This window comes from Neofelis nebulosa, chromosome 11, assembly GCF_028018385.1.
Source record: "Neofelis nebulosa isolate mNeoNeb1 chromosome 11, mNeoNeb1.pri, whole genome shotgun sequence".
Classification (NCBI taxonomy): domain Eukaryota; kingdom Metazoa; phylum Chordata; class Mammalia; order Carnivora; family Felidae; genus Neofelis; species Neofelis nebulosa.
In genome coordinates this window covers 94,461,192-94,600,501 of record NC_080792.1, presented here as the reverse complement: position 1 = coordinate 94,600,501, position 139,310 = coordinate 94,461,192, and the positions used below count along the sequence as shown (strand labels likewise).

Genomic DNA, 139,310 nt, shown 5'->3' with positions numbered 1-139,310 from the left:
GGTCAGGTCCCCTAGAGGTGGCACCGGGCTCAGGCCCCACGCCCTGCTCCCCGGGGACCCGGGCCGGGTGGGGGCGGGGCCTCACTGCCAGGCGTGTGTGCAGGACCAGGACAGGGGTCACTCGGAGCACGTGTGAACTACGGCAGGGCCTGGACCGGTCAGGCCGGCCACTGGCGGGGCCCTGGCCAGGCGGGCACCGATCTGCGTCCGGTATCGCGGGACCCACACCCGACCGGCTCTGTGGTGACACGGGCGTGCCCACCTCTGCAGAGGCCCGGGGACAGCTGTGATCCGTCAGCCCCCAGGAGGGCCTCCACAAAACCGGAATGTGCCCCCAACGCGTGAAAAGCGGGGCGCTCACATAAACACCCCAGGTTTCTGGTTTCCCGTGGAAAGCGGGCGGTTTCGGCAGCACAGATCCGCCACTTGCAGGGGACAAGATTCAGTGGGGACCGCGTAGTGGGGGAGGTGGGTCTGGGTGCAACGGACACACACGCGCCCATCACTGTGCCCACATCCAGGGGTGGGGCGTGCTGGCAGGGTCCCACATGGCAAGAATCCTTGGTCCTGCCCCCAGAGACAGCGGGGACCCGTCCCTAACCACACCCCCACAGAGGGCCCGGAGTGGTGGGGGGGGGGAGTTAGGGGAAACCAGGCTCCCGGAGCGCCCGTCCCCCGTGCCCCTAGAGGACCGACCTAGGATGCCGGTGGCCTCCAGGCCCCCGAACCGCTGCATGGCGGCGATGGCCTTGGACAGCTCCTCCTGTGTCTGCAGCTGGCCTGTTGTGGGGTCGGCTGGGGGCAGGTAGCCAAATCTGCTCAGCCACTCCTGAGAGGAGAGAGCGGGGTGAGCGGCGGAGTGGGTGGGGGGAGGGCTCAGCCCCACAAGAAGAGCTATGGGCCCTTGAGGCGAGGGGCAGGCCTCTCCCAGCCCTGACCAACACCACCCTGGCCCCAGCCCCCCATCAGCCCACAAGGCACCTCGTGTTCCTTCCTTAAGTTACTTTACGGGCGGATGCTGGAGAAGCGCCTAAACAAACCTGATGCCTCTTAGAAGGGGTGAGCTTGAGCAGTGCACAACCTGTACGACTGCTCACAGCAGCCTGCCCCACCTCACTTCTCTTGAGCCAGGAGATGCCCAGGGGACACTTAAGAAAGTGAAATTCTACAAAGGTTATTACATGTGGCATGTGCCAAATTCAGGCCCTTGGGAGGCAAGAGTCGAAGACCTAAGGTCTGAAACCCACACTGAGAAGAGCACAGCCTCAGGCTCCGGTGTTAGGACTCTGGTCACGAGCTGCACACTCACAGCATGTAAGAGCCCAGACTCTGAGGCCACTTGCTGTGCATTTGCACTCAAGCCCTCTGGGCTGATTCCCCGCCTGGGAATGTGAGCACAGAATGAGTCAGAGTGTGGAAAATGCCCCGTCAGCACCTGACACAGGTGTTGGAAGAAGCACGCGTGGCACCGTCAGGGGACGGCTCTGCCCGAAAGCGCCCTGGTCGGGGTTCCCTGAGCCAAGCAGGAGGCAGGAAGCAAGGCGACCCTTCAGCACGGACACAAGTACGGTCCCGTCTCAAGCCCCAGTCACCTCCACCATCCGTGCGGGGCCCTGGGAGACAGGGAGGCGCTGCTGCCCTTGTTTGGGGGGAGTTCCCCCTTGGAGTTCAGTGTCTTGAACAGCCAACTGGTGCTCATGCCCACTTCCTAGGCTGTGTGACAATCCCACGATAGCGCCTGGGCCATGTGGACACTGGGGGGACTCGCCGGGCAGGGGGACAGGGAAACCCACCGGTGGGTGGAAGGCAAGGTCCGGGATTCCTGAGCCCTGCCCTTCCCAGGCCTGTGGCTCCAAGATACCCGCTTACAGGCTTATTTGTGTTTTGGTAGATGTTTAAAAAAACCCTCTCGATTCGTTTATGCTACTGCAGGCCCCTCGGAAGCGTCTGAGTTTGTAGCCCTGGCCAGGAGGCTCCCTGCTCAGAGGAGGGGCCTAGCTCAGTGGAAGGGGGTTCACCCTCCTGGAGTTCCCAGGGACTTCAATTGACCAGAAGCTGCCACCTTGATGATTTGCATACAATTTGCATACACCTGCAGAGAACCAGCTAGATTCCTCCCTTTCCAGGAAACACAGGGTCTTTCCCAAGGTTTCTCTGTTCCTTCCCCCCCCCCCAAACCCTTACTGGCCCAGACCCCCTGGTCCTAACTGGAGGCCCCCAAGAGTGTGTGCAAAACTGGGGCCCCTCTGAGGTGGTCGGACAGGGCTGAGTAGCACCAGGAGCGACCCAGTCCTCGATGAACAGCAATCAAGACACCTTCCCACGTGGACGCGCCTCATTGGACGGCACCTTCTCCCCGGGGGCCTGGGAGTGACACCCTGTGCTCAAAGGAGGTGGCACTGGCTGCGACAGGGCCACCTCCCCATCCTGGCCTGTGCCATCCTCAGGGTTAAGACCTTTGCTGTCACCGAGCACCCCCTTCCTCTGGGAGGACCCCCCTTCACATCACTGCAAACACACTGAAGCTCATCCAGCTGGGCCACCAGCGGGATGAGCATGTCCCGTGCCTGGTCCCTGTCCCGGCACCGGAGCGACCCGAGACAGCCTCAGACACTAAACACCTGTATCCGTGGCTACACACGTTTTCGGGAAAAGATTCAAAGACTATTGAAAGTTTTGACTCTGCGGTTTTCTTTCCCAACGTCCGAAAACACACACGCGCATTTCAGGGCCCTCTGTTAAGACTCTAGGCCTGAGCTACGGAACCCCAGGGCCTCAGGGCTGCAGCAGCCCCGTTGCTCAGCACCACGAGGCTGCCTCCTCTAGGAAGCCCTCTGGAGTTTCCTCAGATGTCCAGGATGCCAGATGAGGGTGCCGGCAACCCCCCTCCTCACCAGGGAAGGGCCCACCCAAGCGGGTGGGGGATGGGGCACTCTGGGAGAAGAACCCCCTTCCCCAGCTGTCTGGCCCGGGGGCTGGGATAACAGCTGGGTGTGTGCACCGAGCTGTGCCCCACCCCCCACAGGCACCGAGCTTCCCCGAGGGGCACTGCCCTGCCCCAGGGAGCCTGGCCAGGAGACCACATGCGTTTCCAGGCTTCGGAGGCCTCAAGAGCCCTTCAGGTGGTTTTGGAATGTTTGCCAACGCTGGAAAGCAGCTTTTAGCCTCAGGTCTGAGGGGCTGCCTGTGCTAACTTGCAGAACCACGAGGGCAGCTGAGTGCAGGCGCTGGCCGCCCCTACCTGCCTGGGCCCTGGGAACACTGCCGCTCACGACCCCGTCAGCTGCCAGACCAGAGGAACAGGGCCAAGGCCCCCTCCCTCGCAGGTGTGGGCTGGGGGTGGGGGTCTGTACCCTCAATCTGACTTCCCACCCCCCCAGTGTGGACCCCTCCCCCTGACCTTCGCATCACGAGGCAGCCCCCTCTCAAGGCCCCAGCTGTCCCCTCTCCATGGCCCCAGCCATCCGTTGTGTGTGTGTGTGTGGGGGGGGGGGGGGAGTGGCGGCGGGGGGTGGATGTGGGCAGCGGGGAGCTCTCGGTGGCCACGGGGAGCGAGGGGGGCCAGCGGGTGGAAGTGCCTGGAACCGGAAGGCCCCATCCCCCTGGGGAGGAGCCAGGACGACAGCGCCCCCCCTCCACCGGCCAGCTCATCTCCACCTCCGGGAAAACAGGCAAAGTCCCAAACAGCCAAAAGGCCAGCCCCGCCCCCGGCAGCACTACCTTCTGAAGTGGGAGCTGAGAACCGGCGCGAGGGTGGGGGGGGGGGGTGTCCTGGCAGGGGACGCGCGCTGCCCCCGCACCCCCCCATCACTACAGAGCCCGGGGCGCGAGCGGGGCCGCCCCTCCCTGCGCGCCCATCCCGCGCCGTCGTCACGGCGACCGCGTCTCCAGGGCAACCAGGCTGCAGCAGCGGAGGTGAACCTTCCAGAAGGCCGTGGGGAGGAGAGGGGAAGGGAGGGGAGGGGAAGAGCAGGGACGTCCCAACCTCGCAGCCGCCGTCCCGCCGCGGACAGTCCCCAACAGCCAAGGAGATGCGCCTTTCCTCCCCCCGGGGATCCCTGAACTGGGCCATTAACGCCCGCGGGGAAACTGAGGCCGCGGTGCTTCCGGGCTCTAGAGCGGCCCCAGGCCTCTCCGCTTTTTATCTTTCCCTGTGCGCTTGTCACGGGCGATACGACGTGCCTCCATTTACTGGGAAAACAGGTCCCACTCCCCTCCCAACTCTTGGATTCCCGGGGAGGCACACAGCCCTGGCCCCAGAGTGGCCCCAGCAGGTGAGGGCCCCCGGCAGGTGAGGCCCCCGGCAGGTGGGCAGGTGGGAACCTGCAGCCACAGCCCCACGGGGGGACTGACGGGCGGAGGGACGGACAGAGGGACGGTGCTGGGCTGCACCAGCCTGGCAGACAAGCAGCACTCACTGTGTGCAGGGTCTCAGGTAGTCCTCTCCACTGTCCCACGGCGTGGCCGCTGTTGTCCTCACTTATAGGGGGCAAGTGGGGGCCTAAAGACTGCGATGACCAGGGCTCACACTACCCCCTGGAGCCTGGCGGGGCCATCATGTGCCGGGGACTGGGCCTGGCCCGGGTGTCTGCAGCCATGCCAGGGACCACGGTGGTGGGTGGCTGACCCGTGGGCCCTTCCCCCGCACGGTCCGTCTGTGACTGGATCCCCCTCCCCAGCCTTGTCGCGGGGGGGGGGGGGGACATGGAGAGCATAAGCCCCTCTGTACAGATGAGTAAACCGAGGCTCAAAGGCTGCAGAGGGGCCGTGGCAGAGCGCAGACAGTGAGACCTCGGCCACGGTGCCGTGGCTCAGGGGACGTGGAGGCTGGCAGGCAGTGGCTTTAGAGGACCCCCAGGACCCAGATAACCAACGCTAAGTCCAGCAGAGCCCAGCTGTGCCCGGGAGGTGCTGGCTCCCCGCCCACCCTCTGTACCTTCGCTCGGCACCCGGGTCGGGGCAGCGTGCGGCCACCACCTCCGCTCACAGCTGAGGAAACTGGGCCCTCGGTCGCACGTGAAGCCAGTGGCAGAGCCACGGTCTGGCATCAGTCTCCGCCTGCCTCGCTCTGCCCCTTGGAGGGAAATGAGCTGGTGCCCGGCTTGCTCTGGGAGGGGCGGTGGGCGGCTGCGGAGATTCCCCCCCCCCCGCCCCCGTGTCTTCCCCAGGGGGACGCTCCCGGGCCCCCCCCCCCCCCCCGGGACAGCCTGTCCATCCCCCTGACACACCCAGAATGAGCACTCACTGTGCCAGGCGCTCTGGGGACAGGGGGGACCCGGGAGAGCCCTCCCCGCAGACGGGGCTCCAGAAGCGGACGGGGTTCTGGGGAACAGTAACAATACACAAGTGGACGCGGGAACAAGCGACTTTACGCGTGACAGCAGTTACCAGATGTGGTCCTAACAGCGGACAACTACTGAGTGCTTTTCCAGTCACTAACCCGCTTCATGCTTACGACGCCCCTCAGGGCAGTGCTGCCCGAGGACGGGGGTGCGGGGCATCGTCTGTGGTGTTCGTGCTGGGCGCACAGTAGCCACGAAATAAGTCCCTGCTGCATTAATCTTACGGGTGAGCATCGTCATCCCCACTTCACAGACGGGGACACAGAGCCAGAGAGAGGTCAGGACAGGCACCCACAGTCACGCAGCCAGCCAGCATGGGGCAGGGCAGGGACGGGAGCCCAGAGCCTATGCCCGTAACCTCTCTGCTAGGAGGGGACGTGAGTGACAGGGTACAGGGGCCAACTAAATGGTTGTCAGAGAAGATGTCCCTGGTGGGTGACAGTAGGCTGAGACCTGAGAAATGAGGAGCTGGTCAGGGGACGAGCCCTAGAAGAGTTCACAGAGGTGGGCGTGGCACACACAAAGGCCCTGGGGCAGGAGGCAGCCGGAAGTTCCGTAGAGAAGCACAGAGAAAGGCGTACAGGAGGCAGGCACGCAGGGGCTGGCAGCTGGTCAGCAGTGGAAGCTGATTCTGGGCAGGGGGTGGGGAGAGCCAGGCTGTGCACCCTGCCAGACCGCTCTGTCACTCTGTCCCGTCCCTGCGGAGAGCCGACGGTGCTCGGGAGACCCCACAGGCTGTCAGCTCATGAGGGACAGACCCCTCGCCCTCCACGAGCGACGCACAGACCCTGCGCACTGGAAACTCATCACCGTCAACAGGCAAAAACCACAGATGCTCGAAGCACCCTCGGAAGGCACTGCACCAGCCGCCTGCCAAACCCCAAATCCTCTCCACTGCTCCCTCCCCCTCAGGAAGGGAAGGCAGCTGACTTCCCACCGCTGGGAGCAATCCAGAGGCCTCACCCAGTGAAGGTCCCAGTGGCCCGGTTTCACAGACTGGAGACTGAGGCCCGCGGGCTGGATCCAGACCCCGGTCTGCTTCAAGGGCCTGCGTGAGGGGGACACACATCCTAAGCCCCCAGGCCAGATGCTGGCGGTGTGGTCGGGGTCCACACTCCCAGGGCTCAGTCCACAGCCGTCCGGCACAGCCCTGCCCAGGCTCCCGCCACAGAAGCACACAAAGACTTCTTTCAGACTGGCCGTCAGCCCCGAGGCCAGGAGTGCCCCAGGACCAGAACTCCCAGGGGACGGCACGCCTCAGGGCTGGGGGCCTGGGCGTTGCTGGGTGGACCTTAGGACCTTCACATTCACATCTAACTCCCCACAGGTATGCTGGGAGGGGGCCCCAGGAGTCTTCCCTCTGGAAGGCTCAGCGCAAAATCACGCAGAGGTTAACCATTTCCTGCTGTCTGTCCTGGCGGAGGGCGGGCAGTCCCAGGCTGCAGCTGTGGGGTGCCATGTCTGTGACCTCAGTCCTGAGCGCACGCAGGGCCCGTGGGCTCCCTTGGGTGCTGGCACTGAGGAGCAGGGACCCAGAGGCCAAGGGTGACTGTCACCCTGCCACAATCTGCCCCCGGCTCAGGAGGGGGACACGGGGCTTGAGCACCTCTGCGGTCCCGGCTCACATCCACCACTGCCATCGTCCGGCCACGTCCTGCCCGTCCCTTCATCCTCTGGGGCCTCTCGGGCCACGGGCCTTGCTTGCTCCCGGCCATCCTCACATACAACCTCAGCCGCAAACCAGTCACCTGTCTGTCAAAGATCACGCGATCCCCCCCGAGATGCTGTGTGGTTGGGGGCAACGAGGACTTTGTTGCTGGAGGTAGAAACCCGAGCACCTGGGCACAAACTTCAGAAGACCGGTTGGCAAATCTGCCGACGCTCAATGTGTGATGTTCACGCCTGTCACCGGCCCCCCTGCTCCAGGGCCTGGGTCCCCCCCACAGTCACGCTGCAGTAACCGGGAGGTTCTGGCACTGCCTCTGGCTTAGCAAGAACGTCGGCAACAGCCGCACGTCTGTGCCCAGGGCCGGCTGAAGGATGTGACGTCCGCGCTGGAGCGAGCTGGGGTGAGCACAGAGAACCGGGCAGATCCCGACGTGCCAATACGGAACGTTCCCCAGGACAGGCTTCCAAGTGAAAGCAGCCGGGCACGCAACAGTGGGCAGGAGGCTGTCATCCATACAAATAAGGGGTCCAGGTCCCCAAGTCCTTGCGAGTGCCCAGACGACCTCCAGAAGGATCCTTAGGAGACGAGGGGAGGACGGGGGAGAGGGAATTTCTCCCTCGGACCCTCTGTATGGCCTGAATGTCTTGCTACGGGTGTTACCTACTTGGAAACACAGTGATGAAAAGCTCGGCGGACCCCAGGAGAGCACAGCACACTCTTTTGTCCCACTGTGCACGGCCTGAAAGCCCACCCTTAGCGGGGCGCAGGGGACTCAATGCAGGGCTTTGTCCTCACTCTGAAGCTGGGGGTGGGCCGGGCCAGCCTCTCCCAGCGACCAGCCAGTGCTCCAGACCCGCTGGGCTCGGCTCTGTCTGGCAGAAGCTGGGTCACACTTACAAAGGGGCCCTTCTCCTCACTGGCAGCCCCAGATCTGAATATCCAGAGTCAGCGGACCCGGGCGTCTACAGAGGGGGCGGGATGGAGTCCCCCTCCTCCCCATAAATCCTGCCCATCTCCAAGACTTCCCGCACCTCTGGGTCTGCGGCTCCGAGGTGTCATTCCCCAGAAGGCCACCAGAGACCGCCCTCCACCCACAAACGGGCAGAAAGCTGGCCGCTGCTCCACCAGGCGGGCGGGTCCTGGCCTTCCCCGGGTGGGAGCCTTAAAAAAGTGTCAGGCGCAGAACCCTCGGCTATTTACCCACTGGGCCAGATGCCAGGGCCCTGCTGTCTTTGGGGTTCCAGGCTAAAGAGCCACATTCCCCACCCCCACGCCCCCACAACGGCATTCCACAGTTTGGCCCAGGGACTGCCCACCCGCTGTGGGGGAGGGGGGGCGGTCTCAGGAACCCCGGCAGCCAGAAGAGGGGGTGCGCAGGCTCTAGCTGGCCAGGAGTGTGCACAACCGGCTGTCCCTGGGCAGGCAGAGAAAAACTTCAGAACCGCCCCGGGTCTGACAAACCAACTTGGCCGAGCCAGGACTCCCAGCCTTCCCAGCAGGGTCTCTCTGAGCTAGGAAGCCTGGGTTCTACCCTCACTCTGCCCGGACCTGGCGACAGGCTGCCCCCCAGATCATGCGCCCGGGGGGGGGGGGTAGGGGATCCAGGAAACCCCCAGCTACAAAGGAGCACCCCAATATCAGAGGCAGTTTGGCTGGGAGGAAGCCCATTGTGGGGTCCCTCAGGCGTCCGGAAGCCGGCAGCCGGGACCGGTGGCTGCGCTGTCCCAGATGGCTGCGAGGGCTGGGGCAGCTGGGCGGGGGCGGTCCCCAGCCTGTTTCTGAGCCAGAACCTGTGGCCAAGTCCTGCCAACTGTACAGGGCTGCGGATGCCTCCCCCCACCCCCCAACAAATGCCTCCGCCTGTCTGCCTGAAATCCACCTGCAGCTTCCAAGTGTCTACGGCGCTGGGAGAGGGGCTCGGCCAGCACCCCTCTAGGACAGCCCTTTATGCGCTGGTGGATGTGGGCCGTGTGCGGGGGTGGGGAGGGCGCGGCCCCTGGCCCGGATCCCCGCGTCTCTCCGCGGAGTGAGGGGCCGCGGCAGGGGCGGAAGCCCCCAAATAAAAATCCGACGGCCCCTCGCGCCTTCGCCTGGCCTCGCCAACCTGGGGGCGGCGAGACCCAGAAAGTCTGATCTCCAGGTTCCAGGTCCAGAGGAGTGTGAATAGGGGGAGGGCTGTGGGAGGAGGGCGCTGCCGCCGGCCCCAGGACGGCTCCCAAGGCAGGGGGACAGCTGGCGTTCCGGAAGGGGGCGCTGGGGACGGCGGTGGGGCTGCATCCGAGTCTGGGAATGGGAGGGGAACCCCATCAAGCTCGGACAGGGCCAAGGGGGAGGCAGAGCAAGGCTGGCGGCGGAAGGGGACCGGCGACAGGGCCAAGATCCACGTCCAATGGGGCCTGGGGGCCGGTTCTCTCGCTCCCCGACACCCCACACGGAGCTAACTCGACAACCGCCGGCTTTCCGGGGCGTCCCCACTCCGCAGCCCCGACCTTTCCTCGGTGGTGGGTGCGCGCCCCTCCCCCCCCGCCACTCCCACTGGGAACGCACGCGGGGCGCGCTGCTCCCGGCGGCTGCGACGGCCGTGCCACTCGCCTGGGGTCCCCCTTCGGGGCCGCTCCGAGCCGCGGGCAAGGGCTCGGCCGGGCAGCCCCAGCCTCCGCTGCCTCCCGCGGCTGCGGCGCGCAGCGAGCGCCGCGGTGCCGGGAAGGTACAGGGCGCCGCTTTCCCAGACCCGGGTGCGCGCGCGTCCGCCGCTCAGCCTGCGCCCCAGCCTCAGCTTTCCGCCCAGGAAATGGGTCCAGGGCTCCCCGCGCTCCCGCAGGCGCCGAGGGGCACTGTCGGGGTCCTCCCGGCCCGCGGGACCCCGCGTGCCGGCCGCGCACTCACCACTCCCAGGCTGAGGTCCTCCGCGCGGGGCGCGGGCGCGCCACAGCCCCCGCGGGCCGCCAGCGCGAGCAGCAGCAGCGGCAGCGGCGGGAGCCGGGGCCGGGGGGGCGGCGGGCCGGGCCCGGGGGCGGCGCGGCGCCCCATCACGCTCGCGGGGCGGTCGGCGCGGCTGTGGGGGTCCCCGCGCTCCCGCGCCCCTGCGTCCGGCTCCCCGCGCCGCCGCGCCCCGCTCCGCCGCTCTGCGTCCCTGCACCCCTGCGCCTGAGCGCCCCGCTCTGCTGCGCGCCGCTCCCGGCCCGGCCGAGCCCCGCGCGCCGCCTCCCGGCGGCGGGGCGGGGCATGCTAATGTATGCTAATGGACTCCGGCCGCGCTCACCCCGCCCACCGCCTTAAAGGCCCCGCGTCCTGCGCAGGTACTCGGACCCCAGTCGCACCCCACGCCTCGCGCGAGCGCGGGACACTGGGGCTGCGGTGCCCGAAATGAAGGAGATTTGCGAGCGTCCCCCGACGGTCTCGGGGCGGCGGGGGTGCGCGGGCGGGCGCCGAGTCCGGTGGTCGGGGCCGCCCCTCCCCCCCCCCCCCCCCCCGCCGCCCCGGGGGCTGCCCCGGCTCCCCGCCTGTCCGCGCGCCCCGCGGACCCCGAGCCAGAGCCCAGATTCGTGGTCACGGCTGGGCACCCCAAGCGGCCTCCGCAGCGCGCCCGGCGGACACCTGGTGGAGCCCTCGAGACGCGAAAGGAAGGGGTGGGGGCGGGGTGGGGGGCTGAGAGCGTGGGAGGGGCGGGGGCGCCGTCGGAGCGCGAGTCTCCCGGGGTCTGGGCGCGGTTGGGAGTCTGTGGGCTCTGGGCTGGGGAGGCGGATGCTGACGTTTGTCCGAGGCCCGTGTGCGCTGGACACCGGTTGGGCCTGCCTCATTTATAATCTCATTGGCTTCTCACAACGTCTTACGAGAGGGAAACTATTATTCCCAGTTTTCAAACGAGGAAACTGAGGCCCAGAGAAATTAAGTACCCCGTGGGATCTTCGGTGGGGAGGGCTTGGGCGGGGCTCAAATGCACCCCCCACCCCCACCCCTTGTTAGAGTTCTCATCCTGCTGGGTCTACAAGTCTGCCCAACCATCTGGTTAGTCACAGCTAGTGCTGTCAGAATTGAGGGCCCATTCTATGGAAAGGGAAACCAAGGCCCAGGCATTTCGGCTGCATCCACGGCACCCTGTTGTGGGGGGGGGGGGCGGTGAGGGCTGGGTTCCAGGCAAGCCTCCACTTCTCCATCCTGCCCCAAGCTGTGGCCCCTGTGGAGCAAGGAGATTCTGCACCTGCTTCAGGAGCCCTTTGTATTGACAACTTGAGATCCCATGTGGTGAGGCACCCTGGCACACAGTGACCTCTCACAGGCACAGCCCCACGTTTTGCTCGCGTGTATGGGGACAAGCTGGTTGTCAGTGGCAGACACCAGCTCAAACCGCTTCTAGTCAAGGAAAGGAAATGTAGAGGCTTGCTAGATTGGGACATCCCAGGGCACACTGATGTCAGGCAGGGCTGGATCAAGTTGCACAGTTTCTCCCTCCATTGTTGTGTTGTCTTCAGCCTCAGGCAAGATTTCTCCAAACGGCAGCAAAGATGTCGCAGGGCCGCTCCGGCCAACGTCCTTGCGGCTCAGCAAGCCCAGCCACAGACAGACTCTTTCTGAAGCCAGAGGTCCACGGCCATCTTTTATTGGATGATGCAGATTATGTGTCTGTCCCTGAGCCAAACATGTGTCCGGGGGATGGAAATGAGCTGATCTGCCTGCACAGACTGTAGGAAGGAAGGGGTTTTCCAAAGGAAACGGGAGGTGATGAAGTCTGAGGAAGGGAGATGGATGGCAGGCAGGGCTGGATCAAGGGGCTTGGAAGGGGTGCCGGAGCAATTGACCCCTGTGTAAGAGTTCTTCCTGCATTTGAGGGTTTGGAGCAGGATGCTGTGGGGGGACGCATTCCAGAGGATGGCAAAGAGGCGTGGCTGTGACGGCCTCGGGAGCACAAACGTGAGTGTGGGCAGGCTATGGTTCTCCTCGGATAGGTCCAGACGGTGGCTGGTGACCTCAGCGAGCACCAAGGATGCTTGCGGGGGGGGGGTGGGGGGGGGGAGGGGGCGGGGGTCACTTCATGCCGGGGGACTACCACACGACAGCTGCTGCTTTCTCTTGGAGCCTGCCACGGAATCCTGGTGCGCAAATGTGGACGGAGTCCAGGCACCGAGAAGGGGCCGCTTTCACCATCAGATGGGCGACGTTGGAAAACTGATACGTCATCATGTGCCAAGGGTGTGGGAAGTGGGAAGTTTGGTGCCACTGGGGTGGGGGTGGGGGGCCCGCTGGTACAGCCTCACTGCAGGGAGCAGATATTAAAATTTAAAAAGCACGTTTTCCATGGCCAGCATTCTTGGTGTCTGCCCTAGAAAAACGCTCCCGTCTTTGCAGAAGACGGGTGCAGGATGTACTGATTTAACGTCAAGCTGCCCGGACGTCCACGCGGGGCGGACAGGCTAGAGCAGGGCCGCGGGCCTGGTCAGTCGTGCCCACTGTGGCCCACGATGCGGGTGAGGGCGCTGCCTGCCCATCTGTGGTCCCTGCAGCCTGGGGTGTTGTGTCCCGCCAGAGAGACAGGCACCTCTTGTAAGACCCACAAGGTGCTGTGGGAGCGGGCGGTGCTCTGGGCTGGCCACCCTGGGACACACCCGGGAGATGTTGCACTGCCTGGGAGTTAGGACCAGGTGCACCAGTTGGCCGCTTAGACGTTTGTTGAGTGAAAAAACAAATTGTTTTTAAGAGAACAGTAATCAGAAAAAAGCCACGAGACAACTATGTATTTACATTGACCACACGTGCACGCACGAACACCTAGGTCTCTATCATCTTTCTGAGCCCTCGATCCAGCCTTGCCTGCCACCCATCTCCCTTTCTGTGGCGTCAGCACCTCCAATTTCCTTTAGGAAGTCCCCTGTTGTCCCCGTCAGCCCAGGGGTTTGTGACACCGCCGCCTGGGCCACTCACTCGTCGCCGTCGCCCGCTGCGCTCGTGTGAAAGCAGAGGGAAAGTTCTGGAGGGAACCCACCGAAGCGCACGGTGATGACTTCGGGCAGCAGGGCAAGGGGCAGCTGCCTTAGCTCCGCCCACGCTCCCCAGGCGCTCCCTCCCGCCACCTGCACCTGCGGCTCCTCGTCCTGCGGCCTCGGGCTGCGGGACGTCCGTGCCTGGGCAGCCCAAGCTCCTGACCAGTTGAGGGAGATGCTCCGGGCCCGTGCACGTGACCCGCACCGTCCGGGCCGCCGGCAATCGCTTCCCCTGTCCTTCCCATCCCCACTGCCAGGGCGGGTTCTCCAGGGTGGGTTTCCTCATTAGCCACTGTCACGGGGACCCGGTGAGGCCCCCGGGCCAAGGCCTTCGGCTTCCCGGCCTGTTCTCCACTCCCGCCAGGGGCAGCTGTTTCTGGTTTGCTTGTGTAACTGAAAATCAGTAAAAATGAGAACAGGAGAAGTGTGCTATGTGTACGGGATGCAAAAGGTTGCTTACTCAAATGAGGTCCCCTCTCTGAGACAGGCGTCTGGAGGGCGGTGGTGGCCCTAGACCGGGGCCCCTGCCTTCGCTCTCTCAGAGCGGTGAGGCTCGGGCTGCATGCCCGATCCCCACCCTTGCGGGGCTGGCGCCCAGGGCAGGGGATGAATCGTGAATCCCAAGTGTGGGACAGTGGCCCCGAGACACCCAGTCCTAACCCCCGGGATCCAAGAGCGTGTTCCCTTATGTGGCGAAAGGGGCTTTGCCGCTGTGTTTGAGTCGAAGATCTTGGGACGGGACCGTCCTCGATGGCCAGCAAGGGGCCCAGGGCCGCAGATGCTGTCTCCTCGCCGTGGCCTCAGTGGTCGAGGCCCGTGCGTGTCTGCGTCCTGCTGTGCCCCCCGTGGGGACTCAGATGTATGGGACAGGTCTGCCCCGGTGACCCCACTTCAGCTTGTCACCTCTGTGGGGCGCTGCCTCCACACGCGGTTACATTCCACCGTGCTGGGGGTCAGGGCTCCCCCGGATGGGTTTGGGGGACACAATTCAGCCTGGACGGAAGGTGAGTGGTCACTGGGGCAGGGTCCCGACACGTGGTGACGTGGTCGTGGGAGCTGGGGTCCCCAGGCCTTACCCCATCGTGTCCCAGCTCCTCACGCCCACGCCGCACCTCAGTACGAGCTGGACCCTGCGCCGGCCACGTCCCCGTGCCCTGTGTCCCGGAGGGGCTCCGCAGCCGCTCCCTGCCCCTCGCCGGTCTCTCCTCGGAGGGTCCTTGCGTCCACCCTGCACGGGGCGACGGCTTCCCCCAACTGAGAACCAGGCGGAGAACTTCCGTCTGCCGGTGAGCATCACCACAGCGCTACCCACAAGGGCCACAGAGCAGGAATACCCAGCATCCACGGGCCATGGACGGACGCACAGGGGGTGACGCTTTGATGAGCCACGGGCCGGGCGGTGCCCGAGTCCACGTGGGAAGTGTCCACAAGAGGCACATCCGGAGACGCAGCGCAGACGGCTAATCTGGGGGCTGGGGTGGAGTGTTCTGGAATCGGGTGGCGATGATGGTCACACAAGTCTAGGAGGATATTGACACCACACAGGGTGCGGGCCCGGCTCCCCCGCAGGGCAGGAGGCGCCCCGACGCGGGCCAGGGAAAGCGACGTGCTCTTCCTCAACCAGTTCCTGGAGGAGCCAGGCCGGCCGGGAGGCAGCCCAGCGCTCCTGGGAACCCAAGCCTCAGGGTTTCCTGCCAGCGCCCTGTGGTGTGGCCAACGGTGTCCCCCAGATCCGCGTCCACCCAAACCCGAGAGGCAGCTCATCTGGGGAGAGGGCTGCTGCAGGCGGGGCAGCTAAGTCCTCTTGAGACGAGACCGTCCTGGCGGGTCCGCGTGGACCGCACGCAGCCACCAGCCTGGGTCTTCCTCAGAGCGCCACCCCGGCCCCGAGGCCACGGCACACGGCACCGAGGATGGGCTCCTGTGGTTTGGGATGGCCGCCCAGCATGGCGACCCGCCTGCCACCTGCCTCTGCACACACCCTGCCTTCCTACAGGCTGTTCCCTAGGTTGCAGCCGGGCCACCTTCCCCACGTGGGTAGGAAGCGGGCCACCTTCCCCACGTGGATACTGACAGGGCCTCCTGTTGCACTGGGGACACAATTCCAGCTCCTCGCGGGGTCTGCAGATCCTGCCCAGACCCCCCAATCCCACCCTTTCCTCTAACATGAGCCCCCCACCTCCGCCTTCTCCTTCCCTCACTCACACTCCTGCCTCAGGACCTCTGCATGGCAGCCCAGGGCCCAGTGAGCACTCCCCTGCCTCATTCCCCCAGGTCGCTGTCCCCATGTCATCTCCATACAGATGCCTCCTGGCCCCTCTCTGCAAAGCATGCCCCACACTGGCCCCGACGGCGTTTATGACAGAGAGACGGTGCAGGCTGTCCGACCGGCAAGCCCCGGGAAGGCGGAGAAGCCGGGAGAACTTCCGGTTTCCTGGACCTCGGGAAGGCCGTCCGGGGGTGGCGCCCAGCCTGCTGCCGTGGACGCCGGCTCCCGCCCCGGGTGTGCGGTCTCGGGGCGGGTCAACTGTTCTCGGAGGCGGCCTCCCGCGCACCTTCTCTGGGCAGTGGCACCTGATGTCCTGTGGGACTGGCCTGTCCTGCTGGCTCCGTCTGCGCCCTCCCGGAGACCGCGTGCGCCGTGCCCGCTGAAAGCTGCGGCCGGAGCTCGAATCCTGACAGTTGGGAGAAGCTGACACGGGGCCCAATCCCACGACTGTGAGATCACAACCTGTGAAATCGCAACCTGAGTGGAGGACTTGGACGCTTAGCTACCCGAGCCACCCCGGCGCCCCCACGAGAGCATACGTAACCATGTGATCAAACGGCAGGTGTAACCTGACAGCTGGGGCCGCGGGTTCGGCGAAAGGCCCTCACCCGGGAACCTGGCGGGGCAGCCGGGGGTCGGCCCCGGAAGCGTGCAGGTCACGTGGGGAACCAGCGCGGCCGAGCGAGCGCCACGAGGCTCAGGAGCCAGTGGGCGAGCAGGTGGGAAGTCGCCGCGGAGAACATTCTTACTGGCGCATCCAGGAGCCGCGGGAGAATCTGTGCAGGGGGAAAGCTCTGGGCCTGGTGCACTGGCTGTGTCTCCTGAGGACAGCAGGGGTCGCACGTTCGCCCCGAAGCCTGTCCCGTCGCCCAGGACTTGTGGCAGGACACGCGGTGGGCGAGCTCGGCACGGGTCCCTGTCCGTCTGTGCAGCCCGAGCGCGCGCCTCCCCGGACCAAGGCGGAGCCCACGGGACGGGAAGCCACGCTGCGTGGTCCTCCCACTTCCCCGTGTGGGACGGTCCCCCAAGCACACAACCCACGCCACGTGGCTGTCTGGGTGGGCTCTCCGGGGCGCGGTGTGCAAAGCTGTGCCCACCTGGCCGTGAGGCTACCCCCACCCCCGGGGGTCACCTCCCTGCTGTGACTCTGGTTTCTGACTCCTGCGAGTGGAAATGGCACCCTGCACACCAACGACGCAAACAAGTGAGGAGGGACAAGGCGGGCCTCCCGGCGCCTCGCACGGGCCCTGCCGGAGGCCCCGGGAAGAAGCGAATGGCCACAGGTAACAGCCGTGTTTGCACGTGAAAACCATAACCAAAGATAAGGATGAATTGGAAGAAAATTACTTAAAGATGAATCACGCCCAAAGGGCTGAGGGGACTGTGCGGAACGCGGCAAACAGGTAAGACGCTCGGGGGGTAACAGCCGGCCAAAGGGCCGGCCGAACGGACGCACCAACGTCGGAGCGGCCACTCCAGGTCACCCGAAGCGCAGAAACGACGCAGCAGCGATGGGCATCTGAGGTCGCGCTGCCCGGGGAGGGCGCAGGAGGGTCTCGATGGTTTGGCGGAGGCTTTCTGGATGGCGGGCAGGCGCTCGAGTCGAAATCGAAGCCGTGACCCGCCCTTCCACGGCCAGGGACGTAACGCCTGCGTGAGGGTGCCGCCCGCGGCCGCCCGCCCGCCATCGGGGGCCACAGGCTGAGTCCCCATGTGGCCCAGTGGGGGGGAGACCAGCAGGGCCGGGCAGGTCCTTGGAGCCGCAGGGGCGTCTCACAGGCCGACACGGACCACAGAGGACAGGGCGCGGCATGAAGCTGGCCACACAGGAAGGACACACGGTGGCGGGGTCCAGCCCGCTGCGGCGCCCGCCTCCCCCACGCCTGCCCGCACACAGCCGCGCCCCCCCCTCCCCCCGCGCCAGGTCTTCCCCACCGTCTGGCGCAGCAGCTGCCGGGAAGGAGCCCACTTCGGAAGAAGGAAAACCGACAAGTTCTACTTCTCTGTCTGGCCGGGCCCGGGCCGTGGGCAGGGCGGGCGGAGCACGCGCAGAGCAGAACATTCCCCCGGCAGGGCGACGGCAGCACCGCTCTGAAGCTCGGACCTCGGCCGGGCGGCGAGTCCTTTCAGTGTTGCGAGTCAAGCCCGGCCCAGGAACGGCCTCTCTCGTGTGACCTGGCCTGCGACCCCAGGCAGGGCAGCAGGTCCGTGTCTCATCCCCGAGGCCGACGCCAGTCGACCGTCGAGAGGTCCCCAGGGGCCGGGCCGAGGGGGGGGGGCCCGGGCGGGGACGCAGACGAGGGCCGCAACGCGAACCACCCACCGGGAGCCTGGTGGCAAAGGGTAAAAACAAACTCACAGGCTAAACAAGGAAGAAACCGCCCCACAGTCGCTAGCTAGAAAAGGTGTTTTCCTCCCATTTTATTTGATAATACATTTTCACAGAAACATGATATTATTTACAAATATACAGGTAAGAGACTGCTGGTCAAAAATCTTAAACTGAAAATGTCATCAAAAATTAATGTACAAAAACCGCCGACGGCCCGGGGCGTCCCGGGGGAGCACGGACGGCGGGCGGACGGGTCTGTGCGCTCGCTGGCTCTCCGCAGCCCGGGCCTCAGGAGGCGCTGGTCCGCATGTTCTTCGAAGCCGCCAGCATCGCCCTCACTTTGGCCATGAGGTCCTGCACGGGGAGACACCCAGGGGTCTGGATGGCTTGCCGTGCGGGGCTGGGAGACCGACGTGAGTGGGCTCCCCGCGGGCCGCGGGGTCAGGGGCCCCTCGGGACGGGGCGGGGGAGGGAGGGAGGGAGGGAGCCGGCGGCCGTTACCTGAGTTATTTTGCTCTGCACGGAGGAAACAATCGCTGAGGAGATCTGGCCGTCTTTTTCCTGAGAAACGCCCCTAATGCGAACACAGAGAAAGGTCAGAGGCTTCAAAATTAAGCATTTTACCGTATTCGCTACTAATGTCTTTAAAAGACACGTCATCGTCATAAATACACACTTTACTTTTATGCCTCAGGCTACAGACGTTTGAAATATTTTACGAAGTGCAAGCTAACTCAGGAAACATTTTCCACGCACGTTCCGTGAGGCGCACGCAGCGAGCGGCAGGGCCGGACGGGAGCGCCAGAAGGCCGGTCCACGCCGGGGCTGCTGGGGCGTGACGCCACCTCCCACACAGCCGGTGGCGGCCGGGCCAGCGCTCCTTCCCGTCTTGGTTCTGAGTGACCGCCCGGGGGCTGTGGGCCCAGGGCGTAGGGCCTGCGGCCCTCCTCCTGAGAGACCCCTCCCCAGGCGCTGGGTGCACGGGCAGCTGGCGGGTCTGGCAAACGCCTCCCGACGGCCACGGCCACAGGGACACCCACGCCCGTGCTGCCGACGGGGCCACCCACGTGACGGCCACAACCTCTGAGATCACCTGGCCTGTTCCGTCGGGAGTGACGGTTCCCCCCCTGACTTCTGGGGCTTGGAGCGAGTGGTGCGACAGGTGGCCTTTGGGGCCGGGGCACCGCGGACCCCCGTGCCCAGCTGCCCCACGATCACGCTGGGCTCCCCAGTGGGTGCCGGTGAGAACAAGGGCACCGTTGTCGGGCGGCTTCAGAACGGCTGCCCTCACGCGAAGACAGGCTTTCCCAGCGGAGCTGACCGTGGGACGTCCTCCACATCGGAGGAAGGTGGCCCGCCCGCCCCACACCCACTCTCGTCTGTGACGTCGGGGAGAGCCACGGAGGAGCAGGCCGCTCAGGGACTCCCGGACGGGTGCTCCCGAGGCCTGGCCCCAGCTCTGACCGCTTCCTGCGCCCGCCTCCCGCTCGCCGTCCGGGCGACGGGCAGGGGTCCGTGGGGTTACCTGGAGCGCTCCAGGCTGGAGCCCCGACTCTCCACGGGAGAGATGCTGGCCGAGTGGGCCGTGTGCCGGCGTGCGGACTGCTTGCTCGGGGACGCCGACTGGGACCCGGCCTTGGACTCGGTCCGTGACCGTGAGTGCCTCTTCTTCTTCTTCTCGTGGGGGCTCCTGTAGGGAAAGCAGGTTCAGACAAAGACACCCAGGGCTCTGGAGGAGTTTCGAGTGTTTTCCAAGGGACCTGTCCCCACGGGCGAACTTTTCGAAGCACTGAGCATTCTGTTTGACTCCCGACAGACAGATGCGGCAAAGGCCACCCAGGAGGGAACGCAGGCCACCCTGTCTGGAGGCGGTCTGTCCCCACCCCGTGTCCAGAGGCCAGCACTCGGCACGTAGGGCACCCACGGAGAGCGACCCGGTGCCACTCACGCTGCTTATCCAGTCACGCCGACTGGAGAACTTCTAGCAAGAAACGGGGGATTCTCTAAGCCGGGTACCGCGTGCACAAAAGCACTCCTTCTCTCTGCCCTGAGCTTCCCGTGACGACAGAGCCCATCCCTGTCCCCACCACCCCTCCGAACCGTCCTGTTCCCCACCCGCCCCCCCAGCCCCCACCGGCCTCCCGCCCACTCCCCAAAACACACTGAGGAAGAGAGCACGTGCGGGAGGTCAGAGCAGCCTGTGGTCTGGACAGGCACCGAGCGTCCCTGCTCTCTTGCCTTTGGTTCCTCCAGAAAGGGGGGTCGCTGCCTGTTTGGAAACTCTGCCCTGCCACACGTGAGCGACGGGTGGGTGGCGGGTGGTGGAGAACGTGCTTGAGAACCGTATACGGAAAGTGTGGTCATGACACTGTCACATGTGCCCATCTGGGCCTCACGGATGAAGGGATCTCAGGAAACGTGGAACCTGCGTTGTCTTCACTGTGTCAGGTGTCCCAGGTCTGTGCTCTGGGGCACAGAGCGGCTCGTGGGCCCTTGCCCACCGGGGGATGCCTCACGGCCCGCCCACGTGCCCACCCGCCTGGCCCCCACGGTGCTGTCGTCGCAAAAAGCCAGAGGTGCAGTGACTCACGCTTGGCTGCGGAGGCGGGGTCCCCGGTGGGTCGGGGCCTCGGGCAGGCGGCCTCACGCGCCAGCCAGGACGAGGGTGTCCACAACTGGACAGGCACGCACGAAGCCACCCCACACGCCTATTTTCTGAACTTGCAGAAGTTCTGTGCCGTGTTTACGCCCGCACGCGTGCGCGAGGACCTCAGAGGAAGCAGCAGAGATGATGACCTACGTGGCAGCACGTGGCAGTCGCCCACGATGGTTTAAGCCCCCGGTCAGATCGGTTTCCGTGGCCGCGCTCAGGGGCCGACGAGAGGCAGGCTGGTGATCCCTGTCCGCGAGTCAGGCTCAGTCTGACGACAGCCTGATGTCGCGGACGAAACTTCCAGAGCACCTGCTTGAGGAATGACAGAATCCCTTCTTTTTAGAAAACGTGAGGCGCGCTTTTCATCCAGAGACACACGACGGTCTTAGCGCTGCCGGCGGCGTTCCGCAAGGTGTGGGCGTCATGACGCACAGACTCCTCCCGGCGTCAGGAGCCACCGTTCTAGAAAGTTCCCTCCCTGCTGCCTCCAGTCACCGGGCCCCCTTTCCCACCCACAGAGGGGACCCCTGCTCTGGTCTACGTCCCCTCGATGAAAACACACACCAGTGGAATCACAGCGTGGCTCTTCCGAGTCCGGGGGCCCCTGCCCAATCTGTGCCGCCCACAGACTGGCTGTTGTTCTGGCCGCTGCCGCGGCACCGTGCAGGGCCCACTGCCACGCCGCCGCTCTCTCCCGTGGACGCTCACCCGGGCCGTTGCCGCTCTGGGCGATCACAAGCGGAGCTGCTCTCGTGGGCAGGTGTCTATGGTGAGCAAGCGCCCGGAGGGCCACACGCAGCGGCCACGCCGGGGCAGCGGCTTCAGCCTGCGTTTATGGAACGTCCTTCACGTCACCTGCCCCCTTCGTCAGGGGTGGCGCTGTGCGAGTGTCTCCTGGCCTGTGGGTGCCTCTTTGCGCCCTCAGCCCCGACTTGAGAGTGAGGTTTTTAACCCCAGCGAGGTCACGTTCACCGCTCCCTGCCTCCGGGGGCCTCCGCGTGCTCAGGGCCGGCACAGGCCGCCTCTCCTCTCCTCACGGGCTGCCGTGGCTCCCCTGTCGTTGTAAGGCTATGGCTCCCGGTTTTCCTTGGAGGCCTCCTGGCGGGTCTGGAAAGGGCAGCAGACGCCCTCCAACCCTGTCCTTTTGAGAGACTGTGGTGGCCGCTCCGGGTCCCCTGTTTCCGCACGGACCGGGCATCCGGTCGCTCGCCAGTCCCTGCGAGATGTCCGTGGAGTCCTGACGGGGCGCACTGGGTCCATCAGCAGGGAGAAGAGATGCGAATGATGTCGCCTACCACCCGCGCCCCTGTCCACACACACCCTTGCCACACATGTCCCTGTCCACATCCACCCTCCCTCGCCCTGCGCATATGCGACCCTGCCCACATACACCACACACACGCCTCTTCAGGAGCCATGGCCGTGGTGCCTCACGAGGTGAGCGAAACGTTCCGTGTTGCCAAGACCGTCTCTAAACTGGCATATCTCTTCTTCCCTGAACGTTTGTTAGAATTTAATGATGAAAGCTGTCTGGGCCTGGAGTTCTGTGGTTTTAAATTACAAGTAAATTCTTTGGCAGAATTACTTAGATTTTCTATTTCTTTTTGCTGTCATGGTGGCCGCTTGGATGTTTCAAGAAATTTGTCCATTTCATCTACGTTGTCAAGTCAACTAGAAAAATATATATTTCCTCATTATTCTTTTATTGTCCGTAGGTTTTCACTCTTGATCAATCTAAAGCTTTACCAATTTCCTGATCATTGTCAAAGAACCATCTTTTCGGTTTTGCCCCCAGTCTCTTTCCCCGTTTCTCCCCCTGCCTCTTCCTTAACAAAACCAAAGCACAGATGGCACAGCTACATCGGCTCCAGGCCGCGGTGACGGGACCCACGTGACGCGGTACTCACGACGGCAGCCGCTGTCGGTCACCGACAGAGCCGCCACGGGCTGTACTCCCTACGCCTACTCCTCCTCCCACGACCTGAAGCCTGTCCCCCTCCCGCTCGGCCGGCCACCATCGGTCTGTTCTCTGTATTCAGGGTCTGTGCGTCTGCCCACTTGCTTCGTTTTGTACATCCCACACGAGGGACATCTGAGCGAACGGCAAGATTTTACTCTCGTAGAAGAGTGACACCCCATCGTGTGCACACACATCGTTACTCGTTCACCGACGGATGGACACGTGGGCTCCTGCCACAGCCTGGCTGCTGCTGCTGCTACGAGCAGAGGGTGCACGTATCTCTCTGAATTAGTGGGTTTTTCTTTTTCTTCTCCTTTGAGAGAGAAAGAGACAGAGAATCCCAAGCAGGCTCCACACCCAGCAAGGAGTCCGACACAGGGCTCAGTCTCACAAACCGTGAGATGAGGACCCGAGCAGGGTCAGACACTCTGACTGAGCTCCCCAGGCGCCCCAACATCTTTTCTTGTGTCTGCTGGCCACCCACGTGTCTTCTTTGGAGAAACGTCTGTTCGTGTCTTCTGCCCATTTTTAAATTGGATTATTCGTTTTTGGGGGAGTTGAGTTTGAAAAGTGCCTTGTAGATTTTGGATGTTAACCCTTTATTTGCTATGTCGTTTGCAAATATCTTCCCCCATTCCATAGGCTGCCTTTTAGTTTTGCTGATTGTTTCCTTCGCCGTGCAGAAGCTTTTTATATCGATGAGGTCCCAGTAGTTCATTTGTGCTTTTGTTTCCCTTGCCTCTGGAGACGTGTCTAGAAACGGCTGTACTTGATGTCAATGAGGTTTTCTATCTATTTTCTCCTCTAGGATTTAAACAAAATTTTTTTTAATGTTTATTTATTTTTGAGAGAGACAGACACAGAATGCGAGTGGGTTAGGCGCAGAGAGAGAGGGAGACACAGAAGCAGAAGCAGGCTCCAGGCTCTGAGCTGTCAGCACAGAGCCCGACTTGGGGCTTGAACTCATGAGCTATGAGATCACGACCTGAGCCAAAGCCGGACACTCAACTGACTGAGCCACCCAGGCGCCCCTCTCTTCTAGGATTTTTATACCTTCCTGTCTCACATTTAGGTCTTTCATCCATTTTTTAAAATTTATTTTGAGTGAGAGAAGGGGGGAGGGGGGGAGGGGGAGAGAGAGAGGGAGAGAGAGGGAGGGAGGGAGGGAGGAAAGGGGAGAGACAATCCCTAGCAGGCTCCACACTGTCAGTGCAGAGCCTGACGTGGGGCTCAATCGTGAGATCATGACCTGAGCCGAAATCAAGAGCCAGATGCTTAACAGACTGAGCCCCCCCGGGCGCCCCTTCCATACGTTCTGAGTTTATTTTCGTGCACAGTGTAAGAACGCAGTCCGGGTTCATTGTGCATGTTGCTGTCCCGTTTCTTCAACCCCGCTTGCAGAAGAGACGTCTTTTTCCCACCGGATACTCTCTCCGGCTTTGTTGAAGGTGAGTTGACCATGTAACTGTGGGTCCATTTCCGGGTTTTCCGGTCTGTTCTGCTTGGATCACTGCTGCTCTCATGGGACTTGGCATCTGGGACTGAGGCCTCTCGCTTTGCTTCTCCTTCTCAGGACCCGCTTGGGCTATCCAGGCTCTCCACAGTTCCACACGAATTTGAAAATTATTAGTTTTCATTTTCTTGATTTCTGATCTCCCCTTTATTACTTCCTTGCTTCCACCTCCTTTAGGTTTAATTCGTTCTTTTTCTAGTGCTTTCTTTTTTAGCACTAGCTAAACTAGTTCTTTCTAGTTTCTAGAAAACATTAGATCGTTATTTTTAGACCTTCCTTCTTTTGTGACACAAACATTTAACGCTACTGACTTCCTTCTACGCACACCTGCACGTTAAAGATGTGGCTGCACGTTCACTGCCTTCGTTTTAAAACATTTCCTACCTTCTCTTGTGATTTTGTCTTTGACCTGTGGGTAATTTAGAAAGGGGTTAACTTCCCAATACTTGGGGATCTTCCAGATTTTTAAGTTTATTTTGAGAGCATGTGTGTGCGAGTGGGGAGAGGGGCAGGGAGACAGAGAGAGAGAGACAGAGAGAGAGAGACAGAGAGAGAGAGACAGAGAGAGAGAGAGAATGAATGAATGAATCCCTAGCAGGCTCCACACCATCAGCACAGAGCCCAACACGGGGCTTGATCCCAAGAACCACAAGTGCATGACCCGAGCCAAAATCAAGAGTCAGACGCTTAACTGACTGAGCCACCCAGGCGCCCTCCACGTATCTTTGTAAAGAGTTCCACACTTGCTGCCACGTGCTGAGGAAACACACGACACACTCTGCCGTCGGAGTCTTCAAGGACTAACAGCACACTGCACGAGCCAGTCGGGTGACCGTTTACAGTTTCTAGATCCACGCTGTTGTCTACTTGGCCCCCGGGTGCCTCAGCTTCTGCTTCCGCTCAGTCTCAGCGCCCACGTTGGAAGCCACGTCCTCACGAGCCTGGCGCTCCTCTGGCACCTGCCGTCAGCGCGGCCGCGGGGCCTTTCTGCTCACAGCGCCGCACGTGCACCTGTCCCCATCAAGACATCTCTACACCCCAGGAGGGGCTCGCCACCCCGAGATCAAGAGGCGTGTGCCCCAGCAGCCGGACCGGCGGGTGCCTCTCCCCGTCTCTCGGTGACCGACCTACGTGCACACCGAAGGCGCCCCTGTCAGCGGCCTAGCACGAGGCGTTGTCTCCAGCAGAGCCTAAGGCTTCTGCCTCATAGCTGGTGTCCAGTCGCCCTGCATCCGTGAGGGCGACGCTGACCCGATGACCCTCCCGTTTCCGCCGTCCATGTGCAGTTTTCCTGCCCTCGCCCACTTCCTGCTTTCTTTTCAGTCAAGTCATTTTTGAAGGTTCTGTTTTATGTCCTCTGTTGGGTTTTAGCTCCTTTTTCTTTCCGGTGGCTGCTCCAGGGAATGAAGACACGCACCCTTCGATGCCAAAGTCTGCCATGGACCGGTGACGCTTGGTGCACTGGAGCCTGTAACGGCGGGGCACTCCCTCCACTCGACACCCACGGGTGTGCTGAGCACGAGGAGTTCAACGGCAAAACCCCTGACGAATCGACGAATCACGGACTATTTGCTGTAACAAAACACTGGGCGTCCTGCTGAGAAGCTCTGTGATACAACGTGGCCAAATACTCCCATGATTTGTACTCTTCAAAAAATTCAACGCAACCGTATCCTAACGTCCAAACACTCAGTAACAGGAACCGGGGTTCCTCGGACGAACAGCCGACCCCGGTGCTGGGGCAGGGAAAGCACCAGCTAAGCCTGGAGTACCTTGTGCCAAAAAGCAACAAAGTGCTTGGAGAACCGCGGGGCCAAATGTGAGATGGTGTCACCGTCCGGCCAGTCCTGGCAACGGATTAGTGCACAACAGACGGAAAAGCAAACCCCGAGCCCCAAAGACCACAGTGGCACCGAAACTAAGGGTGTGTGTGCCTTCTTTAGAGAAGGAAAGACGGAATCCGAAAGCCAGTGTTTTGCCATCACCGATGTCAGAACCAACTCTGCGCCGGGGATGCCGAGGCCAGTGAGAGGAGAGTGGCTATCAGTGGGACGTCTGTGCTGTCACACTGCCACCGCCAGGTCGCCTGCAGGGACCCGCCACCTTACCCACTCACGACCCCCTGCGTGGGGCACACAGCCTCGACCAAGCCATCCGACAGCCATCACTGGGGATGTGACAGCGGGGTGTGATGCGCACGGAAGTCCCACACCACCTGTGTAGCGCTCTTGCCGAAATGTTCACCACGGACCCCGCCACGAGGACACAGTAAGACGAGTCCAACCCTCCACAGTACGGTTGGCCCTGGAGTTGTCACAGAATACCCGCAAAGGAGGGGGGAGGCAGGAGGGGAACATCCACACAGAAAAACGTGGGCCCTATAAAAAGCTTCTGCACAGCAAAGGAAACAACCGACAAAACTAAAAGGCAACCAACGGAATGGGAAAAGATATTTGCAAATGACATATCGGACAAAGGGCTAGTATCCAAAATCTATAAAGAGCTCACCAAACTCCACACCCGGAAAACAAATAATCCAGTGAAGAAATGGGCAGAAAACATGAATAGACACTTCTCTAAAGAAGGCATCCGGATGGCCAACAGGCACATGAAAAGATGCTCAACGTCGCTCCTCATCAGGGAAATACAAATCAAAACCACACTCAGATATCCCCTCACGCCAGTCAGAGTGGCCAAAACGAACAAATCAGGAGACTATAGATGCTGGAGAGGATGTGGAGAAACGGGAACCCTCTTGCACTGTTGGTGGGAATGCAAACTGGTACAGCCACTCTGGAAAACAGTGTGGAGGTTCCTCAGAAAATTAAAACTAGACCTACCCTATGACCCAGGAGTAACACTGCTAGGAATTTACCCAAGGGATACAGGAGTGCTGATGCATAGGGGCACTTGTACCCCAATGTTTATAGCAGCACTCTCAACAATAGCCAAATTATGGAAAGAGCCCAAATGTCCATCAACTGATGAATGGATAAAGAAATTGTGGTTTATATACACAATGGAATACTACTTGGCAATGAGAAAGAATGAAATACGGCCTTTTGTAGCAACGTGGATGGAACTGGACAGTGTGATGCTAAGTGAAATAAGCCATACAGAGAAAGACAGATACCATATGGTTTCGCTCTTATGTGAATCCTGAGAAACTTAACAGAAGACCATGGGGGAGGGGAAGAAAAACAAAGGTTACAGAGGGAGGGAGCCAAACCATAAGAGATTCTTAAAGACTGAGAATAAACTGAGGGTTGATGGAGGGTTAGAGGAGAGGGTAGGTGATGGGCATGGAAGAGGGCACCTGCTGGGATGAGCCCTGGGTGTTGTATGGAAACCAATTTGACAATAAACTTCATATATTGAAAAAAATAAAAAATAAAAAATAGAAAAAATAAAAACTGTAAAAAAAAAAAAAAAGAAAAAGAAAAACGTGGGCCCTGCTGAATCGAGCTGGCAGTTACATGCATATGGATATTCATTGTACTTTCTTTTTTTTTTTTTTTTAATAAAATTTTTTTTTTTTTTTTTTTTTTTTTTTTAATTTTTATTTTTGGGACAGAGAGAGACAGAGCATGAACGGGGGAGGGGCAGAGAGAGAGGGAGACACAGAATCGGAAACAGGCTCCAGGCTCCGAGCCGTCGGCCCAGAGCCCGACGCGGGGCTCGAACTCATGGACCGCGAGATCGTGACCTGGCTGAAGTCGGACGCTTAACCGACTGCGCCACCCAGGCGCCCCAATAAAATTTGTTTTGAGACGGAGGAACAGAGAGAGGAAAGAGAGAGAATCCCAAGCAGACTCCTCCCTGTCATTGCATGGGGCTCAAATTCACAAACCAGGAGATCATGACCTGAGCAGAGATCAAGAGTCCGATGCTCAACCAATGGAACCACCCAGGTGCCCCCGCTGTATGGTTTTTAAGGAGGAAGTTTAAGACTATCTATTAAAAAACCGGGACGCCTCGGTGGCTCAGTCAGTTAAGCGTCCAACTCTCGGTTTCAACTCAGGTCATGATCTCACAGTTTGAGTTTGAGCCCCACATCAGGCTCTGCGCTGACAGTGTGGAGCCTGCTTGGGATTCTCTCTCTCCCTATCAAAAATAAACTTAAAAAAAAAAAAGAGACTGCCTATTGAAAACTTAATTAAAATTTTAAAGCCAGGAGTCGGTGAAAGTGGCACTCCGTGATCAGCTTGTAGCCGCCACCCTTCAGCTGTGGGGGCGGCACTGCCCCCTGGGCCTGGCTGACCGGATGGGATTCAGGCAGCCCCGGCTCGGTGGGGAATCAGCCACCTGCCACCATGCACGGCAGCGGCCCCGCAGCTGCTCTGCGCACAGGCTGGAGGGGACACCGTCCAGCTGTGGCGCGGACACGCCCGGGGCACAGGGCACATCATGCCCTCTGCGGGGCCCGAGGCACGGCTTCCCACCCCCTGGGGTCAGGCCCGGGCGCTGAGCCTCACTTGTTCTGTACGACTCATTAAAGCTGCAGGGAGCACACGAGGTCTCAGGATTCTGGATAAAACCAGCGCCTTCTCCCGAGATTTGCTCATTTAACGTGAAGGTTAATTTGAGGGCAGAGCAAGAAAGCACCTGCCAGGAGAGATCTTTTGTTACGAGGAATTAACCTGAGACCATCTATTTGCCCTTTACGTCCCCCAAGGGGGACGATGGATTCCGTGTGTTCAGGGAGCACCCGCGAAAATGCCCTCCCACTGTCGCCACGCCGCCTCGGTGCTCCCGGCGGGACGAAGCGGCAGCCGCAAGCGCACAGAGCAGGCGTGCCCGAGCCCGCCTGCCGAACCCCGCGAGCCCTGCAGCTCCTCGGCTGACTGCCGCCTGAAGGGCAAAGATCACGTCTCACCAGGGAACGGAGCGGTCACGTAACCCGCCACATGGCAGGGACAGGTTTCCGGTAGAAACGTCGTTTCGGACCCGCGGCTGCTGCAGGCGCCGTCAAGAAGGGCGGGAGCAGGTGACCGCCGGGCTCTCGACACCTGCCACTCGGCTCTGCGGTCGGGGAGGTTCAGGGACCCCGCGTGTCTGGACTCACACCCCCGCGGCAGCAGTTAGGGAACCTGCCCCGCCCCCTCTGGGCCCCTCCGTGTCGGGCGTGCTGCTCCCCGCCCAGCTGGCGGAGCCGGGGCTGCAGACTCCCACGCAGGGACACGCCAGTGAGGCCGCTCCCTTCCAGGGAGGACGGAAACAAAGAGGCTGAGTGACGCAAAGCGGTCAGCGGGCAGCACCCCGGCTGGACGGGAGGACTCAGCACGCTCTGGCCTGTCCACCGCGTGCCCCAGGGAGGCACAGGTGGCCTGGACGTGTCCTTCAAGGGACGCAGGGGCTTTCCGTGTGGGGCCTTGGAGTCTCTCCCCAGGAGGGGCAGCTGGGGACGCTGGCTGGTTGGGACAGAGGCCCCGGGGCCAGGCGTGGTGGCTGAGGGGTCGACACTCAGGAACACCGGTCCACGGCCACCTGCTACCTGGGCGGCAGCAGGCATTCCCTCACTTCCCTCGTCCAGTGTCCCCACACTCCCTTCCCTGTCAGCAGGGTGCGTGTGGGGCCCGCAGCAGCTACATGTGGGGGCCGGTGCAGGGTGAGCCAGCAGCCACCGGACCCCGGCACGACGGAGCCGCCTGTGCTCGGAGTCCTGGAGTAAGGAGAACACCGGAAGGGCTCAGTGTCCGAGGGACAGCTGCCGGGTGTCCCCGGGCCGCCTCCGAGCATGTGCCCCATCTGCACACTTCCCGTACACACTCTGTGAGCTCACAGACCCCCACCTGGACCGGGTCCGCTTCCGGCTGACGCCCGGACTGTTACTCATCCGGTAGGCGGTGGGGACGCTCCTCTCTTCCCTCCGTCTCTCAGGAGAGTGCGCTCTTCTCCGAGGGGACCGGGACCGGGACCTGGGCAGAGGAAGACAAAGCGTTTTGCTCTGCTGTCTGTCTGGCCAGCACCCCATCTGTCCTTCTGGGCCCCCCTCCCCCAGCCTTACCACTCTCCCGACGTGGAAACAGATCAGACTCCGAGGTGGAGTCAGGCTCTGCTCCCCCGTCCGGGACACCTGTCACACCGATGCTGAACTTAACCAGCGTGCAACACTCCTGCGGCCAGAGTATGTGCTGCGGGTGCCCACGGTCAGCAGCCCCGATCCTCCCCGACCCCAGATCGGACCAGGTGATTTACGGCTGACTCAGGCCTACGGCTTCTCGGCCTTCCTCTGGCCTTTGTGCATCCTCCCTCCCTCAGCAATTTTCAGCTCACTGACATCTCTATCAGAAAAACGTAAAAAAAGCAGTGAAATCCAAGCGAGTTGTTTCTGTGTGTCCTGAGTGCTGGCAATGGGAAGAAGCCAGAGCGCCACGAAACTAGAGCCTGGAAGCGTCTCCCGTCCACAATGGCCGTCCGGCCCCTCAGCGCGAACCGAGGACAGGCCGTGGCAGCTCAATCCAGAACCTGCCGCCTCTCGTGGGGATTCGGGTGGGACAATCTAAGTCTATGAGCTTCTCTGGATGCAAAACCACCTGTTAAAATATGTTATTCTTCCTCTCTGTGTGCCTGGAGAGACGCTCGCTCTGTCCGTGCAGCGACGCAGGCCGCACACGGCAGCCAGGCCCGCGGGCAGCGACAACTCGCCACTCGACGAGACCCTCGCGCGCTGGGGGCCAAGGCCCCCCGAGGGGGGGTCCCGTGATGATGGGTTTTGGAGTCTTGTTTTAGTGTTTGTTCATTCAGTGAAATTACCGTTTCAGGGAGACGTATGGTGAGCAGAAACCTGGACCAAAAAACCCCGTTTCTTTTTGTTCTGTTTCTATGACAACCCAGTCAAAAATAATATGAGGAGCGGTTTGATTTTGCCATAAAGGATTCCACACAGAATCAATTTAATTGCACTAAAACCTCCCAAATAACACACGCTGTCGTTCTAAAGATCAGTTCATCGTCACATCCCACCCTCCGGCATCACAGAGAAAACCCTGAGCCGTTCGTGAAAAATACCCGCCACGGAATGAGCCTGCTCCAGGTAAGCGGTCATGGGCTCGGGCTCACCTCCAGCTCACGAAACAGTGTTGGTGTTTTTTGCAGACCCGTCCCAAGATCTGTATGTGACGATTACAACGGGGAGGTCAGTCAGACACCCTGACATTTTACCAGGTTTTCCCTCGAGAGTCCCGGGCCTGGGCTCCGCGCGCACCGCGTCCGCGGAGGCCGGGGAACCGCGACACGGAGACACACGCTTCTCCTTCAGAACGAGGGGTGCCGGGCAGGGTGGCACCAGAGCCCCGGGGAAGGCTCCAGAACAGACCCGAAAATCAGGAAGAGCGAGGGAGTGCGCACTGCCCGCAAGCCCGGAGCGCTGACACAGGGCCACGCCGCAGACCACTGGGATCTGGTGGCCGTCACCGGCAGCCCTGAAGTTATCTGGGAAAGAGGCCCGTCGGGCACCGGGACGGTCCGCTCCATCAGATAACACTTGGATTTTATTTTAACTAAAGAAGCGCTGACGCTTTTATTCTGTCCAGCAGGAGGGCCACGTGGCTACCACAACACGTGCAGGAGGCAGACCCCGCGTGGGCAGCTCGGGCACCGTGTCCGGGGCAATCACAAGGGCCTCACACACGGAGGCAGAGCAAACCCTGCTCCCGAAACCTTGCTTCCTCCCCACGGCAGCCCTCCCCGCTACCAGGGCCCGCACGGACCGGCCTGAGCAGCGCAGGTCCTGGCCGGGCAGCACCCTGGGCTTCTCCCCGCCTGCGGGCGCCCGCTAGGTCTGGGTCTGCGCCTCGGAAGGAGAGCGGCCGGCCAATGGCTGGCTGGCACCAGCTCGCGCAGCGTCAGCCACCGGTACCTTATGCGGGGGCGGGACGTGAAACTCATTACCATCGCTGGTTTGCTTTGCACTTTACCACGGGGAACACGGTAAGGAATTACAAATTTGGCCCCAATTTGGCGGGCTAGAGTTGGTTTTCAATGTTAAATGTGACTTAGAAAATGTCGTTTTCATCCCCAGCTCTTCCCCAAGCAGAAGCCCTGAGGCTGCGAGCAGCCGTGTGGACCCAGCACCCGATACCTTGAAATGGCGAGGCACAGACCTCTGCCTGGAGCCCCCATTCAGAAGCCGCGTACAGACTGACTTACCAAAAACAAACACCAGAGGTGATCTTATCAAAACTTCTAAAGATGACCTTAATTTCAGTCTTACAAGATTATAGTTTAAAAATACCTGCAATCCCTATCAAAGTAACACCAGCATTCTTTTTTTTTTTTTTTTTTCAACGTTTTTTATTTTATTTTTGGGACAGAGAGAGACAGAGCATGAACGGGGGAGGGGCAGAGAGAGAGGGAGACACAGAATCGGAAACAGGCTCCAGGCTCCGAGCCATCAGCCCAGAGCCCGACGCGGGGCTCGAACTCACGGACCGCGAGATCGTGACCTGGCTGAAGTCGGACGCTTAACCGACTGCGCCACCCAGGCGCCCCAACACCAGCATTCTTCACACAGCTAGAACCAACCTAAAATTTGTACGGAACCAGAAAAGACCCCGAATTAGCCAAAGCAATCTTGAAAAAGAAAACCACAGCAGGAGGCATCACAATCCCATACTTCAAGCTGTATTACAGAGCTGTCATCATCAAGACAGTATGGTACTGGCACAAGAGCAGACACTCAGATCAATGGAACAGAACAGAGAACCCAGAAATGGACCCACAAACGTATGGCCAACTAATCTTTGACAAAGCAGGAAAGAACATCCAATGGAATAAAGAGAGTCTTGGGGTAACTGGGTGGCTCAGTCAGTTAAGCGTCCGACTTCGGCTCAGGTCACAATCTCGCGGTCCGTGAGTTCGAGCCCCGCATCGGGCTCTGGGCTGATGACTCAGACAGAGCCTGGAGCCTGCTTCCGATTCTGTGTCTCCCTCTCTCTGCCCCTCCCCCGTTCATGCTCTGTCTCTCTCTGTCTCAAAAATAAATAAACGTTAAAAAAAATTAAAAAAAAAAAAAGGAACAAAGATAGTCTCTTCAGCAAGTGGTGCTGGGAAAACGGGACAGGGACATGCAGAAGAATGAACCTGGACCACTTACACCAGACACAAAAATAAACTCAGAATGGATGAAAGACCCAAATGTAAAATAGGAAGCCATCAAAATCCTTGAGGAGAAACCAGGCAAAAACCTCTTTCACCTCAGCTGCAGCAACTTCTTACTTAACACGTCTCCGGAGTCAAGGGAAACAAAAAAGCAAAAATGAACTACTGGGACCTCATCAAAATAAAAAGCTTCTGCACAGTGAAGGAAACAATCAGCGAAACTAAAAAGCAACCGACAGAATGGGAGAAGATGTTTGCAAACGACATTATCAGATAAAGGGTTAGTATCCAAAATCTACAAAGAACTTATCAAACACAACACCCAAAAACCAAATAATTCAGTGAAGAAATAGGCAAAAGACATGAATAGACACTTCTCCAAAGGAGACATCCAGATGGCCAACCGACGCATGAAAAAAATGCTCGTCACTCATCATCTGGGAAATACAAATCAAAACCACAATGAGGTACCAGCTGACACCTGCCAGAATGGTTAACATTAACAACTCAGGCAAAAACACATGTTGGCAAGGATGCGGAGAAAGAGGAACCCTTTTGCACTGCTGGTGGGAATGCAAGCTGGTGCAGCCACTCTGAAAAACAGTATGGAGGTTCCTCAAAAAGCTAAAAATAGAACTACTCTACAGCCCAGCAATTGCACTACTAGGCATTTATCCACGGGATACAGGTGTGCTGTTTCGAAGGGACACATGCCTCCCCATGTTTATAGCAGCACTATCGACAACCGCCAAAGTATGGAAAGAGCCCAAATGTCCATCGACGGATGAATGGATAAAGAAGATGTGGTATATATATACAATGGAGTATTACTCGGCAATCAAAAAGAATGAAATCTTGCCATTTGCAACTACGTGGATGGAAATGGAGAGTATTATGCTAAGTGAAATCAGTCAGAGAAAGACAAATATCATATGACTTCACTCACACGAGAAATTTAAGAGACAAAACAGATGAACATAAGGGAAGGGAAGCAAAAATAATATAAAAACAGGGAGAGGACAAAACATAAGAGACTCTTAAATATGGAGAACAAGGGGCGCCTGGGTGGCGCAGTCGGTTAAGCGTCCGACTTCAGCCAGGTCACGATCTCGCGGTCCGTGAGTTCGAGCCCCGCGTCGGGCTCTGGGCTGATGGCTCGGAGCCTGGAGCCTGTTTCCGATTCTGTGTCTCCCTCTCTCTCTGACCCTCCCCCATTCATGCTCTGTCTCTCTGTCCCAAAAAAAAAAAAAAAAAAATATGGAGAACAAGCAGAGGGTTGCTGGAGGGTTGTGGGAGGGGGGGAAGGGCTAAATGGGTAAGGGGCCCTAAGGAATCTACTCCCGAAATCATTATTGCACTATATGCTAAATAACCTGGATGTAAATTAAAAAGAAAAAATTAATTAAAAAAACAAAACAAAACAAAATTAAAAAAATTACCAACAAAAAAAATACCTAAGCTATTAAAGCCGAATCTTATTTTTAGGCAATAAATAAAGCATATGAGTACTTCTTTATTCCACTTAAGGCAGAGAACCTAATGTGATATAAAAATAAAAAACAGAAGAAAAATCTTACACTTTAATAAGTTATGATTTACCATTTTTTTTTTTAATTTATTTTTGAGAGACAGCACGAGCAGAGAAAGGGCAGAGAGAGAGAGGGAGACCCAGAATCCAAAGCAGGCTCCAGGCTCTGAGCTGTCAGCACAGAGCCCGACACGGGGCTTGAACTCACAAACTGTGAGATCATGACCTGAGCGGAAGTCAGACTCTTAACTGACTGAGCCACCCAGGCTCCTCTAATCAATGTTGATTTAAAAGACACTAAACACCATGCTGTTGTAATGACTGTGCCTTCTGAGAAGCAACGTGCTGGTTTTCAAAACTGAAGATTCGGGGCACCTGGGTGGCGCAGTCGGTTAAGCGTCCGACTTCAGCCAGGTCACGATCTCGCGGTCCGTGAGTTCGAGCCCCGCGTCAGGCTCTGGGCTGATGGCTCGGAGCCTGGAGCCTGTTTCCGATTCTGTGTCTCCCTCTCTCTCTGCCCCTCCCCCGTTCATGCTCTGTCTCTCTCTGTCCCAAAAATAAATAAAAAACGTTGAAAAAAAAAATTAAAAAAAAAAAAAACAAAAAAAAACCTGAAGATTCTTCTATGAGTGAGTCACCTCTGGGGACCCAGAATCACCTATACCTCGGACAGAACGTGTCCCTGGACCCAGCCACGCAAACGTTCCCTGCGTTAACATACAGATCACTTCTGCTAGAAAAGGGCGTTGTAACCTTGACTTTCTACATCTTACGTAAAACTTCAGTCACGTAACACGTAAAAGAAAATGTTTCAACCGCAGCAGCCTACCACGAGTGGGAACACGGAGCACTTGGGGCTGGCAGGAGTCCGTACGGAACAGCCCATTCAAGTGTGTGCCAGCCTTAAGAAGCAAGCCTGGCGGGTCCTACGCAGATGTTATGTCTGTAATGGGTAACCCTACCTGAAAAGATAGACAGTTAAAGAAAAAATCACGATGTCTCATTAGCAACGTCAATATTCGGTTACAACTTCACTATTTTCCACGTGTCAACAATTCACTGCCGAGAACACCAAGCACGCTCGGGCCCCTGGAGGCTAGCGCCAGCAAAGCCTGGACCGCGCACAGCCCGCAGCCGCCGAGAGCACACACAGGACCCCAGACCAGGGATGAGGAGTCAGTTACGTTCCACCGTCAGAGCCCTGCAGCGAAGGACAGCCGGCCAGGAGTTTACTGGGCGCGTTCCGTTCCTGCTTGGAGGGCGGCTCGTCAGAAAGAACTCTCTCGAAAAAGAAACTTTAAAATGTCTTTTGTATACATACAAATTCCTGGGGGCGTCTACACACAGAAACCACGTCAGCAAAGTTGTTCGTTTTACGGAAAAATGGCAAGGTGTGTGGGTGTCTGGGTATCTGCATGGGCGTGTGTGGTGCGTGTGCCTATATGAATATGCGTGTCTGGGGTGTGTGTATGATGACGGAACTTCTAGAGCACTATTAAAATCGCAGACACCAAGGATCAAAATTATTTATCGTGGAGGCAAGTGCAATTTCACTGTTGATAAGTAAGTGTAAATACTCGTCAAGCCTCTGAGGCCTGGTGTGAGTAAAAATAGGGAAAGCATGTTGTTTTTAGGATATATTCAGAGGCAAATGTGCACAAGCGTACTTCATTTTAAGCATCAAAAGAGCAGCGCAGCCATCATTTCCCTGGAAAGGAAAACCAGCATCAGTTACAGCGGACAAACGAGACCCCGCCAGCCCGAGCGTCGGGCCAGAGAAAGCAAGCCAAGTCCAAGCAACACTTACTAACAGATCGCAATGTGAGACGCAGGTTTTAAAACCAGAGGTTTGCTTTCCAAACCTCCTATAAACCACTCGAAAAACAAACGGAAAACGGAAAACAAGACCAAAAAAACCCCCGGCTGTACTAAACAGTAAATACTGTGACTCGTTAAGGGTCATGTTCGTATCGTGGCTTGAAATCTTATGCTTTCTCAAACACCTTGTGAAGGTGGCTTCTGGCTAAACAGCGCCTCTTGACGGGAGGTCTGGACACAAATCAGCTGAGATGTGGACGGGCACGCCCGGGCCTCCCTCCTTGCACACACATGCAGGGGCTGTGCACAGCCCAAGCGGTCCGGATCTCTTCCGTTACATTTATGCACTCGACAGGAGTTAGCATAGGAAAGTCCACGCGTTCAAACAAAAGACCCCACCCCTGTGAGTTTTGACACACGGAACCGATGTGCTGGGCCCGCCTCTAAGACCTGGTAACCTTTAAATAAATCCATTTTTTAAAAAACTGCCAGTAGTCGATGAGCTTTGCAAATTAAACAAAAGACATCTTGAAAAGATGTCATGTGGGTTGGCAAGCTGATCCACACGTGAGCACTCACGAGGTCCGCGCTCGCTCGTCTCCGCCAGGCCTGCCACTCTGGGGACGGAGGACCCACCGCCCACAGCAGACGCGTGCCACGAGCGCCCTGCACACCCACCTGGAGCGCCGCGCCGTCCGGTAGGCACTGGGGAGACAGTGCTTGGCTTTTGAGTGGGACCGAGGCCTGGATTTGGATGATGAGTGGTACTTGGGGGAGCGTGATCTTGTTCGAGACCGCTTTTTGTGCTTTTTCTTTTTCTTCTCTTTCTCTTCTTCTCTCGGGGGGTCTTTACTTTTGCTGGAGGCCCCTTCGGGGGGTTTGATGTCTGAAGTTGGCAGAGGTCTGCCTCCAGTCAGTAGAGAACAGGGCCCAGTACTGGTTTCCTGGGAACAAAAGAAAATCTCCAGATGTTAACAAGGAAAACAAGACACTTGTGAATGCATATTTATAAAGTTTCAACTTGGGCTTGAAATTATTCACACACGTTATTCACACCAATAATGTACTAACATCTCCTAGAGAAGACCACGGCCCTTTTTTTTTTTTTTTTTTTTTAAATTTTTTTTTTCAACATTTTTTATTTATTTTTGGGACAGAGAGAGACAGGGCATGAACGGGGGAGGGGCAGAGAGAGAGGGAGACACAGAATCGGAAACAGGCTCCAGGCTCCGAGCCATCAGGCCAGAGCCTGACGCGGGGCTCGAACTCACGGACCGCGAGATGACCACGGCCCTTTTTATGGCTCTAAAACAGCACCCCAGTGTCTCCAGGGAAATGGTGGCTCTGTAAACACCAAGCGTATGAGCGACGGTCTCCCCAGATGGTCGTTCACCAGCCCCACCCGGCGGTGATGGATCTGATGAAGGGAACGTGGCTCCAAGGACACTGTTGAAGAAAAGAGCTGCACTTGTTCCTTCATAAATAATTGTGACTTTGCACTAACAGAGAGATTCTTAAGCCTCCAGTTATGATTAGGCTTTTATGAATCTCTACACCAGTCTGAAAATAATTTTTAAAGAAGATCTGAATGAAAAGACATCCCTTTGATTCAAAGAACTCTGTCAAAAGAAAAAACCCTGCCTTCTTTCCACCCTGTATCTGTGTGAGTTGATGGATATTGACTACACCTACTGTGGTCACGGTTCTGCAACACATCTAAGCGAAGTCATTGTGCCGGAGACCTTGCACACGTGTGGTGATGCACGCCTGTCACGGCTCGGTGACCCAGGGGAGAACACAGTTCACACAGCAATCGTTACCCAGACAACCCCCCGGGCACAAGCCAGGCTCCTCACGTGCTGAGTTGGCACAGGACTACGCTCGACAGACTCCTGTTCACCATAAACGCCTTTATCCAAGTGAACCGACGCAGAGAGAATCCCCACTGCAAAGAACACCTGCACACAGACCGGGAGGTGGGCGATCTGTCAGCTGTGAGCCTCACCCAGGGTAATGCCATCTCTAGGAATTTCTTCTAAAGAGCATCCACCCGAGTGTGCAAGACGCACGCCCGAGGCCCCATGTCACGGCACTCTGTAACGGGCGTCAGGGTCCTGGTTCCATGTGGTGCATCTGGACAGCGGAATAGTGCTCAACCTTTAAACACGAGACGGCAATCCCACTTGCACTGACATTAGTTTGTCCACATCAAATTGTAAAATGAAGAAACGAATTTATAAAAAAAAAAAAATACCCATCAAAACTGGAACCCCTGAAACCTTCCTTTCCCATTGTCCTGGCGCTCGGGGGCCACCCACCCGTGGTCCCCGAGTAGGGTCACTCTCCAGTTCACTCTGAATGACCTTTACCTGCAGTCATTAAACGCTACACCTCAAGACACGCACAGAATCCTGCACCCTGAGATTTGTCACCGTGCGCCTTGCGGATTCGGGTGGGAGACTCTGGGAACAAGGCCAGGCACGTGCTGCAGCCCAACGGGAGGGAGGGTCAGTGTAACTCTGCAACCACTCCCTTCCTCTCCTTGCGTCCCCGTGCTCTGCGGGGACAAGGCTGACCAGGACAGCGCTTCCTACTAAAGCTATCCTGCTTCCTCGTCTTGAAGAGAAAATGCAAGGCACTCATCCAAAGAGACGTGCTCACCCCTCGGCCATTCCCGGCTCTGTCTCCCACCTGGCCTTGGGTGAGCAGAACCCGAGACGCTTGAGACCCCCGCTGCTCCCAAAGCGCCCTGCCTAAGCGGGTTCTTGCGCGTCTAGTAACTCAGGAACCGGGAGCCGCTGGGAGGAAGGCACAGACCTTGCTTTGCCCGCTCTGGTCCTCACTCCCCGCCTGCCAGGCGGCAGCGATGCCCGCATGTCTGTAAGGCTCGGGCTGTGCTGGCTCAGGGAGCCCATCTCAACACCCGACAGGAAACCACCTCCATGTCTAAGAGCCCCCGCGTCCGCTCTGGCGCTGGGCAGAATAAACGGCACTGCAAGCCGAGAACGCAAGAAACCGTGCAGGACGCCAGGCAGCTCTAGAGGCCGGATGAGGGGATTCTGCCCGGCCCCCACGTCCTGCTGCGGGCAGGCCCCGGGTGTGCCGGCTGGTGGCCAACTCTGCCGCTGTGCAGTGGGAAAACCAGCTTGGGGTGTGTTTTCAGACTCCTGATAAATTAGGGACACAAGTTGTGCAAAGGGCAAGACTGAAGCCAGGGACGGAGCTGGCAGCCGGCACCCTGGGATGGCACGCAGGGCCGTGTGACAGGCGAGTGGGCGCGGGGCCACAACCAGAATCTGTCCTTCCTGAGCCTGGGCAGGGGGCTCCCGGGGAAGCCGAGGCAGACGTTCCGGCCTGAGCCAGCAGCCTGCTCTGGGGGGACCTCCGCAGGGGACAGAGCTGCAGCACTCAGCGCTGCCCTCCAAGGAGGGGTGGGAGCATGTGGCCCTGTCGGTCACCAGGCACCAGGCCGCCAAGACACAGGGAGGGTGCCTGGCAGCTCACGGGCGGGGTTTCTGTTTATATTCCTACTGCTGACCCGAGAACTCCTACCTCTGAGCATCATTACTTCTTCTCTGTGATCGCAGTACCCCACTGTGCCTGAAGTTTACTGCTCCTTTCGGTGCAACAGGTAATCAGGCCAACATTTTCAACATTCCTTGTAATCGACTCAGGAGATCTTATTCTTTTTTTTTTTTAACTTTTTTAACTTTTTTTATTTTTTTGAGACAGAGAGAGAGCATGAATGGGGGAGGGTCAGAGAGAGAGGAAGACACAGAATCCGAAACAGGCTCCAGGCTCTGAGCTGTTGGCACAGAGTCCGTCGTGGGGCTTGAACTCACAGACCCCAAGATCGTGACCCGAGCCGAAGTCAGGAGATCTACTTATCCTAATAAAACGATTATCCTTCACCCTTAGTATGGGGGCCTCTGCCCAACTGAATGGAGAGGATTCACTGTGATGACCTCAGCTTACAGGTACCAACAAGAGAATATTCAGAAACCCAGTAATCAGAGTTGAGACTGAAGGACTAAAAGGGTAACAAACACCACCTGCACAGTCCCTGCAGCCCAGCAGCGGGTCCCAGGGCGCAAGTGCTGGGCGCAAGCTCTGTGTTGGCATGTGTCAGGGACCCCGACAAGCGGGCCACCCCCTTCAGGAGAACGTGAGCAGTGGACGCCGGCTTCCTCCGCAGCCTGGCAGCCGCTCTCATAGCCGTGCAGACACTGTGGGGGCGCCGGCCCTCTGTGCCCCCTCCCCCCTCCATCACGAATACCGGAGGAGGCTCACTTTGAGCAGGAGACAGACCAGAACGTTCCATCTCCTCGGTCATCGTGCCAGGTTGAGGGAGAAGCACACGACCCAGGTCGAGCCGTCCAGAACGTCCACGTGAGCGTGGAGCGTGGAGTGTGGAGCGGGGTCCCGGGCCGTGGGTGGCGCGGCAGGAGGACACAGCCGGTCGGCGGGCGGCTGTGCCTGGAGAGGAATCCTCGGGGCATCGCTGCCCTCACGACTCAGAATGTGAGCCCCACTACGTCCTGCTGCTGCGGCTGAAGCCACGTGGGGGCAGCAGGGCAGGTTTCTGACACGGGCAACCACAGCAGCCACGCAACAAAACAACTAGCTGTTTAGTCCGCACTCCGCTGCAGCGGTAGGGACGCCGTCTCTGCACTGTCCCCTGCAGTTAGCCGTCAGCCACGTGTGGCTACTGAACACTTGAAATGTGGCTAGCACGGTCAAGGACCTGAATTTTGAATTTTATTTGATTCCTATTAGGTTACGTTTAAATGACCACGGATGGCGAGTGGCCGCCGCGCACCGTACTGGACAGCGTGTGTCTTGGAAAGTAACGGCTTCGCACGCGATTGCCACTCCTGGGTTAACCAGAGTCTCCGCCGCCTGGCTCGCATACCTCTTGATGCCACACCTCCCCCTCGGCCCGACCTCCCTGCTCTGCTTGCAGAAGGCACCTGGCCAGGCCGCCCTGCGCACCGCAATCAATGAGCCAACGAGCAGCCGAGGGGTGCCCACGGGTGCGCGCGGGGCAGCACTAAGCCAGCGGAGCCGTCTCGTGGGGGGTGGAACGTTAACACCCCAGCAAAAAGCACCAGAGGGCAAGCTGCCACGGGGGAGGCAGTGCACAGGCTGGTCTGAGTGGTGTCCGTGAGAAACGGACAGAATTTCAAGACTGCCTGCCCCGCCCCGCCCCTCCAGTAACCCCGGAAATGCGGCGGCTCAGTCCCTGAACCACAGCGAAGTAAGCACCTGCCCGCTAAGCGGCTCAGTAGCGAGCCAGTCCCGTCCTGCCGCGGCACAACGAGCTGCTCGAAACCAGACGAACTCGCATCTCCAGATAAAGCCTCACGTGTGAAACGACACTACAGTAACCATAAAACGGGGCAATTCCACACACGCCTCGAGATGTCAGGCTCGGAATCGTGTCCTCTAAAACCGCACGTTGAAACCTCGGCTGTGCGTCATTCTCGCAGCGCGCGCCCTCTCTCCTGAAGCCACCCAGCTGCCCTGATCCGACCGGCGGGGCTCCCTCCCGGAGGACTCTCTGTGCGGTCCCGGCCTCGGGCACTGCTGCCCGGACTGCCATCGTGTCCTGCCCTTGCGCTGTGGCCGCCGCGGGCTTCCCACGGAAATGCCGCTCTTGCTCGTCCGCGTCCCAGTCTGGTCCCAGCACGCGGCTCCTGCAACCGCCCCCCGTGCCGCGCGGTGCTGGTCAGGGCCTCGCTGCGCTGCACCCACCGCCGCCACTTGAGCGCCGCTGGCCCTGGAGGGTCCCCCCAACCTGTCAACTCTCATTACCAGGGTTCCTCAAGGCCCCACCCAGACACCCCCTCCCCTCGGCAGGCCGTGCGCCCCTCTGCCTCCCGGAGGCCCAGGCATCACCCACGGCTCGTCTGGTGTTGGCTGCTGTGTGCCCCGCTAGACTGTCCTGGGGGACAAAAGGGGTTGTGTGGGCATCTGGTAAGACACAGGCTTCTAAGTCACCTTCCGGAGGGTCTCGGTGCCTTGGAAACAACAGAGGCTCAGCACGCGCGGTTGATTCCTGTTCCCACCTCCTCGCAGACTCCCGTTCAGCCTGTAAACCCAGCAGGATCATTAACTTGAACAAACTGCTGGTGTCTAGAAGGTGTCCTGAAGTGTGCTGTCGCTGTGCAGATGACTGCATAACCCAAGGGGGGTTCAAACTGAAGACCCCGGTTTCCCTTCATTTTGAATTAAGAGCACACGCACACTCCAAAAGTGAGACGTTCACGGGGATTTCTAAGCACCACTTGCGTGGATCTTTATGTCTCACAAAACTTAAATAAAACTTAGCGTTCTGTTAGTATCCGTCCCCGTCAATCAACACACCTTAGGACATCATTTCAGGTTACCCCCAGATACATAACGTGCCCTCTCCTGACAGGCAGGTCGGTACGTGCAAGTGTGAGCTGGGCTGGGCTCCAAGGCGGCCTGTGCAATGAGTGGCAAAGTGAATGATTTGGTGAATGCATCGTGTCCAGCCACGTGCTCCTTAAACCAAAGTAGTTCCAAGCGGTGCAGACTCCAGTGGACAAAGAGAAACGTCTGTGACACTGGTGACAGAAAAGAGACAGGTAGACAGCCAGGAGGCAACGAGGGGAGGCTCTGAAGGCGGCTCTTGGGGACGGGGGCCCAAGATGCCACCGGGCCTGTGAAGTCACTCAGCACCCCCGCAGCGAACACACACAAGCTAACCCTCACAGATGCCGTCTTTCCGCCCGTCAGATGGACGAGGATCAAAGGCTGGTGATAAGCGGCATTGGCGGGGGCACGAAAGCAGATATTTAAAAGTGTTTCCACAGTCCGGCGTCCGCCCCATGGACACGCGCACCGAAGTGAGTGTGCAAGACAGGACCCAGGCTCAGAGCAGCACCGTGGTCACGGTCACGGTAGCGAGGCCCCAGGAACAGTGTGCACGCCCACCACTGACCGGGTCAGGTTAAGGGCTAATGTGGGAGAGGCCGGACAGTCACGCGTCCAGTAAATCCTCAACGAGCACGACCCCGATGTGGACAGAAACAGCTCTTCGAGGATGGAAAAACCAGGATAACGTGTAGGGTCCGGTCCTGTTACTGCGACATTTAAACCTACACACAGAAATAGATCCGTTTTCCCGTGAGAACCCACAAAGAATGAAATGGAGCGCACGCACACACACGATGCAGCATCATGCACCTGGAAAAAGGACGTTCCGTGAAGCGAAGAAGCCGGTCCCTGGGGAACAGACACTGTAGGACTCCCCCCACCTTCACAGGGCCCCAGGACCAGCCAGGCCGATGGACACGGACAGCAGAGACGTGGGCGCCAGGGGCCGGGAATCAGTGGTTGACGGGACAGTTTCGTTTGGGAAGATGAAAAGGTCCTGGAGACGGAGGGCAGTGAGAGCTGCACACGAGAGGAGTGTGCCTCATGCCACGGCACAGGGGGCTTCAAAAGGGCTCAAACGAGGGGGGCCCGGGGGGGCTGAGTCAGTTGAGCGGCTGGCGTCCGCTCAGGTCACGATCTCACAGTCCGTGAGTTCGAGCCCCGCGTCGGGCTCTGTGCCGACAGCTCGGAGCCTGGAGCTGCTTCGGATTCTGTGTCTCCCTCTCTCTCTGCCCCTCCCCTGCTTGTGCACTCTCTCTCTCAAAAATAAACATTAAAAAAAAAGTTTTGTAAGAGAAACTGTAATAATAAACTGTATGTTTATTTTATAAAATAAAAACCTAAAATAAAAGTAAGAAATGGAAATTTCCATAGGAATCGTGAAACACACACAAGAAGGAAACCAAACTTCCTCTCCATTTTATACCTGTCCCTCGCACCTGAACGTTTGGGACACGTGCGTGCCCTGCTTTAGTAACAGCGAAAGCAGACCCTGCTACACCCTGGGGCAGATGAGCCACAGCAAAATCCTGCCGGGTTCCGGCCCGGGGCCTTCTGGGCGGTGTCTTCATGCTGTCCCGCGCACGTCCGCTCACATAGACCCGGGGTGCCACCTGCTCCTGCTGAGCTCAGGTCCCCAGCATGAGACAATCCTACTCCTGCTCAGCGGGGGTCGGGCGTGCCACCTCTGAGCCTGGGGTACGCGCAGAACAGACACACGGGCAGGGTAACCTGGCCCCAGAAGCTGCTTTCGGCTGAGATTACCATCCAGTTGAATCCTGGTTATGACAACTGCCAAGGTGATTAAAGTATTTCTGTTTCAAAGCACTTAGACGTTTATTACCATCTGCTATTACCGCTGCACTCCTGCTCACATCACTGAGGACCCACAATCTGTCCCACTAGATGCGCAAGAAGATCCGCCCGGTGACCAAACGGGAAGCATAAACACCCATCTGTACGTGGCGCAGACGTAAAACACGCTGGAAACCCGGCAGGTGGGCGAGGCCGCGTAGAAAGAGACACAGGAGAAAAGCCTACGCGGAAGCCTGTCTCGCGCTCACAGGGAGAGAGTTCTGGGGGCCGTGACCAGGCAACACGGCAGGCTGGGAAAAACCGCGTTGCCGACGAGGAATCCTGGCCGGGACGGAGTCTGCATTCCAACACAGCGTCGCTGGGAAACAGACGCGAGCGTGTAGTGGCACCGGCTGAGTCCACACATGCAGGTGGCCGTTACCTCAGTCTCTTACTCGCCGCACCAACGACACCGGGACAACGGACAACGCAGGCAACTGGCAGTGCACCCAGGGCCCCCCTGCGCCCGCTCCCCTGCCACACGCACAACTTCTGTTATGTCCCGGGCCTCCCCGGGCCCATCACCACAGGGCCGTGGCTCCCCGAAGCCCAGGACTGGGGGCACCTGGGCCCACACCCGGTGGCCCGCCTCGGGGGTGCAGGGAGAGGAGCGGAGGTGGCCGTGTCCCGGCATCCCCCTGGGCACCCCCACGCCTCTGCACACTCGAGGCCGGTCCGAGGACAGCCCGCAGGAGCCCACCCCTCCTGCCCTCCTCGCCGAGCCCGGCTCTGAGGCCGCCCGCCAGGCCTCAGGGCTCCGGACCGATTCCTGAGGGGAGACGGCGCGGGCTCGGCCTTCAGCAGGAGGAGGGAGGCCTGAACTCCGTGAGCTGTTTTCCACGCGACACAAATAAACCAAGCGGCTGCATGCGGCCAAGATCTACTTTGAATAACGGCCTTGGGCTCTCAGAAACATCAAGGGAACCGAAGGGAAAGAGTGCAGGACTGCTTCTAAAAGACGCTTTGGGGACGCTGGTGTGTGGACATGCGAGCCCACGGGAACGGAGGGCGACACTGGCAGTGGTGCTGGCCCTCCCCAGAAAAGGCGGGAGCGACCGCAGCTTGTTTTCTTTTTTAATTCAAGTACTGACGCCGATGTGGACCCAAGACGTCACAGGTCTTGCGCTGGACGAGTCTGCCCCAGGGGAATGTGTTCCCCCCGCCCCCGCCAGGGTACCCTAACGGGGTCTTCCCCAAACTCCGAGCGGAAGCACGCCGGCCCCCGCAGAAGAGCGGGGTCTGCTGACAGCCCCTTCTCAGGCCGGGGACCCGAGTGGCCAGAGGACGCACACTCACCCGCTCTCACCCGCGATGCTGATGCGGACTTTCACTTACCTCTACGCCGAAAGGATTCTCCTCGACTTTTCCGACTTCTGTTTCTGGCAGGGGATTTTTTAAGGTTTGTAAAAACAAAGCTGCTTTCCTTTTACGTTCTGCTTGAAGCTGCTTCTCCTTCGATTCCTTGGACGCCTGGGCCAGCTTCTCCCTGGCAGCGGCCGCCAGTCGGTCCTCCAGCTTTTGCTTTGCTTAAGAAACGAACGACAAAAAAAGTGATGTTTAGAACAAGTGCTATTCTATAAACTCCTCGCTATCTTAGTTTTCACAAGCAGCCAAAGGGTCACGGGATACAACGTGGTTATTCTAAGAGATTAACATGACACAAATTTCAGGATAAGTAAACAAATCAGGCAGGCTGAATCGTGAGGCGGTTAGTTCATAATGCTCACTATTAGGATTTTAAATATTTCACCCTCAAAATCAAAGTCGGAAGGTGGATGGGATTCCCACACCAGGGAGAGTCGGAGTCATGAAACCCTCAGAAAGCCTTAGGCTCTCGTGAACACGGGTCCCTAATGCTCGTGCCCGACAAGGGGCGCTGCGTTCGAGCACGTCCCGACACACGGTTCCGTGCGCAGCGGTACGTGCACGAGGGGACCCCGTGCACTGGCCCGAGCCTGCTTAGGAGGCACCTGGAAATGTTGTGTCACCTGTCTGTGCACGTGCAGGAAAAGCAACGTCCGGGAACCAGTTAGGACAGACAGGAACTGCTAACTGCTGTAGCGCAAAACAGAACCTATTTAGGGGTAAGAGACTGTGAGAGGCCCTCCCACACACTGCTGGTGGTCGGGGGCCGGCGGTGGCCAGGCTGTGACCTGTGAAGACGAGCCCCAGTCTGGAAACCAGCTCCGGCCCACGTCCTCTCGAAGGGTCTGTCTGTGGGCAGAAGGCCTCACGAAAGGGTATCTCCTAGTTGGGTCCATCAGCTGAGCCGGGATCACGGGCTGAGCATTCGACCCGAGGCGGCCCCCAGAGCGCCAAGGCCCCCACCCCCCAGCAACGCACTCTCTAGAACGAGCCGCCGGGGGCACTGCACCCGGAGCTCAGGAAGGGCAGTGCCCACCGCTCTAACAGAGAACTCTCCGCGTGCACCAAGCACCAGCTGCCCCCAGGTCCTGCCGTGCCCCGGCTGGGGGCTCGGTCCCAGCGCTGCGGGCTTAGCAGGCTAGTCCTGTGCTACTGCCTGCCTTTCAAGAAGGTGTAAAACGTGCTGACAAACCTTGCTTCGCCTCTAGCTCCTCCTGGGTTAGCTGGGGCCGCTTCTCCTCAACAACCGCACAGGGCGGGGCGACTGCCGGGGTCGTGTTTGCGGTGCCGCTACAACTCTCTTGGCCTTCTTTGCCTTCTTCATCGTCATCACTGTCATCATCTAGCTTAACACGGTTTTTTTCCAGGGGAAGGAGGTCATTTTCTTTGGCCTTGATCGCAAAGCTTATTGGAGCAAATGAAGCTATCGGGAAAAGCAAACACGGTGACGCACGTTTCGGTACCTGGAGGCACAGAGCAGAGCCCCCACGGCCCCGCCGTCCACGCGAGCGCCAGCTGCGGGGCGGCCTCCCCGGTGCAGCCGCGTCTCCCGCCCAGGGGCCTCTGGGGGCGGCGGCAACGCTTGCGTTGTCAAAGGGGGCCGCTCAAGTGCACGCTGGGCGCGGGGAGGCTGGCCCGCCACGCGCTTCTCGCGAGGAACACGCCCAGAGCGGCATCCAGGGCCGCTGCACTGGTAAAGGGGCACTTCCTCTTGGGGTTTTCCTTCTTGTTTGGGCTCAGCACGTGGCTGAGTTGGTACCAGTCAGACGTATGATGTGGCTCCGCTATAAGAAGGTATTTCTAAAAACTCCCAGCCGTACACGGCAGCCTTTTCTCACAAAGCGAGTGACGGGATCCATTTCTTTCTTCGGTTTACCGGGCGCCCGCTCTGTGCTGGGCGTCACCTCTGACCACTCGGCAGCTGTAACAAGACTTTCAACCCACTGTAATGAAAGCTTAGGTGGTTCAAAGTCCTCCCCTAGAACGTTTGGGAACTTCAGTAAGAGAAATACAAAGGCCCAAAGGAAGGGGCCTTCCTCCCCGTCCCCCTACCCGCTCAACACTGACTCACGGAGCCCCCTCCTCCAGACACACAGAGATGCTGGTTCTTAGCACCTAATTGCTTGCGTTGTGTTACTTCACTCTCAAAAACCACGAATTATTACTCACGAAAGACATTCAAGTGAACGACAAGGAAGGGAAATTTTAAAGTGCAGCGCAAACAGCTAACTCCGAGGGGGAGCAGGATCCGGGTGGGCGTGCTCCATCACCCACGCTGTTTGTACACGTGCTCGGGATTTTCCACAAGAGAACAGGGCAGGTTCTAGAAGGGATGCGTCTGCGGTGACCGCAGGTGGGGAGGGGTGGCCCAGCTGGCCCCCAAGGCTCCCGCCGTCTGCACTTCTGGCTCCAGAACCACGCAGGCCTTGAAGCACGTAACTACCCCAATAACCCTTTCGTCCACAAGCACCCCAAGAGAGAGCACCCCCAGATCCTAAACGCTTGGAAAGGCACAGCTGGTAAGTCAGATGGAAAACAGCTTCAGACTGACTGCACACTGCGCCCCGATGCACGACAACCCCTGAGAACAGAGCACACAGGGGTCACAAACACGGTCTGCTGGGGACTCAGTATTAACCGTGGTACTGTGCTTCTGCTGGAAACAGTCCCATCTTCGGGAGATACATTAAATCATTTACGGATGAAAGGCCACGATGCCGGGGACCCCCTCCGAAAACGCTCTGGGGTGGGCTGCAGTGAGCGGCAGGGGCAAGCCTGGTCTGTGGCTGGGCAGCGGGAGCGGGTGGGGTGCTCTCATACACCTTGAAATTCTCCGTGAGGAAACAAGGGCGACAGCGTTAACTATTGCCTACAGGGATACGATCTCTTTAATAAACAGAGTTGGCAAAACTTAAAAAGCAAAAAAAATTCACTTAAATGTTAATCAAAATTGCTCGTTAACTTGAGACTACAGTACTACATCTCAAAACAGCTTTATGGTTTATTTTGAGAGAGAGAGAGAGAGAGAGAGAGAGAGAGAATAAGAGCGCGCGTGTGTGCGCGGGGGAGGGGCAGAGGGAATGCCAAGCAGGCTCCATGCTATCCGCTATCCGCGCGGTCCGACTCAGGGCTCGCCCCGACCTCAAGAACCACAAGGCCATGACCTGGGCAGAAGTCAAGAGTGGGACGCTTAACCGACTGAGCCACCAGGCGCCCCTCAAAATAACTTCACAATGATCATTCTCAAACCATCTGTCACCCCAAATTCGAAAGGTCAGCAATCAACAAATACGAGACTTTACAACGAAAGCTTCCGGAACACTTTCTGTGCTAACACGACGCCTACTGTGGACATCTGGTATTTACGCATGTGAGCTGCAAGGCCAAAGAGCAGCCAGACCCCGTGACCGGGCACAGACTCTCGACCGACTTAAGACAAACGGAGTAGTGGGGCAGCCTGCAGGCCTCACCTCACACCCACAAGCCCGGCAGAGACGCCCCTGGGCTCCCTACGTACAGATGAGGAAACCGAGGCGAAACAGGCCAAGGAGTGTCCCGTGCTAGCTCAGCCAGAGAGCGAGGGCTCTGAAACCGTTGCTCAGCGTAAGGGTTACTTGAGCATCTGATGACTCTGCTGCGGCCACCCATGGCTCCCTGCGGTGGGGACGAACCCCCAGCCCTCCCGGCTCTGGCCCCGGGTTCCATCTGTGCGGTCTACCCACTGCTAGCCTCCCCTCCCCCGCCTCTGCCTCCTTCCACCTGCTTCGTTCTTTCTCCTCCAGCCTCAGCTGGTGGAAGCCTGCCGGGCCTCTCTCTTCCACACCTCTGCACGTCTGCGTCGTGGCCACCTCTGCAGCTCACCCGGGCTGCAGGCTGCGGGGCTGTCGTGGGCACCGAAGTGGCCAGGAGCCGGGCCGGTGCAGCAAGTCCTCAGCCAGCGCGCGTGGAGGAGACCCTGTCCCCAGACTTCCGGGGGCACGGGAACAAGCTTTGCTGCTGGCGTCAGCCTTCACAAGTCATTACGTTCTCTGTGGAAAACTTTGAAACCACAGGTGGACGGGACAGAAGATCCACCACAGCGCAGATGTGGGAGAAAGTCACCCGCACGGTTCCCGGGCACACACACGAAACCGGGGCCACACTGGACCGTGTTCCAGCCTGCTTCTGCTCCCCAGGCAGCATCTTCCCACATCTCTGTGTCCATAAAGATCATTTTTAAAATTAGGACTATTATTTCTTGGTCTGGGGGTTCCAATTTATTACACGGTCTCCCACGACCATTGCCAAGGTTTTATTTCTAAAAGCTGGCAAGCCCAGTGATGAACTCCTGGTCTGGATACCCGGCGGAGCCACGGCTCCGAGGGGGAGGGCATCTGCGCGGAGAGGGGCCCCTGCACCGGGCGGCCTCTTCCCCATGCTGCACCGAGCCGACGCGGGTCCCCGTTACCCTGCAGCCTCTCCCTCGCTGAGCATTACTTTCCAACTTCACCGACCCGAGAGGCAAAAAACAGCATTTGCCAGTGAAGATACACTTTAAAAATGTATTTACTGACCATCTATCTTTCTTCTTTTGTGAGCGATCTTTTCATATCTTCTGTCTCTGGTTTTCTCGCTGCAGTGAGTGTCTTCTTGTGTCAATGGATGAGCGCTTTCTACGGTACGGATCTGAACCCTCTATCTTCTGTTAGCGATTGACATTTTGACATTTGTCTTTACCTTTATTCAGGTCCTGCCCCCATCAGACCTACTATTCTTTCCTTATGATTTACGGCTTCAACTCTTAGAAAGTCTTTTCCAACGCTTAGATTACTGAACTTATTTTTACATTTTAATACTTTATCTGGAATCCTATGTTTTCCCCCCAAGACAGAGTCAGTTATTACGGTAAAGAAGCTCTCCCAGCCACGCGTAAGGACACTCTGACGCTTCTTCAGCACCTACGGACGGAGACAAAGGACAGCTCTCGGCTGCTCGCACGGCTGACTGCGTTGGCTGGGTGGCGAGGCATTAGTGTCCCTGTTGCTCGGGGAGGGGCCGACAGGCCGCTAGCAAGCTGCTCGGACCCCTTAGTTTGTCCTGCGCGCGGCAGTGGCTTTAGTCCCGCAGGTTTCACGCCCTCTTGTGGGAAACAAGCTTGGCCTCGACTCCGTCCGGCCGGCTGCCTGTTTGCAACGTGGTCCCCACTGAACGGTGAACGCTTCCTAAGTTCTCTGAGACCCACACATGTGTCATGCTGCCGCCTCTTGAGGTAATTTTAGCGATTTACACTTTCTCAGAGAATTTTTTCAGTCATTTCCAGATTTGTTCAAATGCAGTTACACGCGGCAGCCACGTACTGCACACGCCTGTGACTGTTTTCTCACGCACTACGTGTTGTGCGTTTCCTCCGCTTTTCTCTGCAGGAAGCCTGCAGGTGCGTGTTACTGGTCTTTACCGGTTTCTCACCGGCTCCCACTTTCATTGTTAAGCACACCAGGTTATGAGGTTTTTATTTGAGGTTTTCACCGCGTGTGAGAATTTTCTGACAAGAAATATTCTCACTGGGGCACTCGGCCGGCTCAGTCGGTGGAGCGTGTGGCTCTTGATCTTGGGTTGCAGTTCGAGCCCTGCACTGAGCGTAAAGATTACTTAAAAAGAAAATCTTCAAAAAAAAAAAAAAAAAAATCAAGAAGAAGAAACATTCTCATCGTCCTCACTCTCACTCATTACTTTGTAAAAGCCTGTGCCCAATAGCATCCAGAATACTGCTCATTCAGAATTTCAGACACACCTTAATTATCTGGCTTTTGCGGTGCAGACGTGGGTCTGACGCACCAACAGGCCTGTTCCCTGCCCAGGGGACAACTGCCTGTTCTCTGTGGATGCTTTGCTGCCACCTCCGTCCTCTTGCCTGGGGGAGAACAATTTTCAACCTGTCTTCTCGTCGGGTCTGACTTTCAGGCTTTCACTGTCTTACCACGTCGAGGCTGGTCCTCAGCGGGCTACGCGGAGGTCACACCGCCAGCCGCACTGGGCCCTGGTGCTCAGTCACTCTGGCTCCTGGCGCCTGCGCGCTGAGGTTCAAGCCAGGGCCGTCAAAGCATGGTGCCCGTCTGGAGCCGACGGCCTGGGGCAGCGGGTGGGAGGGAAGCGGGACATTGCCGCCCCGGGTGCCACACGACCGTGGGGGTGTGGAGGTGGCCCTGGCTCAAGGGCAGGCCGCCTGTTGTCCCCTCTCTGCCTGACAGTGCGCTCCCCCGGGGCTCACTGCCACCGAGTCCTGAAGTGTCCCTCTCTTTCCTGGGTGGGAAATTCTGGGCGGGCTGCCTTGTCCCGCAACATGGACGGTAAGAGCCTCCCCCACTTCCGTAGCAACAACAGATTTTATTCTCTACTCGTCACGTTCCTCTGTTACTTCAACGAGCGTCTGAAGGCGGCCGGGAAGGGTGAGGGACTGAACACGAGCGCTCAGGTAAGTCCTGGAACAAGAGGCTCAAAGACCCGTGTGCGTGTCCGGTCTGGCGACTTTCCCCGCTGTCACCCATCGGGGCCGGTCTGGTTAGTCTGGATCACCATCCTGTGCCACGAGGCCCCTCAAGGCAAAGCACAGGCCTTCCCCCGGGCTCTGCCGCCCTCCTCAACCCTGCACCTGCCTGGCCTCCGCCTCTGGGAGGGAGTGGGCTCGTGGGGCCCTCTCCCACTCCCTCTCCCTCTCCCACTCCCCTTCCTGCAGCTCTGTGACTGACCAGCAGTCCCACCAACACCCTCAGGCGGTCCTGTGCCCAGTGTCCTCACGAAGTTACCCAACTGGATGCAGCTGCTCCTCTGATCTGGACCCTGGGAGCCCACGAGCTGGCCATGGACACCTTCCAGGCTGTTCCCCGGGACCCACCCGCCACTCCAAGCCCCGCCTGCACAGCCTCCACCGGGGACGGCAGCCTGGTCTCGGGACCACCGTTATACCATCAACACCGGCGTGCACGCCTCCTCCCCACAGGCTTCCTCGTCTCCACACGGCGGGAATCAACGCATCGTCACACACTTGACCGCTCACTTCTTGGCTAACGTGCCTGTGTCAGCTTTTCCCCGCTTTTTATTCTACTGGCTTCCTTCCATGCACATCTGTCCTGCTAGATGAAGAACTCCAAGAACACAAAAGGCAACCAAATGCAGCGAGTGCAGTCCTGCCCGGTAGAGGCCTCGGGACGTGCCACTGAACAAATAAAGACGACTGATTTCACTAGTACAACAGTGTGCACCCAAGTGTGCTGTCAGAAGTCCAAGGAGATATGAAACATCGTTTGAAACACGCTAAACGTTCTCACTGAACTGCCACAACAGGGACACCTCACGTGAGCTCAGGTCCTCACGCGCCCGAATCAGGAGAGCACCGTGGCGCACGGAAGCTTTGTTTCGACCGTCTGACACCAGCGGTGACTCCCCTGCCCTGCGGCCAGAGGCACCTTTCCCGAACTTGAAGGGACCCCGCAAGGCCAAGACGGGCAGCAGCGTACCTTTCACCAGCTTCCCGTCTGTGACCGTCTTACTGGACGACGCCTCCTTCTTCCCCCCGGGGCCTCCTCTTCCTCCTGCGTCGGCCGACTCTTCGCACACACCGTCCTCCCCGGCGTCACTTGGCTTTTCAGGGGCAGATTCTGCCGGGGCCTCTTCTGGTGCTGACACAGCCTAGACAATAAACGTGACCATGAGCTGCCCGGTAAGGAACCGCCCAGGATGGGTCACGGACAGACCGACAGACTCCGCTGGACCACATGTTACCGCTCACACAGCACTAAGGAACACACTCTTGGAAACCCAGACCTGCCATTGTCTGATACAGCAGAACGGAAAGGGGAGTATGCGTGAGGCTTTCCCTCTGGAAGCACAGAACGCGTCTTAGAGCTCTAACACCGCCCGGGCGCCGATGCTCACGGCCTTTTCTCTGGACGCGGATGCCCGAGAACCCTTTCGGGGCCGTGCCCACCGCCCGCAGGTGAGCCATACGCTTCAGTCTGAGCGGTCACAGGTGCGAAGTCCGAAGAAACCCACGGACAGCGAGCAAGGCCTACGCCACCTACCAAAGCAGGTCTGAACGAAACGTGAGGGCGCCACATAACGAGGGGGGTGGAACAGGACAGCACTCGAAGGGCAGGAGGAGCAGCGTCCGGTGGGCCTGAGGGTCACACGTGGGGACGCGGCCCGGGGGCAGGCCGCCCGAGGACGAAGTCTGCGGCCCGGAGTGCACCACGCAGCTCCCGCGTCAGCCGTGCACACACGTCTACGTTTTATGCACGGAAGGAGACGTTGTACAAATATGGCATGTGGCTTCCACCCAAAGCAGTTACAAGTAACAGCCACCGGAACATCAAACGCTTGGAGAGCGCGGGTGCTGTGTTCGGGACACGCGGCTCATCAGTGAACTATGACTGCGGACCCCAGACACCGGTTTCACCTCTGAGAGGCGGGGAAGGGTAGAGACGGCGTGTGCTGCGCACGACCGTCCGCGCCAGGGGCTCAGCGAGCCCGTTCCTGCATCCCGCCCCTAGGCACAAAATCCCCGCTGCGTCCAGAACCCGGAGCCTCCCTGCCCTGCAGACACACACCTGTGCACTGTCGCCCCCTTCCTTCTGGAGGAAGAACTGCTTCTTGAACTCGTAATAGGCGTTATACTGGTGCCAGGGCTGCAGGAACTCAAACCTAGGAGCGGAGAGGGTGGTGAGTCACTCGTGCGGGCACGCGCCCCAGCCGGCGCCAGGGTTCCTCCTGCCTGCTCGCCGCCGGCAGACGCCGCCCCCCGCACACCCTCCAGCGACCCACTCAAGCCAGGTACCGCCTCGGCAGAGGCAATGGCCGTACCCTCCCCACCTCGTGGACAAGGGAGACGAGGCGTAGGGAGGGCACGGGGCTCGCCTACGCTCGTGCTATAACGTTGTAACCGCCACTCACGCTGGATGGTTCACACCCGAGGCATGGAACGGGATTTCATCACGTGGCGGATTCTTTTGTTTTCTGCTTCTTCGGTTTTGGTTTACAAACACACGCCTTTTTTTAACTTGTATTTTTTCTTTTACCCGGCGCACACGTTTTTTCAGTTTTTATTTTCATTTCACCTAATTCACACGCAGAGTCATAGCAGTTTCCCGAGCACAGTGTAGTGACAACACCTCTGTGCGTTGCCCGGCGCTCAATCCTTCATTCCCATCACCCGCCTCACCCTCCCTCCCCGCGGAGTGGCACATGCTTCGTTTTAGAGAGAGAAAGAGTGAGGGTGTGATCAGGAGACAGGCATAGAAAGGGGGAGATCAGAGAATCCCAAGCAGCCTCCGTGCCAAGCGCAGAGCCCGATGTAGGGCTCGAACCCGTGAACCATGAGATCGTGATCAAGAGTCGGGCGCTCAACCGACTGAGCCCCCGGGTGCCCCAAATGGCAGAGTTTTGAAAAGCATGGGCGCCAGCTCCGTTTCGGGTCCTTCGACATTCCTCCTTAAAGAACAAAACAAGACAAACGAGCCCCCCCCCACCCAACTGCAGGTAATTCAGCCAGGTGGTTGTAAGACGTATTTACGTAAACACGTAGGATTAACCGTGGTGAAGAGAGAACACAGCTAGACTGACAAGCTAAGTGACGACAAGCTAAGAGCACCCGTGTCCGTCCACCACACGCCACTCCTCCCCTCACCTTTGGTCATTCTTAGCACGAACGCTGGTCTCGAACTTAAGGCCGTTCCGAGCCACGTACTCCGCCAGCTTGTCGATCACAGGCTGAATGTCGGGGGGCGGGGGGATGATGGCCGCCACGGGAGCAAGTGCACTGCGGAGAAGAGCCGCGTCACACGGTGCGGGGGCCTCCTGAGACCGCCGGCAGGTGCACCGGCGCAGAGCGCTGCCGAGGGCTCGCAGCGTCCCGGGCCGCACCCACATGCAGTGAGTGACACACACATGGGGCGGCTCTGAGCGTGACCTCAAACGCAAAAACTAACCAAAGTCCTCTGGTTTAAAACAGAGACCAAAATATCATTGCCAGTCGGTAAAAATGGCGGTTTTATGGAAATTAAGACTTTAAATCATGAAAACAAGTTCACCCCTAACATTTCCCTCCAATTAGGAGCTAATTCTTTTTTTTTTAAATTGTATTGGGGTTGGGGGGGCGCAGAGAGAGAGGGACAGAGAATCCCAGCAGGCTCCACACTCAGCACAGAGCCCGATGCGTGTCTCCATCCCATGACCCTGGCATCACGACTTGAGCTGAAACGGAGAGTTGGATGCTTAAGTGACTGAGCCACCCAGGCACCCCACGAGCTAATTCTTAGAGGCAGCCGAGAGTAAATCACGTGTTGACTTTTTTTCAAGCTAAAAAGAGAACGTGGGCAGTGCAGCCCCACATTCTCATTTCACGCCCCCTTTCCTAGCACAGTCAGAAGGCAGGTCATTTTGCAGAAACATCCAAGTTTCTGTCGACTTCCAGCACAGGCACCCGGTGCCCCCAACAAAGCACCTGCTCACTCTGCAGACACCTGGACGCTGCCCCGTTGCCCACTGTCACTTTAGGTCAGCGGTTCGATGGTCTGACAGCCAGAACCCCATCTGCCTATGGCTTGTGGGAGTCACTTGCGTTAACTCTTACAAAAGCCTGTTTCTTGCTGACAACTGCAGCTTTGCTTTGCACTGGTCTTCCTTCCCTAGTACCGCCCAGCTGAGATGTCAGCACATCAGAAAGACCGGACACAGGGGCTGGGGCAGCGTGGGGTGCCGAGGACGGGGGATTACGAGGGTTGAGGGGCGCTAAGGATACGAAGGTCGGGGTGATGCGGGGTGCTGACCAGGAATCAATTTTCTCAGTGTTTACGACATGACAATTTCTGTTATGCCATCAACTCTGTAACCGGGGACCTGGACCCTGAGATCTTCCACAAACCCCGATGAAAAACCCCAAACCACGAACGCGGAAGTGCCAGGCGAGGGGCAGAAGTGGGCGTACCTTGTGGTGATGGTGGAGGTCACCCCGCTGCTCGACTCTGCTGTGCTTGGGGGGGGCGGGGGCGTGGTCCCGGGGGGCGGCGGGGCCGCGGCCGTCACTCCGGCGGAGCTGGGCACGGCCACGCCGGCGGGCAGGGCGCCGTAGTAGGTGGCCACGTCGACCCCGGGCGGGGGAGGAGCCAGGCAGTAGGTGCCATCCGGCAGCACGTAGTAGCTGTAATACATGGCGGCCACTGTCGCTGTGAAAACACAGGTGCAAGGTCACTCCTGTTCGTCCGCTCCCACGCCGTTTTCTGTGCTCTCTGATGTAAGAGAGGCCGCCCCCGGGACACGTGATTTGGAAGGACCGGGCAACGTGCAGACACACACCTGGGGACTACAGGGAAGGGGCGGTGACCGAGCCCACGAGACGTCCCCTCTGCAGCAGCTGGCGACCTCCGCTCGCGGGACCCCCGGCAGACCTCCCCCAGGAGGCCGGCCTCAGTGACCCACTCCTTTCCCAGTTATTCTCAGGGCACCACGCATCCCTCGTCCTGAGGGGCGTCTGTAAAGCTGCTTGCGCTCGGTCGCCAGACAGCCCCGCCCACCCCGCCACGGTGCGCTGTAGCGAATTTACCACAGCCCGAGGGACACAGGTGCCCGGCTCTGCTGTCACCGGGTGACCTACAACAGCTTCCTAGCAAGTTGGGGATGTAAGCAAATACCGGTTTCAATAGTGAAAAGTCCTGTAAGTTTATTCATCGTTTTTTTTTTTTTTTTTTTGAAAAACATTCAAATCTATCGAAATCACAGAAAATTTAACGATCTTTGGGGCACCTGGGTGGCTCAGTCGGTTAAGCGACCGATTCTTGATTTCGGCTCAAGTCATGCTCTCACGGTTCACGAGTTCGGCTCTGCACTGACAGCGTGGAGCCTGCTTAGGATTCTCCCTCCTTCTCTCTCTGTTCCTCCCCCGCATGTTCTCTCTCTCTCAAGATAACTAAGTAAACTTAAAAAACAACGATTCAATGATCCAATTAAGAATCACTTCTAATCCTGTTGGGATAAGCGAATGGTTCTCACTACACAGAGATTTAATTTCCTTTTCCTTGGAGGATGGTGACAAGATCTTTCCAACTACAGACTTTTACTTTGATTTTCAACTAATTCGCTTTAAACCAAGCACATTTATCAAGCGTCCGGCACTGCGCGCCCCTCCACTCGGGCCAGCAGCCCGAGGCGTCCCTGCAGCAGCCGGCCTCCTGTCCCTGGCTGGAGTCACATGCAGCCCCATGTGCTGTGGGCTCAGCCACTGCAGACGACCCTCGCGCTTCGTGAACATGCATGCGCGGCTCCCAGCGCGTCCCTCCCTCTCGATGTCACACCACCCGCCGCTCCACATGCACGAGGACACTCCGAATTTTCCCAGAAAGAGGCGCGGTCCCATATCCTGACCACGTGATCTCCGCACGGAACACGGGGTCATGTCTCTGAAGGAGGCGGGCGATCCGAGACTGCTCACTGCGGGCAGGGGCCGAGGCGGGCGGCGGCGGGAAAAGCGCTTACAGGACAAACGGATGCAGCGGTTCTGATGGAAGCTTTTCCTAACCAGCCTGCACCTCCGCCAGATATAACATCGTCCCTGCAGGAACGGAGCCACACACCCCCCCCCCGCCCCCCCCCCCCCCCCCCCGCCTCCTGCTTCAGCCAGCCATCGGGGACCTTCTTCTCAGCCTCCAGAGCCACCTGCGGAGGGGATGATGTGGCTCCAGCGAGGACAGAGAATAACCCCGACCTCCCTCAGAGAACGCCCCACGTGCAGCCCGATGTCTGGGGAGGGGAAGGGACTCCTGTTCCTCCCTAGTGCGAAGAGTCACATCTCAGCAGAAGGAACACACTCCACTCCTGCCCTGGACAGTCAGCCTCCTGCCTGAAAACGAGCCGAAGTAGGTTTTATTTTTAATTAGAATTTTTAAAAATTTTAACATTTATTTTTAAGACAGAAAGAGAGGGGCAGAGACAGGGGGACACGGGATCTGAAGTGGGGCTCGAACTTGCCAACTGCGAGATCATGACCTGAACTTCAGATGCTCCACCGACTGAGCCCCCCAAGGCGCCCGCAGGTTTTCAACCGCAGCCACAAGCAGTGAGCCACGTGAACGGGTAAGAACCGAACAGCTGACGAGCTTCAGCTAAGGGTGCACGTCCTGCGAGGTCGACATAACACGTCCTTTACGTAACAGAGAAAATCAACAGTTCTTGGAACTGAGCACCGTCCCTCAAAGTACGAACACGCAGACTAACCGTGCACGTGACTTTCCCGAACCTCCGTCACGTTACACTGAAACAACGTGTTGAAAACAGCGTTCCTGGCAAGACGGCGATTCACTCGGGCGTGCGTCCCCAGAAGACACCGGTGAAGGCAGAGCGGGAAGTACGCGTGCACGGCTGAGCCTCCGGGTCCAAAAACAGAACGGCACGCCCGAACCTGAATGCTGGGGCCCCCAGCACGGGGTCGCACTGAGGAGGAGAGGTGCCGAGCCGGCGTCCCCAGCAGACCCGCAGGGGCAGCCCTTGTCCACACCCCGACACATGTGCGGCGAGGCTCCCCTGCGGTCACACCGCACACAGTGAACACTCTCACAACCTCCATTTATCTACAAATATGCTGACAGCGACGAGACGCTGCTGTGTGGTGGCTGACTGGGGCGCGGCGAGCGCCACGCTGGGTTTAAGAGCTCCCCTTTCAGCTGGACCCTCGCTTCGAGGGCTGTCGGGGGTGAAGGGCTTCCAGGGGAGGGTCCTTTCTGCCTTCTGCCCCCAACAGTGGTGCTGGGGTGTGATGGTAGCGGCGGACCGCCGTCTGATCCCCACGCCCCGCCCGTCACGGCACCTCTGGACCCCACTGCCGAGCAGCGCCTCCCTCCCTCACTTCTGACGCCGGCACATCCACGCAGCGTCTCCTGCGTGACACCCCCCCCCCCCCCCCCCGCCCCGCACCCTGCCCCAGCCCCCACGGTCCGACCCCCAGCACCTCCCCTGCCCCAGGCCGACTCAGAGGCCCCTGCTCTGCCCTCCTGTGGGACCATGCTCCCAGGGGCAATTCTCTGCACCAGCAGTGTCGGGGCACGGCTGGCTTCCAGGAGCTCGCACACTCCCAGCACACGGTGCACCCCCAGCACACAGCAGGCCCCACGAGCCTTCCAAGGCAGCCTGGAGCTCAGATATGCAGGCACACTGACTTACCCTATTACACAGGTTCTGAGACGTGCGCTCAAAGCCAAAGACCCTTTGAAATGATCATCAGAGCGCGTGTGTTTTGTACACAGCCTCCCCCCGCCCCCTGAGATTCTCACTGCTGGACTGGACCCCAGACAGGACAGAGGTCTGGTGCCCCAAGACCATGTTCCCTGAAGCCATCGTCACGTCCCAGACTCCCAAAGGGACCCCACCACACTCTCGTGTTACACCTTATCAGGCTTGCTGTTCTCCGGATTCTAGGTTGAATTTCCAAGAAGCGAGTGGGTTTTGCAGAAAGTTAAATGCGATGGCATTATTAGCACGAGAACCACAAATGCCTGCTCCAAATGAACCCAAGCAAGAAGTTTCAAGGAGCACCTACATTTGCTGAGGGCCGGCATAGCTGTATGAAGAAAATCCAGCTGCTAGGAAGCATAAGGTGCATTCTGGCGCGCTTCCTTCCTGGAATCGCATGTGCTCACGAACGGACAGAGCTATGTGATGCACGGTCACACAGACACGTCTACCTACCTTCCAAAGCCCTTCTGTTCAACCGGCCTGCAAAAACCAGGGCCACCTTGCTGATCTTTTATGTGACCTTAATCTCATATAGATTTAGCTCCCAGCGTTGGAAGGGCTCTCGAACACAGGGCCGGTGAGCAATCCCTTCCGCGTGAGAGCCAGTTCAGGGGAGACAAACCCCATGTGAACGCGTTAAGAATGAAAATGGCTTTCCTGAGTGCCACGGAGAAAAGAGTTTATTCTTAAAAAGAAAAAAACAACAACAATCTATTTTACTCACACAAGACACAAGACGTCAGGATGCCAGAGCGTGACCCTCCAGGGTGTGTGAACGGCAGCTGTGAGGAGGGCCCCCCGGTCTGCACCTCAGTGCCTCACCTGTCCAGGCCCAGGTCAGCAGCCGTGCCCCCCGGCTGCCTCCACTGGGCCTGTGGATGGCCCTGGCTGTGCACCCCTGGGACCCTCCTCGTGAGTTCAAGGGCTTTAAGACCCGCTTGTGTTTGAGGATTCCAGAATTCCCATCTCCAGCTCCGAGTGGAACTTGCACATTAATTGCACACCCCACCGGGCCACCTCGTGAGTGGTTCACACCAGGGAGTACAGACTGGGATCCCTGCCTGCCCCCCCCCCCCCCCGCACCCCCAGGGAGCGGCAGTGCCTCCTGGTGGGGCGGCACACTGCACGACTCCTCCCAGCGCCTGCTCAAAAGTTCCGGGAGCCCTGCCTGGACCAGACACGGCTGCCCCCCCACCCCCCGCCAAGTCCCCTGTGTCACATACCACGACCCCCCTCCCCTCTCCGTCCCCCAGCTGGACTTCCTCCCTGACCATGCCTCTGGCACGGTGACCTCGTGGTCTCCATGATCCCCCACGACCCGAGGAACCTCACTCACCGCTATTCCCGGCGTGGCACGACCACAGTGCCGATCTGCTCGGCGACTGTCCAAGTTACGTGCGGGAGGATGAGGACTGGGAGGGTGTGAGGGCACCCTGCAGCAGCCAGGGCTACTAGGCGACAGGCGGGCCCAAACCTAAGGCCCGAGCGACAGGACTCAACCCACCGTTCTGTGCCTGTCCGGACTACCTCCCACCACGGGAGCAGCACGAGGGCATGTTCAGACATTCGAGAACTAAAAGAATGTGCGTCCCCGTGTACCCGACGAGAGCACAAGCTGCAACAAAGCACGGGAGTAAACCAACCGATCGAGCAGGGGAAACCCCAGGCACTAACACAGGAAAGCAACAAAAAGTCAGGGAACAGAGGGCTGCAGGCCGAGAACGCGGCCACTCCAGACCAGAGCAGGGGCGGAGGGCTCCAGAAACACGGCTGTCAACGCCGCCCAAACGCAGGCCACCAGCACGACCCCCGGCAGACCAGAGAGCACGTCGTGCAGGCACCTGCAGTCTGTAGGGCCATCGGATAAAAAGAAGTCCGTAAAATGAGAACATTTATATTCCAGCACAGTCTCTGATTCTGGGATAGAGCAGGGGCTGGCAAACGCTCACAGCCAGACAGTAAATATACTACCTTTTGTGGACCACGAGGCGAAAGCAGATACTCAGAGTATATAGCTGAGTACTTACGTGACACTGAGTATATAGACACTTGGAAAAAGAGAAAAAACAAATTCCCACACGGTTTTTAACTGATGAAATTCAAGTTTTAATAGAAATAACTGAGCGGCTTTTTAGGGGGTAGTACAGGTCTACAAATGGGAAAAATGACATTCTTTCCGTGAAGGAGGGCACTTCACTTAGCTGGGGTTCTAAGTCAGTGTTCCTAGCAGCGGGCTGTGAAGATGGGTGGCGAAGCTCGCTCTCAGCTCATGGACACACACACACACACACACACACACACACACACACACACACACAATGGCCGGGTTCATGGTCACACACACAGGCAGCGGCCGGGTCTACATGCAGCCTGCAGTGCACCTAGACCCGGACGGGGTCGCACGCCTGGCAGTTTCCAGCTAAAACACCTCCCTTCCCTCCACAAGCTGGAATTTAGGTTTTTCAAAAGTCAAACTTTTCTGGAGAGCTGTTTAGAAATGCTCTTACAACCTCGGTGGCTGACAACCTTGAAAGTATTTTCAAACACATACAAAAGTTACAGGAGTAAAGCCTGCCCTTATTCCCACTATTTGGGTACGCCGTGTTCCCTGCCATTCTGTGACCACACGTTCAGGGATTTCTGAGACACGGGTGGACCCTGTGGACAGGATGGTACGCACGTGCCGAAACACTCGTGGGGTCTGATCTCTGACTTAGGTCCGCAGCGACCCAGTAAAGGCCCCACCCTGTAACACTATGCACAGAACATACAATACTGTAGACAATTTTCTGAATCACAAGGCAGGTTCCTTGATCTCTATTCAAGCTAGACTTTGGGGGAAGCCACCAGGCAGCAGATGCGCGCAATGCCCTGGGGACCTGCGCATCACACACAGCACCGCCTGAGCCGCCCCTCCCCTGCCCTCTCATGTGCTTACCCAGCTGACAGAGCAGTGTCAGGATAAACAACTTTCACGATGATTTCACTATCAAGTTCTACACGACTACCTCTTCTGCTGAAAATAAACCCTAATAAACACTCTTTCGGTATCTAAAGAGTCAGATCCCGAACTCAGAATTAATCTCACAGCCTGTTACTTGATTAGAGAACTTTCTTCTGCCCACAATTAAAAAAGTTATGCTCGGGGCGCCTGGGTGGCTCCGTCGGTTAGGTGTCCGACTTCAGCTCAGGTCATGATCTCGCGGTCCGTGAGTTCAAGCCCCACATCCGGCTCTGTGCTGACAGCTCAGAGCCTGGAGCCTGTTTCGGATTCTGTGTCTCCCTCTCTCTCTGACCCTCCCCCGTTCATGCTCTGACTCTCTCTGTCTCAAAAATAAATAAATGTTAAAAAAATTAAAAAAAAATTTAAAAAAAGTCATGCTCTCTTCACTGAAAACCTTTACCCCAGGAGAGGTCGAGTTACAGGAGTTCAAACACTTGGCATCACAACCCAATTCAGTAATTGCTATTATCGCTGCTGTCTGCATTTTCAAGGCCGAGGACAGAAGCAGAGTGGAGAAACGGAAGGACGACCTGGCCATCTCAAGTTTCACTCACCCGCTCGACAGCCTGCTGACCCCACGCCGAGACTTCCAGCTTCGCCTCCCAGACTTGGGCCGCCTCCCCGAGTCCGGAAGGGCCCTGTGACCACTGACCTGTGGGCTCTCCATCACTCAAGTCTGGATGGCAGGAAAACCAGTCAAGCCCACCAACAACCCCAACATTGCCGAGTCCACAATTGTGTTGTTAGAGCAATCGTTTTCTGAGCAGAGCTGACACACAACGTTACGTTAATTTCAGGGGTACAACATGGTGATCAACATAACTCGACAGCGTTTAAGTACAACATTATGCCCTCCCATCTCTCCAAATACTTGGAAGCATCTGGATCACTGCATTGTGTCTGAATTATTTTCAAACTTATTACTGCATAACGCATCCCAGCCATCTTCTATTTACCCCCTGATGGCCTCCAGACAACCCAGTGTTAAAAATTCCAACAGGAGGGGCGCCTGGGTGGCGCAGTCGGTTGAGCGTCCGACTTCAGCCAGGTCACGATCTCGCGGTCCATGAGTTCAAGCCCCGCGTCGGGCTCTGGGCTGATGGCTCGGAGCCTGGAGCCTGTTTCCGATTCTGTGTCTCCCTCTCTCTCTGCCCCTCCCCCGTTCATGCTCTGTCTCTCTCTGTCCCAAAAATAAATAAAAAACGTTGAAAAAAAAAATTAAAAAAAAAAAAAATTCCAACAGGAGACTTATCTCTTGGTCATCAAAGTAGATTAGGAAAACCTGAATGGCTTGTGCAGTGACAAAGAATGTGACGTGTGTAAAGCTGGAGAAGCACCTGAACCAATCGATTTTACACACAGGAACATGTGACTCAGGAACGTGAGGCCAGTGTTTAAAAGCCAATGCTCTCTTTCTGGCAGATGAAACCTCGAAAGGCCTGTCTCCAACCATTGCTTAAAGTCGGCATCAATGACCCCCACGTAAAAAGTTTTGAGTTCTTAATCCCGTATCGGGTTCTGGAGGCCTGTGACATAAAAACAGATTCCTGAGAGTTCCGGGTGAAGACGGGGAGTGGTTCAAGCATGCAGCCCGAGCCGCAGGGTGGCGGTGCTGGCAGGGAGGGCCTGCAGGGGCGGCTCCGCCCTGGGAGTCCCTGACTGCGGAAGGACACCTGCTCTGGGGAAGCTTCAGGATCCACAGGAGAGCAGAGAGTGGGTTTTCCAGAGAAGGCTGCACTTGGAAGGGAGGACAAAGGGGCTCAGAGAAGGCGGGACACGAGTGTCCAGGGGGAAGCGCCACAGCATCGGGTCAAAGGTCGGGGCAGGGCTGCCAACGTGGGTGGGAGAGACGGCAAGGGAAAGGTGAAGTGCGCAGGCCCGCCGTGGCCAGACCCCGGGAGCCGAGCCCCGCATGTGAACGGCGAAGACAGGAGTCTGGACATAAAGAGAATGCACACAGTGTTTGCATTTTCTGGGCCACGGATGAATCTGGTGAGACAAGAGTTGCACGGAGCACAAAGAAAAGGAAATAAAACCACCACTGAGATGAAGAGGGAGCTGGGCTTGCTGCCTGTTCCTGTGCCACCGCCTGGAACCAGAGGCCCCCGACAGAACACAGTTCCCTGGAAATGAGAAGCCGATCACTCCAGGACGGCTGGGGAACAGGCCAGGTCAGAAGCCGGCCCCTACGTTTCCACAGCAACATCCGAGCCCAGGACCCGCTGGCTGCGCACGGAACCCTCCGCCAAGCTGCTCTCTATGTGAGAAGGGCACAGACGCGTGCCAGTGACATCTCAGAGAATGGGGTCCAGGAGCGATTAGTGAAAACCAAGCAGCTAACACACCCGCGCAACGGGTCGGGGGCGATGGCCGGCCGACGCAGGCTTCTCAGGGTAGGAAAGACCACGTCAGATGGCAGCTTACAGAGGGCTCGGAGACAGAAGACGCTCCCCGAGACTTTTATACCCAGACGAGTTTTCCTTTCTACACGAAGGTGGGAGGGGGTGCTTCTCGAGCGAGCGAGAACATGTGACCAGGACCCTCACGACATGTGTCCGCGAGACTCAAATCGCCAGAGAAGAGTCAAAGAATGGAGCAGAGGGGTGTCTGGGTGGCCAGTTAAGTGTCCAACTCTTGATTTTGCCTCGCGTCATGACCTCGCAGTTCGTGTTAGAGCTCTGTGATGTTGGCTCGGAGACTGCTTGGGATTCTCTCTCTCTCTCTCTCTCTCTCTCTCTCTCTCTCACTCTGTCACTCTTCTGCTTGCTATCTCTCAAAATAAAAATAAACTACAAAAATACAACACCGAAGAACTGGATGGAGCAGAGGCACCCTGGCGAGACCCTCACACTCAGGACGGAGGCCGACCACGTGGCATCTTGGTCCACAAACAACGTAAATCTTACTCTTACAACAGAAACAGTACTACTGCTCAAAAATCAGGAGGCAGAGGAGGGGTGAAGGGAAGGGATTTTAGGACTATTTTAACTTCCTCTAGTTTCACAGTTAATAACATCTAAGATAAAAACTGAGCTTTAAAAGGAATCTACAATTTCAACCTCTTTATTTCCTAATCACTAGAACTGAATTCCTTTTTTTCCTTTAATTAATTTATTCTGACATAGAGAGAGCATGAGCCAGGGGAGAGGCAGAAAGAGAATCGGAAGCAGGCTCTGAGCTGTCAGCACAGAGCCCAATGTGGGCCTTGAACTCATGAACTGTGAGATCATGACCTGAGCTGAAATCCAGAGTTGGACACTTAACAGACTGAGCAACCTAGGTGCCCCTAGAACTGAATTCTTCAAGTATGGAAACTTTTATCTGAAGTTCGGCAATGACTACGCTTTATTGATTATAGGTTCTTCTATTAAATTCGAGTAAGATTAAAAAGCTTATTTCTACTTTAACACAAATATTTCTTTTTCAATTTTTTTTTTTTTTAATGTTTATTCAGTTTTGAGAGACAGAGTGCAAGCAGGGGAGGGGCAGAGAGAGGGAGACACAGAATCCGAAGCAGGCGCCCGGCTCTGAGCTGTCAGCACAGAACCCAATGCGGGGCTCAAACTCACGCATCACAAGATCGTGACCTGAGCAGAAGTCGGACGCTTAACTGACTGAGCCAGCCAGGTGCCACTACACCCAGCTTTCTAATCCATATTTTACATAAAGATGACCTGTGTGTTCTCAGACAGAAGATTCTCACTGTCCTCCTCCTTCACTACAATTACTTCAGTGTTGCCCACTGTGTCAGTGATGCTCACCTAATGCTAAAAGTATTTATTTCTGGGTGGTGGAATCTTGGATAATACTTTTACTTTCTTCCTCCTAGGTCTCTTGACTTACAACAAAAGCATTAAAAAAATTTTTTTTAATCTTTATTTTTGAGAGAGAGAGAGAGCGAGAGAGAGACAGAGCACGAGCAGGGGAGGGACAGAGAGAGGGAGACGCAGAATCCGAAGCAGACTTCAGGCTCCGAGCTGTCAGCACAGAACCCAATGCGGGGCTCAAACTCACGAACCACGAGATCATGACCTGAGCCGAAGTCGGACGCTTAAATGACTGAGCCACCACCCAGGTACCCCCAAAGGCATTTTTTTTAAAAAGGGGTTTGGAGACTAAGTAAAGCACCTCAAGGTCATGATTTTGCAAGTTAAAAGAAATGCTGTGAACAACAGTAAAATCACACTTAAAAAAGACCAGAGCAGAAGCAAGAGTATGCCTAGTTTAGCCACATTAGATGGCTTAATTCACTTAAGTTATTTACAGAATGAAACACTTAAAAAACCTGGGTTGGCATTTTATTTTTAAGAAACTGCCTGCTATACTAGCGGGCACTGTTTCAATATTACTGCTTCCTGCATAATTGTATTTACTACACTCTTCAGCAAGGATTTATGGCTACAGGGCAGGAGATGACCAAGTAACAGGAAGTCACTGTCAGACTAATGAATGGAAAAAACCTGTCAGTTTCACACATCTGTGTATAAGGAGATTTTAGGAAAAATTCTTCTGGAAGACAAACGGGCATGAGGCACCTGGGCGGCTCAGTTGGTTGAGCGTCGGACTTCAGCTCAGCTCATGATCTTGCGGTTCGTGAGCTCGAGCCCCGCATCCGGCTCTCTGCTGTCGGCACAGAGCCTGTTTCAGATCCTCTGTCCCTCTCTCTGCTCCTCTCCCGCTTGTGCACCCTCTCTCTCTCAAAAATAATCATTTGAAAAAAATAATAAAAACATAAAAATAGGCCCTCTTCTTCCAAGGCTGCCTAAACCCAGGAAAACCTCTCATCAGCAAGAAGTCAGTCACGAGGACCGGCCGCGCATACCCTGAGGGGCTTGTTAAACACTTGCTGATAGAAAGGGCTGGAAGAGCATGGTGACCCCACCTGGAAGGAGGGGAAGGCGAGCTCTGGCAGGAAGAGCGGCGACAGGGACCGCCGGGGCCTGGAGAGACACCAGAGCTGACAGTCTTGAGACTGTGCTCTCGTGGACCTGCAAAGAATTCACTAGGGACACTAATGCAGTTTCAAAGCAAGCGTCACGTCGCCCTGCGCTCTTCCACGGTCCAGGTGGCACAGATGGGCAGGTGATGGAGCCCCCCCCCCCCCCCCCATTCCTGCAGGCCATCTCTCACCTGTCCCGTCAGGGGCGCTGCCCCCCACTTCCGAACCCAACACAGTGCTGTCCTCCTATGCCCGCCCGCCCCTTCGCCCCTGGCCCTGCCCCTGCGCGCCGACGGCTATTCGGGGACACGTGGGGCGGCTCGGTCTTCCACCGGCACTAGAAATCTCGCTTGTGAGGCCTATCCCTGTAGCTCCTGCCTTCCCTGTGTTTGGAGACTGACTAGAAACCCGTGGCCGGGGGCACTCGGTGCGGATACCGGCAGGAAGGGCCCTTGGCTTCTCCGTCAGGTCGCAAAATCGCGCGCCCGGCAGGCTTCACCTGTGCTTTAGTTCATCTCGACAATTAAGGAATTCAAACTTGGTAACGTGAAATAACACTTCAAACAACCCAGAAACCTCAATTTTATCCCAAGACTCGATCTCTCCAGGGTTCTCACGTGCCCGCAAGCGCAGGCCTCTCCGCCTTCAGTCCCGCCGTCTTCCCGGGTGCTGCAGGCAGGTTTAAGTGACACACTGGCCTCTCCCTCTCCAGGGCTCGGGCTCCGAAGCGTGCAGACACGATGCTATTTGGGTGAGCGGCCCGGGGAAACCCTTTAAAAAGACCGCGTGGCCATTGTGACCTTCCCGAATCATTCACACAGCAGCTTGTGTGGACTTCTTCCCTACTTGACTGTAAAAGTGGCTGATCTCTCAGTTTTTCTGCTTCCTAACTAATCTTACTTTTTCTATTAGTGGAACACAACGTTGTCTGTCGGCTTAAGAGAAATAACTCGCCATCAGTTCAAGCACCCTCACGCCGTCCCACCAGGCCCCTCGGCTGGAAGCCGCTGCACTGCCGGGAAAAGAGGCTCTACCGGGGCCGTTTCCCAAGGCTCTTCCCGGAGAGGGCCCTTGCCCACCACTTGGCTGAGGGGCACCCCCCGCGTCCATCCGGGCTGGCTCTGCCTCGGTGCCCCCCCCGCCCCCCGTAGCTCCTGGCTTCCCTGCACACTAGGGTCAGGAGGCTCCTCTTTCCTCAGGCTGGGCCTGTTTGCTTTCACAGCAGAGATCTTGTCTGAAGTGATTTTTTCCAGGTAAACTGCCGTAACGAAGTTTTTAATTACAATTTATGCAAAGGATGGAAGACCAGCGCGGCAGGTGGGGACACCCCATCCGAAGGGCCCAGAGCACACCTTGTGTTCACGTGGTCTGTAGGTGCCCCTTCCAGACCTGCTCTTACAACAGACTTGGTTTAAACCACCAACTAGTCAGGCCTTGAGAGCTCTTCTCTTCTGGCAGCTCACAGACTATCTGATAGGGCTCATTTCCCATTACTGGGCCTCCTTTTCAAATTTAAAAAAAAAAAAAAATTTTTCACATTGTTGCTCACTATTTTTTAGACAGCCCCCGAATCTGCGCACAGAATAAAAAAACATCTTTGAGGACCTGAACACAGGTACCTCACGTGTGTCTCTGCTGGGCACTATTCTGGTCTGGAGCCAAATTCAAGCCTGAGGCTCTTCCTAGAAATTGGATCAGTCTGTCCAGCCATCCAGGCCTCCTGCCCCACCCTGCGAGCCCCTGACCCTGGACAGTTGGCTGCTGCGGTGACCCTAAGGGCTGATGCTCTCCGGGGGCCCTCACGGGATGCTCATTCCCCAGCAGGCATGCCCCCCTCCCCGCCCTCCCACTGCACAGCCAAACTTCGGGGGTCCTCCCTCAGGAGCACATTTCCTTGCCCAGCCTGCCTCTCCCTCCCACCTGACCTCACCTAGTCCTCCACAAGAGCGAGCCTGCTCTCATTCCGGTAATGAGGGGTCTACAGGAAATCGGGACACCTCCCAGCCCCCTTTCCGAGCCTCTAGGAACCGCTGACCACTGCCGAGGGCAGTCTCCACAGAGGAGCTCCGTGACACTCCACTACCCCCACGCCCACGACCCCTGCCACATTTATGGCTGAGGCTGGACACAGGGGGACGCCTACAAGCAGCACCCACTTTGCTGTGTTTTTTCTTAGACTGCCTTCTATTTTTACAAAATATGAGTTCATCGCTGACATTTGTAAATCGAGATATTTCCCATAAACATTCTGGATTTCTCGCTTCTCTGCAAAATCTGGAACTCGGCCTCTGCCTCTGGCACAGCCGCAATCCACGTGTAAGCAGCCAGGGGCCCTGTCGGCACGGACTCTTTCGTCTCTGCTGGCTTAGACAGTTTAGCTGTGAGGTCAGCCCCCCACGCAAACGTAACGCCAGGCACGAGCCCCAAATGCACCGTCTCACAACTTGCCGGTCACTCTTGTACTGCGAGGCACCAGAGATGTGAAGACGACAACTTCACCGAGGAGGGGTCCTAACCGGTGCCCCCTGCTGGAGCACCTCCTGGGGAGAGGAGGTCATGGGTCCAAGCGGGGAGCCAGCGCAGTTACACCTGCCTGATGGAGGGCCTGGCGGAAACGGGGCTCTGGGACCCCCGCAGTGAGCACGAGTCCTAGAGCGGCCACTCGGCCCTCCTGCCCAGTCCGGGGGTCTGCAGATGCCCCGCGCCACCGCTGCCCTCGGTACATACCCGTGCTCACAACCGCGATGTGCAGAGCCAGTGGTCAGGTGACGGTCACCCCGGCCCCCAGCCTCTATCCCTTTCCCGTGCAAGACCGTTTAATAGCTTCAGGGTCCAGGGGACACACACGGACAGGGATTCAACGACAGGACTGAAGAAGGAACACAAGGACGCCGAGAAGCGTCCTGTTTGGCGAACGAGCGTGGGTCACTCCTGACTCCCGATTCACCCGTGTGGCCGTGTGTGCACACAGCACTCCCCGTCGTGAGCGCCGCACATCCCAAGTCCCGTAAAGGGTTTTTCCAGGACACATGCACTAAGTTCACTCGAATCGCTGATGTTACTGGAGCACCAGCCACACACACTGCCGCGTGTCGCAGCAGAAGAGAGGTGTGGGAGGGCACGGCTGCTGGCCGACAGAAGCTTAAACAGCGAGCAGCCCGCGTCTTAAAAGAGAATTAATCGGGGCGCGTGGGTGGCTCAGTCGGTTGAGCGTCCGACTTCGGCTCAGGTCACGGTCTCGCGGTCCGTGAGTTGGAGCCCCGCGTCCGGCTCTGGGCTGACAGCTCGGAGCCTGGAGCCTGTTTCAGATTCTGTGTGTCTCCCTCTCTCTCTGACCCTCCCCCGTTCATGCTCGGTCTCTCTCTGTCTCAAAAATAAATAAACATTAAAAAAAAAAAAAAAAAAAAAAAAAAAAAGCACTCCTTTAAAAAAAAAAAAAGAGAATTAATCTCCTGCTGATTTTCCAGACTCTGACGGGGCAGGCTTTGCGGACAGCCCCTCACGTCAGACCTGCAGGTAAAGAATGAGCACACAGATCCCTGCAGCTGAGGGCTCTTCTCTCGTTCAGGGTTTAACTGCTGGGTACAGAAATCTTAGAAAGATCTGTTAATGAGACCGAGGTCAAATACTTTCAAATAATTCCTTGAATAGAAACTCAAGATTTGCCCTCCATTAATAACCTGTAGGTAATTAAACAAAGAGCTACCACACAGCCAGGAGAGGCAGGAGCTGCAACTAACTATCTCTAAGGGGCACGGCAGACAGTCTCGAGCTGTGTCTGTTCTGGGACAGCCACCGCGGCAGACAGGACCGCAAGGCCCCAACATGCACCGCCCTGTGCTTCCTAACGGAGCTCTGACTTTGGTCGGGGCTGCGACAGGTCAGGCTCCAGCCCCTGCTGCGGGCCGGGGCCACCGGGCGAGACCTCCCCATCTGTGAGGGCTGAAGGGAGATGCCAGGCGCGGCTTCCGGGGAGGTCTCTGAAGAAGGACAAAGTCACCGGGCACCTACTTTCCGCCCCTGCCCGTGTCCTTCACCCTCCCGGATACAGAGCTGATGCAGGACACGGAGCGGCCATCTGCCAACATTAGGTGACAGGCAAAGGGATGAGGCCGCGGGCTAAAGAGGGCTGAGCGTGCAGGCCCGGGGCCCCGCGCCCCGCGCCCCTCACAGCACCCGGGCCGGCCCCGCATCCCCGTCTCGCGCCCACGGGGTGAGCTCTGCAGCGGGTTGCAGGCCGGAGGCGCCCAGCGAGGTACTCACAGTCAGCGGTGTACTCCACCTGGGAGGGCTGCGTGGCGCCGTCTGCCGTGGGGGGCGCGGGGGCGGGACCGTCGGCCTGGGCTTTACGGACCAGCGCGGCAAGGGGGTGATCCGGGTCCACCACCTTCAAGGGCTGCAGACAGAGAGGATGCACATCACACCGCTTCCCGTGTTTTGAGTCACACGGAACTTCTTCCGAGGCCGAGCGGGCTCAAGTAGCCGCAGAACACGGCGTATCGGAACACAGCGTCTGGGCTTCAGGACGCCCCGGCCCGCGCACACCAGGGGCGGGCCGGGGCCGAGCTCTCCGTGTAGCCGGCCGTGAGTCCCAGGGGGATGGGTCAAGGAAAGACGCTCCGATCCTCCCCAAGACCACTCGGGAAAGGAGGGCGGGTGGATGGGCAGAGCAAAACCACTCGCGGCACAAGTGGGAGCACCGAGCAAAACACGAAAATGCAAGATACACCTCGACAAGGATAAAGTAAGACACAAAAGAAACACGAGCTTGACGAGCTCCCAAAACCAAGTGAGCGGAAGTTTTGTTACGGCATAAAAAATACAGAAGATGGACACCTTCATCAGTTCCTCCAGGCGGTTACACTTCTTGGAAGCAAAGAGGGACGGGTGCAAGTAACTCCCGTCTTCCTCGTCATCGTCATCGTCGTTGTCAGAGCTGACCCCCGACTCTGCGGAACAAAAGCAGATTTCAAGATCCCGCTGTACAATGAGACAAGGTACAAATAAGTGACGTGAAAACTAAGAAGCAGGGGCGCCTGGGTGGCTCAGTCAGTAAGGCATCCAACTCTTGACCTCGACTCAAGTCATGATCTCACGGTTTGTGAGTTCAAGCCTCGCATCGGGCTCTGCACGGAGCGTGGAGCCTGCTTGGGATTCTCTCTCTCCCCCCGTCTCTCTGCACCCCCCGGAAATAAATATCACACAAAACAAAACAACCCTCAGAAGCAGACAAAGGCAGAGCTACACGTAATCGTTTCTTGGTTATCTGCCCCCCAAACACCTGTGATAAGGACCCCTGGAGCAGGACACCGGGCAGAAAAAAAGGAGCACGCCCTCGGCCCAGCTGGCAACATCCCTCCAGCATTTACTGGAGTCTGGAGCCAAATTATTTTAATTTTCTAGAAAAAAGGCTAGAATCTTGATGAAAGGGAAAACAACAGCAACAAATACTTAAAAAAACTAACAAACGTGGAGAAAATGAGAGCTGCAAGCAAGATTCATACAACTGTTCTTGAAAATCATGTTCCAGGGGCGCCTGGGTGGCTCAGTCGGTTGAGCGGCCGACTTCAGCTCAGGTCATGATCTCGAGGTCCGTGAGGGCTGTGAGTTCGAGCCCCGCGCGGGCTCTGTGCTGACCGCTCGGAGCCTGGAGCCTGTTTCAGATTCTGTGTGTCTCCCTCTCTCTCTGACCCTCCCCCGTTCATGTTCTGTCTCTCTGTGTCTCAAAAATAAATAAACGTTAAAAAAAAAAAAATTAAAAAAAAAAAGACAATCACGTTCCAGCCGAAGAGAAAAAAATTCAACGGCTAACACACACACTGTCGTCCCGCATATTATTCGCAACAGTTAACTGGCCTTTGTAGTAAGAATCCCAAATTTAGGTAGTTAATAAAAACAACAGCTTGAGGTAGAGATGAGTAAAAAAACGGTAACAGTCAAAGTAACCTTTCATCTTTGTGCGCGTAACCTAACCTCAGCCCCTAAGCCCCACGCGCACGTGGACCGCTAGAACGCGCTCTAGAAGCAGGAGACTGTTTTCTCCAGGAAATGTTAAGCAGGCAAAATGAGAAAGAACGTTTCCAACCCAGGTGATTATGTTCTGATAGCATCGATGTTTAATTATAGTTCACTTCTCTGCGGGAATGGTAAGAATCTCATACGCTCTCAAGACTCAGTCGAGAAGAGCTGGGCACCACCCTCCGGGGGCATGAGCAGGTGTAACGACCACGCCGTGCTGGGGAGGGGGGGTGCTGCACAAACACTCTGGGCAGCTGAGGTGCAGGCCGCAGCCACCCCTCCGCACCAGGGCCGTTTTACCCCTCCCAGAGGCCGCCCCGCACAGGCCCCGCGTCCACGCACGACGGAGTCTCACATACTCTTTTTCTCCTCGTTTCTGTTTTCTGCCAGCACTGTGTAGCGCCCCTCTTTCATGGCTTTCTGGATGAATTTGTAGTAGGGGTTGAGGTAGTGATCGAAGCGTAGAAAGTCAAACTGAGAGTTCCGGGCCTGCTTGGCTTTCAGCATTATCTCAAATTGTGCTCCCTGTTTGCACACGAAATTGGCCGTGCGCTCGATGATAGCATGCATTTTGGCTGTTGGTGGCTATGAGAAAACACACACATTCACATTATAAATTTTTCCTCTTTTCCACTGGCCCCATGACTTAAAACACAGAACTAACCCCCGTTTTTCCACTGATGATGGGAAAGAAGAAACACTGCGGCTGGAGAGCCCGGCCCCCGTTTGCACGACACGTGGTCTGCTTCTGGATTCTGCAGCATTCTACGGGGAGAAGACTCGACTCCCAGGCCAAGGCAGGCCATGCCAGCGGCCGCAGAACTGACCCGAGGCAATCTTTTTTCACAGCAAGTCACCGTGCTTCCATATTATCAGGGGCTGTGAACCCTCAGAAGTGGTATACGGATTACGCACACAGGCATCTTTCTAGGGAGGGGGGGACCCGTTCACCAACTTTGGCGGGAGTCTAGGGATCACCCCTCTTTCCTTCTTAGCTAGGACTAGTTTTTACGGCTCGGGAAGCAGCCTTTTCGAAGACACGGGGAAGGCCGCCTGCTCTCACCTGCTCCCGCACCCTACACCTCTCCTCACCACGTGGGTGTGGTCCGGCCCCAACAGGGAGGCTCTCACCCACGGGAACAGAGCGGAACAGAGCGAGTGCTCCCGCCTCCAGGAGGGGTTACTACCAGGATCAGACCCTGCCGCCGGTCTCCTGCTCCTGCCCGCGCTGCCGCTAAGTTTCTTCTACTGCGTGGCGCTTGGCACTCCCCACCCACAACCAGAGCTGTCAGACCAGATGCTGGAAGCCATACTCCACACTCCGAAAACACTTGTAATGACAAGGAAGAGATTAACACTTGGAAATTGCATGCAAATAAAGCGGGAAACTATTCATTAAAGATGGGCGCGAAGTATTCAAGATGCTTGTTGTAATTTCAGAACCACATCCTTCATAAAATACAAATGCCTTAATTCCCAGATTAATTCCTGAATAAAGTCCTTCACACTTAAATAGAATAAGTACCTACAATTAAGGTTATTTACCGATTCCAAAATCACCCAGATTCCATGTCAAAGTCCCACTGTGCCTGAAGTATGGATCCTGAGGCAAACGTTCAATGGCTCTGGCTAACAGGAAGATTAATCTTTGAGACCGTGTTCCACACACACATCAATCATTAATGATGACTTTAGGATAATGACCTTTAAAGGAAACTATGATCCACCCCCTCCACGGAGAGGTATTCTCTGCTGACCAAACTAACCGGCCGGTTTAAGATTTCTTAAAAATACGCCCATTTATGATACAACGTCACGGCAGTTAAAAAGATAGCGGTCACAGGGGCGCCTGGGTGGCTCAGTTGGATAAGCGTCCAACTCTTGATTTCGGCTGAGGTCACGATCTCGTAACTCCTGAGTGGGAGCCCCGCATTGGGATCTGCGCAGACAGTGACACGCCAACTGGGGATTCTGTCTCTCTCTGCCCCTCCCCTGCTCATGCTCGCTCTCTCTCTCTCTCAGAAATAGATAAATAAAAAGACAGCGCTTACAAAGCAAAGTCATTACTACAGAAAAACGAAGCACATTACGAACATACTTCCCGACTTGCTACCAGAGCAAGTGGATGAGATCCCAACACCTGGTTTGGAAACATTCTTTGCTCTGTCGCGTAAGTGTTACATAAATCCCGTTCCGTTTAATACCACGATCGTCTCCACTATACACTGGGATTTCGAGGACATATATAAATGCTTGTGTCATGAAGACTGATAAAGGGAGAAATGCTTGTCCTATTTAAAGGGGGAAACCTTTGGTTGAAGGAAGGGACTGGGCCCAAGAAGGTGGGCTGACACGTCCTCACTCCTCCTGAATCACACTGACACAGACGCGGCTCTAACACCTGCGGGCAGACACTGGGCAGTGGGGGAATCTTACGCGTGGTGCGGAAGCCCACATCAGTGTAAAGTTTCCTAAGAGCTTTGGAAAATGCTGCTGCAGTGCGGGGCCGGAACCTCAGGGAACAGAGGTGAGGGCCCCCGGGAGCAGCTAGGCTGGCCCCCTCCTCCTCTACGATCAGGGGAGGAAAAATGAAATACCCACTTGACTCAGCCCGAAATACACATCACATCGGATGACATTTCAATTGTAAAAACAAAACGATAGACACAACAGTAGCAAACATAGCAAAATATTTTTAAAATCTTAGGGTTAGGAAGGGACTTCCAAAAACAAGATTCAAAATGCTGACGTCGCAATGGAACATAATGACACGTATGACTTCATAAATACGTTCATTCTGTGAGAGGCGTCAGCAGCACACGCGCACGGCACACATCAGACGTGCTCAGCGGCGCGGAAAGTCCCTACCAGTCCCAAGAAAAAGGCAAGAACTCTTCGGGAATGCAGAAATAAATCACATTGCTTTTTGCTCCAACTCCCATCCCGTGGCGACAAAGGCCCTGAATTAGGATGAAAATAATAGTCTAATGTGAACCATCGATCCAGCCGGACTCAGAGGCTCAGAGTTACTCTCTCACACTCTAAACCTCAACGTCTCTCCCGTGCAAACGGGCTGACAGCCGCCCCTGCCTCAGAGCTACTGGGACCACGATGACGGAGCGAGAACATGAGCAAAGCACCGGGTACGCGGCACGCAGCCAACCAACGGTAAGCACGCGCTGTCCCTAACCCAGAGACGCAAGTGCCGCACGTGACGGCAATCGCACACCGAATCCTTCCCTGCTCGTCCTCTGGTTTACCAAGTGTGCCCCAACGAGCGCGTCTCCCGGGGCCCACGGGGCAGCACCGCCAGCCCCCACGGCTGACCACAGTGACACGTGACTCTGCGCACCGCAGCGTCCTGGGGGCTGGGGGACACTCCCTCCGCCTTCCCGGTGGTGCTCCGGGTGTGGGCAGGACTCGGGAGGTGACCAAGACGGGCAGGCAGGTCCCCGAGAAGGGGACACGGGGCCGAAAGCACACGCTGGGACAAGTGATGCCAGGCTACACACTCGGGGAGAAACAGGTCCTTGCTTCCCCTGCGACCCGAAAAAACACGCCCAACCACCGGGAGAAGCGAACACAACGCTGTGGGGTCACTCGGGGGTGGCGGTCTAGAGGCCCAGCAGGAGGTGGAGCCAGGACGGCTGCCGGGCTTTGACCGAGGACAGAACCGGTGGCCAGCACCCGCGGCGGCCCATCTGGAGCAAAGGTCAGCACGCACCTCCCGGAGCGCCGTGCCTTCTAACTACTCCTCACTCTTCACACAAACCCCGCGGAGCCTGGACTCATTAGGCTCTAATCCAAAAGCCTGGTTTAAACGTCAAGAATCCCCTAGGGCGCCCGCTTTCTTTACCGAGCGAGGGCGACCCCCGCCCACGGAGACAGCAATCCCCTCTCTGCGTACGAGCCGGCGATCCCGGCATTAATCCCCGACACAGGCACCTCTGTCTGCTCCGCTCGCCCGCTAATGGGGACATCACGACGTGCAGCGTGTACGAGCCACTGCCCCCAAATCACAAGTGCTCCCAAGAGCGACACCAGCACAAAGGAAGACAGCGCTGCCTCCAGCGCCCCGACGGGCACTCAACGGCTTCCACACAATCCAACCATCTCCCGCTCCAGGGGCTGCACCGTAACAATATCACAAGGACTCTTTAAGGGGAACACAGCAAATGACTATCTGCTCTCCAGTGGGGAGCGACTATTCTTAGCTCCAGCAGACCATTAAACAGCTCAGTGAAGCTTACGCTGGCCCAGGATATACAGCCGTTACGTATTTTAATAGGAAGTGAACAATGCGATAAAATCTATCACGCTTCTGTGTTTATATCTGCATGAAAGTTTAAAAATAATCTTTCACATAAAAATAAACAAAATTCCACGTAGTCAACCTTAAATAAAAGCTTTTAGCATTAAATATAGGTAAGGGAGCAACCCATTTTTAATGGGTCTCTCGCGTAGAATTAAGAGCATGTTCCAGAACAAGAATGCAACCCATAACAATACACAGAAAACGTATTAATACGAGTCCTAGGATATCAGATGTTCAGAGGACATTTCCAGCTTTAGCTACAACAAACTGGTAAGTGCTGGAAACGGGGAGGCAGACGTAAGTAGTAACTGCATTCAGCAAAACCCAAAAGCATGTGGCTCGTACGTGAAAGAAGGCAGCAAAAGGCAGGGTGAGCGCACACAGAGGACGGATGGGGTGGGGGCAGGGCTGCTCTGTGTCCCGGGCCATCATCACCCGGAAACGAGCGGCCAGGGCAGCAAACACAGGCCGAGTGTGGAGAGGATGAGACCCTCACGGGCAGCTTCAGCGCCCGCTGTCCACCCGGAGGCTCAGAAGAACACAGGGCACGAGCAAGAATCCAGAACACCTGCATCCGCGGCCCTAGTGACCCAGGAGGAAGACGTCACAGAAAAGCCACACTGAGCGCCAATATCCCTCCCGAGCACGCACACACAGCAGAAATACTCCCAACGTCCCTCCTGAACACACAAAAACCCCATCGAGCACGGGGACCGGGGGTGTGAGTCCCTGCCTGCCATGTGCACGGCCACGTCCTTCCCTCTCCCTCGCCTGTGAGAGGGGAACGGGAACAGGAGGTATCGCTCAGGGTCCTCGGCCTCACGATACGGCAGATCAAGCAGCCGGAGCACGCCAGGACCGCAGGCCACCCTCAGTGACACCCGTTACAGCTCAGCCCGAACTGGTCAGGCTCGAGCTGAAGCTGCTGTGCGAGGTGAGCGTGAATCAGACTCCACTCCACCGACTCTAGCTGCAGAGTGCCAGGGCAGCCCGGAGGTGCCCCAGGGCCCTGATCACAGGGGACAGGAAGCCTGGCTGCAAGAGCACCCAGGACACCTAAGGTAAAGACCTACAACTCAAGGGCCCACAGGAGCCACCCCAGCAAAACCCGGGACCAGGTACCTTCACTGAAAGCCAGGCCACCTTGAGCGAGACTGTTTTTATGTCTGGATGTGGCTAAGAGCCTACTCACCGCCAACCGCGCCACTCAACCCCGTGGCCTCTGACCCAGTTCCTCAAGCCCCTGATGCGCTGGTCTAGCCATTCTGCTGGGATTCCTCCCTCTCTCTTTAGAGGAAAATGGGGCGGGGGAGGGGCTTCCTCCATTAACTCACAAATAGTTTGAAGGCCTTAAAACCTAGCCATCATGACCACGAGGGGGGTCTCGCACAAGCAGTGCCTCCTGACTCACAGGGATCACGACGGACGGTGCTGTGAAGTGGAAAACATACCAGCTCCACGTCAGGCGGCACATTCAACCCCACGGGGGCGACGAAAGGCTCCTCGTTTTCCTCTATGTTTTCAGCCTCGTTTTTTTCTGCGTCAGAAGAAAATGTCAAAGTTCAGAACAACCATCGGGAAGAAGGCAGCCACAGACAGTACACAATGGAGGCCGAGCCGGGAGGGGCGTTACCTGGCTCTCTGCCCTCCTATCATTACCTCTGGAAACCCATTCCCGTCTCCCCTCCCACCCCCGCAGGCGCCCCCGCCACCGGGGGCCCTGCTTACCAAGGCACTCGGTCCGCCGCCAGCTCCCCCTCCCCAGCTCTGCGATCTGTGTGTAGGTGGCGCTGCTGAGCCCTGTCTCCGAGCGGGCGAGCCCCCCTCCGAGAGCGGTTTCCGTAGGACCCCAGGGGGGCAGGCACAGCACGGGTGCTCAATTCCAACAGGAACGAATGGTTTCACCTTCACCGAGTCGTACAGGCCTTCAGCGCAGCTGCCAAGGCTTCTCCACCCAAGCCCACGACCTCCTACCGCAAATAATCAGCTCGTTTCGCGCACACCTGTCTGCCGTGTGGGAGGCGAGGCACCCTCCGCACGTTGCAACTTTCGGCACAAGGTACCTACGTGCCTTAGTCACTCAGGGCGTCACCCACCAAGAGGATTAATGACGTGTACAAACACAGTAGAAAACTTACAAAAGCCAACATTGCAAGGGACTCAATACCTAGGGTTTTCTCTCAAAAACCGACATTAAATAAACATGAATCTTCATCAAAACAAGTGTTTTCACCATGTACAATGAAGTTTCTTGACAAGATGAACAATTTCAAAGGTTTTCCACCAAACCTAATTCTTCCACAAGGCCAAGGAGGGATTTCAAGCAGGTTTCCCTGTACCTAAAAAGGCTGATGTAATGTAGGCAGATCATAAATTCCATTAAGAATTCTTTAACGCCGTCCACTTGTTTTGTGCCTGCGTATCCTGTTCTCTCCTAAGAACCGGAGATTCACTGGGGCCTAGAAACTTCCTCTGGTCAGCAACCCCAGCGTCCAGTAACCAAATGACAGTGCAACTGGGGGACCCCAGAGACACTGGTTTGCAACATGTCGAGAAGCAACTTTAAATCTCAGTCTCTTTGGGCGTGGAGCCAAAGGCGTGTGTATAAAAATGCAAGTTGTACTGTAGCCTACAATGACAGAATGATGGAAATTTCACCTCTTGAGCAGGCTTTCCTTAGTGTGATGCCGCACACCAAACAAAGGCACCGGACTCAAAAGGGCTGTTGGGGACAGGTGGGTTACACAGAGCTCTGTCTGAACACACCTTACTTCACAGAAAATGGCTTTAGCGGCACAGAATAAAAAACCAACACGATACTCGGATTCAAATGATCTTTTTTCATAAAAAAGATACTGAATGATGATAAAAAATTGTGAGAATCTGCAGGACACGAACCAGGCCGAAGACAATTTGCTGCGGAAGGAGGAGGGGCTGACACACTGACACAAAGGCACCACAAAGCCTGTTAGCAGCACAGAGCCTAAAATGTTCAAAAATGCCAGGACGAGAGTAACTGAAAATCAAGGAATATTCAGACACATTGAGGGTGCTGGAAAACGAAAATAAAACAAAATGAAACAAAAACACCCTTTTTAATAATGCAACACTGAAGTGAAACTTTGTTGTTAGTGGCATTGGGCAACAAACTGAGTTCTATATTGTGTGTGTGTGTGTGTGTGTGTGTGTGTGTGTGTGCGTGCGTGTGCGTGTGCAGGTACACATGCTTGTGTGCGTGTGTGTTTAATACATATGGCATTTTACTGGCGTCTGGGTGGCTCAGTTGTTAAGCAACTGACTTCAGCTCAGGTCACGATCTCCCAGTTCATGGGTTCGAGCCCCACGTCGGAGTCTGTGCTGACAGCTCAGAGCCTGGAGCCTGCTTGGGATTCTCTGTTTCCCTCTCTCTGCCCCTCCCCGGCTCATGCTCTGTCTCCTAAAAATAAATAAATTTTGGGGCGCCTGCATGGCTCAGTTGGTTAAGCATCCAACTTCAGCTCGGGTCATGATCTCACAGTTCGTGGGTTCGAGCCCCGCGTCAGGCTCTGTGCTGACAGCTCAGAGCCTGGAGCCTGCTTCAGATTCTGTCTGTCTGTCTGTCTCTCTCTCTCTCAAAAATAAACATTAAAAAATTTTTTAAAAGATAAAAATACATAAATAAATGTTAAAAAAATACACGTGGCATTTTATCTGTATTAACATAAGTTAAACTCAGAAAGTCAAGCTGTAAGTTTCACACGGGCCCAACTTTCCTTAAAAAAATTAATCACCATATAAAGCAAAGTCCTGAAAATATGATTATAAAAAAAAAAAGTATATAATGCTAGAGAACTTTCTGTTAAAGAGAAAGTATACTAAAACTTCAAAGAGAAACAAAGTCACGTTGAAAGTCTTAAAACTCAGTAATTATAACAAAGTTTAATTTCATGGAAACAATATTCTAACCCCTGTAACAGGGGCTGGCAACTTCCTGAATGTCAGACAGTAAGCATTTCTGGCTGTAGATGGTTTCTAGGTGAACTACTCCACTCTGCTGTTGAGGCCGCACAGACACCATCAACAAATGAGCTGTGTGCCAATGAAACTTCATTTACAAAAACCCGCCAACGGGGGTAGTCTGCTGATCTCTAATCCAGAGCGTTAAGAAATTACCATTACGGATTTTTCCAATATTATGGATTTGTCACTCGATCTTGCAAAAGCCATTTGACCTTCATAAATTTCGATTCTTCACTTACATACTTGGTTCAGAAAGAAGACAACGTAACCTCAGCCATCCAGAACCCTGACATAGGTAACTTGTTCCGGATAAAGGAATGAGAGTGTTCACCGCTTAGACCTGCCAGAACACTTCCAATGCACCGTAACTTCTGAAGGTATGGAATACCTTAACAAAGTTTTGACTCAACACGGTTCCCATGACAGTGGAAAAGTCTCTCCAGAAGCACGTAGAACAGAGTCGCACTATGACAGAGACTGTGTTGCTGCCCACAGAGTCATGAGCAGGACAAGGGGAAGGTCAACAAGGGTGGATCTGGGTGAATCTGCCCTGCATCGTGCTGTCCCATCAAGGAGACCCCCCGCCCCCAGTGAAGGGGCAGGAGAACCCAGCGCAGCCGCACCGCGCGCAGGGCAGACCACGTTTCAACGTTAAACTGCTGTAACCACTTCATACTCATCGGGGGGGTTTGTAACTTAAAGAGAAACAAATAATAGACTGTTAACTCTAAAACGAAGTCCCTGTATGACGTGATTCTAGTTTATTACTGTAAACATCTAAATAGGTTTCTAAAGTTACAGTTCTCCTTCTCTGTAATATTTTTATCAATTTTTTTTTTATTTAATTTTTTTTTTTTTTCCTCAACGTTTTTTTTTTATTTTTATTTTTGGGACAGAGAGAGACAGAGCATGAACGGGGGAGGGGCAGAGAGAGAGGGAGACACAGAATCGGAAACAGGCTCCAGGCTCCGAGCCGTCAGCCCAGAGCCTGACGCGGGGCTCAAACCCACGGACCGTGAGATCGTGACCTGGTTGAAGTCGGACGCTTAACCGACTGCGTCATCCAGGCGCCCCTAATTTTTTTTTTCAAGTAGGCTCCACACCCAGTGTGGGGCTCCAACTCATAACCCCAAGATCAAGTGTCGCATGTTGTACCAACTGAGCCATCCAGGGGCCCCCTAAAGTTCTCTTTCCCTCTAAACAGAATATCCTGAATACGGTGATCAAGGCCCAAAGTTCCCGGTTAGTGTTACTGTCACCGATAATTAACAGGTGATTACCATACGAGGCCAAATGACTCATGGCCGACAGAAGTGACAAAGGACATCTGTGTCTGTAGTACAGGAGTCCCGAGTGTTTAGCGGCACTTTTTTTTTTTTATATTCAAAGTTCCCAGCATTAATCCAGAAAAGCAGGATTTTAAAATCTTCAATTTTACATAAATATTACCGTAAAACACCAAGCTAAGTGGATACTGCAGGTCCTACTGAGCCTACCTTGTGCTCTTTCACGTTTGGAGGGAAGTGACTCCACAGGCGTCCTTCTACTGGAACTTGTCATTATTTTGGTTGGGGGGGGGGGGGTGAAGCAGGTTCACGTGAAGGTCATGAACGCCTGTCCTTCTAACGCCCCGAGAACGAATCCCTACGAATGTCAGTGCACTCGTGACCGGCTCAGAAACGAAGGATCCAGGCTGAGCAAGTGCCAGTCACCCGGGTCAGAGAGAAGTGAGCAAAAAGGCAACGAGACCCAAGTCTTGTGCGGACGAGTCTGGACGCACTTTCCACCGCCCCGGACACTCACTGTCTAGCTCCTCGCTCGGTTTCACCCTAAGACGGAGCCTCACGGAGCTTGGTGTCACAGCGATGGCCCAACTGCCTGGCCGTGACCGCTCCGCGGGCCATGCGCCACCACCGGCGTGCCACCGGGCCAGCCCTCTCCTCTCACCTCTCTGTTTGGAAGGCTCCTCCTCCTCTGTGGGTTCCGATGGGTCGTAGTAATCGCTGCCGTAAGTGAACCCCACTGCGTTGTAGCTCCCGTCCTCGGCCAGTGCCTCACTCAACCGCTTGTATTCTTCCTCTTGAACAAAAACGAGAGTTTTGTTAACAAGGGCGGAAGTTTACGGAGAAAAAGTTTACACATTTCTAAAGTTGCAGCTGTCAGTAAAGCATACAACACGCTTTTGTCAACCTCTTTTTGAGGCAAAAACGTTTTGAGAAATTCACACTTCGTATCGATCAATATGTACTTTTGCCAGTACACGTTTACCACAGACAGCAGGATACGCGTCTTTTGTGGAAAGTTTCTTCCTGCTGAGAAATGTGGGGAGTAAGAACCGTATTAAAGATTAAGGCAGAGACAAGAACATCAATTTTAGTTTATACGATACTGTTAAAGAAGAACAATTAAAGAGTTTGGTTTTTGTTTTTTCAAATCCCAGTCTGCCCTCAAAAGCTGGGAAAATTCTCTGTGGCTCTATATATAAACTATCCTGAGGTCCTCTCAGAACGCAAAGACTCCTGTTTTTCCAATCCACTGGGTACTGTCAAGATAATATCAGAAAGAGTGAGTATAAAAAAATGAATGGGAGTAAATTTTAAACACTTAAAAAATTTTGTAAAGTGTGTTGCTTTGAAGTAAGTTTGTCCTGAGCAGTACCTTGCCTCGCCTCCGCCTCAAGCAAGTCCGTATGCAAGGCTAAATACCTCTCCTCATCACACACGGCATCTATTCGTGCCTCCTCTTCAGAGAGCTGGTAGTCACGGTTCCACGTGGAGTACTCAGCATCGTACTCAGAAAGGTCATGCAGGTGACCGCGCCCATCGTATCTGTAATATGAACAAGCTGGTCAACAGAAAGAAGGTAACGTCGAGATGGGTGTGTGTGCGACGTTTCACACATGTATACTTACCGATTAAAACAGAGAAATAAAAATAAGGAAACAAACATAAAAAATCCTCTCGGGTCTATATTTAATTTGGCTAATCACATCTCACCTACTTTTAAACTCAAGTTATCTTAACAAAGTCTAAATTCCTCGGTATAATAAGATAAAACTTATAATTAAGGTAAACGATCCTTTAATAGCATAAAGGGTATCCACGTCACTGGCAGAGCTTACCGTTTATGGTTTGGTCAACCATTCAATGCCATTTGCCAAAAAAAAAAAAAAAAAAAAAAAAAAAAAAAAAAAAAATTTCTGGAAAGTCAAATATCATAGCTTACATTCACACAAACCGAATACATAAATACCTATCCGTAAGAACCCAACGGTCGAAATTTCCTCGCTTCTTTCTGCTAGTCCCGAACTCTCAGGAGAGATCTTCACCAAAGAAACTTGCGTCCATTGGAGGTAAAATCTTGGCTAGGCTCGCCCCCTAGCCACTTGGCTGAGGAAATAAGTGCTGGGTTATGTGATAGAGAGACACACATACATAGGAACAGTGACATATACATGCAGTTTAAGGAGGTTCACCGGAAACAGAGCAAAACTATGAGAAGGTGTGGCTTATTCGCTTCTGAACTTTATTCCCCGAGGAAACAACGTACGTGAAGACACATCCGTGTTTACTTGCATGGACCAAGAGGCACTTGGGCCACATTAGGAATAAGAGCACTTTCTGCTATATTTTTAACATAATAATGCAACGAAGCTGCTGTCGACACGCAACATCAAAGAGTAAGAGAGCCAGAAACACTCAGGTTTAGAGTTGCAAAAAAATAGACAGAGGCACACACAAAAGTCTGCCTAATTTTTTAACGCTGACTTTTGTCATGAGGACCAAAAGGTACTTAAAAAAACAGAACAAAAAAGACATTTATAAGAAAAAGGCCAAAATTCCAGAGTAGCCAAGTTATTGCATTTTATTAAATTGCAAAATTATTTTTACTTTGCTGTAAACCTCCTTAACTTACAAATGTAGATCATTATTTGAAACTATTACACATGTACATGTGTGGCGTTTGCTCCCCATTCACGGAAGGCCTAACTCCAGTCACGTACAGAACGATAAGGAAAACTGCATAAAGAGCTCAGACTTCACCGTTGACCAAATTTTCATAACAAATAGCACAGGTAACGCTTTGGAAAAGCAAGCCGCCTGACAGCTCAGGCAACCTCGTTCGATAGAAACTACGGTTTAAAGGCACAACATGTTTGAGGAGGGCGAGGCGTCCCGTCCGGACCGATCCGGCAGCCCTCCCTTCAAGAGTCACTGTTGCCTAGATCTAACTCCAAACGGAAATGTCAGGGGTGGAAAAAGGCCTATTTGGTCATTAATGTGTCCATTTTTTGGCCAGCGCACAGGTCATCCCTACAGTCACGTTCCAGGGCTTTGTAGAATCCAGCTTTAATCAAACGACGGGCTTCCTTCACTCGGAGAGACTATTCCACAGTTAAATGGCTGGTCATCCTTAGCTTTTCAGTCCGGGCCCCAGAAGCAGAGTTGCCAAACCGGCAAAAAAAACAAAACAAAACAAAAAAAAACCAAACCAACAAAAACCCCAAGAAGGAGAAGGAAAGAAAGGGGGACTGAAAACATGGGGGGGGAGAGGGGAGCAAACGGCCTACACCATGTAACGCCATCCTTTTCAAATCAAACATCTTTAGATGTCCCCGACCCCAGTACCCCTCTGCCCAAAGCGGCTGAACACCCTCCGGGGAGATGACCTAAAGCAGGTTTGATTTGAAAAGAAACACATCTATATCCCAGTTCCGCCCTTCGGTTTTAAGAGACCGTGAAACCAGCCCTAAGAACACTACCTCTAGGAGCAAAGCCAGTGTCTGCACGAAGTCAACTGGCTTCCAACTGATTGGCAACTTCGCCCCCTGGTCTGAATCACTCAAACCAGTCAGATTATCACGGGGTGGGGGAGGGGGGAGGCTGACGGAGTCAAATGTCACGCCGGCAAAATACGGGCGCTCCACAGAGGGCGCCGGGGGCTTACGAGGTTCGAGGCGCACTCTGGGGGCCCGAGAAGTTTTCTAACCGCGCGGCCTCAGTGTGCGGCGTTTCGGGGTGTCCTCCCACCACACGGAGCTGTGGGAGCGCCGCGCGTAGGGAGGCAGCGCACGACCCCAAGGCAACGCGGGTCAGGGGAGGCCAAGGCACCGGCAGCTTCCACCGCGTGGAGTGGCCAACTGGAACCAGTGACAGGGGTGAGGGGTCGCGAGGGGCTGCAGGAGCAGAGACGATCCCTCCGGCGACAGACACGGCACGCAACTCCAGCCAGTGCCTTAGGGCAGGTTTCACCGTCCCCCTCCCTCTAAAACCAGGGGGATGTAAGGACAGAGGAGGGGGTCCCCCGGATCCCCGCTGGCTCCACAAAACCCTCTTTAGTCCTGGCCATCAAGTCAACATCAGACGAAATCAAGCGGGCGAGGGAAGGGGAGGACCGACGGGTGGGGGGAGGAACCGACCTGTCGATGAGGATCTTGTGGTCCCCCATCCAGGGGATGAGGTGCTGTCCCTGTTCCTGGGCCAGGGCCCGCTCATCATCCCGGAACAGCTTGCAGGCATAGCCGAAGACCAGCAGCTCCACTCGGTTCCCCCCACCGCCGGCACCTCCGGGTCCGGCCTCCTCCTTCGCGCCGCTTTTCCTCTCCGTTTTGGCACGGCCTCCGCTCGCGCCGTACATGACAGCGTCCCCGGCGTCCAGGCTGGTCCTCTTCTGCGCCGCGCGGATGTCCCCAATGCCTCCGCCTGGCCTACCCCCTCAGTCAAAAGCGCCGCATCCCGGGCCCAAACTCGACACCGCCGCCATAGCGGGCAACAAAATGGAGGAAGCGCAACTTCCGGCGACGGGCAGCCCTACTTCCGGCGAGCAGCTTCCGCAGATTCGCTACCCTTCGGAGCCGTTTGAACCGCTAGAAAGTATTTTGGCTTTAGCCTTTTGCATTCGGAGGCGTCGCCACGGTGGGAGCTGATGTGGTCAGAGGACAGTGCATGTTTAGCGTTAGTTTTCTCAAACAATTGTCCAGAGCAGTGGCGAAAGCGCGGCGCCGGATTGCCCGCTACCTGCATCAGGCCGGCGGGCGCTGGGCGGAAGAAGGGCGGGTGCTGCGCAGGTCGAGTGCGCGGCTCGGCGGGGCGGCCCCTCCCTGCGTCTGTGCGAGGTCTCCCGGCCGCTGCGACCGGGGCAGGGGTCTGGGGGGTCGGGAGCCGGGGGGATTCGGGGCCCGGGGAACCGGGGGGTTCTGAGACTGTGGAGCTCTTGAGGCGAAGGGCTGGGGGCCGGGGAGCTCGGGGCCCAGGGCCTGGGGGATTGGGGGCTAGGGCCTGGGGGGGGGGGGGTGCGGGGAGCTCGGGGGTCAAGGGCCTGGGGGGGGGGGGTGCGGGGAGCTCGGGGGTCAAGGGCCTGGGGGCGCCAGGCAGCTCGGGGCCCAGGCCTGGGCGTCCGGGGGCAGGGGGAGTCTGAAGAAGGGCCCGGGCCACGTCCTGTCCAGGGCGATCGCTTCACCTTTCTGAGGTTCTGGTAACTTCTCGGTCCTGGAGACCCGGACCCTCACTCATCCCGCCTACTTCGGAAGGTGCCCTCAGCGGATACCACAGGGCTTAGTAGGCCGTGAAGCCCCTCGCAGTAACCGGATTTTGTGTGGACTCGTGTGGGAGAAAAGTGGTCGGGGTTGGTGGAGGGGGCCCGCTTCTCGAGACCAGCCACCTGGATGCGGGGTGGCTGCCGAGGAGCCAACTCCGGGGCCTCGGATTTACCACCTGTGTTTTCATTAGGAGAGTGGCTCCTTCTGGTGCACCCTAGACTGTCAGCGGCTGCCGTGCAGAAGCGTTGCCTTGGGGCCCAGAGCCCTCTCTGCACTGGGTCTGTGCTGGCAGTGACGTGGACGTTCTTCTCCCGCACCCACATCTCTTCTGCACAAACCAGTGACAAGTCTTTCTGCTAGTAACGTTGACATAGCGCATTCAGACCTTAATAGGGTTTTAAAAATTAAGCCACAAGCAGTTCCCACCTCAGGGCCTTTGCCCTTGTGATATCTTTGGGGGTGTCACTCTTCTTTCTTTTTATGTGGCAGCCTCCCCATCCAGGGCTCAGTTCTGTCCCTTTCTCAGCCAGGCTGTAGGTGTCCCCGCTAGAGTGTCTCACGCTGCTCGGTCCTGCCGATCTGCCTTTGGGGTGCCCATGCCACCACCCCACATTACCTCCTGTATGCAGCACCACCCCCTCCCCCGTTAGCTTCAGGAAAGCTGAGGTTTGTGGGTTCATCTAGGCATCCCCACGGCCTGGGGTAGCACCCGCACGCAGTAGAATGAACGTGAGCAAGCCATCATTCTATCTGGCTCCACAGGGTGCCCTGCTGCCACTGAGGGGGGCCTACCATGGCTCTCAGTTATTTGGTAAGTCCCACCTGGTTGGTCCAGGCAAGTGCTGGGTCTCAGGGGCGCTGGGTTTGCTTTGAGCTTTCCCTTGGGTTCAGAGAGCAGAGTAAGGCCCAGTGCTCCTAGCCAAACTCCACTCCTCCTTTGACCTCAAGAGGATTCTGGAAGAACCTCCAGACCCTGTGCAGATGGCTTTCTCAGCCTGGCATGGGATTTCGAAGGCCTGGGTTGCATTCCTAACTCTAATTTCAGTTCCAGTGGAATTTGGAGTTAGTCTTGTTCTCTTTCTGAGCCTCTCTTTTCTATAAAATGGGGGCAGGACAGTACTCTGTCCTTCAGAAGACTGCTGGAGATCTTAGGACTGATGCTCCAGGATGTCCATTCGGCCCCAAGTGTGTTTTCAAACGAAAGCACTGAAGCCTGTGTGCCCGGGGCGGGGTGGGGGGCGCAGGTGTTGAACGGGCTCTGTGGTTTTTGAACGGTGGGTTGCAGTGCAGTCTGCTGCTGCTCGTGAAATCGGCTTAGGGGCTCCTAACCAGCACGAACGCATGAAGAGAAGATCTTGAGGTTGTTTCTTTGCATTTCCAAATGAATCTTCGCATCAGCTTCCCCAGCTCTTCCCAGAAGCCTATGTCTGTTTACGTTGGGATTGCTGGGGAGAGTTGAGGCCTCTGCAGTATTTGCTTCTCTGGTTTACTAGGCAGAAATCTTTCAAAAAGTCTCAAAAGTTTTCTCGGTTTCTCCGCAAAGATCTTCTGCATGTTAGCTTTATTCCTAGATTGGGGTGCCTGGGTGGTTCAGTCGGTTAAGCGTCCGACTTCAGCTCAGGTCATGATCTCACGGTTCATGGGTTCAAACCCCACGTCGGGCTCTGTGCTGACAGCTCAAGAGTCTGGAGCCTGCTTCTGGTTCTCTGTCTCCCCCTCTCTGCCCCTCCCCCGCTTGTGCTCTGTCTCTGTCTCTTCAATAATAAATAAATATTAAAACAATTAGATTTATTCCTGGATACTTCACTCCTCGATGCCGTTAGGCCCCTCACTTGCAAATTGTTTATTGCTAGGAATACAGTTTTTAAAAGCTGATTTTGTGTTCGGCCGCCTTGCTCAGTTTCATTATTCTCCATGATTTATCTGTAGATCGGTTTGGATTTCTGACATAGACGATCATGTGGTCTGTAAACGATGCCCACTTTCTTCTCAATCCTAGCGTGTTCTTCCTGGCCCTTGTTCCGTTCTTTATCTCTCTCCCCTCGTCCTGTGAGCTCCTCTATGCCAAGGCAGAACCCGCGAGCGCTGTGTCCCCTTGTCTGTTCCCGGTGTGCACGAAAGTTTTCCCGTCTCTACAACTGAGTGAGGTCCTCCAGGAGCAGGAGAGACGGGAGAGCGCTGGGTTTCAGGGGGATGCATGGAAGATCCTCTTACTAACAGAGAAGGTATTAGGTGGCCCAGCCAGCCACAACAGCTCCGTTTTACTTCATTCCTACTGAATGTGTCATCAGGTGGTAGGGGAAGACCTGGAAACACGTTATTACTGCAAAGGGGCGTAGAATGTGTGAGCCTGAAAATGCTGTGTTTAAAAATAACAGCTCACCCTCGTTGAGCACTGTATCAGTCACGGTTCGATCGGGAACACAGAGGTGGTTCCGCAGAGGGAAGCTTCCCGCCTGAACAAATAATAACGGCCTAGGAAGAGCCGCAGACAGCTAGGCAAGGCAGCCCAGAGCCCCCGCCACCCTCTGGGCTGGAGGAACAGGTCCCTGGTGGTGTCATCGCAGCCCGGTGGGGGCCGGAGCTGGAGGCTGGGACCAAAGGAGGGGCTCGGAGAGCTGGCCCCAGGAGGAAGCTGAAGACGACGGCAGAGATGCTTCCAAAACCGAGGACAGAAACACTCGGGCTTCCCTCCTCCCAGCCTCCAGTGCCCGGCCGGACCGAGGTGGGAGCCAGCAGCCCCGAGCCCGGAGACAACTTGCAGGAGGAGCCTTCTGGGACCCTGAGCAGAGGGTGACAATGGGTGTGGGGACACGGGCACCCCCCAGCGCGTGTTGCCCACTTCGTCCTCGAGGCCCCGTGAGAAAGAAGCCAGGTAGAGTAGAAGCTCAGGTAGAGTCACAGGCTAAGCCTGGCGTCACCAGACCAAGACAGTCACAGTTTTGGGTCTCCCAGTAATGGACTCTTACCAGTCAGTCAGGAGTCGCCCGGTGGGCACTAGTTACATGGTCTGACCGACGGAACCCTGCCGTCTCCTGAAGGAAAGTAACAGATGCGATGACCACCCTGCATTTCTGTGTCGGGTGACTGCCTTGTTCCTGCCCCCTTCTGCCCGCGGGAGTCTGCGCACGGCTCCTCGGAGCCCGTCTGTCTGCTGGCTGGATGCCACCGATCCTGAATTATTGAAGAGAGGCAGAAGGATCTTTAAAATGTGGTCGGTTGAATTTTGTTTCTTTTTAAAAATTTTTTTATTTTTTAATTTATTTTTTTAATTTACATCCAAATTAGTTAGCATATAGTGCGACAATGATTTCAGGAGCAGATTCCTTAATGCCCTTTACCCATTTAGCCCATCCCCCCTCCCACCACCCTTCCAGTAACCCTCAGTTTGTTCGCCATATTTAAGAGTCTCTTCTGTTTTGTCCCCCTCCCTGTTTTTTATATTATTTTTGTTTCCCTTCCCTTATGTTCATCACTTCTGTGTCTTCAAGTCCTCATGAGTGAAGTCATATGATATTTGTCCTTCTCTGACTAATTTCACTTAGCATAATACCCTCCAGTTCCATCCACGTAGTTGCAAATGGCAAGATTTCATTCTTTTTTATCACCGAGGAATACTCCATTGTATCTGTATACCACATCTTCTTTATCCATTCATCCATCGATGGACATTTGGGCTCTTTCCATACTTTGGTGGTTGTTGATAGCACTGCTATCAACATTGGGGTGCATGTGCCCCTTCGAGTCAGCATTTTTGTATCCTTGGTTTAAATACCTAGTAGTGCAATTGCTGGGTCATAGGGTAGTTCTATTTGTAACTTTTTGAGGAACCTCCATACTGTTTTCCAGAGTGGCTGCACCAGCTGGCATTCCCACCAACGATGCAAAAGAGATCCTCTCTGCATCCTTGCCAACATCTGTTGTTGGCCTGAGTTGTTAATGTTAGCCATTCTGACAGATGTGAGGTGGTACCTCATTGTGGTTTTGATTTGTATTTCCCTGATGATGAGTGATGTTGAGCATTTTCTCATGTGTCAGCCATCTGGATGTCTTCCTTGGAGAAGTGTCTGTTCATGTCTTTTGCCCATTTCTTCACTGGATTATTTGTTTTTTGGGTGTTGAGTTTGATAAGTTCTTTATAGATTTTGGATACTAACCCTTTATCTGGTATGTCGTTTGCAAATATGTTTTCCATTCTGTCAGTTGCCCTTTAGTTTTGCTGATTGTTTCCTTCCCTGTGCAGAAGCTTTTTATCTTGATGAGGTCCCAGTAGTTCATTTTTGCTTTTGCTTTTGCACATCTTCCTCCGGAGACGTGTTGAGTAAGAAGTTGCTGCGGCAGAGGTGAAAGAGGTTTTTGCCTGGTTTCTTCTTGAGGATTTTGATGGCTTCCTGTCTTACATTGAGGTCTTTCAACCATTTTGAGTTTATTTTTGTGTATGGTGTAAGAAAGTGGTCCAGGTTCATTCTTGTGCGTGTCGCTGTCCCTTTTTCCCAGCACCACTTGCTGAAGAGACTGTCTTTATTCCATTGGATATTCTTTCCCACTTTGTCAAAGATGAGTTGGCCATACATTTGTGGGTCCATTTCTGGGTCCTCTATTCTGTTCCACTGGTCTGAGTGTCTCTTCTTGTGCCAGTACCATACTGTCTTGATGATGACAGCTCTGTAATACAGCTTGAAGTCTGGGATTGTGATGCCTCCTGCTGTGGCTTTCTTTTTTAAGATTGCTTTGGCTAATTCGGGGTCTTTTCTGGTTCCGTACAAATTTTAGGTTGGTTCTAGCTGTGTGAAGAATGCTGGTGTTACTTTGATAGGGATTGCATTGAATATGTAGATTTCTTTGGGTAGTATTGACATTTTAACAATATTTGTTCTTCCTATCCAGGAGCATGGAATATTTTTCCTTTTTTTTGTGTCTTCTTCAATTTCTTTCATAAGCTTTCTATAGCTTTCAGTGTGTAGATTTTTCACCTCTTTGTTAGATTTATTCCTAGGTATTTTATGGTTTTTAGTGCAACTGTAAATGGGATCGGTTCCTTGATTTTTCTTTCTGTTGCTTCATTGTTGGTGTATAAGAATGCAATCATTTCCATCCAATGATTATAGGATGCATTGATTTGATATCCTGCCACTTTGCTGAATTCATGGATCAGTTCTAGCAGTTTTTTGGTGGAATCTTTTGGGTTTTCCATATAGAGTACCATGTCATCTACGAAGAGTGAAGGTTTGACCTCCTCCTGGCTGATTTGGATGCCTTTTATTTCTTTGTGTTGTCTGATTGCAGAGGCTAAGGCTTCCAATACTAGGTTGAATAACAGTGGCGAGAGTGGACATCCCTGTCTTGTTCCTGACTTTAGGGGGAAAGCTCTCAGTTTTTCCCCATTGAGGAAGATATTAGCACCAGGTCTCTCATATATGGCTTTTTTGATCTCAAGGTATGCTCCTTCTATCCCTACTTTCTTGAGGGTTTTTATCAAGAAAGGATGCTGTATTTTGTCAAATGCTTTCTCTGCATCTATTGAGAGGATCATGTGGTTCTTGTCCTTTCTTTTATTGATGTGATGAGTCACATTGTTTTGCAGATATTGAACCAGCCTTGCATTCCAGGTATAAATCCCACTTGGTCGTGGTGAATAATTTTTTTAATATATTGTTGGAGCCAGTTGGCTAATACCTTGTTGAGGATTTTTGCCTCCATGTTCATCAGGGAAATTGGTCTATAGTTCTCCTTTTTAGTGGGGTCTCTGTCTGGTTTTGGAATCAAGGTAATGCTGGCTTCATAGAAAGTGTTTGGAAGTTTTCCTTCCATTTCTGTTTTTTGGAACAGCTTCAAGAGAATAGGTGTTAACTCTTCCTTAAATGTTTGATAGAATTCCCCTGGAAAGCCATCTGGTCCTGGACTCTTGTTTTTTGGGAGATTTTTTATTACTAATTCTATTTCCTTACTGGTTATGGGTCTGATCAAATTTTCTATTTCTTCCTGTTTCAGTTTTGGTAGTGTATATGTTTCTAGGAATTTGTCCATTTTTCCAGATTGCCCATTTTATTGTCATATAATTGCTCATAATATTCTCTTATTATTGGTTTTATTTCTGTGTTGGTTGGGATCTCCCCTCTTTCATTCTTGATTTTATTTATTTGGGTCCTTTCCTTTTTCTTTTTGATCAAACTAGCTAGTGGTTTATCAATTTTGTTAATTCTTTCAAAAAACCAGCTTCTGGTTTCATTGATCTGTTCTACTGGGTTTTTTTTGTTTGTTTTTTGGTTTTAATAGCATTAATTTCTGCTCTAATCTTTATTATTTCCTGTCTTCTGCTGGTTTGGGGTTTTATTTGCTGGGTTTTTTTTCCATCTTTTTAAAGTGTAAGGTTAGGTTGTGTATCTGAGACCTTTCTTCCTTCTTTAGGAAGGCCTGGATTGCTATATACTTTCCTCTCATGACCACCTTTGCTGTTTCCCAGAGGTTTGGGGCTGTGGTGTTATCATTTTCATTGACTTCCATATACTTTTTAATTTCCTCTTTAACTTCTTGGTTAGCCCATTCATTCTTTAGTAGGATGTTCTTTAGTCTCCAAGTATTTGTTACCTTTCCAGTTTTTTCTTGTGGTTGATTTTGAGTTTCATAGCATTGTGGTCTGAAAATACGCACGGTATGATCTCGATCTTTTTGTACTTACTTAGGGCTGATTTGTATCCCAGTATGTGGTGTATTCTGGAGAACGTTCCATGTGCACTGGAGAAGAATGTATATTCTGCTGCTTTAGGATGAAATGTTCTGAATATATCTGTTAAGTCCATCTGGTCCAGTGTGTCATTCAAAGCCATTGTTTCCTTGTTGATTTTCTGATTAGATGATCTGTCCTTTGCTGTGAGTGGGGTGTTGAAGTCCCCTACTAGTATGGTATTATTATCAAGGAGTTTCTTTATGTTTGTGATTAATTGATTTATATATTTGTGTGCTTTCACATTTGGAGCATAAATGTGTACAATTGTGAGGTCTTCTTGGTGGATAGACCCCGAATTTTGTTTCTTAACGGCCTCTTCCTGAAGAAGATGCTACTTGAACTAAGTCTCACAGAGATGTTCATCAGCCTGTCGTCCTGTCGGAGGCCACAGATTGCTGGGGGCCTGCCCCGGGGCCTCTGCCTCTCCCCACCCAGGCAGCTGTCCTACCCATGTCCTCTGTGCCCCTCTGTCTCTGAGAGGCTCATGCTGGGAGACAGACGTCTAAAACACCTGTCCAAGGGGCACCTTGTTCGCTCAGTCGGTTAAACGTCTGACTTTGGTTCAAGTCATGATCTCACGGTTCGTGAGTTCGAGCCCTGCGTCGGGCTCTGGACAGCTCAGAGCCTGGAGCCTGCTTTGGATTCTGTCTCCTCGCTCTCTGCCCCTCCCCTGCTCATGCCCGTCTCTCTCTGTTTCTCTGTCTCTCTTTCTCCCTCAAAAATAAACATTAAAAAAAAAATAAAAAGCCCCTTCAGTTGGAATGTTGCACAGGGAGGGGGATGTTTTCCTCAGGAGGATGTTTTCTCAAACCGGAGCCGTGGACACCAGCTGGCCACCTGCCTCTGCCGTTATGCCCGTGGCATAGAGCATCTTGGTCGCGGTGTGGCTCAGGCTCCCTTCAAGCCAGTATTGTAAGAACCTGGTTTGAAGATGAAATGGGGCTGTGCCAAACACCGTAGCGTGTGCATCGGCTGGTGATGTTTTGTTGTAAAGACAAAAGACTTGTCACGCACTTAGCCCTTAATAATCGGTTCTCCGTCTTCCTCCCCAGGCTTCTCCCCTCGTGTTATTTCCAGAAGCTTGGAAAGCTCAGGAAGAAAAAGCACTCTTTCAACGTGACAATTAATACCAACTCCCCGGACACCAAACCGACAGATCTTATTTTTCCTTTCTCTCCACGAGCACCGTTTGCTGGGTCCAGAAACAACCACAAAAATAAAACCCTAGAGTAAGCAGCACAGTGTCCCATTTCCCCCTTTTTCTGGCTGGTTTCATACGTGATATATCCCTTCACCCAGGACCTCTCCTTTCTTTGAAATCTAGTTTTCCGGGTGAGAGGTTCCGAACTGTCATGGGGAAGCGTATTCTTTCCCACCCGTCGTTGCAAGCGCGAAACGGGCCCTTCCTGTGCCGGTAGCTGGACTGGGCAGGTGGCTCGTGGCTCTGGTGCGGCTCAGCTGTGTTATTCCCGACGCTTCGGTCACCTTCACTTCCCAACTGTATGGATTCACTGTTTAAAAATATGAGACTATGGGGGCGCCTGGGTGGCTCAATCGATTAAGTGTCTGACTCGATTTCAGCTCAGGACATGATCTCACAGTTTGGGAGTTCGAGCCCCACGTCAGGCGCTGTGCTGACATTGCGGAGCCTGCCCGGGATTCTCTCTCTGCTCCCCCCACCTCGCTCTCAAAATAAGGGAATAAACTAAAAAAATAAAAATATGAGACCCTGTATTTTACTCCTTACCAAATTGTTCCCGGGCATCGTTTCGCTCACTGATGGGTGTTATATTCAGGTTGAACTCTGGAGAGAGAATGAGTGATTTGTGAACTATCATATCTGTGGAGCCATCGCGATACATTTGGGGGTCAGACCTCACCCGGGCCCGAGGTGCGCTGTGGGCCTTAAGGAGCAGGTACGTGGTTACGGTCCGTCCGTGCCTGGTCACAGCTGCCCGTATCTTCCGTTGTCTTGAATGCCCGCCGCATCTTTCCTGTTAAACGTGCCAGTGCATCGGCACACACACCGTGAGCGTGGCCTCGTGTGGCCAAAGGGACTTTGCAGACGTGGTTAAATTAAGGGTCTAGAGATGAGGAGGTCATCCTGGATTATCTGGGTGGGCTCAGTGTCCTTATGACAGAGAGGTAGGAGTGGCCAAGTCAGGGGAGAAGACTGTGGGAATAGGAACACAGATTTGGGTGACATGGTGACCTCTAGAAAGTGGGAGGCAAGAAAGGATCCTCCTAGGCTCGGATGGAACCAGCCCCGCCCACACCTGCTGTTAGCCCTTTAAAGACTCATTTTGGACTTCTGATCCCCAGAACTACAAGAAAGAAAGTTCGTGTTGTGTTAAGCCACTGAGTTGGTGGTCATTTGTTAACAGCAGCCCTGGGAAATTCATGCGTCTGGTGACTATATTGAACTTTCTCGGGAACTGCCAAACTTTTCCAAATGGCTGTACCATTTTACATCCCACAGGACACGGTGTGCTCAGTCCTGTTGGGTTTAGCCATTTTGTGGTGTGTAGCTCACTGTGGACACCGGCTGGCCACCTGCCTCTGCCATTATGCCCGTGGCATGGAGCATCTTGGTCGCAGGGTGACTGGTTTCAATTTGCGTTTGCCTGTTGACTAATAATGCTGAGGTGCTTTTCCTGTGCTTACCGGCCGTTCAGGTACATTCTCAGGTGAAGTGTCTGTAAAATCTTTTGCCCATTTAAAAATTATGATATTTTCAGGGTGTCTGGATGGCTCAATTGGTTGGGCATCTGACTCTCGATTTCAGCCCAGGTGATGATCTTGCAGTTTGTGAGTTCAAGCCCCGGAGTCAGGCCTGCTGCTGTCAGCACGGAGCCTGTGGAATTCTCTCTCTTTCTCCTCTCTCTCTCTCTCTCTCTGTCCCTCCCCTGCTTGCTCTCTTTCTCAAAAATAAATACAAGCATTTTAAAAATTACAGTATTTTCCATATACCATGATATACTGATTTGTTTTCTTCTTAACATCAACTATCACCCCGATTTTTATCATGCCTGTTTTTTATACTTTAGATGAATGGAACTGTCTAGTAGTCTGTGCTCTTCTGGATCTGGGGGCTCGTTCGCCAGCAGGTTGGCAAGTCAAGTCGTCCGTAACATGGAGTGTTCTTGTCCAGTTCGCTCATTCTCGTTGCTGAATAATATCCGGTTGTGATAACATCATCGTGTGTTCACCTACTCTACTGTTTATGGGCATTCGAGTAGTTTCCTTTAGGGACTATTTCGGAGAGTGGGGCCGTGACCGTGCTTGCGCATGCCTGTTTGCACATGTTTACGCTGGTATTTGCCTCGGGGTGGAATTGGTGGGTTACAGGGTATTCAGCTCGAGTTCATACTGCCAGGCTGTTCCACGGGGCGTGCCAATCTGGCCCAGGCCGCGTTGTCACTGGGCATCTCCCCAGTGACGTGTTGGAGGCATACCCAGGCGACTCCGATGCCGATCAGGGCGGCTGACGTCGTCATCTTTGCTCTGAGGAAGCCCGGCAGGGTGTCGAGATTGGAAACCAGGGCCAGGGATGGGGTGGGACCAAGGGTCCGTGTAGGGATGAGTCAGTGAACACCTGTTCGTGCCGCCTCTGTGGCCAGCACCACTGCAGAAAGCATCTGGTCCCGGATGTTGCTGGGGAATTCGATTTAGAGGCACATATGATCGCTTCAGTGTGTGGGGGCCACCGGCAGTTTGTGAAGCAGGTGTGGTAGCTTTGAGTGGCTCCTTCTGTTGCCAAGTGACAGGCTTTCCTGTCTGTCAAATGAGCCTGAAAAGGACCGCGTCGAAATGGCGGCCTCAAACTGCCCTTGTTCAAGGGCATCCTCAAACGAGCCTGTACTACACCCAAAACTCTTCTCCAAATCAGGGACAGAAATAGAACAGTAAAACGCTTTCTTCAGCAGAGCCCGACCCCTGAGTGATTTCTTTCCACACGGAGCAGGCGCTTTGTGGACTGGCTCGCTGTCCTTACATCTTCCTGGAACAGCCTGATTGTTACAGGGGTCCCTCAAATTGTCTTTTCCTCTAAGTCAGGAGCATTAAACTCAGGTGTCTACAGGGGCCAGGCACGTGATGCACAGGAGGTCCCCTCGGTGCTGGAAGGGGACGCCTTGGGGCTGGAGGGTGTCTTCCTCTAGAAGAAGACCTTCCGGGCCCTGCAGGGGCCCCAGCGCAGGGGCTTGGCGGGGGGGGGGGGGGGGGGGGGGGGGGCAGCTGGCAGTCTGGTTTCTGTATGATCCTCCCCTCCCCCACACACCTTTTTTTAAGTCAGAGAAAGCGGGCCAAACAAAGCAGTTCTCCCTCAGGCTAGCACTTTGCAGCTTCAGCGCTGAAAGCTTTTCAGTGGTGTTTTTGAACACGTTTCAAAGCGGGGGCTCCAGCAGAGAGACACTGGGGCGCCTCAGAACCCAGGGAAGGCCTGAGTCTCGGCCCTTCTCACTGTCCCTGGGCGCCCCCCGAGAAGGGACAGAGGAGAGTCCCACCCCCCACCGTGGGCGGAGGTTTCTGGGAACCACTGTCCTCCTGCCTCAAGGACGGAGAGGCAGGTGTGTGTGATAGTGACCCCCAGCCAGGCTGGCCTCGCAGAGGGTGGGGGGTGGGCTGAATCGGGAACCTCTGACTAGCTGGGGCTTGCAGAGTTCAAGTACTGCCACCAGACGCAGAAGGGCTGGAGGGAGGGAATCCTGGCAAGGCTGAGGCTCTCAGGCAGTGAGAGACTGATTAGCATATAATGATGGCTGGCGGGTGGTGGTTCTGGTGCCCGGGGACGCATTTTGTTCACGCGGAGTTAAGCCTCACCTGGATCCTGTTTTCTCTACGTGCTCGGTAAACCTTGTCTCCTGGGCTGGCCGGGCTCTGCCCTCCTCCCTGCGAGCCCTGCGTTAGGGTCATCTGAGCGAGTGGGGTTTTACTGGGACGAAACCCACCCGAGAACTCCCTGGTCACGGTCTCCGGAGGCCCGGCCCCCACGCAGCCCACCCAGAATACCCAGGTACCCCACGGTGGATTCCGGGTCCTGAGAAACCTTTGAGGTCGGTTTGCAGAACTTTGCGGGTGTGGACTCACCGCTATGCCACCGACGCAAGGACAGAGGTGGATTTGGAGTAGAGACATCTACCTGTAAATTCTCTCCCTAAATTTTGTATTTACTCTGGGATGGGTCAAAGTCCACAGAGGGTTGTTGCGTTTGTTTTGTTTTAGTCTGAGGCAGTGTTTAAATATTTGGAAGCTTCTCAAGGAATGTCTGGACCTTGGGCCACGATTCTGGCATGGAGTTGCTGTTCTGGCGAGAAGCACACAGCGATTCCACACCTTCCCCCACTCAGCTTTGCCAGGCTTCACCCCTTAGACACGGGGCCTGAGGGGCCTGTGGGGGCGGCTTAGGAGACATCCAGGTGATGGGGTTTGGGAGTGGTGGGAGTCCGGAGCTGATGGCCAAGGAAGAATTCCTGAGACGTCTTTGGTTTTTAGTAAAGCCTGGGGACAGGACCCGTGGGCAGGATGAGCGGCACTGGGGCTGTGAGGGGTGACTGATCACATGCCTTCAGGCTGGGGGTGGTTAGGCATAATGTCAATCTCTAAGGGATTTGAAAGTTTTTTAAATGCTTATTTATTTTTGAAAGAGACAGAGAGAAGACAGAGCATGAGCAGGGGAGGGGCAGAGAGAGAGGGAGACCCAGAATCCGAAGCAGCTCCAGGCTCCGAGCTGTCAGCACAGAGCCCGAGGCGGGGCCCGAACCCACAAACTGTGAGATCGTGACCCGAGCCAAAGTCAGATGCTTAACCGACTGAGCCACCGAGATGCCTCTGAGGAATTTGGAAGCAAGGTTTCCAGGACCCTGATGGGCTCGTTGCTGTTAGGAAAGGTCGTTTATCACTGCCTCGTAAGACCTTACTCATGAGGCCCTTCCCACGTACATCAGGGGTGCCATATATTTGGAGGATGATTGCCAACCTATGTCTTGGGGAGTAGAGATAAAGGAAGTTTCCAAAGGAATATTTGTATGTTAAAGGAGACTTTACAGGATCCTGGGGGGTCGGGGCTAACATTGCCCCGACCAAAGTGTCATCACGGAGGCAGCTGATCACCTAGAAGAAGGTCACTCTGCCTGTTTCACGGACTCATGGGCTGTAGGGAGACTGTTGCCTTTGTTTCCCACGGACAGATGCGGGGCACTTAGTGGCACCCACTTACCAACTGCTAGAGGCACTTCAGGTCTGTAAACACTGGGAGGAAGCTGGGGGGGCGGTGGCCGAGTGCATCCCCGGCCTCAGCCCCCCAGCTCTTCTCACGCTGGCCCCTCAGTGGGTCAGACGCCCTCACTTGCTCCGAGGGCTCCGTGTCATAGAGCAGACACCCGCCCCTTCCCCTCCCTCCCTCCCCCCTTCTCTCCGCCTTGGTTCCCTGTCTGTGCGGAGGAAGGAAATACTAACGTGCAAGACCCCACCTCCCGGGACCAGAGGGCAGGGGTCCTGCCAGGTGCCCTGAGCCTCCGAAGACAGTCCTCGTGCTGCCCCCTCTTTCTTGTCTGTCTCTGTCTCTCCACCTCTGTCTCTTTTCCACCCCATCTCTCTCTTCTGCATCTGTCTCTGTCTGTCTCCGTGTCTCTGTCCCTTTCTCTGTCTCTCCCTGTCTCTCTCTGTTTCTGTGTCTGTCTGTCTCTCCGTCTCCCAGTCTCTCTCTCTCTCTGTCTCATACATTTAGTCACTGAGCTGACAGGGTCAAAGGTGATCATTAAAAGCCCATCATCTCACAAGAGACGCCTCTACCCAAACGGGGCTTTGAAACTGCCCCAGGTCACTGCATTCACTCCCCAGACAAAGGGGCTGAACACTCTCTGCTGCCCCTGCTGCAGTCTCCACGGTGAAGTGGCTGGGACGCCCCATCTGCCCGGCTCGCGGCTCCCCCGGGGCCTCTCCATCTGGGCCTTTCCACCGGGTTGGGCTGACCCTCCGTCCGGAGCCCCGTCCTGGAACTGCCCAAAGCCCGTCTCCATCCAGCAGGGTCTGCTCTGTTGATCAGCGGCCACCTCGACCTTCACGACTGGGAGCCACTGCTGTGGCCCTGTCGTGGCCTCATGGTAAAGCGTAAGAGTGAGGACTTGGGAGGATGTGGCAGCCGCCGGGCCAGGCGGGAGGGGGCCTCTCCACGCAAGCCCGGACCTGGCCCCTGGGGGACAGGACTGCTCCCCGGCCCGGGGGACCAGAGGGTTGGAGGGACAGCGTCCACTGAGACTGCGTCCTGCCCCGTGCTGGGTGTCACCAGGGTGGCGGCCCCAGGACCCGGCTCGCGGGAGCACCTTCCCGGTCCCCTCAGCCCGCTTTGTAGGGGGCAGGGACTTTCTCCTCTGTCCCCACCACCCTGCTGGCTGTCCAGGGTCCCACCCTCCTGCCCGGGGTCCATAGGCTCCCGGGCCATGGAACAGGGATGGGCCACGGAACAGGGATGGGCCACGGCGGCTAATTTAGGGGCAAACCCTCAGGACTGGATGGACATGGGTCAGCTGGTGACCAGTGGGGGCCCCGTTCCTGCTGGTGGCGGGCAGTCCCAGGGGTGGTGACAGAAGAGACATCATGCTGCCTTTCACCCTGAGTGACGCAGAGTCACCTGAAGGAGACCGGACATCCTTGCAGCTGACCCTGCCCCCTGGCTCTCCAGAACCTTAGGTGGCTAGTTTCTCTCAGGGGGGTCCTGTGACTTCAGACTCGGCCTCTGACAACCAGCCCGGGCCCTGCTGGCACCTACAGCACTTTCGTGAGGACTAGAAAAAGCCACCTGCGCCAGGGGACACCTAGATACCTGGCCAGTGGACCATGGGCTCCTCCTCAGCCCCCTCCAGCCCCATCCTGGGCATCTTGAGCAGTGTGCAACCTGCACTACCAGGCAGGGCGGCCCTGACTCAGCCCTTGCAAAACGGGCTTGAAGCAGCTTTAAGGCTGAAATGTATTTACCCAGCACTTTCTTCTAGAAATTCATCCCAGGGAAGTAATCAGAGGTATGTGCCAAGATTTATGATCATAGCAGTGTTGTTTATAATGGTGGAAAAATTGGAGACAATCTAAACGTTTAAAAATAGGGATCCATTAAGTAAATTATTGGGCAATATTCTCAGAGCATCCGAAGCATGCATTAAAAATACCGCTGTAATGTGCACAAGGACGTCTGTGCAAGGACATTCATTGTAGGCTTATTTGTCGTAACAAAAGGCTGAAATAAATGTCTGTTGATAAGGAACCACCTGCATTGTGGGCCATCTGCGCGATGGGGACCCTGCAGTCTCTCCCCGGCGAGGGTGCGGCGGCCGTAACGATGCGGAAGAACCCTCGAGACGCTTTTGCAATGTGTAGAGGGTGTTACCGTGGGTGCCCACGTAGGTACACGTGGAGAGGTGCTGACGTGCTCGTGTCCAGACCGCCTCTGGTGAGGGCGACAGCACGCTCTGTGGCCAGAGGAACGGAAGAGAAACTGTCCGCACTGGGTGCCGTGTTTTACTCTCTCCGGCCATCGCACGAGACTTAATCTGGGGCGGAAGTGAACAAAACATAACCTGACATAGGAAAAGAACGCGGTGGGCGCGTCTCAACCGCCTGGGGAGTGAGCCGCCCCGCCAGGCCCGGGTCCAACTCCACGCTGGAGGTGACGAAGGTCGTGATGAAGGTCGTGGCTTGCACTTCTGATTCCGCAACTCCAACGGCCACCCTGTTGACACTCACGTAATTTTTAACCAACTTCTAATTTCAGAATGGATTTGGATTTACAGAATTTTTGCAGAGACGGTACAGATGGTCCCCACGCACCCCAAACACAGCTGCTGAGGTTATTGACGCCTTCCAGTTGTGCCTGTCAAGGAGCCGGTAACTGACGTCCATGCTTGGTTACGCCTCCTCATTCCCGCCCCCCTTCCTTTCTCTGTCCCAGGATCCCGTCCAGGAACCACATGATGTTTGGGCATCCCGTCTCTGCGGGCTTATCTTGGCTGTGACGGTTTCTCGGACTTTCCCGGGTCTTCATGACCGGACAGTGTGAGGCGTGCCGGTGTGTTTTGGAGAACGGCCCCCAGCTGGGATTCGTGTGATGGTTGTCTCACGATGGGACCAGGCGACGGGCTTACGGAGGTGACGTGCCTTCCTACCGCATCACGCGCAACACGGGTACCGTATGGGTAACTGTATCCCCCGTGCTTACCTCCCGTCCCTGTGACTGACTTATTCAGCAAGTGGAAGTTTGTCCCTCTGATCCCTCTCACCGATTCCACCCTCACTTATCTGGGTATTCAATGCCATACAACTTCATGGCGGTTTCTTTCACACTTAAAGAGTTACAAGGCAACGTGATTTCATTCATTTTGCTGTTCAAATTGTTCCCCTCTGGCCATGGGGGCTCTTTCAGGTGGCCTGTTTGTCCTTGTGTGTGCAGATGTGCGTGTGTGTGCACCTGTATGTATAGCCGTGTGTGTGCGTCAGCGTGTGTATCTGTGTGTACATGTGCCTGCACACATCAGTGTGTGCATGTGCATCGGTGTGCACGCACATGTGTGCCTGTGTGTACGCATCTCTGTGTGTGTGCGTGTGTGCCCACATGTGTGTGCCTGTGTGTGCACACATGTGCACCTGTATGTACAGGCACGTGTGTACCTCAGTGTGCGCACGTGCGTGTGTGTGTTCACACTTCCTTACTCTCTGGCCCCGGCGGATACTCCGCACTCACCTTCTGTGTTTCCCGCCCCACCCCAGAATTAGCCATCTCTCTAGGAGCCCCGGCCGCTGGCCCTCGTAGACCGATAGACGCACAAGCCTAGTCCCTCCTTCCTGCCCTGGGAGGGAAGTGGCCCCTCGCCGACTTTAGGGTCAGAGAGACTGAGGCCAAGCCCCCTCCATCCCCTGTGAGCGGGCTTGTGGGTGTGAGGCCACAGGGCAATTCAGGGAGGACCCGGGACCCTGAGAGCCACCTGCTGTGGGGGCTAAAATGGAAGACAAATCAGATATAGACGATCAGATGTGCATTAGACCTCCCAGTCCGAATTTGGGGCGGGACTTCTCCCTCCCACAAGTTCCCTCCCGGGCTTTCCTCACTCCCTGTCACCTCCTGGGGTCTAGGCTCTGCCTCCCCACTCTCCTCCTGTCCCCTCTGGCCATGTCAGCCCCCAGGGGCCACGCTGTGGTCCTGGGAGACCTGCAGCACCCCACTCCTGCAAGGTGCCCCTACGTGTCCCCTAACTGTGGGCTCCCAGTGACATCTGCCTCACGGCTTCTGGACACGGGGAGATCGAGTTGGCCAGCTCACCATGAGCCGTGGACAATTCCAGCATAATCTCGGCTCTGGGTGTCACAAGCACGCCCCGGGGAGGAGCTTTCTTGGGAAGGACATCGGGCCTCTTCCTGAGTGGCTCCATCACTCGACAAACCCAGAGGTGTGTCTTTTCCCTGTCCCCAAACACCCGTCCCCAGATGGCCCCCAGCCCTTACCTGGCAGGTCCCTCCAGAGGACGCCCGCCCGGTCTGTGCTCGGTCCTCAGCAGGGCTGCTGAGGCAGGCCAGGGCCCACGTGCCCGTCTTCCGGGATGGGGGCACATCAGGATTGGGGTCACATCTCCCAAACCGGGTCTCTCTTCCATTGCTTGGCAGGGACGCCATCCAGATGGGAGGAAGCGTGTCCCCTGAGGACAGGCCTTCAGAGCAGGGAAGGAGGCATCGCATGTCCAGTGAGCAGGATGGAGACCCTAAAGGCTTCGTTACTCTGGGCCCGTCCACCTCCTGCCGTCTGGGGTCAGTGCCAAGGACGGAGCCGTTTTCTGCAATTGAACAGATTTTTCTGTGACATTTCCTTGATCATGTATAAATATTTCTCCTGGTGGGCACATTTCAGGCTCTATGTGACATGCACTGTCGGCGAACGTGGCTTCTGTGCTCACTGTGCGGAAAGGACCTGCGGGGCGGGTGGCGGGGGGGGAGTCTGTGCTCCTTCCTAGGGAGAGAGGAGACTCCCTTCTCAGTGACCCTCGTCAAGGGATGTGGCTCGCTGTGTTTGATTAAAATCAGAGGACCTCACTGTGCCTGCTTGGTGTTCTCCCCCAGCGACCCTGGGGCCCACTCACCGGTCCTGCACGGGAGCCCTGCGGGGGCCGCGAGTCTCCTCTCCCGGTGATTAAGCCCAGGTGTGCTGGCTTCCTTCCTCGGTGGAAAGCGCCAGAAACAGGCATGGGCCGACTAGAGCGGGTGTGCCTCTACGTGCAGGGAGGGCTTGGGACCACAGCCCCCTGCTGGCTGTGCTGTCATCGTCACTCCACACCCCCCCCCCCCCAGCTCCTGCGGCCCCCGTGGTTACATTCTTGTCCTGGCCACCTCGCCAGTGCCAGCGGGACAGAGCACGGGATCCTCCCAAGGAAGACCCGCCCCTTCACGGAAGAAACTTCTCACCGACAGCTCCGCCCAGAACTTACAGTGTGGCTGAGCCGCCCTCCGCCCACTGGCACTGCTGACCCCGACAGGTGGGCAGGGAGGGGGCCGGGCGTCTGCGGGGAGGGGCAGGGCGTCTGCAGACCCGCTCGCTGGGGTCAGGCCGCAGCAGGCCCGGCTCCCGCTGTTCGTACCCAGTGTGGGGACTCACAAGCCATGATTTGTAAATCGCAAGGTGTAAACTTTGGAACTTCTGAGGGGATTTGCTGGAGTAGGTGTTCTTGGCGCCTTGTCGGGGCGGGAGGCAGAGCTGGCTGCAGGAGCGCCCCCACCCTGAGGCCAGCGGTGGGCTCCTAGTGTGGTGACAGTGTGGCGCGGGGCTGCTGGCCCCCCGGGGCCGCACATGGCGAAGGAATCTGCCAGGGGCCCAGGTGGGCGGCATTCGGGTCTCTGGAGGTGGCATTGGGACACTTTCCCTCTCTCGCCCTTAGCTCCGCCCTCCTCCGTGTGGCCTCGACCTCGGGCCCTGCAGGCAGGGGGTCCCTGACAGCCCACGGTCCCCTCCGGCTGTGACCTCACGTGCTCTCAGGAAAGACGCTGACTTCTCCAACAGCTCCTGCAGTCGCCCTGATAGGACCCTGGGCCACACTAGGTCACAGGCCCAAACCCAACCAACGCTGTGGCCGGGGACGCTGCGTATTATTACGTGACCCAGGGCACACAGTTCGCATGTGGGAAAAGGCCTGGGCCCTACACGGACTAGGGTGACTGACAGGGAGGGGTCAACCCCAAATGGAAGGCCATCACTGAAGGGACAGGAGTGTCACTAGAAGGGACAGGGGTGTCACTGAAGGGACAAGGTGTCACTAGAAGGGACAGGAACTGTCACTAAAGGGACTAGAAGGGACAGGAGTGCCACTAGAAGGGACAGGAGTGCCACTAGAAGGGACAGGTGTCACTGAAGGGACAGGAACTGTCACTGAAGGGACAGGAGTGCCACTGCAAGGGACAGGGATGTCACTGAAGGGACAGGGGTGCCACTAGAAGGGACAGGGGCATCACTAGAAAGGACAGGGGTGTCACTGAAGGGACAAGGTGTCACTAGAAGGGACAGGAACTGTCACTAAAGGGACTAGAAGGGACAGGTGTCTAGAAGGGATAGGAGTGCCACTAGAAGGGACAGGTGTCACTAGAAGGGACAGGTGTCACTGAAGGGACAGGGGTGTCACTAGAAGGGACAGGAGTGCCACTAAAAGGGACAGGAACTGTCACTAAAGGGACTAGAAGGGACAGGAGTGCCATTAGAAGGGACAGGTGTCACTAGAAGGGACAGGGGTGTCACTAGAAGGGACAGGAACTGTCACTAAAGGGACTAGAAGGGACAGGAGTGCCACTAGAAGGGACAGGTGTCACTAGAAGGGACAGGGGTGTCACTGAAGGGACAAGGTGTCACTAGAAGGGACAGGAACTGTCACTAAAGGGACTAGAAGGGACAGGAGTGCCACTAGAAGGGACAGGTGTCACTAGAAGGGACAGGTGTCACTGAAGGGACAGGAACTGTCACTGAAGGGACAGGATTGCCACTAGAAGGGACTGGGGTGTCACTGAAGGGACAGGGGTGGCACTAGAAGGGACAGGGGTGTCACTGGAAGGGACAGGAGTGCCACTACAAGGGACAGGAGTGCCACTACAAGGGACAGGTGTCACTAGAAGGGACAGGGGTGTCACTGAAGGGACAGGGGTGTCACTAGAAGGGACAGGAACTGTCACTGAAGGGACAGGATTGCCACTAGAAGGGACTGGGGTGTCACTGGAAGGGACAGGAGTGCCACTACGGTGAGGCTTGAGGCTGGCGGCCCTGTGACGTGGGGCAATGAGGCCACCAGTCGGGGCTCTGGGTTTACCCGCCTGCGCCCCCGGGGACAGTCCTCAGGTGGCAGCGCTGTGTTGTTGACAGTCTCCTATTTACGTGGCTGATTCCGTGGGTAACTCCGGAAGCAGTGCGGACGTTGGGAGTGCTCCCTAGGGTGGGTGTTCACCCCCCACCCCCACCTCGAGGGTCTTGCTCCTCCCCGGGGGCCCCTCCTTCCTGCTTCAGGGCTCTGCACTGGCTTCTCCAGTCTGGATCCAGAACACCTGAAGGCCCGGTCATCTGGTCAGCTCGGATCAGGCCTGAGAGTCCCATGCCTGGGGACATTCACAGCCCGGGCTGGGAGACACGAGCGGCTCATCCGTGACACGTGTCTACCGTGTGCCACGTGGCCAACTCGGCTCGAGTGGTGGCACCTGTCCGTCGGGATGTGGGCTCACACGCAGACCACCCCTGCAGCTTTGTGCCAACAGCGCCTGTGCACCCACCGGGGACGGGCAGGGACCACGGCTCCCGGAGCCGGACTCCACGGAGGGTCCGAAGACACGGCGGGGGGCCGGCCTCACCCCGGAGCGGCGTGTGTGCATCCGTGGGTTTTCAGAGGCTGAGGGACCACCCAGCTTCGGTCTCCAGCTTGGCGGGCATGTGTCCTTGACCCACCCCGAGGCCCCTGTGGGCTGAGGGGTGCCCATGTGTCTCCACGAGCCCTCGGGTGCCCCGGAAGGGCACAGCTTGGGGCCTGTGACTCTGTCACATCCGGGGACCCGGGCCAGCAGATGATCAACTCCCTGTCATCCTGGCAGGCTCTGCCCAGCTCCCCTCCCCGCCCCCCAGCAGGCCCCACAGCCCTGCGCCCGCGTCTGCCCAGAGGGCCTGGCCGCACGCGGCTGGGATCCGTGGCCCCGCGGGGCCTGTCACAGGTCAGAGCCACCGGCACAGGCGGGCCTCACTCTCGTGCCCTCCGTCCCTGTGTGGATGGAGTCCGGCTGTGTGCGGGGCGCATGTGGGAGTGAGCGTGAGCGTGTGCTTACGTGCGGGGTCGGCCGCTTCCGTCGATCCTGCAGGGAGCAGTAATGAAGCCGCACACTCACGTGGCTCTTGCTCACCGGGCGCCGTGCCAGCAGAGGGACAGAAGATGGACACGCGGATGGACAGACGGACAAGCGTGTGCAGTGGAGAAGTGAGTGTGACGCGCGTGATTCGTGCGCTCGGGCGCAGGTGACGCCCAGGACACGGAGAGCACGTCCCAGGAGGGCCCGGGCGGTGGGGACCTCACGCAGCCGCAAACACCGACCACGACAGACCGTGTGTCCAGGACGCAGGCCGGGTGCTCGGGCACGAATAAGCGGGGGTGGGGGACAGGGGCACAGACTGGGGAGCCTGTTCCGTGGGGGAGGGGCCCCTGCCGACCCGCCAGGCTGAGGTCCGGGCCGTGTGAGTGTCCCGTGCACCTGCCCACGGCCACAGAGGCCTCAGTGACCGCACGGGGTGGGGGTGGGGGGCCGGAGCTCGGGGCCCGGGCTCCTTCCCGGTCCCACCGTGACCCGTCCGGGAGCCTCAGGTCCCAGCGTTGGAGGTGGCCTTAGACCCTGACTCTCCAGGCGGTTCTGCTACTGAATCAGCCTGGACTCACTAATGCCACCTGCTCCACGGGGACACGTGTGGGGGTTGCTATGGCACCGTCACCATGGCTCCAGCAGCCGAGCCCGAGGTGACTCTGGAGGGGAGTCACCGGCCCCACGTCAGCCACCAGCCACGCGGGATGCGGGAGCTGCTGTGTCCCCAATCCCTGTCCAGGGACAGCCAGGCTCCTACCTCCCCCCGGCCGGCCCCCAGGGCAGGGCCCACTCGCTCCCTCCCCCAGGACGGGCCCCGACAGTGCTCAAGGTCCTTCCTGGACAGGAGGCCCCGTGTGACTCTCCCCAGGCGGACGATGGGGAAGGGCAGGAGAGGCTGGGTCTGGAAGGTGCTGGAAGCTCGGCTCCCGCCCCAGCTCCCATCTGGTTGGGGAGAATGAGCCGTGCCCCACAGTCACCCCCTCAGAGCCTTGCTCCCAGAGGACAGGGTGGGGCCGGCTCTCCCTGCACCAGCCCAGGCTGAGTCCCCAGGGCCCCGTGGAAATCCGGGGGTCGGGACCTGCTCCCACCGCTGGGACCCGCGCTCCTGTGGCTGATGAGAAACGGTCTCTGGCCTCAGACCGGCCACGCCTGCTCGGAAAGTCACTGCTCGGGGCAAACACTGAATTTTGCAGAGGCCTGTTTCCTGAGCTCGAATCTTCACTCCTCGGAGCCCGTGCGGTTGTTCGAACACTGGGTGATGAGACCATCGGGCTCGTTTTCCCGGGGCTGCGCTCGAGTGGGACCGAGCCCCCGGCAGCTCAGCCCGCACGCGGCTTCCCACGCACGGAGCCGCCAAAACGAAGCCGCCAAGCGTCTCCCCCGGACCAAGCGCGAGCGCCCTGGGTCTGGTCGGGGCAGCCCACAAACCGGGGACACCGCCCCGGGCTCTGCTGGCGACCGGGACCGGGCAGAGGGGAAGGTGGAAGCAGAAATCATCCCTTCAATCATTCATTCCTTTGTTCAACTCATATTTGGTGAATCCCTAGCTTGAGCCACACCCCGTTTCACACACTGAAGCACAACCTTGAGTAAAACACACCAAACTCCCGTCTCTCCTGGAGGTTATATTCAAGGGATGGGAACTTTATTTAAGAAAACACAGTGTCAGCTGGTGACTGGAGCTCCGGGTCGGAGGAGGAGGGGGAGGCAGGGCTGCCAGGTGCGGTTGGCCAGGTTGTGCACTGCCCAAGTCTGGCAGTACAGTCCCCATCAGTCATCCTAGAGTCCCACCCTCACAGGGATGGTTTCCCAGCAGATGGCAGTAACATGTCTGAGGAAGGGCCTACCTGTAATTTGCCCAAGGCCACCTCCTGGGCTCACAGCAGTGGGAAGAGGGGGGGGGTCCCGCCAGGATGACCCAGAGCTGCGACTGTCACTTCCAGGCAGCTCTGTCCCCCTCAGACAGCTCCTAACCAGGGCACCGCACGTCTCGGCCCCCACGCAGACTCAGGATGGGCCATGAACTCGGCTGTTCTTAGCGCAGACAGGAACGTGGGGACAGCAGGTGCTGGAGGTGAGTCACGGGGAAGGTCGGGGACAGTGGAGACCTGGACAGGGCCCGTCCCCCTGAGGGCAGTGACCTTCAGGTTACACCAACACACCTGTGCCAGCCAGGCACACCTGTCAGGGGCTCCTGCAGCCCTGTACCCCGAGTGCTGCCCCTGGTGATGGTCGCATCTCCGGGGCTCAGGCGCCAGTTGACCCGGACGTTTGCTCTGGACGGAGGGGGTCTTGGTTTCGAAGCGTCTGCTGAGGAAGTCGAGGACACGGGTGGTTTCGGGCCCAGGGGGTTTATCTGAAGGAGGCAGCTCTCCTGGAGGGGGCGGCTGGAAGGTGCCTGGAGGACAAGATGTCCCCTCCCCGCCCGGGGAGTGGAGCTTGAGGCTGGAGCCAGAGCCCCCAGTGGGGACCCCCCCACACCCCGACCAGCCGGGGGCCAATCAGACGCAGGAGGGCTTGGGGTGGGGGGAGGGGCCGCAGGGGAGCAGAGGCAGGTGGGCGCGCGGGGCCACGCCCTCCAGGCAGGGTTTTCACAGCCGCCTCCAGGAGGACACGGATCCGATTCCCGAGCACGCGCGGGTGCGTGGAACAGCGGGTCCCGGGAAGGCCGTGGCGCCGCGGCGGCCTGTGCGCGGCGCGGGTACCGACGCACTCGAGCCCCTGCGGGAAGGGGCGCGGAGGCGGGGGGAGCAGAGCGGGGTCACCGCGACGTGGCGTGAGCTCATCTGTCGCTGGCTCCCGGATCCCGCCTGCAAATGCAGTTCAGGAGGACGTGTGGCCACGGCGGCTGCTTCTCTGGCTTTGTGCAGTCGGACACACTTCGGACGGACCTGCCCGTCCTGCCCAGCGTGGGGGGCGCCGGGCCCCTGGGCGACGCCGTCCTCCTGAGCGCGGTGGGAAGCGGCGGGTCCGGGACCCGCTCCCGGCTCTGCCGCCCCGCTGTCCGCACGGGGTGACCGGCTGTGTACCCCACGGCCCCCCACAGCCCACAGCTGCCTGAAAGGGCGGCCTGCCTCCTGGCTGGCTGCCTCCTCGGTTCGTCCGCTCGTCCGTTCGTCCGTTCGTTCATTCATTCATTCATTCAACAATCACTCGCGGAAGCTCCCTCCGTTCATTCATTCGTTCGTTCGTTCATTCATTCATTCATTCAACAATCACTGACCTCAGCTCCCTCGTTCATTCACTCATTCATTCATTCATTCAACAATCACTCTCCGCAGCTCCTCGTTCATTCATTCATTCACTCATTCATTCAACAATCACCACAGCTCCCTCGTTTGTTCGTTCATTCATTTACTCATTTATTCATTCAATAATCATCGCAGCTCCCTCGTTCATTCATTCATTCATTCATTCACTCATTCATTCATTCAACAATCACTCGCTGTAGCTCCCTCATTCATTCATTCACTTATTCATTCAACAATCACTTGTTGCAGCTCCCTGGTTCGTTCATTCGTTCATTCATTCATTCACTCATTCATTCATTCATTCATTCAATAATCACTGGCCGCAGCTCCTACTCTGGGCAGGGGCTGTTCCAGGCTGGAGCTCCTGTCCCGGGACAGCCAGGAGACAGTGGAGAAGTGAGCACACAGAGACATGAGGCAAATCCAAAGTGTTCAGGGCTATGAAGAGATGAAAAGACGTCGCTGTGTAGGGAGTAACGGGGGGGGGGGTGGGGGCACCGGGAGAGGTCTCCATCCAGCGTCGTCTGGGAGGCTCCTGGGACTGAGACCTGCCTGGTGAAGAGAAGCCACCTGCCCACAGGCAGGAATTGTGCTCCAGGCAGAGCGAATGGCAGGTGCAAAGGCTGTGAGGCAGAGAGACAGGTGTCTCAGGGACCCAAGTGGCCAGCATGGCAGGACCCGGGGGGGGGGGGGGGACGAGGACAGCACGAGGTGGGACAGGAGGCGTGTCCTGAGTCACAGGTCCCGAGGAGGAGTTAGGATTTCATTCTCAGTGTATCCGGATCTACTGACGTCATTGTGAAGAATGGGGCTGCTTGGGGCAGCACGGGGGGAGGGGGCGGGAAGCGGGATGTCTCATTTCCTCCCTCGTTTTGCCGACATAAACGTTATTAAAATTTCCCCCAAGCGAGCGATGCGGAGCTGGCTCGTTACAGTTAGCAAACACACCGCGCTGGAATGAGGGCACACAAAGGCTCTCGTGCTCACACCGCGTGCAGCTCATTGTGTGTGAGCAGTTGTGATAATGGCACAGTGAATTCTCAGACGGAGGCTGCAGGGGTCCCCTCTGCAGCCAGTTTTGGGGACGTCTTCCCTGAAACATGAACGGCAGCAGCAGGAAACGGGCAACGATGTCAGGACCTCCTGATGCTTAAATCATGACGACACTTGCTTGTCTGTTTGCTTGTTTCAGGAGCTTCTGAACCGTCACCCCCCACGGACATCGTCTCTGGTCCAGCCTGAGAACAGCCTCTGAAGAGCTCATACTTACCATCTCAGAAAAGAAAATGGAACTTACTTGTCCTAAACTCGTGGGTCTGGAAAATCCTGGAGGTGGTGAGGTGATGCCCACATCGTCCCAGGGTCTCAAGCGGGGACTGGAGCCCGCCAGGGTCCCCGGGTCCCGGGTGGCGGTGCCTGAATCTGATGGGCTCCGATGGGTGCCCTGCCCACGCCAGGAGCCATCCTCGGTGGTGGATGAGCCCCTGCGGTGCTCACACCTGACTCACATGGGCATGAGTGGACACGGGGGGCCAAGCCCGCCCTGAGCTAAGAGCAGGGCCAGAGAACGACCCCTGGACGGGGTCCCTGAGCTGGGCCAGCAGAGGGGCAGATGTCCACGTGGCCCCCCACCACGAGCCCAGCCCATATTGGCGCCAGGTCGTCCTCCCGGGGCCTGGTTTCTCCTCTGCCCCTCCCAGGGACCCCCAGGACATGACTCCGCCAGGGACAGTCCTGCCTCCCGCATCCCTTGGGCCCTGTCCCGTGCTTTACATTGGAAACGGATGCCCCAGCAGAGTGACGGGACACGGTGGCCAGTGAGGACCTGAGCCAGGGTCTGTGGTGGGGAATTCGTGTGTCGAGCCAGCTGGGCTGTGGTGCCCAGATCCGGGGTCGATGTTTCCGTGAGGGGGTTTCTGGATGAGGCTGGCTGTGAAGTATCAGTAAAGCGGGTTGCCCTCCCTGATGTGGGTGGGCCTCGTCCAATCAGGGGACGGACTGAGTGCCTCAGGGGTGGGCAGGATGCAGAGAGGTGGGGAAAGCCCCCCACCACGACCCTCTCTGGTCGGCTTCTCCAGGGCATGGCACCCCTCTGTCACCCACCAACACCCCAGGTTCTCCTCCGTTTCTCCTGAGACCTCTCCCCTCAGGGACGAGGTCCTCTGTGAATGCAGGGTCCCGGGGAGGCTCCCGGATGCCACGCGTCCCGGTGCCGGCCCCAGGGGCCCCACTCAGACGCACAGGGTGAAGGTCCCTGTGTCTCTGGGTCTGAGGACGGCTGTGACTCCGTGTCCGGCTGTGCGGGCACAGAGCGTCTCTGAGGCTTGCAGTGTTTTCACAAAAACTCCTCCCCAAAATTTATGAGCCTGAGAGCAACACATTCATTTCTGTGACACAGGATGAAATAAGGGGACATTTTTCACGTTTCTGTTTTAATTCGTCGGGCACCACGTGCGTGACTCCAGCCTGTCTGAAGGTTTTAATTCATGAATTTGTTTTCAAATAGCGTGTGATTGGTAGGAGAGTGGGGGAGGGTGCCCTCCCGAGAAAACCGTGGGGACTATTTCCACTTGTGCCTGAGTGGCCCCCAAACAGAGGGGGGGAAGGGGGTGCCGTCCTGGGCAGAGAGGCTCCCAGCTTCTCTGCTCACCTGTCACCACAGACCTGGGCTCAGCGCTGCCTTGACTCGAAGGGCTGTCGGGAAGGGGGATGCCCTCGGCCAGGGGAGGGGCAGCCTGGTCAGGGGACTCCTAGGGCCTCCCCCCCACCTCCCTGACGTCCTGCAGGAACCGTGTCCACAGCTGGCAGGCCTGGGGCCCCTTGGAGGCCTCAGCACAGGAGTAGGTGCTGGAAGTGTCCCAGGATGTCCCCGCCCCATGTCCTAAGAGCCCCCAGTCACCCCCATCCTCAGGCCCCTTCGCCTCCCCGGGGCTCCAATCAGCCCCAAACGGCAGAGCTTTCCCCCAACGACCTACAGGGGCCCCCGCAGAGCCCGCAGAGCAGGCCCTCCGGGAGTGGGCTGACCAGGGATAGGAGCCCAGCTCCCTGGGGCTCTGTCAGGGCTGATGGACGAGTGGGGCGCAAATGCCCCTCACTGCCCGGGACACATGCTCTGCCTTCAGTCACACTGGCTCTGGAGGAATGTGCCGTCCTGGGACCAGGACAGGGGTCCGGGCCGCTGGGGAGGGAAGATCCCCCAGTGCAGGGCTGCCCCGCCCAGACCTGGATGTGGACCCCCTGCTGAGCCCCTGCAGGAGGGGGGGCAGGTGAGCAGAGGCTCTGCCCACCTTCCTCTGTGCTGCCCCCACTAAGTGCCACATCTCGGACCTGCAGAGTGCCCGCTGTGCCCTGTGGGTTCTTCGGAGCCCCACTCCCACCCCTTGTGCACACTGGAAGGTGCCCCTGCCCCCCCAGCAGTGATGCCCACCCCCCCTCCAGGCAAAAATCAATAGGCTGGTTACAGATCTCTCCAGCTTGACTCCATCCTGGGCAATGTGTTAAAATGGAGATTCTTCCAGGAACATTATTTTATTTAGACTTTCTTTCTCCTGCTGAGTCTCTGGTTTTACAAAGCTTTGTCCCGAGCTCAATTTAGTAGAGAAATCTCCACTGGTTGCTGGAGGGAGCAGAGCAGACACGCAGGAGAGAAAGCGAGTTTCAGAGCCTCCGGATGGACTGCACACCAAGCATGGAAACAGCACAGAGAAGCGAAAAGGCAACGGGCAGATCAGCAGTGACACTTGCTTGGCATTTTACCAGACAAGGTGAGGGACGTGCGCTGTCTGTGGAGCCCCCACACCCAACCCCATGCACAGGGAGAACCTGCCGGAAAAGTCTGCAGGCGTAGGTAGCAGGCACTCGTGGAAGATGCCAGAATGCAACTGAATGCAAGAAAAGGTGCCCTGCCTTCTTAATAATCAGCAGGCTCTGCCCTCTCTGCCCTCCCCATCCACACTTAGGTGCCTGCAGTGTAGACAGCAGCTTGGGACTCCAGCCCCACCGCCCTTGCAGTGGCAGCCACAAACTTCCCAGGAGGTGGGCATGTCGGTGGCTCAGTAATGAAGCAATTCAGCACCTGCCCTCTGATGTCTATTCCTGACTGCCCTTAGTCAAGTGCAGTGTGAATACCACCGGTCCTGGGGCTACTGCAGGAAACTGGGTCCGTGGTTAATGAGTCTTCTCAGGATGCTGGACCAGTCGGGCCTGCAGTACAGGGTCAGGGGACCCACAGTGTCCCCTCCTTGCCTAGCGGATGTTCATGCCCCCTGTGGTGGACTCCTGCTGAGGAGAAGGTGGGAAGAGAGCTCAGCTCCTGTCTTATAAAGATGTGTCCAGGACAAGAGGGACGGCTGCTGGGTGAGGGAAAGCTCCATGTCACTAGGAGTGTGAGATATTAATAATAATAATGGTAATAGTAATAGGTACACCTTATGTTCCATATCCTCCCACAACTGCATCACTTCTCCTCCTCTCTCTAGCAGGAGGCCTCATCATCCCCCTCATGATCATCATCTCCATCATCACCATCATCATCATCACCATCACCATCATCATCATCACCACCATCATCATCATCACCACCACCATCATCATCATCATCACCATCATCACCATCATCATCATCACCATCACCGTCATTATCATCACCATCATCACCATCACCATCATCACCATCATCATCATCATCATCATCACCACCATCATCATCATCACCATCACCATCATCACCATCACCACCATCATCACCATCACCATCATCACCATCATCATCATCACCACCACCATCGTCATCATCACCATCACCATCATCACCATCACCACCATCACCATCATCACCATCACCATCATCACCATCACCATCATCATCATCATCACCATCGTCATCATCACCATCACCATCATCATCATCACCATCATCACCATCACCATCATCATCATCACCACCATCGTCATCATCACCATCACCATCATCATCATCATCACCATCATCACCATCATCATCATCATCATCATCACCATCATCACCATCATCATCACCACCACCATCATCATCATCACCATCATCAGCATCATCACCATCATTGTCACATCACCATCAACATCACCATCACCATCACTATCATCTGTGTTTCACGACTGAAGAAGCCCAGGCACAGGGAGTTAAGTGGTCACCACATGATAAACAATTACATTGTTCCAAACCCTACAAAATCCCCCATCTGTTTGGTTCTCCTGGGCCAAGAAGAGTAGTGGTGACCCCAGGCTGACTGGCCTCATGTGGCTAGGGGAGTGGAAGAATGGGAGGAAGGGCTCACCTCCATCCTTTCAGGGCATACCTGGAAGTTCCTCCCATGACCTCTGCTCACAGTGCGTTGGCCAGGACCTGGTCACATGGCCACCTGAGGCTGCAGTGGAGGCTGGGAAATGGAGCCTTTGTTCTGATCAACCACGTGCCCTGATCCCAGGAGGGGCTCTAATTCCCCGAAGGGGCAGATGTGGAGGGAAGAGGCCTGAGTCTTCATTTCTAAGTTCCTGGTGAGCTGGTGCTCCTGGTCCACAGACCCCGGTGCGAGTAGCAAAGCTTTAGGGGCTCAAACATCCCTGTGTTCTTTCCCAGTGGGGGCCACCTGCTGGGGCCCGTGGGAGGTTCCTATTTGGTCCTGTAGCTCATCAGCGCTCGGGGTCCGTTCTGCAAAGCCTTCTGGCTGACCCCTGAGGACAGACCTCCGTGGTTCCCCCAGCTAATTTGTGGAGCACTTCCTGTGGTGGGCTCCCCCCCGAGGATGCATTGCCCAGTCGCCTGGTGACTGTGTTTGTTTTCTAGACATTGATCTGACGCGTGTTATGAAAGCACAGAGCTGGCTTCGAAAAGGGGTAATTTCTCCTGTCGATATCAAACACATTCAACGCATCACCAAGCCTGCTCATTACAATTTCAAATGTGCTCCGACACAGGAACCCATAATCCTCACCAGTCTCTCTGCCTCAGACTTTGGGGGGAACGGATCTGAGTCCCAGCGTGGGCATGTGAAGGCACTGAGCCCCGATGTGAGGGCTGAGGACCCCTGTGGCACTCTGGGCAGAGGACCGTATGTCTTCAGTGCGCCGATGGCATGGGCGGGTCAGGGCCACATTGGCCAAGGCTGCCATGTCCCACGGGCTGGACCCCTGGCATTTCTCCGCTCACCCCCACAAACATCAGCTAATCCCCAGCGAAGTGTGAGGGAGAACCCTCAGCGCCAATTCTGCCCGCTGTGCTGCTCTGGCTGAGCCGGGGAGGACACACAGTCCTTTCCCGGGATTCAACCGTCCACACGGCAGAAGCCATCTCGAAGGACTCACCCACCCGGATCCAGCCTCGGGGCGCCACCATGACGTGGGGCAGCTTCCTCCATGCCCCTGCTCCGAGATCACACTATTCCACCCACAGAGGACCCAAGGCTGTCTGGTCCCAGCAGGTGAGCCAGAACTAAGCAGACTCATCATCCTTTAACCAAACGCTGTAATTTAACCCTATCATGACATTCAATTCCATTTTTGCCCTCCAGGCTGTTCCTATTTCCGTCAACATTATTGGGAATATCCTAATTCTCACCTCCCCCGCCCGCGTGTGAACCCTCCTCCAGGGTCGACTCTGAGAAGCAGGATTGGAGAACCACAGGGCATGTGTGTTTTCTGCTCTAATGGAGACGCCCAGATTGCTCTCCACAAAAGCTATTCAAAGTTAAACATGCTCACCAACAGAATGTAAGAATCCTGTGTTCACACATCTTTGCTAATACTCCATGTAATGCTCATTTCTCATTTTTGCCAATCAAACAGGTGGGAAAAACCCTTGTTTTAACTTGTTTTCCCTCATTCCTGCTGAGCTGACCATTTAAAATGTTTGTTGGCTGTCTGTAATCTCTTTCCCATGAAGTGTGTGTTTAAATTCTTTGTCTGAATTTCTGTTGGGTTGCTTATCCTTCTCAGATTACTCTAGGAGGGTGATTTCACGTGGCCCACATGGACCCTTCGCTCCGTGCTGTATGAATGTTTTCTCCTAGCCTGTGAGTAATCTCCTGCCTGTATCTCTAGTCCTATAGAAATGTTAAATTTTGCAGTAGTCAGGCTTCTGTGTTTTTTATTTTACCTTTTTGCGTTTTTTTCTTGTCCAAGATCTTTTGTCTCTGCAGGTTACATCTTCTTATATTTTTGTCCCATTTTTTTTTTATAGTTTTGTTTTATAGGTAGGTCTTAAATCCATGTTATATTATTTTTGGAAATGATGTGAGGTTGAAGATTGATTTTATTCTATTTTCCCACAATGCTAGACAAGTGTCTCCACACCATTTATTGCCATCAATCCCTTATGGATTGGAAATACCTCCTTTCTTGTCTATTAATTTCTTACATGCTTCTGTCTGTTTCTGGACTTTTCGTTATGTTCTATTAATACATCTGCTGTATTTATTTCAACTGCACTTATCGTACATATGACATATTGGTTATATATTTGACACTGGGAGGGAGTCACCGCCTTTCTTTTCTCTTCTTCCTTTCTTGTCTTTACTGTTCTCGGATTTTCTCTTCAAGATGAACTTGGAATCCATCTGTCAATGTCCATGAAACGGTGTTGACGTTGAACGATATAATTTTGAGGCTCTCTGCTTAGAAACAGCAAATGTCCGCTTCCCCTTGTCAGGGATATTTTACAGGCACCTTTGTAAACCCTCACCTGTTCACCAGGCTGACTCACATACCTTAAAGGTCTCGCTGCTAGTAGAAAGGGAAACTTACTTTTTCTGTTGAATCTTCTCATTGGTTATGGCTGATCATGAAGACAGCTTTCATTTTTGTATTTTGAATTCTCCTTTAAGTCCTAACGATTTGTGGTATTGACTAATTGTGTTTCCTATGTAGACAATCGTACATTCTGTCAATAGGGATAATCATGTCTCTCTTTTCTCAATATTTACACATTTTTTTCTTGTCCTTGTGTTCCAGAATCTCATGCAATATCGTTCATGCCAGTGATATCAGCCACCTTTACTAGGCTCTTGACTTCAGTGGGACAGCTTCCGATCCTTCTCATGAATATGACAGAAAATGAGTTTCTACAAGTTGTCTGAATGTTGCAAGCTTATAAGACCCTGGCTAGTGTTCCTGGTCAGTGCCTTGAAAGGTTTTAAACATGATACATCCAATTCCTGAACAGATTACATGGACATTGGGATGAATTCAACCATAGCTGTTGCCCAAGCATCCTCCCTATGTTCATAACTCTGGTCACGTAAAGAAGGTGAAGAAGACCTTATCTCTTGGGAAAGTTAACTGAAGAGATGTCCTGGATTACCCGTGAGCTGCCCCAGCCGCCATAACTTTCCGGCCAGAGCCACGGGGAAGACAGATGGAAATCTACCCAACATGGATCAGCTCACACCGTCTCTAACCCTCATCGCGGCTCCGAGAGCCATGTGTTTTGAGGTCACTGAGCAGAGGAGGTCCCTGAGTCTCAAGAGGTGTGAGACGTTTGGCCAAGGCTTGAGGCAAATGAGGTGGGGTGTTGGCCGTCCGGGCCACGGTTCTACCCCCCCACCCACACACACACACAGTGTACAAGGAAGTGAATAGTGTGAGTTTGACGGCACTCGTGGAAAATAAATGGGTGTTGTGAATAAAATAAAATAATTAGCCCTAAACAGAGTTCTCTTAGGTGGCTGGCGCTTTTCACATACCTAATCCTGTACAAGATTGGCCAAGGGCACTGTGCAGCCGAGAGAAAACATACATCTTCTAGAGGTAATGGGCTTAGCAGCTCCTTTGCCACCACCCCCACCTCAGTAGGAGACCCCACACTGAACCTCCACCAAAATATTGGAGAGAATTAGGACAGAAAGGTTGTCCCATGATATTCAATCACAAGCCGGCCTCCTCTTTGGTGAAAGAGTAAGTGACACATTTCAATCCAGCGTTCCAGAGAAACATGATACCAAGTGTTAGGACGTGGATTAAAGGTGAAGCCTGCAGAGTCTTCGGGCTTACACATTTAAGTCTCACTGCAGATGGGCTGCCTGCCTCAGGAAAATCCACGGTCCTTGCAAGATCTTTCCATACGTCCACCCTAGTCGCCTGACACCACTCGTGTGCCCCAGGAAGAAAGTCGCTCATCGGCAGCTCGGGAGTTTGTACAGCACAGGACTGCGGGTGGGGAGTTGCCAAAGCCTTTGTCGCAGTGAGTGCCCCGTATGGACTCATGTCTGGTCCTTACAGGAGTGTGGATACAGAGAAGGACCAATGTCAGGCCCCATCCTCCACAGAGAGGGCTCCTAGGACCAAACTGTTGGCAGAAAAAGGTGCCCCAGCCCCCAGACTCCAGGTCTGAGTGAGGTACAAGCCTTGGAAAGCACAGGGGAGAAGCCGTGATGGAAGGCCCACTTCCCCCAGGGGACATCGTGGTGACGTCGGCCAGGTGTGCCTGGTTCTCACCTTCTGCATGGAAGGACTGCGCTCCAGGTGCCTTGTGGTTGGGCGGGGACAGTGACCGGTTCTGATCAAGGAGTTGCGAGTGGAAATGACACGTGCCATGTCTAATCAGAGCATTTAATTGCCAATGCAAGACCCCTCCAAGGACTGTCTTTCCTGCTGGCGCAGCAGCTGGCAGCATTCGACGTGGCGCTGCTCCCTGCAAGTGACCCTGATGGCACGTCTCATGAGCGATGAATAAGCCACAGACCTGTCATTCCTGTAGCCATCTGGCCTCTTCTGACCATCACAGCTTTAGTTCTTTTCCTCTTGTTTGCACAGCAGGACGGAGCATTTCCTTGCACACAGTGGGAGCTTGATTAAGATGGATGGATGGATGGATGGATGGATGGGTGGATGGATGGATGGTGTGATGGTGCCATGGCACTAACTCAGCAGTGGCCACCCCCTGCTCCTGAAAATCTGGGCCCTGACAGAACTTGGAACTTCCTCCACTCATATTATGTACATGGATGCCATGCTGCTTTTAAGGTGTCATCAGGTACGCAGGACCAGCCCTGGACAGGGCACATAGTTATCGCCAGTTTGGGTGGTGCTGGGCAGAAGAAGACCCAGCTCCTGACCAGTAGTGTCTTGTTTTCCTCTATCTAGTAGCCTTCAGCCCTTAGAGAGCCATTCTTATGAGCTAAGCGTTGACTTGTTTGGGTTTTATGATAAACCATGCAGCCACGCCCAGTTCAGGGTGCAGGAGCGTGTTGGTTCCTTTCCTCCAGGAAAAACGTGACACAGTGCCCGAGCCCAGGCTGCCTGAGACACGGGAAGAGGAAGACGCATGTTCAAGAGGAAGGGGAACCAAAGATATTGAGGTGACTCCTCGAAGTTGACGGTGTGCTTGTGTGAGTGTGCATGTGTGTGCATGTGTGTAAGTGTGCATGCATGGGTGTTTGTGTGAGCGGGGATGTGTGTGAGTGTGTATGCATGGGTATTTGCATGAGTGTGCATGTAGTGTGTATGTGTGTGTGTGCATGGGTGTTTGTGTGAGTGTGTATTTATGAATGTGCATGTTTTTGTGTGAGTGTGCTTGTGTGCATTTGTATTTGTGCATTTATGTGTATGTGTGCATGAGTGTGCATGTGTGCCCAGGGGTGTGTTTGTATGTGTATGTGTGAACGTGTGTGTACACGTGCATGGGTGTTTGTGTGTATGTGCATGCACATGTGTATGAATGTGTATGTGTGAGTGTGCGTGTGTGTGTGAGTGTGCATGCATGGGTGTTTACGTGAATGCGCATGTGCATTTGCGTGAGTGTACATGTGAGTGGATGTGTTTGTGTTCTTGTGTGCATTTGTGTTTGTATGTGTGTATGTGTATGTGTGTGTGAGCGTGTTTGTATGTGTATATGTGCTTGTGTGTGCATGTGTGTTTGTGTGTGTGCACGTGTATATTTGTGTGTGTGTGCACAGGTGGTTTGTGTATGTGCGTGCATATGTGTATGAATGTGTATGTGTGAGTGTGCATGGGTGTGTGTGTGTGTATTGTGCTGTGTGTGCATGTGTGTTTGTATGTGCGTGAGCATGCACATGTGTGTTTGTGTGAGTGTGTGTACCTGTGCATGGGTGTTTGTGTGTATGTGTGTGCATATGTGTATGAATGTGTATATGTGAGTGTGCACGGGTGTGTGTTCGTATGTGTGTTTGTGTGTGAGTGTGCGTGTGTGTGTTTGCTCATCTTTCCTCCCAAAGGTCAGGGGTCACACACTTTGGTTCGCCTTGTGACAGAAACATGCTGTTCATAGAGGTGGTTGACACTGTTTATCCCTCTGTAGCCCGTGGAAATATGTAAAAGGGTTTCAAGCAAGCCATCCATGTACACAAGAAAGCAGATGAAAAATCACAAAGGAGACCTGTGCGTGCAATTTGGAAATGCCATTATGGAAAAGAACAACTTGCAAGTGTCCTAGGAAGACCGTTAAAAGCAGAGGTTTAATAACTGTGCTTGTTGTCCCTGGCCGCATAGGAGGCAGGTGGCACTAAAAGAAAGAGCTGGATGAGAATCTCAGTCCCACCACCTAGCGGGCGAATCAGCATGGAAAATCAACTTTTTCTCTCTGAATATCAATCACTTGTAAAATTGAGGCACTTCGCAATGATGTTTTAAGAACGAAACGGGATCTCACTCGTAAAAACGCTGGGTCAGGGGCACATGCAGGTGCTTGGTAATGTCTCACTCGTGCAGCCACTGTTTATCATCCAGTGTCCCCGGAACAGTCAGACACCACGGAAGAGGCGTCTCCCAACTACTTAATTGCAACCCTCTCAACAGAGCCTTCTCCTCACTGTGGTAATTGGCCTGAGCCAGACTGCTGACATCACTGCACCAGATGGAGACCTCTAGACTCGAACCAAGAGGGAAGGACATTACCTATTATGTGCTCGTGCATTATGTTGGAAGTGTGAATCTCTACAGAAGTCAGTGCCTGGGGTCCATGGGGGAGAGCCAGTGTGAGGTACAGAATATCAACATTTGCACATAGAAAGAAGCAGAAGATTGCATGCATGTGGCCGAGAGAGAGAGAGAGACACACACATGCAGAGAAACGTGGTTGCTATCCGACATGATGACTAAGTACTAACACATTTTTCTCCTTTCCTTGAGGCTAATACTGCTCATGGATGACCCTCTTCCAAAGCTCCAGTAACAACAATAAGTCTTAGGTTAACCTTCATGGAGACGTGGGATCGTGATAGGAAACTAGGCGTAACATGAAGGTGTCCTGTTAACACTTCTCAACCCCAGACTCTGCAGCGAGCTCTCAGGACTCCAGTTCCTGACAAAACCGGTTACTTCCTAAATTTACCAGCTAGATGGTGACAGCATTGTAATATGTGTCACCTCATCTTTAGTATTCTATACTTAATGTTGACTCACGATTGTCTCTAACCCTCCACATTCAGACCCCACCTTACGTCTCTTTGCGAGCCCCTGAATGTCCGCCCAGCACAGTGTTATGATCGGGAGGAGTGGATAAACATTTGCTGAGCGGGTTGATAACCACATCAGCATTGTTCCCACCGCCACGGATCTTCAGCCTGCAGACTTCTGAGTGAATCTGGTGATGTGCTGTGTCTCAGAATCTGCACTGTCTCTGAGGACATTCAGGATAAAGCACTATCTCCCCAGGCTTCAGCTCAGAAGCATCATTTTAGTCAGAAAATCTCTCCATCCTGTATTTTCAAGCTCTTACCGGTTGGATTTAGGGCATGAAGGAAACACTAAAACAGTAGTCAGTTCTGCTATTGGATCCCCACACGTGTCCACCTGTGGGCTGGGGGTACTGTCCCCACCCTGGCGTCCCGGTGGCGTTCAGCACCCTGGACAGCACCAACGGCCAGCCTGGCCCCGAAAGCTACTTGGTCCTGGACAGAACTGCAGAGGGCGATTCCACCTGGGGGGGGGGGGAGAGGGGAACAGGGGTGAAGTCGGCAGGTGAGTGAGGGAACTTTTGAGGGGCTTCTGGGAGGACAGAGAGGGCTCTGGGGGGGGGGAGTGGCTGGAGGCCACCACCTGGGGAACCTCATGTAACATACACTTTGGGGGGCTCATCCCTGATTACCCAGGGCACAACTTGGCTGAGGTCAGGGATCTTCCACATGTGTGGGCGGATTTCACGGTCACTGCCCCTCTCTCCTGGTGGCCATCTCATAGGTAGGCCCTTCAGGACCTAAATATGCACTGAGCGATCTTTACCTGACAAGGACAGAGGAGAAGAAACGTTACCTCCCAACATAGGGCAGAGAATTCTGGAGACAAACACCTGTCTCCTGCAAGACTCCAGGCGTCTCTCCCCTCTTCACCGCCCTTCTGAGGGCCATGGCAGGAACACTAACGCGGCTCCACTTCTTGTGGCCTCAGTGCTTCTGGGACCTGCACCCTCAGCCCAGTGCTCATTTCCTGGCAGGCAATCACTCTGCTGGGCCTCATCCTACCTCCTGCATCTCCTCTCTGAACACATGTGCACATGCATAATTGTTGCTGTATTTATTTGCTTTTTTTTTTTTTCCACCTGCAGTCTGTTTTAATTAGAAAGTTAGCCTTGGGCCAAGCATAACATATACCTATTTTGTTTGACTGCTTTTGAAAACTAAACCACCTAGAACCCCCCCCCCCCGCCCCAGCTCATTAGCCTGCCAAGATTTATATAATTCCAACAGCAGTGAAAAGCCTTGAATGCATCCACCCAGCTCAACAAGAGGGAGGTTGAGGGGACACAATCCCTGCTCTATGAGGACCCGACTATTGAAAAAGATCACCGAGTCCTCCCAGGCTGGTCAGAGGGGTGTGGCTTGGCCCTTGGAGGCGGAGCTTGGAGAGCTCAGCCGTACGGGTGTCTGTGCCTCTCGGGCTCCTGCTTTTCTGCTTCATGTCTGCCTCCTACAGGGACGGCGTGTATGCACCACAGAGGGCAAAGCTACCTGTGCCTCAGCCCTGAGCTAGTTGCAAGGAGTTGCCATTAGAGGGTGCCTGTCGTGGTGACATCCCGCCCAGCCCTGCTCATCAGTCACCGGTGGTCACAGGTCAGCAGGGAGGTCTCTATCAGGGAGGTGTGTTTACTGTCATGGGTGACTCAACAGATCAGTATTTCATTCTCAAATGCAAATCATTAAAATAAAACCCTAGGGGCGCCTGGGTGGCTCAGTCGGTTAAGCCTCTGACTTTGGCCAGGTCATGATCTCATGGTGTCTGGGTTGGAGCCCCACAACGGGCCCTATGCTTCAGATGCTCTGTCTCCCTCTCTCTCTGCCCCTCCCCTGCTCTTGCTCTCTCCCTCTCTCAAAGTAAATAAACATTTAAAAAATTAAATTTGATCACACCCAATTAAAATGATAATAATCTTACCTTGGAGTTCTCTCATGCCTTGATGCCTTGTTTTGGATCCTTCCTGCACGAGGTCCGTGAGCTCCCCCTTCTGTGCACACCCCTGCAGCTCCCCGCGTGGCAGCCTGGGGCACCCTTCCCAGCATATGTCATGCAGTGTCCTCCTGCTCAAACTCTCCAGGGCCTCCACCTACTCTCTGTAACTGTGCTGTCCCACACGCCGCCACAAATGTAGCCACAGGCACGGTGCTACTGAGAAATTAAAATGTGGCAGTGCAACTGAGGAACATTCAATGTAATTAAAAAGGTTTTTTTTACTGTTTAATTTTGAGAGAGAGGGGAGGCGCAGAGAGAGGGAGACACAGAATCTGACGCAGGCTCCAGGCTCTGAGCTGTCAGCACAGAGCCTGATGTGGGGCCTGAACTCACAAACCATGAGATCATGACCTCAGCCGAAGTCCAACACTTAACCGACTGGGCCAGCCAGTCAGGTGCCTCTGTATTTATTTTTTTTTAATATTTATTTTTTATTTCTTTTTGTGTGAGAGAGAGAATGCAGGTAGAGAGAGGGAGACAAAGGATCTGAAGCAGGCTCCGTGCTGACAGCAGAGAGCCCTACGCAGGGCTTGAACTCATGAACCATGAGATCATGACTTAAGCCAAAGACGGACACTTAACCAACAGAGCCACCCAGGCGCCCCTGATGTAAGCAATTTAATCGTCCATAGTGACCAGGGCTCAGTGTTGCCGAGCATGGATGGGGGCCCAGGGCATCTTTCTGCCCATCCCCACCTCCCTTTGGCCACTTGCCCACCTGTCCATGAAACACATCACTGCACCTCTCGGGCCTCAGTGTCTCCATGTGACTGCTCCCTTCCTCGCGGCAAATGTCTGAAGAGTGGCACTTCCTTACACACAGAAGTGAACTTGTGCAGCTACCTGGTAACAGCCTCTTTCCCACCTCCCTTCCTGCAGAGAATCCCCATCCCTGCTCCTCTGGACCGCACCCTACCCTCTCCCATTCTTTTTTTTTTTTTAATTGTTTTTTTTTTTAATGTTTATTTATTTTTTGAGAGAGAGACAAAGCAGAAGCAGGGGAGGGGCAGAGAGAGGGAGACACAGAATCCGAAGCAGGTGCCAGGCTCTGAGCTGTCAGCACAGAGCCCGATGCAGGGCTCGAACCACAAACCCTGAGGGCATGACCTGAGCCAAAGTGGAAGCCCAACCGACTGAGCCACCCAGGCGCCCCCCTTCCATTCTGAGTAGCCCCCCACTTAGCCTGTGAGCTCCACACATGGTGAGTGAGACCCCTGAAGCGACCGCCCTGGGTTCAAATCCTGACTCTGCCCATTTGCTGGGTGCCCTCAGGAGAGATATTTAACCTCTCTGTGCCTCAGTTTCCTTGCCTGCAGAATAAGAGTGCTATGGACCCTGGGGCAGGAACTCACATCTCCTGACTAGAGTGGGGGGCACTCCCCTCCCTAGGCGGCCTCCCCAGGGGCTCCCCCATCCGTCCCAGGGCATCTGTGAGGTCTCCCAGAGCTCTGTCTGCTCCTTTTCCTCTCCCGCCCCTGGGCCCCAGCAGAGCCTACCCCTCCCAGCCCTCAGGTGATCTCCCAGGTGCCCAGAGCCTGGCTGCAGCGGGGAAGAGCTGATGGAGACCCAGGTGAGCACAGTCTGGAACACTCCCTGTGCGTGGAGACAGGTCAGCACGTACACTGGCGGGGTCATGGGGAGAGTCCAACTGCCACTTAGGAGAGAACAGAACGTCAGGGCCCCGGGTTCTTACTGCGCTGGGATGGAAATTCAAAGGGAACCCTAAGGGCCATGATGGGCGGGGGGGGGGGGGGGGGGGGCGGGGTGCAAGACCAGGAACCAGGCTGTGGCAATGGAAGGGGGGAGGCAGTGGGGCAGGAAGGGTCGGAGGGGAGCAGAGAAGGATCCAGGACCTTCCCCGAATTGGAGGGTCACTGTGCCAAAGTGGATATGGGATTGCTGGAGTGGCTGTGGGGAGGGCTGGTGGCCAGGAGGGGAGGGCAGGGACAGTCTGGCTCTGATGCTGTGGAGGTGGCCTCGCTGAGATGAGGGACAAGGGAGCAGGAGGGAAGGATGGGGAGCAGGCTGAGGCAGACGGAGCGGGAGGCACCTAGGGATCAGGACCCTGCTGCCAAGTGTCTTGGCCCTGATTGGCCCTGATGGAGCCACACCCCTGTGTCTGAGCCAGTCACGTGCCTGCGGAGGGCGGGGCGCTGATTGGCTGGGACCTTGTCAAGTGATCCGCCTCCCCCCCTCCATGGGGAGAGTCCGCGACCACGTGGTCTGAGACTGCTGGAGGGAGGACCCTCCTGGGTCTATTATAGGAGCTGGATGAATGGCTGAATATGACCCCTCCAGAATGGGCCGTTCTCCTGCTTTTCAAAAAAGGAGGCCACGGCCTTGGCAGCGAGGACCCTTCCAGGACTACACAGCTCTTGTGTCAGCGCCAGGCTTGGGACCCCACGTGTCGGGTTGGGCTCTGACAACTTGCTGCATTGTCCGGGCGTCAGGGCCTGAGCCCCTCAGAAGCCTGGGTGCAGCTTAGGGCACGGGGGATGCTCCCTATGGGCTCTCCCCATTCTCTTCTTTACCCAGAGCCGGACAAGGAGCCCTGTATACCCAGGGGCCAGCAGGCAAGGCTGTACATTTATCCCCAGAGGCTAACCTTAAAAACAGTCTTCAAGTCTCCAGCAAACCCATACTATATGCAACTAAAATGATGTTCTTCCCCAAACCTCAAGGAGACACATAATGAACAGTGAGAACTAATCATCTTTTACAACAAGCAGCAATTGGCTATTAAAAAGGAACTCCCCCAACTTACACCGTCAGCTCTTTGGGACACATCTACGTGGCTTCCTGTGGCTGTGCTGCCAGTCAGTCCTGGAGTAAACCGCAGTCAGAGCAGGACAGGTGCTGGCTTTGAAGCCTTGAGGCGGCCTGCAGCCTCTGAGCCCCCCGCACAGACACAGCACGTCCCGGGCTCCTGTCCCGCCTCACTCAAAGCAGGCATCCAGTCCTGCAGGCGGCAGGGAGATTGGTCTGGACTCCCCCGGATACCTCTGTCTCCTGACCCACCTTCCTGGGGTGGAGGGATGAACAGCGTGGCCTCAGGTTGTAGCACAGGGACAAACACCCAGCTGGACACGCTGTTCAGTCTGTGCTGGGTTCTTGAGAGGTGACCTGATTGGCCTGTGCTCATGGTCCAGTGTCCCCTGGATACTGTCTCCATAGGAGCCACCTCATTAGCACAGAGAGAACTGGGAAATCCTACCCACCCCCATCACCTCTCTGCACTCCAATCCCCCGTGATTTCTAGTTTCTAGTCAAGGATTCTGCACCCTTAAGCACCCTGTAGACCTGACCAATTGCCTCTGCAGAGAATAGTGCAGGAAAGATTGGGGAATATGGGGGGTGGGGTGGATCGAGTCCGTGTCTATTTTAAATCCCAAAGTTTCCCTTAATTCACAGATTCTTCAGAGTCAGATGCCTAGCCATCTGCATGAAGCACTCTCTCCTGGAAATGAATCCCTGGGCCAAAGGCCCATCCTTTATTATAAGTGAAGGCCATCTCACTGCTGTTGGAATATTCCTTTTGCTCTTAGCATCCAGAGAGAGAAGGCTGTGTCATTCCAGAATCTACTGTTGTTAAGACGGCGACAGTCTCCAAAGCAATCTACAAATTCAATGCAACGGCAATCAGACTTCCAACAGCCTTTTTGCAGAAATAGATGAGCTGATTCTAGAATTCCTATGGAAATCCGCATGGGTGATGGTGAGTTGGGATGGGGACTTCCTGGGGAGTCAGGCTTTGGTGCCAGAGGGGGTGGGAGCATCAGAGGAGCTCTGAGGTCAGAGTGAGCCTGAGCATGAGCAGGGGACTGTGGACAGGGCAGGGACAGGCACCACTTTCAGGAGGAGCAGAGACTGGAGTGGTCGGGTCATGTGACTTGAGGGGGGTCAGGGTTCACTGACAGGGAGAGAGACCACCATGAAAGGAGGCGGGGCCAAAGAAGAGGGGGTGGGGCACTTGATGGGGTGGGGCCAGGTGAGGGTGGGTAAGGCCTCCCTGGTCAGTGCTCCCTGTCCGTCCTTGGGGAGGATTCCTCATTACGACTGAGAACTCCCAAGGTTTCTCTCCTTCTGGCAGGTCCCCTCACCGTGTCCCCTAGCCACCTCAGAGTCACCCCTCTCCCTGGCTTCCAGCAACCCCAGCACCACCAGGAGCAGCAGGCAGAGTGGCCAACTGCACGTGAAAGGACAGGTCCCATATCTTCAGGATGGTCCAGGGGGTTATTTTGGGTAGAGGGAGGAGCAGGCCGAGGCTGCCATGAAAGGTTTTCGGGCACATCCAGAGACGCGGCTGTCCCCGGGGAGCTCATGCCCCAAGACAAAAAATGGACTCACAGCCGCCCTCCCTCCTCGCTCCTGCCTCCTCTCGGCCCCTCTGGTTTGCTCCGCCGGCTGGCCGTGTTGGCGCCTTTTCCGCTGAGAACCTCAGGACTAGGTGTCACCTGGGCGCGGGGGTGACTTGAAAACACGTTGGGCTGTTTTGAGGGGCCTGTTCTAATTGCAGACCCCGTGTGACTTCCCAGATTTTTCCTCTGTTTTGGCCCCGAACATCCCAGCAATTCCTGTGCCTGTTTCCCTCCGCTGCCGAGCCGGCTGACGGGCGGACTGTGAGCTGGAACCCCACGGTCCCGGGTCCTCAGGCTGTTCCTCTGGAGTCGGGGGGTTAACGGGACAGGGTGTGGGAAGCCACGGAGGATCGCGCTGGAGAATTCAGACCCCCCTGGAGGGTCCCAGAGTCCCAGGGGGCAGTGGAAAGACCGAGAATCTTGTGTTCCGGGGTCGTACAGCCCTGGAGGGCTGAGGGGAGCCTCCGGACTGTGCCTCCTGCAAGGGCCCCTTTGTCCTGGGGGCTGCCGTCCCCCGGCACCCCATCAGGGAAGGATAGCACTGCCTCTCCACTCCTCCAGGCTGTGCTGGGGGAGACTGTGGGCCTCCTGACGGTCTGGGGGCAGGCCAGCTGTCTCTGAAGTGCACCTCCGACTCGCACCCATGCACACACACGGCCCATGGGTTCCGAGGTCAGTCGTTGCTGTTTTCAGTTGTCTCCCTGTCTGAGCACGGCGGTGGCCATGGGGGGAGGCCCCCCAGAGTGCAGCCGGAGGAATTCGTGAGCAAAGACAGGCATGAGTGCACCCCAAGTAAGACTCAGGGTGCCACCCTGTCTGGCCCTGCAGGGAGCTCTGCCCATGGCTTTCCTTGGACGAGGGTAACCTGGTGAATGTGGGGTTCCGGGGCCTTCGTGGGCTGTGTGGAGAAAGGCGTGCACAGGCTTACATGGAACGGTACTCATCTCCCACTTGTGCTGAGCGTTCCTGGGGTGGCCGTGGCTCCCGCCGTGGTCCATGGCCACAGGGAGGAGCTGTCTTAGCTCCTTGCTCACTGGCAGGGCAGGTCAGGACACAGGATAGAGTGGGCCCCTGGACATGGTGGGAGCGGGTCTTGTCCTCTGCTTTTCTGGGGCTCAGCTCTCCTCCCCTACACACGCTCTGCGTCCGCGTCCCCACGAGGAGTCGCGGCGGAGCGTCCCTCTGAGTGACGTCCTTCCCAGACTTGAGGAGAGCTTCTGCGCAGGCCCCAACCAGAACCTATCAGAGAGATGCTCTTGAGTCGCTGTGACCGGTATGTCCTCCCAGGCTGTTGGGGGATGGGTGGAACCAGGCCTGGGAAAGGCTCAGGCAAGTCTGCACAGGGGGCCACTCTGATAGTGACCTGAGCCCAGCCTCCGGGGCCTCATTCTAGAAAAGGTATGAGGCTTCTCTGTCATGTCCCTCGTGAGGTGCAAGCATCCAAGAAGTTCTGGCCCCGGGTCTGAGTGTGGGGGACCACCCAGCACCAACACAGTGTCTAGAGACTGAGTTTCAGCTCAGGTTCTGCAGCTGTTATTCTGGAACATTCCTGCTACCCATCTGGAGTGCTGGTGATTGCAGAATGTTCTGGGTCCCTCGTGTCTGCTGTCATTTACCACCTGAACACTCAGGTAGCATTATGTCCTTGTGTGACAGTGCCCAGGACTCTGGCTGGCCTGCGAGCCGGGCTCCCTCCTCGGGGTCCCTTTCATGTGGATAATTAAGTGCAAGCTGTCTCTGTCTGGCGTGGGAGGTCGGCTGGGTGGTGGGCCTGAGTAGGCTGGTGAATGTTCAGCGGGTAGTTGAGTCTGTGAGTGGGAGAGGGGAGGAGGGAGGCAGCTCAGGACATCAGTTTAAAAAAAAAAAAAAACGAAGTCACAGAGGGATTTATGATTAAATATATCTTTCCCCCCAAATCTATCACCACTCAATGTAGAAGACACCAGATTTAGACAGTCTGTGGGTGTCTTTGTGGGAGCAAATCACAACTACTCATTGCTAGGAAAGGTTGATTTGAAAATGGTTTGAAGTTATCCATGCTAAAAATGAACATTTCATGAATAGTAATGTGAGTGAGTGACAGCCTGAGTCAACTGCCCACCTCTTGGCTTGGGGCAGGGACACGAGGGATAGCACCTCTGGGCGGTGTCCTGGGACAATGGTCATTTCTCCTAAAGGAAATCCAGAAGGAGGGGGGAGGAAAACAAAGAGAACAGAGAGCCAGGATAGGAGCCCGTTTTGAAAGTCTTTAAATGGGAAAGTCAGGGAAGCTTCTAGAAAGGCTGAATTGCTGGTTGATGTAGATTCATTGAGCCGGAAAAGAGCAATGTCCTGCTGCCTGAAATCACCTTCAGCGAGGGGCTCAGGAGTTAACTTGAAAGACAAATGAAGGATCATTTCTGCAGCCACACATCTGCCCTCATGTTCTCACTAATGGGATGGCAGATGTAGGGAACTCAGTGGGATGGCCTCATTCCTTCTGGAGGATTGCTCAGAGCACAATTAGCAGAGGAAGACCAGCTGTGCCCAGCAAGAGGGGGTCGGAAGGGCTTGGGCTCCTGGCTAACGGGGGTGGGGCTGAGGCTTCATGATTTCCGGGAGGTAGAGGTCTGGAAGCATCTCCCACAGAGACAGGCCTCCAGGGGAGCTGGCCCAGCTCCGGACAGCTGGCTGTGTCTCCTCTGCCTGCCTGTGGCTCCATCTGTGAGGGCACACACCTGTGACATTGATCCAGCAGGATCCTCGGCCACCACCTGCCTGTCCTGGGGCTGCTGCCTAGGGAGAGATCTACCCTCCTGTGCTGCAGAGTCCTTCCCCGCAGGTTTAGGGGTGTGTGTGTGTGGGGGGGGGCATCTAAAAAGCACCACATGTACCGTGGAGGGACCAGGTATGTGCCAGCCTCATTCTCTGGATGCATCAGCAAACAGGATTTTCTTAGGACAGATTTTGGTTCAGCAGCTCTGGGAGGGGCCTGGAATTCCAAATTTGGATCAGGCATTGGGTGATGCGGGCACTGCCTGTGCAACTGTCCCTCCCCTGGGAGGGGAAGCAGATGTGCAGGGGCTCCAGGTTCCCATAACCCCGGGAGGGGACCCCAGGGCCCCTGGTGTCTGAAATCCGCCCGACGTAATCATGCCGTTTCTGTCTTCAATTCTCTTACTTTTTTCTCCTTATTTTTATTATTTGAACGTAGTATATAAATTTATATCCCCCCTCCCATCATTCCGCCCCCTTCCCGGCCTCTGTGGACACGGGCATGGGATGGGGGCGCCCCCGCTGCGGCCTAAGCCGGTCGGGGTTGCGGGTCCAGCTCGGGTACCTGCTCACAGCCAGCGGCCCACGTGGCTGACAAGCCCCAGGCTCGCGCGCTGGCTCCCGGATGGCTCCGCCCATTCCCCAGAGCCCACCCCATTGGCCGGGCTGCTCACGTGTCCGCCTCCAGCCAATCCTGCTGCGCACTCTCGTGTTTATGCTGATTGGCCGCGCCTGATCGCCCGCCCTCTCGTGAACCAATCGCTGTGCCGGAGTCACCCGCCCCAACCCTAAAGCGGGGGGGGGGGGGGGGGGGCCAGAAAGGGAGCCAGGACCCCGCCCCGCTCTGCCTCGCCGGGAAATGAGGGCACGTGAGCAGCAGATGTTCCGGAATTGGACGCAGGAACCGCCAGAGAGATGTCCGCTTGTGTGTCTTCGCTCCCAGGTCCCCTGCCAGGTGCTGGCCGTGCTCCTGCACTACTTCTTCCTGAGTGCCTTTGCCTGGATGCTGGTGGAAGGGTTGCATCTCTACAGCATGGTGATCAAGGTCTTTGGCTCAGAGGACAGCAAGCATCTCTACTATTATGGGATAGGATGGGGTAGGTGGGGATCGAATGGGGCAGGTGGGGGAGGTGGAGATAGGAGGAGCAGGTGGAGGAGGTTGGATAGGAGTGGGGAGGTGGGGGAGGCAGAGATAGGTGGGGTAGAAGGGGGTAGGTGGCCGTCTTTATCCTCATCCTTCTTGGGACCCTGGGAGAGTAGGAGTGGAAGGAGAGTCCCCTTGGACAACAATGGCAAAGACCTCTTGTTTTTTGTTTTGTTTTTTTATGTTTATGAGAGAGAGAGAGAGAGTGTGTGTGTGAGCATGGGAGGGGCAGAGAGAGAGGGAAACACAGACTCTGAAGCAGGCTCCAGCCAATGAGCTGTCAGCACAGAGCCCAATGCGGGGCTCGAACTCCCAAGACCAGACCGTGAGCTCATGACCAGAGCCAAAGTCGGATGCTCAACGGACTGAGCCACCCAGGCACCCCTCTTGATTTGTTTCTTTATTTATTTATTTATTTATTTTAATTTTTTTTTTCAACTTTTTTTTTTATTTATTTTTGGGACAGAGAGAGACAGAGCATGAACGGGGGAGGGGCAGAGAGAGAGGGAGACACAGAATCGGAAACAGGCTCCAGGCTCCGAGCCATCGGCCCAGAGCCTGACGCGGGGCTCGAACTCACGGACCGCGAGATCGTGACCTGGCTGAAGTTGGACGCTTAACCGACTGCGCCACCCAGGCGCCCCTTGATTTGTTTCTTTAACTTTGTTGTCCACACCGAGGAGTCCCGGTGAGGCTCTGTGTACTGCTGGAAGGTTGGGCTGTGTAATGCCACCTGGAGACCTTGCGTTCACCATAAGGCATCTACCAGACACTAGAGACTTGCTACTTGCTTCTGGCTTTCTCTAGATAGGTTTAATTTTCACAGTCCTCACTGTACCTGAAGATAGCATGTGTTTTGTGCTTTGAGTTGGAAAATAGAATTTCTTTGATGATGAAGTGTAGGTGGAAATATACACCCCTTATTTCTGCTTTTCTTGGCATGAATGGCTTCATAAGTCCCTTGGAGGGTGGAAGAGGGGGATATCGGACTTCGAGGAGCAGCTGGGGGGTGGGGGGGGGAATCCTGAAGGAGGTGCCACTACTGGGAGGGGCGACTCATGGCAAGAAGGAAGGGGTAGATGGATGCTGGTAGATAAACCATCTCTGTCTCATCCTGTATTACTTATGAACTTTTTAATATATTTTATTAAAATGTGAAAATAGGGGAAGGGGATTAAGAGTACACTTATTGTGGTACACACTGAGTAATGTATAGAATTGTTGAATCAATGTACACCTGAAACTTGTAACACTGTATGTTAATTATACTTAAAAAAAATAGAGCAAAGGAAAAAGCTGCCCAATTATTGCAAAGTCAAAAAAAAAAAAATAAGAATTTTCCCTTTGCCATAAATGTGCTCCTGACAAGGAAGGGACTACAACATTTTTTAAAGTTTATTTATTATTTTTTTTTGAGAGAGAGAATCCCAAGTAGGCTCCTTGCTGTCGGTGCAGAGCCTGATGTGGGGTTTGATCCCATGAACCATGACCTGAGCCAGAGTCAAGAGGCGGATGCTCAACTAACTGAGCCACCCAGGCATCCCTACAACAGTTGTCTTAACAGTTGCGTGATAACCAGGATGGGGCGTAGTTCTGAAGACAAGGGCTCTTTGCTTCCCCTGTTTGAATGGCTGAGGACTCTTGACTAGTGGTTGTGAGCCCGCACGTCCCCTGAGACCAGACGGGACACATACACCTACGAAATGGCTAGGTGTACGAGAGTAGGTGGGGGGGGGGGGGCAGTACTTGACCCACCTGAAAGCCATGTAAATTACAAAAAGTTCAGGCCCTCCTGTTGAGTCCAAGTGAAGCGGTTTTGAGGGCCGGGCCAAGCACCCCCAAGTTTGCTGACTGACCCCTCTGTGTGCACAGTGACACCATGGTTTCCAAACCCAACAACTTAAATACACCTGCGTGGAGGAGACATTCTGTAAACACAACCACTCACAGATGGCAATGTAGATAATCACCTTAGGTTTATTTTGTAAATTCAGATTATTATTTTCTTGGTGGAGACCCCAGACCCCCCCCATTCCCCCCCCGCCCCGCACTGTAAATCTCTTCCTCTAAACAAGGTCTGTGGAAAGCATTAGTATTTATAGCAAAGTGCTCACTGTGCTTGGGCTTCCTACGGCTCCCTCCAAGAGGTGCGTTTATTACAAGGAGCGCATTTATTACAGCTCCTTGCGTGACTGCAGCTCAGCTCAGGTGGCTCCAGTGGATGAAAAATTGGATGATGCTGTGTTGGCACCTGAGCTCAGGAGGGAAACGGGGACCATTAGAACATTCTGGAGCTCTCCAGGGCGAGTAGCTGAACTCAGTGAAAAGTTTCAATCTGCCCAGGTGTTCCCAGTGCCCGGGGGTGCAGGCATGTTTCCGTCCTCTCTCCTTGCTGTCCCCTCATCCCACTGGAGGGAGGGAGTGGGCTCCTCCCTGCCCTAGGCCTTCCTGGGGACAAACCAGCAGACGCATCACTAGCTCTGCTGGCTGACTCCAGAACGCTCCACGGTCCTGAGAGGCCAGGGTGATGGCCTCCAGTAGCCCAGCTGCCATCACCACCCATGGCTCTTCTTCCTCCTCTGCCCTGTTTGCTTCAGCAGAGGGCAGCGTGGGCCTCAGAAAGTGTGCGTCAATGGTGAAGAGGGGTTCACACCGGTCTGGGCTGACTCAGCCCGTCGTACCCTTCTGTAGACGGGGAGGCTACAGCTGAGGGGCCAGGCTCTGCCCGCCTCCCTGCAGAGCTGGGCTCCAGGCAGGAGCCTGGGGACACAACCTGCTGGCGACATGCAGGATGGCTTTTCCCTCACCCTCCTGCAGACCTCTCCCTGCATTCATCCGGAACCCAGCCCACATTCTCGGTGTCTAACCCGAGACAGACCGACAGACAGACAGGGCCTGACCCTGGACCTCCTCAGCGTCCGTCATCATCCATCATCATCGCTGTCGGTGTCCGCCGGAGGTCGGGCCCTTTAACGACGACGCTCACGTGAGGTTCAGCATGGCTCCCTTACGTGCTGGGGTCAAGGAGAAGTGTGGCCAGCCCTGAGAGAAAGGCACTTCAGCCACGCCCGCCGAGGGCCCCGCACACTCAGGGCCCCCACACCGCAGATCTGTGAGCAAACTGGGTCGGTGTATCCCCAGGCCCAGCCTGGGAAGGAGCCCTGCTGGGAGGAGCCCTGGTCTGTTGGGAAGCTGCCCCGGAGCATCCGTGGCGGGCGTCTGCCGGGGTCCTGACGTCTGCGAGAGCGAGGACGTGCCCCGTTTGACCTTGCGTTGGAAGAGGGAGGGCGTGGTGAACCCCCTGTGTGTCCGGCAATGGCGGGGGTGCGGGAGCCTCTCGGGGGGCGGGGGGGGCGGCACGGGAGCTAGGCCTGGATGGGGCTGTGGGGAGAAAGTTCCAGACACGCAGGTGGGGCCGGGCCTGGTGCACTAGGACGGGGAGG

At 55.9% G+C, this 139,310-nt stretch overlaps 3 protein-coding genes and 1 long non-coding RNA gene across 5 annotated transcripts in view; 1 reads left to right on the top strand and 3 right to left on the bottom strand.

Annotated features, from left to right (window-relative positions):
- The window catches only part of MMP17 (matrix metallopeptidase 17), a 20,149-nt gene extending 9,878 nt beyond the window's left edge, over positions 1-10,271 (bottom strand). The window contains 3 exon segments of the mRNA XM_058691636.1: positions 86-284; positions 516-829; positions 9,898-10,271. Of these exon segments, the coding sequence (XP_058547619.1) occupies positions 86-284; positions 516-829; positions 9,898-10,041 (657 nt within the window). The 5' untranslated portion in view covers positions 10,042-10,271.
- A 7,380-nt stretch (positions 10,272-17,651) lies between these two features.
- SFSWAP (splicing factor SWAP) lies at positions 17,652-88,098 on the bottom strand. 2 transcript variants are annotated; one of them, XM_058691530.1, is made up of 18 exons: positions 87,733-88,098; positions 84,972-85,141; positions 84,261-84,392; positions 79,766-79,851; positions 74,359-74,584; positions 72,818-72,930; positions 72,245-72,377; positions 56,743-56,980; positions 55,444-55,575; positions 54,368-54,461; positions 53,279-53,450; positions 46,978-47,208; positions 45,756-45,946; positions 36,843-37,108; positions 29,509-29,634; positions 19,116-19,280; positions 18,092-18,164; positions 17,652-17,944 (listed from the first exon to the last, which is right to left on the bottom strand). In XM_058691530.1, exons 1-18 carry the CDS (start codon positions 87,948-87,950, stop codon positions 17,879-17,881), a joined length of 2,832 nt encoding a protein of 943 aa, XP_058547513.1. In that variant the 5' UTR covers positions 87,951-88,098; the 3' UTR covers positions 17,652-17,878. The 2 variants fall into 2 exon arrangements, with proteins under 2 accessions (XP_058547513.1, XP_058547514.1); XM_058691531.1 differs by having other exon boundaries at positions 85,019-85,141; positions 87,733-87,871.
- Positions 88,099-117,449: 29,351 nt separating this feature from the next.
- LOC131489522 (uncharacterized) lies at positions 117,450-119,900 on the top strand. Its single transcript, XM_058691529.1, has 2 exons — positions 117,450-119,633; positions 119,724-119,900. The coding sequence occupies exon 1, from the start codon at positions 117,581-117,583 to the stop codon at positions 118,313-118,315; it is 735 nt and encodes a 244-aa protein (XP_058547512.1). The 5' UTR covers positions 117,450-117,580; the 3' UTR covers positions 118,316-119,633; positions 119,724-119,900.
- A 4,129-nt stretch (positions 119,901-124,029) lies between these two features.
- On the bottom strand, positions 124,030-129,244 carry LOC131489521 (uncharacterized). Its single transcript, XR_009250631.1, has 3 exons — positions 129,108-129,244; positions 127,537-127,764; positions 124,030-126,085 (listed from the first exon to the last, which is right to left on the bottom strand). It is a non-coding gene; the product is annotated as an uncharacterized LOC131489521 (long non-coding RNA).
- Positions 129,245-139,310: the final 10,066 nt, after the last annotated feature.

What these genes read in the sequence shown, in the direction of transcription:
- SFSWAP (XM_058691530.1), bottom strand. Translation starts at nt 87,950, where the DNA reads ATGTACGGCGCGAGCGGAGGCCGTGCCAAAACGGAGAGGAAAAGCGGC. An exon ending in GCCTGGAGGAACTGATGAAG is followed by an intron (nt 72,378 to 72,817) that starts GTGTCCATCTTC and finishes CTCTGTCTGCAG; the next exon opens with CCCTTGAAGGTGGTGGACCC. An exon ending in AAGGGGGCGACAGTGCACAG is followed by an intron (nt 53,451 to 54,367) that starts GTGTGTGTCTGC and finishes TTTATTGTCTAG; the next exon opens with GCTGTGTCAGCACCAGAAGA.
- LOC131489522 (XM_058691529.1), top strand. Translation starts at nt 117,581, where the DNA reads ATGGTAATAGTAATAGGTACACCTTATGTTCCATATCCTCCCACAACT.